This window comes from Carassius gibelio, chromosome A2, assembly GCF_023724105.1.
Source record: "Carassius gibelio isolate Cgi1373 ecotype wild population from Czech Republic chromosome A2, carGib1.2-hapl.c, whole genome shotgun sequence".
Lineage (NCBI taxonomy): Eukaryota > Metazoa > Chordata > Actinopteri > Cypriniformes > Cyprinidae > Carassius > Carassius gibelio.
Genome location: NC_068372.1, coordinates 3,113,124 through 3,257,302, shown reverse-complemented (window position 1 = coordinate 3,257,302; position 144,179 = coordinate 3,113,124). Strand labels below are relative to the sequence as shown.

General features: G+C 38.2%; 2 protein-coding genes across 3 annotated transcripts; both read left to right on the top strand.

Moving 5' to 3' along the window:
- Positions 1-10,619: 10,619 nt before the first annotated feature.
- On the top strand, positions 10,620-16,331 carry LOC128021903 (uncharacterized protein K02A2.6-like). 2 transcript variants are annotated; one of them, XM_052609012.1, is made up of 3 exons: positions 10,620-14,596; positions 15,029-15,077; positions 15,191-16,331. In XM_052609012.1, exon 1 carries the CDS (start codon positions 11,809-11,811, stop codon positions 13,546-13,548), a length of 1,740 nt encoding a protein of 579 aa, XP_052464972.1. In that variant the 5' UTR covers positions 10,620-11,808; the 3' UTR covers positions 13,549-14,596; positions 15,029-15,077; positions 15,191-16,331. The 2 variants fall into 2 exon arrangements, with proteins under 2 accessions (XP_052464972.1, XP_052464967.1); XM_052609007.1 differs by having other exon boundaries at positions 15,029-16,325.
- Positions 16,332-41,862: 25,531 nt separating this feature from the next.
- Positions 41,863-109,960, top strand: cwc25 (CWC25 spliceosome associated protein homolog). Its single transcript, XM_052608832.1, has 9 exons — positions 41,863-42,028; positions 60,160-60,332; positions 60,501-60,737; positions 90,688-90,757; positions 96,188-96,315; positions 96,432-96,498; positions 104,390-104,583; positions 109,399-109,563; positions 109,731-109,960. Exons 1-9 carry the CDS (start codon positions 42,011-42,013, stop codon positions 109,843-109,845), a joined length of 1,167 nt encoding a protein of 388 aa, XP_052464792.1. The 5' UTR covers positions 41,863-42,010; the 3' UTR covers positions 109,846-109,960.
- Positions 109,961-144,179: the final 34,219 nt, after the last annotated feature.

Genomic DNA, 144,179 nt, shown 5'->3' with positions numbered 1-144,179 from the left:
CTCTATTATAGCCTATATATATATATATATATATATATATATATATATATATATATATATATATATATATATACATATATATATAAAAAAATTTTTTTTTTTTTTTTTTTTTTTTTTTGATGACTCCCCTCATCCGCTGAGGTAACAACAACTATATTGTAGGGGTTTTATATACAGCAGTCAACAGACGACCTTATAAAAAATAATAAATCCTTTTATTAGTTTGTGGATTTGCTTGAGCTAGAAAGAGCTACTGAACATAAATAAAATGTGGAAAAGGATTTTGAAAAAATACCCTTTGAATAGGGTGACTAGATGAGAAATCATGAACTCAAATGTCATTGTAAAAAGAAAAAAAACAATCACTGTTGTAACAGTGCGTAAATCAGACCTTTCTGTAATGCTAACGCTAATAAGCTTAAACTTATTTTTTGTACACAGTGATGCAAATATATATATATACATATATACATATGTATATATATATATATATATATATATATATATTTTTTTTTTTTATGACTCCCCTCATCCGCTGAGGTAACAACAACTATATTGAAGGGGTTTTATATACAGCAGTCAACAGACGACCTTATAAAAAATAATAAATCCTTTTATTAGTTTGTGGATTTGCTTGAGCTAGAAAGAGCTACTGAACATAAATAAAATGTGGAAAAGGATTTTGAAAAAATACCCTTTGAATAGGGTGACTAGATGAGAAATCATGAACTCAAATGTCATTGTAAAAAGAAAAAAAACAATCACTGTTGTAACAGTGCGTAAATCAGACCTTTCTGTAATGCTAACGCTAATAAGCTTAAACTTATTTTTTGTACACAGTGATGCAAACTGTGAATCACTGTACGCGTGCATCACTGTCCTCCTCGCAGCTGCAGCAACTTGCGCTCTCTTCATCAAGATTTAAAACAAAAAGGGGACAAAAAGGTTGTATTGTCTTTGTGCATATAGATTAATTAGATAAATGAATATCTAAATTCGAGCCTAGCCACCTACGATATTTTTTTAGAACTTAGAAAAAAGATGCTGCAGCAAATGAGCAGCTGGTTGCATGAGGACTCAACCTCCGCAGACAGTTTTTAATGTTTATCAGATAATAACTACTCAAGATTTTGTCTTAGTATAATTTTCGGGATAATTAGGGCCAGATTATTGATATTGATATTTCTCTTAATAGGAATTGGGGGCCCACCTGCAATACCCCCTAGTGGGTCACGGACCACAGGTTGAAAACCACTGGTGTATACTATGAGACCTAATAGTTGACTTGACCCTCTAACACTTGCACTCTTTATTTGTTTTCTCACCGCTTGTTTCCTTAAGAAAAAAAAAAAAAAAATACACTTCAAACTTTAGGTAACTTAGCCTATAATATTCAGTGGCAGATGGACAACCCACGAGGCTATATAAAATAATGACAAATACATTTAGTTACTCTTTTTCTTTCTGTGAGAGTGCACTCACAGATCTCCGATTCCTCTGATCAAGTTTCAACATATATTCGACGTTATGATTTCGATAAGATGTGTCGGCTGTGTCGGTTGATGAGTCAACTTGATTTTGACGTTGAATCGATGCTTTATTTTCCACTGAATAACATTCTGATGGTACGACCAAATAGTGAACCTTGATTCAACATCTAAATTTGATCGATGACTGATACTGACCTTTACAACCAAAAATCAACGTGGAATCAACGTCTGCTTGTAATACGCAGAGAACATCTCATCATTTAATAAATATAATCTGCAATCTTTTTAAACCTAACAATTTTATACTATATCCGTGTAATTCTCTATCCGTAGCTGTCTGATGTTGACCAATGATGTTGTCAGAATGCTGTCTGTCAAATTAATTTAATTCAAATAATGTGTATATACAACTCAAAATGTAATATGAACAAAACGAATATGAACATATTCACTGGTAAAGGTGAAGGGGAGTAGCTTGAAGATGTCATGTTTCAAAATCACTTGACATCACCCAACGTTACTCTGGAGGCAAAACGTCCTCTTATTAGGCTTATTATGATTAATATATATCTCATATGACAGTTACACTAAAATTATTGAAGATGAAAAATAGCTCAATTGCTTATATCAATAACTCATTACAGGGCACTGTAATTTACTCATTAATATGTCAATATTCCATTCTTCATATCAATTACGGTGATATCTCTTACTGTAAATTACCGCAAATCAAACAGTGGTTTGTCCAGCAAATGGCCGTAAGATTAACTTATCAATTTTCAATAAAGTTATCACTTCTTATAATTCAAGGAAAAATATTCTATGGCCATGAAAACATTATCCTATCATTATGATGAATTTAGTTACTCAAGTAAACAGCATGTAGCTAAAGATCAGACACTTCATTGACTCGTAATGTGAGCAGTTCAGAGGCAATCATGAATATATATTCGGTTTTAATAATTGAACTAATAATACATCAAACTACAAATCACACAGAGTAAATACGCTTACGACAATACTGACAGTAAACTTTGTACAAGACATAACGGAATCCAAATAAGGGAGAGGGAGAGAGAGAGAGAGAATGAATGAGAGAGAAAGGATGAGAGAAAGGCGAGAGAGAGAGAGCGATCACAGAATAAGCTCAGTTATGCAAACTCACAGACAGTAAACATTGAAAGACAACAACGAATCAAATCATAGACAAACTTTAAGCAGCATTTAAATCTCCATAGAAAATGATACTTGCAGGTGTCTCTTGTGATGCTTTGTGCGCTGGTGCAGCGTGAGCGTGGTCTTTAGGGACCAGCGTGCGTTTTGAACAGCGTAAGCGTGGTTCTGTTCTGTCGTGTCTTCCGGGGTTGCTGCGGAAACACGCGGTATTTGAAAGGTCCAACAAAGCAATGTTTCGGAATTTGTCTTCCTCGTGTGGAGAGGCGAATAGGCCCGCCGTGCTGAGAGGGACGGCGATAGGAGAGCGAACCGAAGCCGCGCAGAAGGACGAGCAGGGTCAGAGAAAAAAGGCAAGAGCGAAGAGGAACTAAGAGTGAGAGAGAGAGGAACTTCCTGGGTCAGATTTTATGGCTTGAAATGGTTCACGCCTCTGTTCGCGTGAACAACCAATGAACGTCCGCGATCTGAAGCGGGAAAAAGTTCCTTTGTCTCTGTGGAAACACCCACCCTAATAAATTAGGGCCTATCAGATTTCAGCAGTGATATTCTAGCAAGTTCGTAATTCAAGAATAATACATTATTGATTAATTTGCTTTATATAAGTGAGTCCGTCAAAGCATGACGATTAAATAGATATGAAAAATAACATATATAAAGGATCAAAACATTCAAATGCAGAATTCAGAATTCAAATGCAGAATTACACACATTTAAAGTTTGATTAACACACGATATAAACTGCAGATACTCCAAGTTTTATGAGCTGGTCAGGGGTAGGGTTACAACCCATGGTTCTATTTGAGAACATTCATTCCAAAAACATTTCCCATTTACAATTCAGCAACTTTAACCATTTACACAGGATTAACCATTTTTATGCAATACACAACCCTATTCAAAATACATCTTATTAATAAAATGATGAAGGTAAAGACCGTTAAGAAAGGTTTGTTTGTGTGTGTGTGTGCTTATGTGTGTGTGTGTTGTGGAATGTGTTTCGTTTCTCCTTTGAGGCTCGCACGGGTATCGTAAATAAATTAAATCCAGCCAGGCTTGCGCCAGGCCAGGCATTTCGTTTAGAAAGGTTTCATTTTATATGCCTGAATTCAACCCATGAATCGATGACCTGCATATCTGTTACAACAGAGCAGGTTAGTTATGATATAAACAAATGGGTAAGTTATCAAACGCAGCTACAGTTAGCCATCGCTAACATTAGCACGTTTATCGAACAGCCTTCGATACATGTTATAACTTCCCGAAAAAAATACACAAACATATAAAACAAACTAACAGCATCTAACTTACCAATCCAAAAGAAATGTTGCAAGTTCGGAGTCGAGCCTCATTTCTTTCAGGTCCATCAGTTGTCTCCAGCGATGGAAAGCAGTGCCGATGTTTACTCTGGTTCGGCTCCTTTTCTTATCGGATTTGATTTGTGATTCCGAGTGCAGTTGTTTCCCTGTAGCGGGTGGAGCTCTCTTCCCTGAACTGAAATGAAGTAGTGGGCTGTACTTTCCACACGATTTACATCAGGTTCAAGTACGCCCACAAGCCGTGCGAGTTATTCGTGTATTGCAGGTTGGATGGTGGTTATGTTGCCCGCATACCGCCTCCCATGGCCGAAACTGGTATTACGGCATCTGTCGGGCCGGGGCTAGTAATGTTAATGCTAATTAAGGTTGATATCTCTGCAGCACTATAACTTGACATTTTTTTAATGACATCATCGCCCTTATTTCTTCTCATTCTTTTGATGCGTGTAGGTCATTTTTGGGATATTTTTACCTTAATTTTTGCACATGGCACCTTTAAGCTTAAAGTTTTCCACATATTCAAATATGTTCACAAAGGTAGTATAATTCACTTACATTTTTATAGTAATGCATTCAAAATTAAATAATTTAAGTATGCTGTAATTGAATTGTTAATTAGATATAAAATCCGGGCTAATTACAGTGCATAACCAAGATCCGTTTAGGACACTCTAATCTTAATATTTCATTGCATTTAATAGGAAAAAGTGAGTCAGATAGCTGCAATTACTGTGGAATAACAGAAACTGTTGAACATGTGCTTTTACATTGTGATGTCACGGTTCATTGATACATAGTGTTATCTTGTTGTCTGTGTGTAGGTTGCGGGGTGTATCACCTGATTGTTCTGTGTGGGCGTCGCCGCTGATTACTGATCAGCGGCAGCTGCGGCTTATTACATCTTGCCTATATTAACGCCTTGTCTTTCGTCTCATGTTTGTCAGATCGTTGTTTGGAGTCCTGGTGTTGTTGTGTCCCCCATGTAGTTGTTCCTGCTCTGGAACTCTCGTCGCTGTTTCCTGTTGCCGGTTTGTTTCTTTGGATATTCGTTCTGGATTACCTCGTTCATCACTTCAGCCACGGTCACTTCACGGACTCCACTCACCACGAACACCAGCGCCCATCAAGGTCCCTGTGTTGCCATCTCTCCTGCTGCTAGTTTGTCTTGTCTTCTCCTGCATATCTGACTCTTCTGTGGAAAGCTCTCATTAAAGAGATATTAACTTGCACTTGCATCCAGTCTTCTTTTCCGTGACATGTGAGGCATATAATAGACAAAGAAAGCAACTTGTTGGAAAAACTAAGAGATATGGAAATCAATGACATTTCAATTATACATATATTTTAGAATGCACAGAAACAGTTACGTTTTCTAAAATCTTCAAGTGAAATAATTTTTTAAATTTCTCAAAAATGGTCTTAAAGACCTATTTTTGGTGTTAACAGGTTTTTTACGCAACTCAGTGATGACGTCGCGTTGGGGAGAAGTCGAGGAAAAGTAGCCTCAGCCTAGTATGATGCCGCATTCCAGGCAACCCGTAACCCATGTTTTTCCAAACTTAAACCCGTGAAAGTGCACTGGAACGCCAATCAAACCCGTGACTTCCCAGCCGTGAACTCGTGTCTCGTACTAGATAGATGTACTCCGAGTTCCGAGGTCACACAGCACGCGAAACAACAACGATGACAGCCCCTACGAATAATACTGCCTACGGATGCAGTGTTTATGCAAGTGGTACACGTTGAAAAAATGAGTTTAGGTCAAAGTAACGTTGCAATAAAATAAATAATCTAGTTACAATTCCTTGCGCTCAGAAAGTTTGGCGTAACTTGTCTGGAACGGTACAAAGTCGTTAGTAGCTGAATGCAGGGTTTCCGCGGGGCCATAAAAATTCATAAATTTAACAATAAAAATTTAAGGCCATAAAAAGTCATAAAAATGTCCGGATTTTCCATACAAGGTCATAAAAAAACATTTAGCCACGTCTTAAATTGATACGCTAGTCCATTAATTTGTTCTTCCATCAAAATGAGCTCGCAGGGGCAATGGCATTCATTTGTTTCGCCTGTTGTAGTTCTGTATGAGGAATCTGGGTGGTATTACACTGGTATCACAGCGTTCCAGAACTACAAGGTCCATGTGGCAGCATACAGACTTGTCAGAAGGACTTTCATAGAACCCCGCGCGAACTCCGAACATACTGTATTATACTGAGTCACTGCTTGGCTTAATTGAAATCATCCTGACTATCACAATGGGAAAATGTACCTTGATCTATGGCTCGAAGATGGTGCATTTAGTAGCTTGCTCAAGGCTGTCGCTAACAATCGGTATCAAGCATCCAAACACAAGACGCGGAAATGTTGAACCGAGAAGCTAGTTACTCGCGCGCTGTGTTCGGTGCGGAGAGAGAGAGAGAGATGCGTATCACGGACAGTCCCTCCTGCACATGAACAAACAAATACTTATCGTAGTTTTTAACAAACAAAAGGATGTGATAGAGCCCAATTCAGTACCGCGGTGTTCTGGTGTTCAGGAAAGGCATCTCAAAACGCTTGTACACCGAATTTGCTTCTTTTTGCTCTTGTACCGAAAAATACATACAAATTATGACAAACTGTGTGTAACCCCCATAAGAAGTTCTAATAGGAATGTAACTTTTATCATTTCTAAGGTTAATCATTTATTATATTATATTATATTATATTGTCACTTATTATATTCCTCCAATCATAATTCTGCATAAAACCTAGCCTAGCAATTGTTGAGCAGTCCTGAACAGGTATTTGTGATTGGTTAAATATTTCAAGCTCCACCCTGCTATATACACAGAATGGGTGTGAGAGAGTGCAGCGGGAGATTGAGACGAAGATTATGAGCCGTGAACAATTAAGCTGCTTAAACTTGGCGAAATTGTCATTGTTATTGGTTAAAAGAGTTGAAAAGGAGCATATGCACAAGAAAGAGGTGCAGAAGAATCGTTATCTGCATTTTTGTTGTTTTTTTTTGGTAATGGAAAAACATTCATTGAATCTCGGTGAGTACTGATTTATAAACCATATATAGGATTGAAGACGTTATTTCATGTTTTTGTTATACTTAACTGTTGATAAGGTTAATTTCCTTGAACTGTATGTGATTACTGAGAAATTGTGTGTTATTTGTATGGTAACACGTTGTGCAACGGCAAGATGCTAGTCACTATATTACAGAGATGTAATTTACAATTGCAGTATGTCTGATGATGTTCATAGGAAACATATAACAATTTGTTTTGTTTAATTATCTTGAAAGGAATTATTTGGACTTAATAATTTATTTTCATTAATTTTAAATACATATGTATCATTTTTTTGTCGTTGCTAAGTGAATTCAGCAACGGAGTTATTGTAATTCTGTATTTATGTGCATTTGGTGTTAATGCTCATGACAGACTATGTGAATGATACATATGTGCCTGTTTTTATGCAGGCCAGGTTTTTGGTTTTTCCCTTGAATTCTCTCTTCTGGATAGAAGATGGCGAGCCACCCAGCTTGAATTTGGTGATCTTCAATTGATTTGTGCGAAGTGCCTTTGAATCCAGCACTTTGGTAGGACTGTACAATCACAACCTATGGATCTCTCCTTCTAGAACTTTGCTTGATATTGAACCTAAAGGAACTTTACTTCCTGTGAATTTGAACACTAATCTTAGCTCAGCAACGTGAACTGAATGGACAGAACTGGTGATCTTTAATTCATCAAGTAATACACATACACTGATAACGCACACACACATTTGTTGTTGTATTTTTTATTGTTGTTTAAATAATACAATTTATCATTCTGTATACAAGTTATTGTATACAATACAATAACTGATGCTCAGTCCTCATACTGTGGAAAGACAGTAGTTGAACTTGAACATGGTTCTGTCATGGCAGCTTTAGAGTCTCTTCCTTTACCTCAACACAGATCTTGTCATGGAAATCCTGAAATAGTTCATCACATCCAGAGTCTTGCAAGTGTGTACACTGAAACCTGTGGCACCAACACAACTAAAGCCTACCTGTCTGAGCTTAAACAACTAACAAAGTTGAGTGGAAAACACTTTGAAGATATTCTTCCGGATGAACTCAGCAGAATCAGTGATTCAGTTACAGACCAGCCTGTGCTTGAGGATCCTGACTTACCTTTAAACCCAGGAAAGTCTTCTATACCTTGTGAATCAGCAGAATCGACCAATGATGGTCTCCAGGGAGATTCATGTAGACCTTTGGAGGGCTCAGGGGTTCATACACCCAAACATACTGAGGTCTCTGAGAGTTGTCCCACTTTAAAAGTTAACAGTGCTCCTGTGATGCTCTCAACTAGCCAGCTTACTACACCAGATGTTCAGCGTGTGGTAGTGGAGCATGTAGTCCGAAGCGCAGAGTTAGCTTCACAAGTTCATGCACCTTTAAAGTTGAAATCCTTTTCTGGCAGAGTGCCTCACCAAAATTTTGAAGTTGATTATGATACCTGGCGGGGAACAGTCAGTCTTTACTTGAATGACCTTATGATTAGTGATGCACAAGTAGTCAGGAAGATCATTGAGAGTCTTTCCCCTCCAGCTTCTAACTTAATCAAGTCCTTAGGGCCCTCAGCCCCATCCAAAGATTATCTTGACCTTCTTGATTCAGCTTTTGCTGCTGTTGGGGATGGAGACAAGCTTTTCGCTGCATTTCTCAATGCAATCTCAATCAGAATGCTGGAGAGAAGCCATCTGATTATCTCCATCGTCTTCACACAGCATTGATTTCTGTTATAAGAAGCAAGGGTCTTACTGTTGCTGAGTCGGATAGACAGCTTTTGAGACAATTCTGCAGAGGGTGTTGGAATAACTCCTTGATTTCAAACCTTCAGCTTGAACACCGGAAACAAAATCCCCCAACCTTTTCAGAGTTCTTACTTCTGCTGCGCACTGAAGAGGGTAGACATGCAGCTAAGTGTAACCGCATGAAACAGCACCTTGGGGTTACAAGAGCAAAGACCCAGCCAAATGTACAGGCTGCTTGTAACCCGTGTCTGACAAGTTATGATTTATCAGTTGACAGTGACCATATTCCTTCAGAGGCTTTGCAGCCTTTGCAGACACAGATTGCAAAACTGCAAACACAGGTTGCAAAACTTTTGAGTCTTCGTGATGAGAAAGGGGCACGGACAAATGTTCCAAAGCAAGACAAATCAAAGGCAGCTGATAACAAACCAGGCACAAATCTGTTGTCAGATCTTCATGTCTCCACTCCAAAACCTTAACCTTGGTATTGTTTTAGGTGCGGGGAAGATGGCCACATTGTTTCCTCTTGCAGTAATGCTCCAAACCCCAATCTAGTGCAGGCTAAAAGAAAAGAGCTTAGAGAAAAGCAGCATGCTTGGGACATCCAGAATGGTAACATAAAACGGCAGGATTTAAACTAGATGAGGGCCTTGTTGCGGGACACACAGAGTCCATGCTTAATTCATGTCCCACATCCAAAAATCCACAGGGATGCACCTTAATGACGCATACTGTTCCACAGAGCAAAAAGTTGCCAAAACAGCTTATTGGAGAAAAATGCACTGCAGTTGTTCAAGTATTTGGGAAAGACTGCAACTGTCTACTGGATACAGGCTCACAGGTTACAACGGTTGCACAGTCATTCTATAACACCAATCTCTTTGACCAACCCATACATCCTATTAGCCAAATGCTTGCAGTCGAGGGAGCCAATGGTCAGCTAGTGCCCTATTTGGGGTACATTGAGGTCTGCATTAAGTTCCCCACAGAATTCATATATTCAGAACCTGAAATACATACCCTTGCTTTGGTTGTTCCAGATGTTAGTTCTAGCAGTGAAGTTCCGCTGTTGATTGGCACTAACACTCTGGATGCCATATATGAACAATGCAGCAACCAGCCAAACATGCAATGTGGTTCCTCTTTGTATGGTTATAATCAAGTCTGGAGAGTATTGAATAAGAGACAGAAGCAAGTTGTAAGTGGTAAGCTGGGCCTAGTGAAGCTAAAGGGAAGAACAAATGAAGTCCTGCCTGCGGGGCAAAATATTTTATTTGAAGGGTACATGGTACAGTCATCATTGGTGGGAAATGAGACCTATGCTTTACTTGAACAGCCATCAGAATCTGTTCTTCCTGGTGGAGTGTTTGTGGAAAACTGTCTCATTACCTTACCGTGTAGCAGTCCCTTCAAAGTACCAGTCTCCTTGAGGAATGAAACTGATCACGACATTCTCCTTCCCAGTAACTGTATTTTGGCTGAACTCAGCATTCCACACAAGCTCATTCCAAATCCTTGCATGAGTGAGGAGAAGCTGGCTGCAGTTAGTTCTTTTAGTCAGCAACAGAGTACTTCTGATCCTAAATTACAGTTTGACTTTGGGCAGTCTCCATTATCATCTGATTGGCGAGAACATATAGTGCAGACACTGAATTCATTCTGTGATGTTTTCTCTCAGCATGATCTTGACTTTGGTCATGCCACAAAAATAAAGCATCATATTAGATAAAAGGATGAGACATAGTTTAAACAAAGGGCACGTCCCATTCATCCCAGAGATTTTGAGGCAGTGAAAAAAACATTTGCAAACTCTTAATGCTGGTATAATACGGGAATCTGAGTCTTCCTTCGCATCACCAATAGTTGTCGTACGGAAAAAGAATGGAGATGTACGCCTCTGCGTGGATTATAGGAAACTAAATATGCAAACGATCCGGGATGTATATGCACTTCCAAATTTGGAGGAGTCATTCTCAGCACTTGCAGGATCACAGTGGTTTTCTGTGATGGATTTGAAGTCCGGATATTATCAGGTAGAAATGGAAGAGGAAGATAAGTCCAAAACAGCCTTCACTTGCCCATTAGGTTTTTGGGAGTTTAATCGGATGCCTCAAGGCATTACAAATGCTCCCAGCACTTTCCAACGCCTTATGGAAAGATGTATGGGAGACATTCATTTGAAAGAAGTTCTCGTTTTCTTGGACGATTTAATCGTTTATTCTGACACATTGGAAGAGCATGAAAGTAGGCTCGTCAATGTGTTAGGACGTCTCAGAGAGTATGGACTGAAATTGTCTCTTGACAAATGTAAATTCTTCCAGACTGAGGTACGTTACTTGGGACACATTGTGTCAAGAGAAGGTGTTAAAACAGATCCTGAAAAAATTAGAGCACTAAAGACCTGGCCGAGACCCCAAAATTTAAAGGAACTAAAGTCTTTCCTTGGATTTTCAGGATATTACAGACGTTTCATTAAAGACTACTCAAAGTTCGTCAAACCACTGACCAACCTCACAGCTGGTTACCCGCCTCAGCACAAGGGGATTAAGGTAGCTACTGGTGGCCAGTACTTTAATACCAAAGAGCCTTTTAATGAGCGTTGGAGCCAAGAGTGTCAGGAAGTGTTTAAGACCATTATTGACAGGTTAACTTCTGCTCCCATTCTTGGCTTTGCTGACTCCAAGTTACCTTACACTTTGCACACAGATGCTAGCACTACTGGGTTGGGCGCAGCATTGTACCAGGAGCAGGATGGCCAAACCCATGTAATTGCTTATGCAAGCAGAGGGTTAAGTCACAGCGAATCAAGGTACCCAGCCCATAAGCTTGAATTTTTAGCCCTTAAATGGGCTATTGTGGAAAAGTTTCATGACTATCTGTAAGGGAGTCAGTTTACAGTAGTCCATGATAATAATCCACTGACTTACCTACTCACAACATCCAAGTTGGACGCAGCCACCTATCGCTGGTTAGCTGCTTTGTCAACTTTTACTTTTAACATCAAGTACAGGGCAGGCAAACACAACATGGATGCTGATGGTTTATCCAGAAGACCTCATGATGTGTTGGAGGACAATGGTATATCGGAAAGTGAGAGTCAACAAATCCAGAAATTGACCTCGCATCTCTTGACGTCATCTAGTCCACTGAGAGAAATCGTTAAAGAGACAGTTGAAGCGACATGTCAAAAGCATTTTGTTAGCAAAAACTGTGAGCAAGATTCTTACCTTGGCTATGTTGAATCCTTATCAATGTCATCAGCGGTCCCAGCTAGTTTTGAGGAACAGGACATTGAGTGTGGTGTTTCACTTCTGCAAAAGTATAGTCAAGCAGATCTCAGGAAGCTGCAAATAGAGGATCCTATCATTAGTCAACTTATAGAGCTCCTAGAGTCTGAAAAAAGAACATCTACCAGCTTAAAAGGTAACAATCCTGATCTCCAATTGATGCTGCGAGAGTGGGACCGTTTTTGGCTGAGAAATGATCTCCTGTTTAGAACACGGATTAGTGATGGCCAGACAGTTTTCCAGTTAGTGCTGCCTGAAGTAATTCGACCTATGGTACTCCAGAAACTGCATGATGACATGGGCCATTTGGGGATTGAACGGACTCTTGATCTTGTCAGGTCCAGATTTTATTGGCCTAGAATGTCTCTGGAAGTTGAGAGGAAAATTAAAACTTGTGAAAGGTGTGTCAGAAGGAAAGCTCAACCTAATAAGGCAGCCCCTCTTGTCAACATATGCACCACCAGACCCATGGAACTGGTGTGCATGGATTTTTTATCATTGGAACCGGATAGTCGGAACACAAAAGATATTCTTGTCATCACAGATCACTTTACAAAATATGCAGTGGCCATTCCAACAAAGGATCAGAAAGCTGTTACAGTTGCCAAGTGTCTGTGGGACCATTTCCTGACTCACTATGGATTTCCTGAGCGACTCCATAGTGACCAGGGCAGGGATTTTGAATCTCATGTTATAAAGGAGCTATGCACCCTCACAAACATTCGTAAGGTGAGAACAAGTCCTTACCATCCAAGGGGAAACCCTGTAGAGCGATTCAATCGCACCCTCTTGAGTATGTTGGGTACCCTGCAAGACAAGGATAAAACTCACTGGCGTGATTATGTGAAACCATTATCCCATGCTTATAATTGTACAAAGAATGAGGTTACTGGGTTCTCACCTTATGAACTAATGTTTGGTGGACAGCCAAGACTTCCAGTTGACATTGCCTTTGGGTTACCAGTCAGGGATTGTAAAACTTCCTCTCATTCTCAATACGTGAAGAATCTGAAAGCCAGGTTAGAGCACAGCTATAAAATCGCAATTCAGAATGCAAAGAAAGTAGCTGAAAAGAACAAAAAACTCTTTGATAAGGTTATCCGAGAATCCACCTTGGAGGTAGGCGACAGAGTTTTAGTAAGGAACTTTCGCTTGCGTAACAAACATAAACTTGCTGACCGGTGGGAATCTACTATTTACATTGTGACCAAACAAATGGGAGACCTGCCTGTGTACTCCGTTAAACCTGAGAGTGCTGATGAACCGGTACGTACGTTACACCGTGATCACCTGCTTCCTTGTGGCTTTCTTGCTGAAATGGAAGAGACAGAGAATGTAATCGTTACAGCTAAGAAGCCAAGTACGAGGCAAGAGCGTGTTCATTCTGACAAACCTGATTCAGAAGATGAAGAAGATTACTGGCAAAATATTTCCATTACACCAACTCCTGCTAGAGAGAGGATTGGTGGGATAATGTGAAGTACCCAGGAATCATACTGTCCCAAATCAGTCTGTTGAAAAGGATTGGCTGAAAGGAATTCCACTCCAGCCTGTCCCACGCTCGATTACAAAAGAACAACCTTTTCCTGCAAAAAATGTTGTGGAAAGTCAATGTAATGATACGGTTAGTGGTGGAGCTGAATATTTGAGTAACTTCCCTTCGGACAGAGTTGATGAGGGAGATTCACTTGAGACATCTGTGAGTAGAGGAACTTAGAATTTACCTGAACTTCTAATTGAGCTAGAGATGCCAGTACAACACAGTCATCTCGACACTAGTGTTAATGAACAAACATCTGAAGTGATGGAACCTGAAAATAATGCTGAAATACCTCCAAATGAACCATCAAGTGAATGTTCTGTGCGCAGTTCTGAAAGAATCCGTAAAAGTCCAGGATTATTTCATTACCCAACCTTAGGGAAACCTATAATCTCATTCGCACAGACTTTGCTGGAAGGATTTAATCAAGCAGTAATTGAAACCTTGCTGGAAACACAGGATGGTACATTAAGCAACCCTATGATCTCAAACTGTGATGTTGTTTAACAACATGAAGAGACTCATGCTGTTTCAGAGGGGGAGGATGTAACCCCCATAAGAAGTTCTAATAGGAATGTAACTTTTATCATTTCTAAGGTTAATCATTTATTATATTATATTATATTATATTATATTATATTGTCACTTATTATATTCCTCCAATCATAATTCTGCATAAAACCTGAATTTAGAAAATCTGCCTAGCAATTGTTGAGCAGTCCTGAACAGGTATTTATGATTGGTTAAATATTTCAAGCTCCGCCCTGCTATATACACAGAATGGGTGTGAGAGAGTGCAGCCGGAGATTGAGAGGAAGATTATGAGCCGTGAACAATTAAGCTGCTTAAACTTAGCGAAATTGTCATTGTTATTGGTTAAAATAGTCGAAAAGGAGCATAGGCACAAGAAAGAGGTGCAGAAGAATCTTTATCTGCATTTTTGTTTTTTTTTGTTTTTGGTAATGAAAAAACATTCATTGAATCTCGGTGAGTACTGATTTATAAACCATATATAGGATTGAAGACGTTATTTCATGTTTTTGTTATACTTAACTGTTGATAAGGTTAATTTCCTTGAACTGTATGTGATTACTGAGAAATTATGTGTTATTTGTATGGTAACACGTTGTGCAACGGCAAGATGCTAATCACTATATTACAGAGATGTAATTTGCAATTGCAGTCGATGTCTGATGATGTTCATAGGAAACATGTAACAATTTGTTTTGTTTAATTATCTTGAAAGGAATTATTTGGACTTAATAATTTATTTTCATTAATTTTAAATACATATCATTTTTTTGTCGTTGCTAAGTGAATTCAGCAACGGAGTTATTGTAATTCTGTATTTATGTGCATTTGGTTTTAATGCTCATGACAGACTATGTGAATGATACATATGTGCCTGTTTTTATGCAGGCCAGGTTTTTGGTTTTTCCCTTGAATTCTCTCTTCTGGATAGAAGATGGTGAGCCACCCAGCTTGAATTTGGTGATCTTCAATTGATTTGTGCACTCATGCCTTTTAATCCAGCACTTTGGTAGGACTGTATAATCACAACCTATGGATCTCTCCTTCTAGAACTTTGCTTGATATTGAACCTAAAGGAACTTTACTTCCTGTGAATTTGAACACTAATCTGAGCTCAGCAACGTGAACTGAATGGACAGAACTGGTGATCTTTAATTCATCAAGTAATACACGTACACTGATAACGCACACACACATTTGTTGTTGTATTTTTTATTGTTGTTTAAATAATACAAGTTATCATTCTGTATACAAGTTATTGTGGTTTCTGATTTCATTTCATTTACTGTTGTTTTTTGATTTTGGGTTTACAGACTATACTATATTATTATTCAACCGAACCTAATGTGTACTTACCATACCAGGGTTACATGTGACATATTATACCCAAAGAATCTTCATACCGTGAACTACTAGTGAAATAGATAGATATAAATGTCTTATCTATCTATCTATATGTAAAATTGGAAACAAAAATTATTCAGCATCTTATAAAGCACCATCATGCATTGTTTTTTTTTTTTTTTTTTTTTTTTTCTGAATTGCTAATGCAACCTTTTCACACCACAGTCTGAACAAAATGAAGCATTGCTTGGGAATTGGTCAACAAAGTATTGATGGTAGTGTAAATATTGTCATAATAACAGTTGTCTGTAGTTTTGGTTTTTTGTAATCCATTACGTACAATCTATCAAAGTTATGACATTATCAAGACAAATTTGATCTGACAGAGTTTAACTCTAAATTCTTGTCATATTTTATAACCATTTTTGAAGCAATAGCAAATAAACTATAATAATGTGAGAAATGTTCAAGGTGTCTGAAGAAATTTTGGTTTGATTGTATATTTAATTTTTTACATTGAAGACTATCCAGTGCTATTTTACATTTCATTATTTGGTTTCTGTACCTGGACACCTACAAACTTGAAAAAAACGTAAACATTGTGTAAATAGCAAAAATAAATAAAAATGAACGAACATACAAATTAAATAATTTCAAACAGGGCCCACTGGTACAACCATCACCGGGTCCCCGCTGACCCCAGCTACGTCCCTGACTGTGGGTGTTGAATACTGTGACCAAACCCCAATAACACTTGTTATTTTGGAAAGTAATGCCATAACATAATTGTTAATTTACAATGTTACTTTACAATGTTACAATTGTTAAGTGTTCCTGTGTTCTTGATACTTAAGAAAAAGAAGGCGAAAGCTTCAGTTTCTTAATCTTAAAAAATAATAGAATAACTCTTTAAATAATGAAACTTGTTTACTTTCAATGAAAGTCATTTCATTCAAAGAATGAAGTTATTTATCGTAATTCGTGTAAGTCATAAATTCAAATCCCAATAGTCATAAAAAGGTCTTAAAAAGTCTTAAATATGACTGATTAAACCCTGCAGAAACCCTGTGTATGAAATAGTGATTACGAGCTCAAAAACCTGCCTGGAACACAGCATCAGAACTATAGCGACTGACTGGGATGAGGAAGAGGTGGCAAGAGCCAACATGTATGATGGCCCGCAGCCATGTAATTTCGATCAAGCCAGCCGTAAGAGGGCAAATGAGGAATTGCCCAGAACTGATGTCCGTCAAAGCCTATATGCATGGTCCGAGGATAATGAGTGGAGAGTTGGTGAAGTGTCCTGGTGAGTTGCTATCATTTAGCATCGCAGCAATGAACACTGGAGCTAGTCTATGAGCAGCAGTGCACAATAACGACACACACACACACACACACACACACATACATATATATATATATATATATATATATATATATATATATATATATATATATATATATATATATATATACAGTGGGGATCGAAAGTTTGGGCACCCCTTGCAGAATCTGTGAAAATATGAGTAATTTTCAAAAAATAAGAGAGATCATTCTAAATGCATTTTATTTTTTATTTAGTACTGTCCTGAGTAGGATATTGTACATAAAAGATATTAACATTTAGTCCACAAGACAAAAAAATTGCTGAAATTATTAAAATAACCCCACTCAAAAGTTTGGGAACCCTTGGTTCTTAATACTGTGTGCTGTTATCTGATGATCCTTGACTGTCTTTCTGTTTTGTGATGGTTGTGCATGAGTCCCTTGTTTGTTCTGAACAGTTAAACTGAGCAGCGTTCTTCAGAAAAATCTTTAAGGTCCTGCAGATTCTTCAGTTTTCCAGCATCTTTGCATATTTGAACCCTTTCCAGCAGTGACTGTATGATTTTGAGATGCATCTTTTCAGACTGAGGACATTTGAGCGACTCAAACAAAACTATTAAAAAAGATTCAAACATTCACAGATGCTCCAGAATGAAACAAGATGCATTAAGAGCAGGGGGGTGAAAACTTTTGGAATTTGAAGATCAAGGTAAATTGTACTTAATTTGTGTACCGGGAAACATACAAGTATCTTCTGTTGCTTACGAAGGGCAGAACTAAATGGAAAAAAAATTATATTTCAACAAAATAAGAAAAATTTGGCCATCTTCATCGTGTTCAAAAGTTTTCACCCCCCAGCTCTTAATGCATCTCCCGGCAGGGGGGAGTGAGATAGCAAACGTGATCTCGCTCGTGGCAAACAAATCCACTTCCTCCCTCCCAAATCATGTCGATGAAGTCGATGAAATGCTCTAGAGAGAGATGGGCTCGCATCACCATCGAGTCCAAACATATTCCCAGATATGTTACAGTCTGACTCTTAAAAACACGCTCTTCTGCATATTCACACGCAGTCCCAGCGTATCCAAACGGCGAAGCATTGTTTCCACGTGACTGATAGCACATCTCTTGAGTGGGCTAAAATCAGCCAATCGTCCAGATAATTCAACATGCGCATTCCGCTCAATCTGAGGGGAAATTTCACTCTATCGCTCTCTCTCGAGCAGACTGAGAACTTCCTGTCGCAGTACAGGATGGTTTTGGGGCAAAGTCAGTGACGGGACCACACCATTGAAGCGGGAAGGTCTGCGTTTGAATTGGAGAGAATATCCGTCGTGAATTATTCCCAGTATCCACGGTGAAACGCCCGGGATAGCCCTCCTACCGTCCATGAGATGACACAGCGGCCACCTTACCTCTACAGCCACTGATGACTTATTTTGACCAGGGCCCCGCCCCCGCGAGGCACGGAAGCACTGGCGGGAGGGCGGGCACGTCGCGTAATGGTGTGACACTCTTGCGTCATCGAGAGGCCATTATAATCATGGACTGTGGCTCTGTGCTGTTTGAGACAGGGGGAGTGACACAATGTTGGGTTCAAGAATTTGTATAAATGCTTCTATAGTTACATTTTTACTCACAAAAACATCATTTAAACACATATAGCAATCGTCACCCATAGTGATGTGGGGGAAATGATGCATGTGTCTTTGTGGTGTTGGCACTCTCGCTCCTTCGCGAGGCCATTATAATCATAGGTTGTGGCTTTGCACTGTTCTGAGACAGGGCGAGTGAGACAGTGATGAGTGTAAGAGGAAGTAAAGCTCTTTTGTTGATTGTAACATGCTTTTATTGTGGAACTTGTGGTGTCTTTAGCCGGTTCTCCAAAGAATCAAACTCAGTCAGGGATATTTCTCTCAGAAGAAAATACTTTATTTTAAGCAAAACAAAGCCGAGAGTTCCTTGCAAGGAGATCTCTCGAATGCTATTTGGTTTCTCCTTATATACACTATATGGGGCGGTTCCACATAGTCAAACTTTTCTTTTAGACTACACTTTTCATACATCCATAGAGAGGAGAGGCCCTCTGCTTGATTTATGAGAAACAAAGGCCCTCAATGTATGTCTGACCATGTGTTTCTCATCAGTTTGGTACATTCCAGGGCGTAGGCAACTTTCTGTTAGATTTTAGACCTACAAGATTTTAATAGAATAATAACTAGCAGCAAAAATGGCTAGATTCACATTGATTATATACTTGATTAATTAAAACCTTACTAATAAAAATCTTCCACAAACTCACACAAACAGCATTTAAACAGACATAGCAATCGTCACCCGAAGAAACATGAGGGACATGATGCATCTGAACATGGAGGGTGACACCGTGTTTATGTGGTGTTGGCACTCTCGCGAGGCCATTATAATCATGCACGAGTCCAGTTACCTTTCACAGGCTCGTCAGGTGCGTTGCAAGCGAGACCCAGCTCCATGATGGCCTTTCCGAAGACCATGATGAGCTCCTCCTGGAGGTCTCAGGGCCCTCTTGGTCGGGGCGACATCAAAAGCGAAATGGAGTCGTTTTCCTCGCCAGCTCCGAAGAGGACGAAGTTCGCGGGGCGGAAGCTATAGTCCACCATGCTGACGTCAAACTCATCTTCGGGCGGGGGAGGGCCCACCAGCGGCTCGCTGGCGGCAGTGGGCCTCATTCCCGCTGTCTTCTGAGCCACTCTGACTCTGAGGGCACGCACTGGCAGCTCGGCACAGTGGGCGCACGTGTGGTCCGTGTGAGAATCCCAGGCAGGTCACACAGAACTGGTGAAGGTCAGAATCTAGCATTACCAGCCATCGGATGCAGAGAGGAAAAACAGGGTGAGTAATCCTCTATTGCAACTTCCACGATGACTTCTAGCGTGAAGAAAGAAATTCTGCTACAAGCCAATGTACGTTTCCAGCATGAATTCAGAGACGCGTGTTTACTGGCGATCACAGAGACATGGCTTTCAGAAAGTGATTTGAACTCGGAGCTGGTCATTGATGGTTTCGGGGCACCTGTCCGCTTGGACCGAGATGCGAGTGTTACTGGAAGGTCGCGAGGTGGGGGGGTTTGCCTATAATCAAAGATATTGTAAAAATGTTCTTGTTAGAGAAAGTTTATGCACTAAGGATGTTGAACTTCTGTCAGTGTCCCTGCGCCCCCATACTTGCCCCGGGACTTTCCAAAATATTTGTGACAGTTGTGTATATTCATCCAAGAGCAAATGCGGATAAAGCCACGGAGTCGATACTGCAAGTAACACAAAAACTGCAAGGAATATCGCCCGAAGCACCTGTCTTCGTTCTTGGTGATTTTAACCATTGTTCGCTGAAGAAATGTCTGAGAGACTTTCACCAATATGTTAACCCTCTTGGCGCCACGGTCGAGTTTACTCGACAAGATGCGGCACTGAATAAAACGTCCGATTTTGTCAAATAGGGTGTCAAATTTCATGCAACCTCCCTTGCACTAGATAGCAGACATGTAATAATTAATCTCTGACTGAAAAAAACGTCATGCTCCTATACAAAATCTTCGAGATAGAGTGCATTGAATCAGTGCGAAAAAAAGCGGAGCTTGTGTGAGAGTGAGCCATTTTATCTGAACAATATTGTCAACGTCAGCGAGTATTGGCATTAGATTATTATTATTTTCATTATTATTATTATCTAGTGGCATCAATAAAGCTTCAATAAAGCCGCAATGAGGTGTTGGAACTTTTATTCGCGGACACTGATCTGAAGGGGAATATCTGCATTCAGAAGATGACGGTCATACTGAAAGTGAAAGTAGATAGTCCTACACCAAGCACAAACGGTGAATCCTTTGCCCAATGTAAATAAATGCTCATTTGCCAAATGTCAGAGGTGTGAACAATGTTTGCCAGGGTCGGAGTGTTCATCGCGAAATTAGCAGGCAAGTTTTTGTTGCGGGGACGAGGCGGGAGATTTTTACCGCGCTAGACATGTATATTTGTCTTCTGACCGCACCTCTCCGCAATCGCGGCGACAGTATTGTAGTGGAGACTTTGTCTAATGCCACTGGGTATGTTAGACGAGGTCGAAGTATTCATAGGACAGTTAGGAGGCAAGGTGGGAGTCGCAATGACACTGACAGTAGTCCAAGCTGTGCACACTCGGCGCGTGCGCGAGGCAAATCTGGCCGGGCTGCACATAGCAGATGCAGAGGCGATGTGACACGGGGCATAGCTTTTGAACTAATCAGGTCTTGTCTACTTGTGTTTGTGTGTCATATGAATAATATATATCTGCCCCATACATGGAATCAGAGTGCCTGCTGCATGTAGTAAATTGAAAATCCCAACCGCTACATGCATTCGGTTTGTTTCCACCATTTATTAGTAATGATTTGCACAGTTTGTTTACTGCTTACTATTTACCTGAGCATTCAGTATTGTGCAATATAGCACACAGAAGGTGAGGGACATTTTTTTGGGGAAAGAAGTGCTCCATTTTATCATTTAAACATGTGACTTTTCATGAAAATTCTATAATTCAAGATGACCACCCCATATGACGTCATAGTATGCAAATTAGATGGGGAAATAAAATCCCTACATAAACATTGGGTCATCCTTAATATTTTTATAATTGACAGAAAGTCTCTATCTTTTATAAATTTTAAGATATAGCCTTTTGAAATTAAGATGTCAAAATCGAACGTTTTAGGAAAAAACCTCTGGCGCCTAAAGGGTTAAGTGCCCGACCAGACAAAAGAAGTCACTGGACTTGTGTTACGGGTCTATCAAGGACGCATATAAAGCTCTTCCGCTCCCCCCGCTGGGCGGGGCTGACCATAACTGTGTCCAGCTCATCCCGTCATATCGCACGGCCCTAAGGAGGGGAAAAACTCTCATTAAACACGTTAAGAACTGGACTGAGGAAGCAATCCTGAGTTTACAGGGTTGTTTTGATTGCACCGACTGAGGCATGTTTAAGGACTCCTGTACCAACATAAATGATCTTACAGATGTTGTTAGTTGTTATGCTTCCTATTGTGTTGATAATGTAATCCCTGATAAAATTGTACAGGTATATCCAAACAATAAGCCATGGGTAAGGAAATCACTAAAGCTGTTACTAAACAAAAAGAGGCAGGCATTTAGGGAAGGAAACTTTTTAGAATTAAATGAATTGAAAAAGGAAATGAGAATTGAAATAAGGAGGGCAAAGCAGGGTTACAAAGAAAAAATAGAGAAAGACTTTGGTGGTAGGAATTTATGTTCAGCCTGGGATGGTATGAGAACTGTTATCGGCACCAGGAGAGAAAAGAATGTCAAGGTTGTGTTAGAAGGGTTTAGTTGTGACAGTTTGCTTGCAACAGAGCAGATCTCGATTTTAATATTGTGGGATGGATTCTTGATTTTTTAACTGACAGAACTCAGAGAGTGAGGGTAAATGGTTGCTTGTCTGAGGAGATGTCATCATCCACTGGGTCTCCTCAGGGGTGTGTCCTCTCACCTCTCCTTTATATTCTTTTTTCTGACGATTGCTGCAGTCAGCATGAAAATATACATATTTTAAAATTTGCCGATGACTCTGCTATTGTCAGTCTCCTCTCTAATGAGGAAAGTGACCATGGTCCTGCTGTGGATGATTTTGCACTTTGGTGTGATAGGGCATTCCTTCAACTAAATGTTGAAAAGACAAAGGATATGCAGATTGATTTTAGGCGGAAGTCATCAACTCCACAGACCACTATTATAAATGGGAAGATGGTGGAATTCATAGAAACATACAAGTATCTAGGCAGTTTGATCGACAATAAGTTAACTTTTATCTCCAACACTGAAATGCTTTGCAAAAGAGGCCAACAAAGACTGTTTTGTCTTCGCAAACTGTCAAAATTTTGTGTTGACAAGACTCTCATGACCCTTTTTTATAAATCATACATTGAGTCTGTTTTAACATTCTCAATTTGCTGGTATGGTAGTCTCACTGTTAAGGCCTAAACTGCCCTTTCCAAAATAGTGAAGGTCAGTAGTAAAATTATAGGTGTCCAGCAGAGTAGCCTTTCTGTCCTGTATGATAGACAGGTAGTTAGGAAGGCCAACGCAGTTATCTCTGATAGCTCCCACCCCCTTCATTCTGAGTTCCAGATATTGCCTTCCGGGTCTCGGTACAGTTTACCTCCAGTGAAGAATAACAGATATAAGCATTCATTTGACCCGAGAGCCATCTTGTTTATGAATTCAGCCCGGAGGAGTAGACAGTCTATAACTATTAAATAGTGATGGGGTTATTATTATTATTATTATTATTATTATATGTATAGTATAGCTTGTTTTTGATGATGTTGTTGCTGAAATGGGGTTGGTTATGGAATTGTTGCTATATTATGAAATTGTCAGATTTTATTTTAACAAGGGCCAGTTACATTAAATATTTCTTATGTGTTTTTGTCTTGTATTTGTGCATCTGTGACTGTTCTGTGTTTATCTTGCTGCAAAACCAATTGCCCTATGGGGACAAATAAAGTATAAAGTCTAAAAAAAGTCATCCCGGAGCTGCGGTCATAGCTACAGGTCCGTAAACTTAAACCTGCTCGGGAGCAGGCTCATTTCATGTAAACAGGATTAGATCGCTTCTTTTCAACCGGAACTAATACTCAAAATATGTCTGCTACCACCGCTACTTTATTACAAGAGTATTGTACTGATCCAGGGACAATAATTTAAAATAATAATCATAAAAAAAATTATTTAAAAATATAAAAATGTTGTGTATCCATAACAGCCTACTATAGACAGCCAGTTGTACGCACTGAAATATTTATTTGTCATAAAATTATTACTTCATAATTGTTTTACACACATGCTATACAGATAATAGAGTCATGCATTATTTTGAGTGATGACTGCTATTATAAGAGTGGCTTGATGGAGTGCAGGAGATGCAGATAACATGATATTGACCCTTAAGAAACTTTCATTAATGCTGTCACGTAACAAATCTGTCCAAATATAAAATGAAACGAATAGATAATTTCTACATTGAAATAAAAATGTAAAGACTACACAGCTATTATAAATTGCGAATCTAAATAATTGTGAATCATGAACAAAATTCTAATAAAATAAAAATATGTATCTATTATCTGTTTCATGTATCTATTATAACATTTATGTAGTTTTGTTTGCTTGGCTGTTTCCTTATAAAAGTCCAGAAATTTGTCAAGTTTTTCGTCGGGTGTCATTTTAAATTATATGACGTCATTACATTGCCGTCTTGCCACTAGCCAATCGCTGCACTGCTGATGGTTTTGAGTATGGATACATATCCCCTTTTAAGCCAACACATGAACGTGCAATTATCTCAGATAACTCAATCCAGCGATACTAATCATACACAACAGGTGTGTTCGAAGAACCCAATTAGCCGGATCAGGATTAGCACGATGATCTCATCTTGGATGTGTCATTTGATCTTGGATGTAATAAGCGACGTACGAAGAACAGGCCCCAGGTGTGTTCGAAGAACCCAATTAGCCGGACCATGATTAGCACAATGATACCCACTGCGCCCATCACGCCGCCTGCGCCGACTGTTCCCCCGGGGATTCGCCAGGACCACTTCCGGCCAGAGCCGCGACTTCCGGCGCCGGAGAATTACGCTGGTGAGCCAACTTTTTGCAGAACATTCCTTAACAAGTGCTCTATGCATTTTGCTCTGCAGCCCCGCACTTTCGCCACAGAACAATCCAAGGTAGCGTTCACGCTCACACTTCTATCGGGCAAGGCTGCCTTATGGGGAACGGCGGTGTGGGAAAATCAACATCCGTGCTGTGCCTCATTCCACCTCCTATCTGACGAGATGAAGAGAGTTTTCGACCGGGCCGTGACCGGCAGGGAGACCGCCCATCACCTCTCGGAACTCCGACAAGGACATTCATCTGTCACAGAGTATTCAACGAGTTCCGTACCCTGGCGGCCGTGTGCCAGTGGAACGAGGAGGTGCAGTGGGATAGATTCCTGCATGGGTTATCCGACCGTGTTCAGCAGGAGATCTACCTCCTTGAGCTTCCCCCTACTCTCAACGAACTCATCGACCTGGCGTTGCGGGTGGAGGCCAGGTTTAATCACCTGGGCCGCCAACACAGTCCTTCCAGACCTCCATTCTCTCCCAGTAGGGGGCACTTGAGTCCCGAAGGGAGAGGGAGCGGCGGAGGTCCCAAGGAGTATGTTTATACTGTGGAGGCTCTGATCATAACAACTACTCTTGCCCAGTAAAAGAGTCAGCCCGATAGTAAACCTGAGGCTACTATCGGGTGGGATCTCCGCCGAGAAGTCCTCACCCACATCATCGACCCTCCTTCCGGTGAAACTGCGGTGGAAGAATCACCATCATGAATGCCAAGCTCTTCTGGACTCTTCTTCACTTGCACATCACCTGAACATTCCTGTCCTTCCTGTGTCTCTCCCCATCCATGTCACCACACTCAACGGCCAGGAACTGCCTCGTGTCACCCACCATACTGAACCCATCACACTCATCACATCCGGCAACCATCAAGAAACCATATCCTTTTTTCTCATGGACTCCCCTGTTGCTCCCATTGTTTTAGGTCACCCCTGGAATGGGGAATGGGGTTCTAACACTATCACATTGTAGAGTGAAAGTTGTCATGAGTCTTGTCTGGTTTCTGCCTGTCCTGTTGTTCCTGTTTCTGTTTTTCAGAAGGAGACCATGGCTTTGCCAAACGTGCCCGTTGAGTATCTGGACCTGAAGGAAGTGTTCAGTAAGTCCCAGGCTGCTTCTCTTCCTCCGCATCGTCCCTACGACTGTGCCATAGACTTAGTGTCAGGTAAATCTCAGCTGAAAGGCAAGTTATACTCTCTTTCTATTCCTGAGAGGGAGGCCATGGAGAAATATATTTCTGATTCCTTAGCCTCTGGGTTCATCCGTCCTTCCTCATCTCCAGCGGGGGCGGGGTTCTTTTTTGTGGGTAAGAAGGATGGTTCTCTGCGACCTTGTATTGATTACAGATTCAGCTGAACAACATTACTATTAAGAATACTTATCCATTACCACTCATGTCTTCAGCTTTCGAGAGGTTGCAGGGAGAATCTGTATTCACAAAATTGGATTTACGTAATGCTTATCATTTGGTCTGCATCAGGAAGGGGGATGAATGGAAAACTGCCTTTAATACCCCTAGAGGGCAATATTTGGTTATGCCGTTCGGGGCTCTCCAACTCGCCCGGGGTTTTTCAAGCACTCGTGAATGACGTGTTGAGAGATATGGTAGATCAGTTTATATATGTTTACCTGGATGATATACTGATTTTTTCTTCATCTCTCCAGGAACATGTTCAACACGTCAGACGAGTGCTCCAGAGGCTATTAGAGAATGGGCTTTTTGTCAAGGCGGAGAAATGCGTATTCCATGCACATTCGGTCCCCTTCCTAGGGTTTATCGTGTCGTCTGAGGGAATACGAATGGACCCTGACAAGGTAAAGGCTGTGATAGATTGGCCATCTCCAGATTCCCTTAAGGCCCTACAGCGGTTTCTGGGGTTTCGCCAACTTCTATCAGTGTTTTATTCGTAATTACAGCCAACTAGCCTCACCTCTGACAGCCTTGACCTCCTCCAGTACTCCGTTCAGGTGGTCTGACACAGCTGAGGCTGCGTTCTCTAACCTGAAGAACCGCTTTGTTTCGGCTCCAATCCTTGTCGCCCCTGATCCCACATGGCAGTTCGTGGAATGAGGTCGATGCATCAGAAGTGGGGGTAGGAGCAGGGTTATCCCAACGTGCTGCTTCAGACGATAAGGTCCACCCTTGTGCGTTTTTCTCTCATCGATTATTTACATTTTACATTTACATTTTATCATTTAGCAGACGCTTTTATCCAAAGCGAGAGTGATTTTGAATTTCTTTGGGATGGCACCACAAGGCGTTGTTCACTTGCAGAGCGCAAACTTCTGGAGGGCACATAGGATTTAACCAGTGAGTTTAGGTAAGTTGGTGCCGTGCCAGTGGTCGTCTTGTAGGCAAGCATCAGTACCTTGAATTTGATGCGAGCAGCTACTGGTAGCCAGTGTAACCTGATGAGGAGAGGAGTAACATGAGCTTTTTATGGCTCATTGAAGACAACCCTTGCTGCTGCATTCTGGATCATTTGCAGAGGCTTGACAGTACATGCAGGAAAGCCCGCCCAGAGAGCATTACAATAGTCCAGTCTGGAGAGAACAAGAGCTTGGACAAGAAGTTGGGTTGATTGCTCTGACAGGAAGAGTTTAATCTTCCTAATGTTGTATAAGGCAAACCTGCAGGACCGGGTCGTTGTAGCAATGTGGTCAGTGAAGCTTAATTGATGATCCATCACAACTCCTAGGTTTCTGGCTGTCCTCGAAGGAGTTATGGTTGACGAGCCCAGCTGTATAGAGAAGTTGTGATGAATCAATGGGTTAGCTGGAATCACCAGTAGTTCAGTCTTTCTAAGGTTAAGCTGAAGGTGATGGTCATTCATCCAGCTAGAAATGTCACTCAGACAGGCTGAAATGCGAGCAGCTACCGTCGGGTCATCAGGCTGGAATGAGAAGTAGAGTTGGGTGTCATCAGCATAGCAGTGATAAGAAAAGCCATGCTTCTGAATGACAGATCCTAAAGATGTCATGTAGATGGAGAAGAGAAGTGGTCCAAGGGGAAGTCGTGGCCTAATGGTTAGAGGGTTGGACTCCCAATCGAAGGGTTGTGAGTTCTAGTCTCGGGCCGGACGGAATTGTAGGTGGGTGGAATGCATGAACAGTTCTCTCTCCACCTTCAATACCATGACTTAGGTGCCCTTGAGCAAGGCATCGAACCCCCAACTGCTCCCCGGGCGCCGCAGCATAAATGGCTGCCCACTGCTCCGGGTGTGTGCTCACAGTGTGTGTGTGTGTTCACTGCTCTGTGTGTGTGCATTTCGGATGGGTTAAATGCAGAGCACAAATTCTGAGTATGGGTCACCATACTTGGCTGAATGTCACTTTCACTTTTTTAAGAACTGAGCCTTGAGGAACCCCAGTAGCAAGGAGGTGTGACTTTGAAACATCACCCCTCCAAGACACACTGAAGGATCTGTCAGAGAGGTAGGACTTAACCCACAGGAGAGCAGTTCCAGAGATTCCCATCTTTCTGAGGGTGGACAAGAGAATCTGGTGATTAACAGTGTCAAAAGCAGCAGACAGGTCCAGTAAGATGAGTACCGAGGATTTTGAAGCTGCTCTTGCTAGTCGCAGGGCTTCAGTAACCGAGAGCAGAGCAGTCTCAGTTGAGTGGCCACTTTTGAAGCCAGATTGGTTGCTGTCCAGGAGGTTTTTCTGTCCAAGGAACATAGAAAGCTGGTTGAACACAGCCCGCTCAAGTGTCTTTGCAATGAATGGAAGCAGGGATACCGGTCTGTAGTTTTCAAGAAGCGCTGGATTTAGAGATGGTTTCTTGAGCAGTGGGCTTACCCGAGCCTGCTTGAATGCTAAGGGAAATGTTCCAGATTGAAGAGAGGAGTTGATAATGTGAGTAAGTGAAGGTATGACTGAAGAAGAGATCGCTTGAAGGAGGTGAGTGGGGATAGGATCAAGTGGACAAGTAGTAGGATTATTGGACAGGAGAATTTTGGAGACGTCCATCTCTGAGAGTGGGGAGAAGGAGGATAAAGAGTGTGCATCGGTCATTGTGAAGTTTTCCTCAGTCTGCGGTGTGGAGAATTGGTCACTGATGGATCTTGTCTTATTTGTGAAGAAAGCTGCAAAGTCGTCCGCTGTAAGAGTCGATGGAGGAGGTGGAGGCGGCGGATTAAGAAGAGAAGAGAAAGTCTTGAAGAGTGTCCAAGCGTCACAGCAGCTGTTAATTTTGTTGTGGTAGTAGGATGTTTTAGCTGTGAAGATATTTGCAGAGAAGGAAGAGAGGAGAGATTGATACACACTGAGGTCCATAGAGTTTTTTGATTTCTGCCATTTCCTCTCTGCAGCCCTGAGTTTAGAGCGATGTTCAAGGAGAACCTCAGACAGCCAGGGGGCAGATGGGGCAGTGCATGCTGGTCTAGACAACAGTGGGCAAAAGTTGTCCAAGCAAGATGTTAAAGTGGAGCAAAGAGTGTCCGTAGCACTGTTCGTGTCCAGAGCAGAAAACTGAGAGAATGGTGGAAGAGAGGATGAAACCACAGCAGATAGGCGAGATGGAGAGAGTGAGCGTAGGTTCCGTCGAAATGTGACCTGCGTGGGAGTGTGTGCCACTTCAGGAGTAAGTGCTAGGTTAGCAGTAATGAGGAAGTGACCAGAGGTGTGCAGTGGAGCAACTGAAGAGGTGTCCATAGAGCAACAGCGCGTGAAGATGAGGTCAAGTTGGTTGCCCGATTTGTGAGTCACTGTAGTGGACACTAGCTTGAGATCAAATGAGGTGAACAGAGTTTTGAAGTCAGCAGCCTGGGGTTTATCTAAGTGGATGCTGAAGCCACCAAGCAGTACCAGAGGAGTACCATCTTCAGGAAAGTTTGATAGCAGCACATCCAACTCCTCCAAGAAGTTTCCCAGTTGACCTGAAGGACGATAAATGACCACAAAGTGAATTTTAACAGGGTGGGTTACAGTAATGGCATGTGATTCAAATGAACCAGTACCTGTAGGTGATGGCTGAAGTTCAAATTTCCATTCTTTGGATATAAGGAGACCCGTACCTCCACCCCTCCCAGTGGTACGAGGAGTGTGGGAACAAGTGAAATTAGTAGAGAGGGCTGCAGGGGTGGCAGTATCTTCAGGTTTGATCCAAGTCTCTGTCAGTGCCATGAGGTTGAGACCGGAATGGGTAGCAATAGAGGAAATGAAGTCTGCTTTGTTAACTGCAGACTGGCAGTTCCAGAGACCAACTGGAATAGAGAGCATAGTAGTAGAGGTCAGAGGGACATGGCGTAGGTTTGTCAGACAGGCCTTCCTGCGACGTACATAGCGTGCTCTCCGAGTGTTAGTAGTGATAGTAGAGATCTGAAAGCACATAGTGACTACAAGTGTAAGATATATTTGAGAACAAACTATACAAAGAGTGGAAAAAAAAGAGAAAAGCAATACTCAGGTGCCCTGTTGGTGTCCTTGCTCGGTGGAGTCGCGCAGGTAGAGTCGATTGTCTTTACACTCGTCGGTCTTCACACGAGGAGGGTTCACACGAGGGTTGCCGCGACCGCTGCCGCGGTGAAACCTAGTGCTTTGTATTAGCCTGAATACCTGTGATTGAAATCAGCTGGCCACGCCTCACTATTTAGCAGATCGAAACCAGGCAGTCCCGCGATAGGCAAACGCAAAACCAAGCACCACTTTCAGCACGTATTAACCACGGTAAGACACACACAATTTAAACCAAAAAACTTTCCTAGCAATGATGATCACACACTAGTCTGATGAGAAAACAAGACAAAACAGTCACAAGCTGCTGTCCTTCTATGTTGCTCGACTGTTTCTTCTGACAAGTGCTTTCCAAACAGCTAATTAAGTACTTTCACTGGCTTTGGCCACGCCTCACTATTTAGCAGATCGAAACCAGGCAGTCCCGCAATAGGCAAACGCAAAACCAAGCACCACTTTCAGCACGTATTAACCACGGTAAGACACACACAATTTAAACCAAAAAACTTTCCTAGCAATGATGATCACACACTAGTCTGATGAGAAAACAAGACAAAACACTCACAAGCTGCTGTCCTTCTATGTTGCTCGACTGTTTCTTCTGACAAGTGCTTTCCAAACAGCTAATTAAGTACTTTCACTGGCTTTGGCCACGCCTCACTATTTAGCAGATCGAAACCAGGCAGTCCCGCAATAGGCAAACGCAAAACCAAGCACCACTTTCAGCACGTATTAACCACGGTAAGACACACACAATTTAAACCAAAAAAACTTTCCTAGCAATGATGATCACACACTAGTCTGATGAGAAAACAAGACAAAACACTCACAAGCTGCTGTCCTTCTATGTTGCTCGACTGTTTCTTCTGACAAGTGCTTTCCAAACAGCTAATTAAGTACTTTCACTGGCTTTGGCCACGCCTCACTATTTAGCAGATCGAAACCAGGCAGTCCCGCGATAGGCAAACGCAAAACCAAGCGCCACTTTCAGCACGTATTAACCATGGTAAGACACACACAATTTAAACCAAAAAACTTTCCTAGCAATATTGATCACACACTAGTCTGATGAGAAAACAAGACAAAACACTCACAAGCTGCTGTCCTTCTATGTTGCTCGACTGTTTCTTCTCGGCAGGATTATCTCCTGTCGATTGTAATTATGACATTGGCAATAGAGAGTTGTTGGCGTTCAAATTAGCGTTGGAGGAGTGGCGTCACTGGTTAGAGGGTTCAGGGGTTCCCTTTATTGTTTGGAACGATCATAAGAATTTAGAGTACATTAGAACTGCTAAAAGACTCAATTCCAGGCAGGCTCGGTGGGCACTTTTTTCGGCCATTTTGAATTTACCCTATCGTACCGCACCGGGTTCCAAAAAGGTTAAACCCGATTCTTTGTCACGTCTTTTTGATCACTCCGCCCGTCCCGTTACTCCCGAGTGTATTTTGCCTGAGAAATTAGTAGTCCAGTGTTTTATGCACGTATTAATCCGCCTACTCCGGTTCCCCCTGCCTCACGCCGTCAACACTCCTCACCTGCACTCCATTACCATCTGGACTTTTCACCCCCTTAATCATCCCTCTGGAGTGTTCCCGTATCATCGTCTTTGTGTGTCTTTGTACTATATCTCATCATCTCATTAAATACGTTAACTCACTATTGTTTCCAGACTGTCCTTTCACCAGCCGTCACAGGATGTAATAAGCGACGTATGAAGAACGGGCCCCTGGAAAGCCACCCAGTTAGACTACGTTACCTCTGAAAGATTGTTGGAAATATGCATACAAAGAAATAACAAGCTTTGGCTGAGTAGTAAGGAAGGAGGTAAATAGTTTGAAGATGAAAGACCATGGGCCCGTTCTTCGTACGTCGCTTATTATATCCGAGATCAAATCACACATCCAAGATGATATCATCGTGCTAATCATGATCCGGCTAATTGGGTTCTTCGAACACACCTGTTGTGCATGATGAGTATCGCTGGATTGAGTTATCTGAGATAATTGCGCGTTCATGTGTTGGCTTAAAAGGGGATATGTATCGATACTCGAAACCATGATCAGCAGTGCAGCGATTGGCTGGTGGCAAGACGGCAATGTAATGACGTCATATAATTTAAAATGACACCCGACGAAAAACTTGACAAATTTCTGGACTTTTATAAGGAAACAGCCAAGCAAATAAAACTACATAAATGTTATAAAAGATACATGAAACAGATAATAGATACATATTTTTATTTTATTAGAATTTTGTTCATGATTCACAATTATTTAGATTCGCAATTTATAATAGTTGTGCAGTCTTTACATTTTTATTACAATGTAGAAATTATCTATTCATTTCATTTTATATTTGCACAGATTTGTTACGTGACAGCATTAATGAAAGTTTCTTAAGGGTCAATATCATGTTATCTGCATCTCCTGCACTCCATCAAGCCACTCTTATAATAGCAGTCATCACTCAAAATAATGCACGACTCTATTATCTGTATTGCATGTGTGTAAGACTCTAATACAATTATGAAGTAATAATTTTATGACAAATAAATATTTCAGTGAGTAAAACTGTTATGGATATGCATTTGTATATTATTTGTAATTTTGTTTTTAATGATTATTATTTTAAATTATTGTGCCTGGATCAGTATGATACTCTTGTAATAAAGTAGCGGTGGTAGCAGGCATATTTTGATTATAAGTTCTGGTTGAAAAGAAGCGATCTAATCCTGTTGACATGAAATAAGCCTGCTCCCGAGCAGGTTTAAGCTTACAGACCTGTTGCTATGACAGCAGCTCCGAGATGAGCTTCAAAGAAACAAATGATCCAAGATCACGCCAAATCGTCAACATTCAAATCCAGCTAACTGAGTTAGCGGCGTACAGGGAACAGGCTCCCTACTTCGGTTGCTATTCCAGCATTTCCCCCTTGGTTGTTCCCTATGCCACTAATAAACTTACAAATTCACAAAGTAATAAAAAAACAGGAGATGAACTTGCCAGCTGAACTAGTGGTACAACAATATATAATTCAAGAGTATTATTCTGTGTTACAGGTATTTACAGATGGGTCTATGGAGCCAGAGTCTGGAAGAGCAGCAGCAGCAGTACATATTCCTACTTTTAAAATAAAAGATTATAAAGATAAAGATTATCAGACTATGCATCAGTTTTTACTACTGAATTGTTATCATCCTAGCGCTACAGTGGATTGAAGAAGTTCAGCCATCAAGAACAGTGATATGTACGGATTCAATGGCTGCGCTCTCAACTCTATTAAGTGATAAATCTACAGCTCGGCAAGACTTAGTATTAAAAGTGTTACAAAGTTTGAAAAGAATAAGACAGTTAAGGATTGAGGTTACAGTCCTCTGGGTGCCTGCACATGTGGGTGTGGATGGAAATGAGGAAGTAGACTTGCTAGCAAAGAAAGCATTAAATCATCCACAAATAGAAATTAGATAGCATTAAGTAAAGCTGAATTCAAGAGACTGATTAAATTAGAAGCAAATAAAAAAAGGCAAGACATATGGAATAGTGGGTCTAAAGGAAGACACCTATTCCAGATTCAGGATAGTGTTGGAAAGGAGAGGAAAAGATACGGAAATAGAAAGAAAGATGTCATTCTTTCAAGACTGAGAATTGGACATACAGCATTGAATCAAGTTCTGTATAAGATAGGTAAGCATGAATCTGGAAAGTGTGATAAATGTGGAGAGTTAGAAACAGTGAAGCATATTCTTATTGACTGTTCTGCATATGAAAGAGAGCGATTTCAATTAATTCAAGAATTAGGATGGCTGGGAGTTGATCATATTTCTTTAAATACATTGTTAGGAAACGGTTCAAGGCAATCAGCAGTGCATGAAATTTTGTTTAAATACCTGAAAAACACAGGAACACTATGTAGAATTTAGGCATTTAATTATATTTTATAGAATTTTTATTTATTATTATTATTATTTTTTTTGTCCGTCTTCTAAATCTATGCGCACTCCAGATCAGCAGGTGGCGGTAATGAACCTTTACGCTGGTTTGCCAAAACCGCCATAAAACACTAGAAGAGGAAGAAGAGGACGGAAGCAGAGCACGCGTCGGACTGGAGTGTGGTGGCGACTGATGGCAGGAAATGACGCTAGTTCTGGTAGTGAGCCGGAAATGGAGGATGAATCCTGTAGCGGGAATGCTGGGGGAAATGAATGGTGGAAAATAGTTAATCGGAAAAGGAAGAAAACCGGTAGTCAAGGATCATTTACGGATAGTGGAAAGGAGGAAGAAGTAGGTAGGAAAAATGTTGAAGAATTTAAGGTAATTTTGAAATTTGCGGAGTCTGGCATAACAGTAAATCCCATAAAATTGACTAAAGCTCTGAAAAAAGTGGTAGGAGATATAAATAGTGCAAAGACGCTTAGAGATGGAAATTTGGTTATCATGTGCAAAGATGAGAAACAACAGAAGAGGGCCCTCAGTATAAAATCGATGCTTGGATATCAGGTATCATGCACATTGTATAATAGGAAACCTTGAGTTAAAGGTGTGATTACAGGAATCCCAACTGATGTGTCTACTGATACAATTAAGAGCTGCATTGATGGAGGGAAAGTTATTGGAGTGAAAAGGCTTCAATATGTTAAAAATAAAGAAAGAATTGATAGCATGTCGGTCATGCTGCAGTTTGATCAGGAAAGAATGCCAGACAGGGTTAAATTAGGCTACATTAGCTACCCAGTAAGACCATATGTTCCTCCTCCTCTGAGGTGTTTCAAGTGTCAGAAGTATGGGCACGTTAGTGCGGTTTGCAGAGGCAAACTACGATGTGCGAGATGTGGGGGTAACCATGAATATGGTAAATGTGATGAAGGAGCAAAGTAGAACAGAAAGAAAGTAGAACAGAAAGAATTAAGATCATTATTAGGGCAGCAGAGAAATACTTAAATGTAGATGGAGTGACTGTGGAAAAAATAAATGATAAACTGAAAATTCAAACAGTCACTCAAATTCCAGGTAGAATTACATAATTCAATGGTTATAACAATTTTGCAATGGAATGCAAGAAGTCTTATTGCAAATGGGCTAGAATTTAAACATTTTATAGATCAACTGGATGAGAAACCACATATAATATGCATTCAAGAAACTTGGTTAAAGTCTCATTTAGATTTTGTCATACAAGGGTATGGTGTAATTAGGAAAGATAGAAAAGTAGGAAATGGGGGTGGAGTGGCCACTTTTATTCAGAATCAGGTACAATACAGAGTCATTAAGGAGTTTGAAGAGTATGAAGTAGTAGCTATTGATATATATGCAGAAAAACAGAATATTCAAGTTATTAATTTTTACAATCCTTGTGATAGATTAAATAAAGGTTTAGAAAAGGTTATTGGGTCAAGATCAGGATATAAAGTTATTTGGTGTGGGGATTTTAATGCACATAACACATTATGGGGAAGTATTAATGATGATCATAATGGGGAAGTTATAGAAGAAATTATAGATAGTCATGCACTGGTATGCTTAAATGATGGTAGAAACACAAGAATTGATTTAGTTCGGGGAATTGGATCAGCTATAGATTTAACTCTGGTGTCAGAAGAATTAGCAAGGAGCTGTGAATGGGATGTGTGTGAAGACAATAGTATGGGAAGTGATCATTATATTATCATTTGGAAGGTAGGGATGAGTGTGTTAGAACAAAATTTGAAGCCTGCTCCAGGATGCAGATTTAAAAAGGCTAATTGGGAAGCATATGCTTTTTTAAGTGAGGTAGGACTTACAGCAATAGAACCAGAATCAATGGAGGAAGTGGATGAATTTAATGATAGGATTTGCAAAGTATTGTATGATGTAGCTGATACTGTAATAGGAAGAAAAGGACAAAGTAGAAAGAGGAAATCAGTTCCCTGGTGGACAGAACAGTGTAGTAAAGCTGTACAGGACAGAAATAAAGCATTTAGACAAATTAAAAGAACTTATTTATTTGATGATTTTATTAAATATAAGAAAACACAAGCTGAGGTCAGAAGGACTGTTCGTGCTGCTAAAAAGAAATACTGGAGAGATTGGTGTAGTACAATTGGAGATGATGTTGATATAAGTGAAGTGTGGGGGACAATAAGAAAAATGGGTGGAATATATAGAAGTCAAACTCTTCCAGTTTTAAAAAATGATGAAGGAATAATAGCAGTAACTGACAATGAAAAGCTGAAATGTTGGCTAAAGTGTTTGTCAGAGTTCATAGTGATGATAATGTATCAGAGGAAGCAAAAAGACTTAGAGAGCAGAATAAGAATCAGCACCCAGATGTGATGATTAAAAGGAATCTTTCTGGAGACGCTTTAGATGCAGATTTCACTTTATATGAATTAAAACGAGCTCTAGGTGGAGTTAAACATACATCTCCTGGAAAAGACTATGTGTGTTATATAATGATCAAGCATTTGACTGACAGATCTTTAAATATGATTTTATGTCTGTTTAATAGGATTTGGAATGAGGGAAAGCTTCCACCCTCTTGGAAGCATGGAATAATTGTTCCAATAGGTAAACCGGGTAAAGATAAATCAAACCCAACTGGTTATAGACCAATTGCTTTGACTTCCAATTTGTGTAAATTGATGGAGAAATTGATTATATACAGGCTAAACTATGTTCTGGAAAGTAAAGGACTTATGTCACCATACCAAAGTGGATTTCGGGAAGGGAGAAATACAATGGATGCTGTGTTAAGCTTGGAAGCTGATATCAGAAAAGCTCAAGTAAATAAAGAAGTTCTGGTTGGGGTTCTTTTTGACATTGAGAAGGCATATGATAGGCTTTGGAAGGAGGGCCTTCTAATAAAACTTAAATGCATGGGGATCGGAGGGAAAATGTATAACTGGATTATGGACTTTCTTCTTGAAAGAACAATACAAGTAAGGGTAGGAGTAGAGTATTCCAAGACATATAAGATAGATAATGGGACACCTCAAGGAAGTGTTTGTAGTCCAGTGTTATTTAATATAATGATAAATGATGTTTTTAATAATCTTAAAGGTGATATAGGTAGGGCATTATTTGCAGACGATGGGGCAATTTGGAAAAGAGGACGTAATATTATTTGTGTGTCAAAAAAGTTACAAGAATCAGTGGAAGCTGTTGAAGCTTGGGCAAATAACTGGGGCTTTAGGTTGTCAGTAGCAAAAACTCAAGTTATTTGCTTTACAAAAAAGAAAAGAATACCAGTTGTTAAATTGAAATTATACAAACAGGACCTGGAGCAAGTTACAGCAGTTAAATACCTTGGAGTATGGATGGATCAAAGATTGACTTTTGCTACTCATGCTAAAAAGTTAATAGAGAAGTGTAAAATAGGAGTTAATATACTACAATGTTTATCAGGGGTTTAATGGGGAGCTTGCAGAATATCGCTGAAAAGAATATACTGTACATTAATCAGGTCAAGCCTGGATTATGGAAGTATTATCTATGGATTTGCATCTGAAACCTTACTTAAAAAGATTGAAACTATACAAAGTCAAGCTCTAAGAATTTGTTGTGGTGCCTTCAAAACATCTCCCATTGCAGCCTTGCAGGTAGAACTTGGAGAAGCTCCTCTTTACCTGCGAAGGTATAAGCTTAGAATGAATTACTGGGTTAATATAAAAGGGCATAAGGAAAGTCATTCAGTAAAAGGAGTTATGAAAGAATGCTGGGAACATGGGAATAAGACTATTAAAAGCTTTGGATGGACTGCTAACAGGGAAGCATTAGAAGCTGGTATTGATGGATTAGAAGTTAGCCCAATAGTGTCTGTATCTAATATTCCACCATGGATATTCCCAAAGCCATTAGTTGATTTTCAAATTCAAACGCAAATTAACAATGACAAGGATATCCCCAAGAACATTATTGCACAGCAATATATAGATCAAAGCTATACATCGTGGTTGCACATATACACAGATGGTTCTAAAGATCCTGCCTCTGGAAGAACTGCTTCTGCAGTGCATATCCCTAAATGTCAATGTGATATCAGCAAAAGATTAACTGATAATGTATCGGTGTATACAGCAGAACTTATTGCCATTCTGGTAGCACTTCATTGGGTGGAGGATGTAAAACCTAGGTTAGCAGTCATCTGTTCTGATTCTTATGCAGCACTTTCAAGCCTTGCAAGTGGACTAAAATCAACTAGGCAAGATATTATTTTTGATATTCTAGCAAGTTTATTGAGAAATAGTAATACTAGTCTTATTATGTTTCTGTGGGTCCCTGCTCATGTGGGAGTAGAGGCTAATGAAGTGGCTGACAAACTAGCTAAGCAAGCTTTAAATCATGCAGATGTTGACATACAAGTGGCTCTTAGTAAAAAAGAGGTTCAGGCTAAAGTGAAAGAAGTCACTCATAGTAAATGGCAAGAAGCATGGGATGTTGATAGCAAGGGCAGACATCTTAATAGCATCCAACAACTAGTAGGAAATGGAAGAAGTGTATATAAGAACAGGAAGGAAGATATTATCATTTCACGTCTTAGAATTGGACATTCTGGACTAAATCATTCCCTTTTTAAAATAGGAAAGCATGCAACAGGTAAATGTAGAAATTGTGATGAATCAGAGACAATAGAGCATATTTTATTTTCATGTCAACAGTACGAAAATGAAAGAATATTGCTTATTCAAGAAATGGAAAAATTGGACATTAACACTTACAATATACAAAGCTTTTTGGAATGTAATTTTGAGCAATGGAAGAAGTATAGAGCCATTATTAAATTTATTAAAGACATAGGGTTATACGGGATAATTTAGTTTTTATTATTATTATTTTTTTTTTTTTTTCATTTCCTTGCTTGTCTGAGCTCCACACTCCAGTTTGGTAGGTGGCGGTAATGCACCATAAGCTGGTTTACCAACCGCCATAAAAATTCAGAAGAAGAAGAAGAGGAAGAAGAAGGGCTAGTTGGAGGGAATTTTGCAATGAAATAGGAAGAACAACACCTGTGGGAGAGGTGTGGGGAATGATAAAAAGGATGGGAGGAGTACGGAAGGAATGGGAAATTCCAGCTATAATTACTGAGGAAGGAATAGCTATCTCTAATAAGGATAAGGCAGAGATAATGGCAAAAGCATTTGTAAAAATTCACAGTTCAGATAACCTGTCAGAAGTATGCAAAGTGAGAAAGGAAAGAACAATGGATATGTATCCAGGTGTGTTAGACTGGAGGGGAAAAACTGATGATAAAACTGATGATCCTTTTAATATGGCAGAGTTGATGAGAGCGATAAATAGAGCTAAACCAACATCTCCAGGAAAAGATCAGATATGCTATGTGATGCTAAAACATCTAGGGAAAGGAGCACTCTTAAAGTTGCTGCACCTTTATAATAGAGTGTGGGAGGAGGGAAGATTACCGAATGCATGGAAAGAGGCAGTAGTCGTTCCAATAAGGAAACTTGGCAAGGATCCTTCTAAACCCTCCAGTTATAGGCCAATAGCATTAACATCAAATGTATGTAAAATTATGGAAAGGATGATAACAGAAAGGTTATTGTATATACTAGAAAAAAGTGGAAAGCTAGCAAATTATCAAAGTGGTTTTAGGAAAGGTAGGAGTACAATGGATTCGGTGATAAGACTAGAAAATGAAATAAGAAAGGCTCAGGCCAATAAGGAATCAGTCATTACTGTGTTTTTTGATATAGAAAAAGCTTATGACATGATGTGGAAGGAAGGATTGTTAATAAAGTTGCACTTGATGGGTGTAGGTGGAAGAGTTTTTAATTGGATAAAGAATTTTCTGTTTGAAAGGAAAATTGAAGTACGAATAGGGTCAGACATGTCAAGTCAGTACACTGTGGGCAATGGAACGCCTCAAGGCAGTGTGATTAGCCCACTACTTTTTATCATCATGATTGATGATGTCTTCACAAAGGTGCCAATGGATATAGGGAGGTCTTTGTTTGCGGATGATTGAGCTTTGTGGAAAAGGGGAAGGAATATGGAGCATGCAATCAGGAAAGTACAAGGAGCAATTGATGAGGTTGTGGAGTGGGGATATGATTGGGGGTTTAAGTTCTCAATAGAAAAAACACAAACAGTCTTTTTCACCAGGAAACAAATTAAGGAAGGGATGAGGTTAAATATGTATGGGAAAGAATTAGAGAGGGTTGGAACATTCAAATTTTTGGGAGTAATTTTCGATTCACGGTTAACATGGGCAGATCATATAAAGAAAATAGAAGGAAAATGCAAAAAAGTAATTAATGTGATGAGATGTTTGACAGGTAGGAAATGGGGAGCTAGTTGCTCTGCATTAAAAACAATATATGTGGCACTGATAAGATCTGTGTTGGATTATGGCAGTGTAGCTTATGGGTCAGCAGCCAAATCTTTATTAAAGAAACTAGATATGATTCAGGCACAGGCATTAAGAGTGTGTTGTGGTGCTTTTAAAACTTCACCAGTACCTGCACTACAGGTAGAAATGGGAGAAATTCCGTTAGCATTAAGAAGGAGACAGTTGATGACAAACTATTGGGCTAATTTGCAGGGACATAATGATTTCCACCCCACAAAAGTAGTGTTGCAGGAGACATGGGAAAATGCAAGATGTAACAGAGATAACTTTAGTCGAATAGGCAATGAGGTAGCAAAAGAATTTGGAGTATTTAATATGAAGATGAGCCCTGCAGTTGTATATCCGATGGTGGCTCCTTGGGTACTTGTTTGGCCTGATATTGACTGGTATTTATTAGAGTTAAAGAAGAAGGGAAAAGATCAAATAGATTTGGTAAGTGCATTCAAGCATCACATAAGTAAAGATTATAAAGAATTCATACATATATATACAGATGGTTCTAAGAAACCTGAGACAGGAGTGACAGGATATGGGGTGGCAATTCCTGCTAAAGGAATAGGAATTAATAGAAGAACGTCAGATTTTTTAGGAGGTTACACAGTGGAAATGGTAGCAGTATTAGTTGCTTTAAGGTGGGTTGAAAAAACAAGACAAGAAAAGGTGCTGATATTATCCGATTCATCCTCAGTCCTAGTGAGTTTAAGGTCTTTTCACTCAAAAAGCCGTCAGGATGTGTTATATGAAGTCCTTCAATCAGTAACAAGGATAGCAAATCAAGGAGGACAGGTTCAATTTATGTGGGTTCCAGCACATGTAGGGGTGAAAGGGAATGAGCAGGTGGATGAATTGGCAAAGAAGGCTTTAAAGAAGGGAAATATAGAAATGCAAATTAAAATAAGTAAAGCAGAGGTCAAAAGTATCATCTGGGAAAAAACCAACCAAATGTGGCAAGAAAGATGGGACAGAGAGGAGAAAGGAAGGCATTTCTATAATATTCAAAAGAGTGTAAAAATAACTAGGTTAGGTGGAGGGTACAGGAGAGAGGAAACCGTAGTGACAAGATTAAGGTTGGGGCACGGTGCGCTAAACAAATCCCTGAAAATGATAGGAAGACACGAGACAGGCTTGTGTGAGTGGTGTCAAGAAGAGGAGTCAGTGGAGCACATAATTATAAGATGTAGGAGGTATGAGGAACAGAGAGTGATAATGGAGAATAATTTGAGGGAATTAGGGGTTCAGGAATTAACTTTATCAGGACTGATGAGCATAGGTGACAGAGCACAGGTTAGAATATTGTTAACTTTCTTAAGGGAAACAGGTTTGTTTAATAGATTATGAGGATAAACAGGGATATGGGAAAGTGTGTTGGGTAATGAATGATTGTGTGTAGGTGTTAATTTTTTTTTTTTTTCTTTTTTTTTCTTTTTTTTATTATTTTATTTATTTATTTATTTTTAAATGTGGAAACTAGATTGTAAGCCTATTGTCTGATTCACACTCCGAAGCAGAAGGTGGCGGTAATGCACCAAAAGCTGGTTGCCAACCGCCGTTAAAAACAAAGAAGAAGAAGAAGAAGAAGAAGAGGAAGAAGACGCAGGAAGGACGGAAGTACGTTCCAGTGTAACACACGCCAGCAAAATTTGGGTTGGGTGTTTGAAATAATAATTTCTAACACGTTATAACATTATTAGTAAGGTCTCAGCAACATGGGAGGTGGTGACCTTGTAAGTACAATTTTGTTTTAAGTTGTCTTTTTCTTTTAGTAGCGCAGGTGCTAAAGATAACCGTTGTGGCCTTGTTAAGCTTGTATATTAAAACGTACCAATATCAGTCACTGACCGTTATTAAAACTGACTCAACGATTACCAAATTACGGTGCCGGGGAGCTGACATGGTTGGTTCACTTAGTTTTGCCGTGGCGACGAGATGTTAACTCGTGTGAAAGTTATATTATGTCGTGGCCACGAGATCATTTTGTCTAGGTAACGATACGGATGTCGTGGCCTCGAGATGCAATGTTGAGGGAATGACATCCATTTCTTTTGACCACGACTTCGTATGTTGCGGGAACGATTAGTTTGAATTACAAACTGATTTTTTTTTGCGTCCTTGATTTTAAGATACAATAATTAATCCTAAATTTCGACATTAACAACATCAGACGTGCGCACACTCACAAGATCTCCCGGTTGTGAATTCAGTTCACTTGGGACTCGCACTAAATGGTTAATTTGATTCATTAACTTTTCGACTCTAGAACCGCTTCAATCGGATCATTATAATTCGTAAACGAATCGTTAGGTGCGATTTGCGATCCGATATAAAAGGTTCATTGAAAAGACCTTCGTTCGTTCATGAATCACAAACATGTGAGAGTGAGGCCGGCGACACACTGGATGCGTGGCGTGTCGGTTTTTAATTCGTCTCCCATGTTAACAGGTTAGAGCTTACAGACCGCCTGCGTGAGACGCGCGTCTCAGGCGCGGCCCGAGCCGCGCGGAAAATGCGTGCATGCTAGAAATAGAACCGACGCCTATTTTTACCGCGACACGCGCGCGTGTTGGAAGCGTTTCCAGGCAAAATATAATAGGAAAATGTGTTTATATGTCATGTTGTACACAAATACATATGAATTCATGATATTTGAAAGTCTATAGGTTGACATAAATTCAGATATAAATGTAATTTAAAAAAAAAATAATTATCGATTTTCAAATATTTCACCTGTCAAACATAATCTATTTCGCCGTCAATACTTTTGACGGTGTCCTTTATCAGTAGGCGTAGGTGTGTAAAAAAATGTTGATATTGTTGTCATGAAGACAAGAGCCTGGTCTGTCAACGGTCTCCCTCTACAGCAGCAGCGCACCAGCGCGGTTCTGGTGTGTAAAGACACAGAAAACGCAAGGCAGCCACCATGCTTCTGGGACGCTTCAGACACGCAGCGCTCACGCCACGCAGCCAGTGTGTCACTGGCCTGAGGAGTTGTCGTCATGGTACAGAGCCCCTCCCCTCAATAGCATCATCATTGGAGTGTTCATTTAGGGCCGATTCATAGTCAACGCGAGAAACGCGAGCAAGCAACGCGAGCGACGCGCTCCCTTTCATAGTCTAAACAGTGAACGCAAGCGTCACGGGTGATGCGTGTATGCAATACACCGCTCACGCAACAGGGGGTCGTAGAGTCGGGTGATATTAGTAGAGTCGGGTCTCGTGATATTCAGATCACAATGGCAACTGAAGAGGAGTGTATTCTGTTGCTGATGAACTATCGTATAAATGTGGATGAATACGTATAAGTTTGCATAATTTTTCCTTTTCGGCCGCCAATGTATTCAAACCTTCTTCTTCTGTAAACACAATATACTTGAATTAATGTACAATACTTACAATGTCGCCCCCACCGACAACGCATAGTATTGCGTGAATCGGCGCGTCGCGTATCAAAAACTAGGACGACACATTTGGCTACGCACCGACGCATAATGGCGGCCGAAGCGTAACGATGCGTAGTCTCGGGGACGCGTATGTGTACAGATGCGTTGACTATGAATCGGCCCTTACACATACATGTGTGTATATGCCATCAAGAGCATGCCAAACCTGTAGGTGGCGGTGTAATGAGAAGCTCAAGCCCATGTCAGCCAATCAGAATCACGAAAATCACATGTAGACATAGGTTGCACTTTTGACGGAGGTGAGAGCTCTGGCGCCAGGGATGAAAATTAACTTTAAAAAAAAAATTTGTCCACCGACCACTGTGGTTGGTGGATTTCAAAATCTACCAGCCACTCAATGTTTTTACCAGCCACTTTCTTGTTTTTAACCGACAATGTGTAACTGCATGTGAAAATTAATAATACAAGATCTACAATACTTAATCTACAATATTTAATCTCAAGTCTCAATGAAATAATGACATTTTCTATTTCAATGATGCTCAAAAATGCTGCCTATCTAGGCAGCTTACTAGGTTTTGAAACAGCCGACTCTTGCTGAAGTAGCTCATTCTCTCAACTCTGTAGCCCAACTGATGATACACCGCACGGAACTTTTTTTAATGCACAGAACATTTTTTACGTACGCATTAATAATGTTGTATTTAATTCCAAAGGAATCACCAGTATTTTTGTGTGTAAGTGTATTTTTTTTTTTTTTTTTTTTTTTTTTTTTGTGTGTGGTTAAGGGAACACGTGGGGAAAAGTCCCCTGTTCAACACTGTATCCTTGAAAAAAATCTATGCTCACAAACTTTTACACCATCGACAAATGAACGCACAGTGTTTTTAATACATAATTTTTATGCGGCTCATCATGCCAGAGCTGTCAAACATGTGTATACAATGTTGTTTCTGCATTACAACTTACAACCCTCTACGGACACCTTGGCAATTGAATCGCCATTGGCTAGTAACTATTGTAGCTTACTCGCCAGTCAGTCAAGCTTTATAATAATACAGTATCATTTAAGAATAGAACTTTAGTAATTAAAAGTAAAATTGATAACCATGCTTTTTAGCTGGACTGGTGGTGGTGCTTTGTTGGTCATTCAGTGTTTCTGTAAAAAAAACCTTACAAAAATTACTGATAAGATATTAATACGATTCCTACTAATAAAAACTATAAACACACTAAGGATTAATGAGCTGCTGGATTCATGAATATTAACAGAGACAATTTGATATTAATCAGGTTTTGTGTTCGCTTTAAATCCACCCACTACCGGCAAACCGTCTGTTCTTAAAAGCTGAAGTCTTCCATAGAAACGCTGTTATTTTGACAGGAAAATACAACAAATAATATTGTTTAAATGTAGCACGTCAATCATCTCTCTTTCTCTATGTGAGTGTGAGAGAAAGCGACGGTGATTTGTGTGCCTAAACATTAGAGTTTACAGTACATTTATACAGGTGCGTTGCGCATCCATTGAGGGGGAAAAAAGCACAGATCATCTGACAGAGTCAGAGATTGTTTGCAAGTGAAACTATCTGTGCTAAACTTAGCCTCCAACTCACACACTGGCAAGTAAAATCTGATAATTTATTAGCCATTGGCTAATATTAGACATCATTTAGTAGCCAGAAGGAAGATTTAGTCGCATAATGTGAGTAATATACTCGCAATGTAGAGGGCAGTGTTAATTTCGTTAACCAAGACGACGACGAAAGATATTAGTTAATGAACATTTTTTCTGTGACTAAGACGAGACGTTGACGAGCTAAAAATTATATCTGATGACGAAATTATGACGACATTTATGCCACGTTTATCGTTAACCAGATGGGACTGGACTATAATGTTATTTGAGGACTACCGGACATTCAAAATACATCTTATAGGCTAATGTCTTCTAAAATGTGCGTCCTTGTCATTGGATTGCAATCAGATAAGAGCTGTCTGCATATCTAGTCTCAGTATGCAATCAGATAAGAGCTGTCTGCATATCTAGTCACAGCAGCCGCAGTGGATGGAAAGACTTCCAAAATGTGAATTAATGACCTGAAACAATGGCCTCAGCCCCCAGAAGGAGTAGAGATGTTCCGATACCCTTTTTCTCTTCCCGATACTGATTCCGATACCTGGGCTCAGGGTATCGGCCGATACAGAGTACTGATCCGATACCTGGGTGTGTATCTGAAAATACAGCTGTATATACTAGCCCTGTGTAAATTGCTAGAATTATTTTATGGTGTGCTTCAGACTTATCCCTTAATAAAACATGAACAAATACATGGTGAACTACTCTATTTATTACAGTATTTTTATTATGTGACATGAATTTGACAGTAATATTATTTTTTTTCTTAAGCGAAAAAGAACTTCAAATGCAGCCAAAAATCTAACACCGCAAACTAAAAAAAGGTATTTTAGTTTTACAATATAACATAAATATTTTATAATATAAAAAAAAAAAAAAAAAACTGCAATAAGTCTAGGAATATAAAAAATGATATATTAATCAGTTAATCTCTTTACAACAAATCAAGTAAAAAACAAGCAACCGTCTAGGCATAATTATTATTATTAATAGAGACGTATTATTATTATTAGAGACATAGCTAAATCTACTGTAGGCTACAACTGTAGCTTAATTTGCTCACGTTAAACCGAACATTCATTTTGATGGGTTGCCATGAAGATCTTTGAGTGTCTGTGTGTATTATATGACCGTTTTCTCAAATGAAACGGTAAATTCTCATGAAGTGATGGTTTATGCGTTCGTGTCCTCACATAGTGACACACGGCAGAGACTGCAAAACAGCGAGCTCCCGCGCATCTGCACCCGTCACTCACAGAGATGTAGAATATGCAGGAGTAATATTTAAATAGTATTTTGCAGTTTAATATTCACAGACACTAGTATATATTTGGCTACAGACTGGAGCCCTGCACTAACACAGAAGCGACTGAACGCAGCTGCGGGTAACTAATATACTTGGGAGTCGGTAACTTACTACCGGTACAACAGAGACGCCGGTATCATCATATTTTTACATTTTCAGCACCTAATTGGGAGTGAAGTGCCAGTACTTGTGGCATCCCTAGTTGCCGTTTTACTGTTTGGTTGGTCCAGTCTGAAATACTGCTAAACAGCGGACGTACTTCTAACCACTGATCTATAATATAGAAGTGGCTTCACTGTCTGTTGGCAGTTTAGAACGCAATGAGCGATCCAGTCATATATAGATCAGTGCTGCTGAAGCGTTTTCATTTCTTTTTCGCTGCTCTAAACGGGTTGCTTGTGGCAACACAGCACAACTTCCTGTGTTTGCAATACATTCTTAGCAGCGAAGATGAACCATGCAGTGGTTAGGCAAAGCTAGTGGTCATAATTAGGTCTTGTTTAAGAAAATGGTATCGGAACGGTATATGGGTTCATGTACTCGCCGATGCAGAATTTGTTGTTGATACTAGTATCGGAATCGGAACAACTCTAAGAAGGAGTAGTGATAAGGTGACCGGACGTCCTGTTTTTCATGGAAGTCACAACTCGTTGTTGATGAACTTAAAGTTAGTGAAGGCGTTATAGGCGAAATCATGCTGATAGAAGTGCTCTCTCTCTCTCTCTCTCTCTCGCGCGTGCACGTTCCACTTCCTCAGTTTTCACATACAGCGCGCGATCAGTTCTCAACACTCAAACACACACACACACAACAGTCCAAATGTTTATCTCAAGTAAAAGTGTCTCCCGTAAATACAGTAGGTTATGGATTAAGTGAACGTGAACAGGTGTGTGAAAACTGAACGTGTGTCAGTATTTCATGCATGCCTTCCATCTTAAAGGGACAGCATTCCAAATTAAATACCTATTTGTCATTTAATGTTAACCAACAAAAGACGTTAAATGTATACATGTTAAGTAAAACCTACAGTATCTGAAAAATGAGTTTAATTTGTATCTATTGTATTTGTCTTATTGTGCTTCTCTCTCTCTCTCTCTCTCTCTCTCTCTCTCTATATATAATGTGTTCACCCAAAAGTAAAAATTTTCAATTTATTCAAGTTTTCCCAAATTCTGTCCTTGATTCAAATTTCTCATAAGCTCAATTGATTTTGTCTAAAGAAAGAAGAATTAATGATTATTTTAATTTGAAAACTATATATAAAATAAAAATTAATTTTGGTAACTACAGTTTGGCTAAAACTATTGACTAAAAGTTGACTAAAATGCAATGACTTTTCGTCGACTAAAACTATGAAAGACTCAAATGACTAAAATGTGACTAAGACTATTAAGCATTTTAATCTCAAGACTAAATCAAAAATGCCTGCCAAAATTAACACTGGTAGAGGGTTGATTTAATAGCCACAGAGCTAACTTCTGAAAAGTACTTGAAGACTGGAAATAAAATGCATCCCCCGGAGAGCGGTTATTAGACACGCGACCGATAATACTGTTTGTTAGTTTGCTTATTATGCTGTTTAAAAACAGTAAGATAAACACAAACGGTCCATATAATCTAAAATGTTGCAGAATGCTGGAGGAAAATGAACTTACCTGGGTTTGACAGAGACGTGACCGTATGCGGAAACTTGTGTACCATAACAAATTCAACTCTTCACGCAATCTTGTATAACATGAGCGTGTGCTAAAAAATTTACTGTAAATAACCAACAAATATATCACTCTGCCGGGGGCACTAACTTCAGCTCCAAACACTCTACTGGGAACAACACCGCCGTTTCGAGCCTGGTTTACACCGCCTTTCTCCACGGAGCTGCTTTGGATGATATTACACTTTTTTGCGTGTTGTACACACACCAGGGATGGAAATTAACTTTTTTTTTATCCACCGGCCGGGTGAAACAGTATGTGGTTTTTATTTACCCGCCATGGTGGCCGGTAGGTGAAGCGAGTTTACCTGCCACAACACAAAATCACCTGCATTTGGCTGGTGGTGGGTGCTAATTTCCATCCCTGCATAAGGTCACTGGCAGCTGCCAGTGGTAGGTCATGTAATCTGTAGGTAGGGATACAATATTATTTTTTTCAGAATCAATGCCAACTCAGGTTTTTATTTTTTGTTTTTTTTTAATGTAGAATTTCTATAATATTGTGTGTTCGCCTGATCATCAATTTTGTGTGTTAAACACAATCTACTAAATATAGACTAAATATAGACTTAATTGAAAAATAACACATGAAAAAATATATAGTCCCAATCCATGGGTTAGTGGATAATACAGCAGCAAAAGTTATTATAGAAAAATCATGAGTGCACAATAATTATATAAAAATATTAAACATTTAGTGAAGCTAAATATTGTTCTGTACAATAGCCTAATTGCTGCAGGCTGCTTTACGTGTTTTTTTTTTTTTTTTTACAATTATTATTTTTTTTTTGCTTTTAATCTGTGCTTTTGTTTGTTTGCACGCATTGTTAAAGGTTTTCAGCTACAAAACACGATGTGTAATGTTCAAGCTTATTGTGTGTAAGCTTGTTCAAAAATGACGGAAACAACAAATGTTGCTGAAAAATAACGTCTGTCTCATTAAACTTAATATAAATAAACAAATATTTGAATATTTGTTTTTTTGTGAGCTCAAATATTCGAATGTGATATTTGCGGAAAACGCCCATCCCTAATTTGTGCACATTCACAATAAAATTCAGTGATTCTTATCCTAAATCTTCAGTCTAACCCACTCTCAGGGGTTTGTTTTATTTTATCTTTCACTTTTAATCACGTTTTCGCATCTCTTACTGTGGTAAACGGGAAAATTAATCAGTTGCCTCAAATTAATAAGTTGTAGGAACAAATTATCAAGTTATAGAATAGCCTTTCTTTTATCCCGCAGCCCTGCAAAGCACACAATATTTTAATGCATTTAGTAGACGCTTTTATCCAAAGCGATTTACAGTGCATTCAGACTATCAATTTTTACATATCATGTGTTCCCGAAGAATCGAACCCCCAATCTTGCGCGTAATAGCGCAGTGCTCTACCAATTGAAATACAGGAACAATATGAAATAATTATCTGGATAAATAACTTTCTATGTTGAATAACTTTTGTGTTGTTTCTATTTTAATGTACTTTTAAAGTTTCAATCACATTAAAAGCTTCATTTGTATTAGGGCTGCACGATTTAGGAAAAAAAAAAAAATTACATTGCAATATTTTTTTCCCAACAATATATATTGCGATATTGAGAGCCATCAATCCAGGCTAAATTAAAAAATTACCATTCCATGATATTAATAATTTCACTAATAAGCAAGTTTTATTACAAGTGACAAGTCACTTAATATTTTATTCCAAAATTAGAACATTTCTGTAAACACAAAAACAGAACACATTTTTAAATAAAACAGCAGCTTTACACCAAGCCCCCTGATTGGTTTACAACAATATAACTTTATATATATATATATATATATATATATATATATATATATATATATATATATATATATATATATATATATATATATATATATATATATATATATATATATATAATTTTTTTTTTTTTTTTTTTTTTTTTTATGAAACAACTCATAAGCATTTTGGTTCACAATCTTTTAAGTCAACTTTTCTTAGCCAAAGTGCCAAAGTAAAACAGTGTTGGTGTTGGTCATCATAACCATGGCCAAATATATGAAATAAACAATGAAATAAAACTTTAATATATTTTGTATTAAATCTTATAAACAGATTAGAGAACATATTCCTGTAAACAGAACAGCCAAACACATTTAAACAGCAGATTTACAACACCAAGCCCCCTGATTGGTTTACAACAATATAACTAAAAATATATATATTTTTTTTATAAAACAACTAAGCATTTTGGTTCACAATCTTTTGTTTTTAAGTCAACTTTTCTTAGCAAAAGTGCCAAAGTAAAACAGTGTTGGTCTTCATAATAATGGCTTAACAAAATGAAATAAAACTTCTAAACTGAGTATTCTTAAGCATGCATGATCATGCTAATGTATGCTTTGTAGGGCTGGGTATCGATACAATGTTACAGATGGATTTGATTTCGATTCACAAGCTCTCAAATCGATTCGATTTCGATTCTTGATTCAAGTCAATGAATATAGATTTAATACAAATACTATATGTAAACAGTAATGTGTCAATATGTACCGTATTTTCCGGACTCTAAGTCACACTTTTTTTCATAGTTTGGCTGGTCCTGCGACTTATAGTCAGGTGCGACTTATTTATCAAAATTTATTTGACATGAACCAAGGGAAAACATTACCGTCTACAGCCGCCAGAGGGCACTCTATGCTGCTCAGTGCTCCTGTAGTCTACACTGAGACGCGAACAGTTTAAAACGATTCAGTTCGATTTGGTGAACTGGTTCAAAAAGATCCGGTTACATCGAATGATTCGTTCGCGAACCGGATATCACAAACTGCTTTGTTTTGACCTCTGTCACAACATACACGGAAGAGAAGACAATGCTAAATAAAGTTGTAGATTTTGCTATTTTTGGAACAAAATGTGTTTTTGATGCTTCAAAAAATTCTAACTGACCCTCTGATGTCACATGGACTACTTTGTTTTTCTAACCTTTCTGGACATGGGACAGTAGACCGTACACACAGTTTCAAGGGAGGGACTGAGAGCTCTCGGACTAAATCTAAAATATCTTAAACTGTGTTCCGAAGATAAACTGAGGTCTCACGGGTTTGGAATGATATGAGGGAGTTATTAATGACATAATTTAGATTTCTGGGTGAACTATCCCTTTAATGGTAAGGAGGGAGAGAGAGAGAATGTTAGCACACTTCTGTTATGTGTGTGAGTGAGAGAGAGAGAGACACGCTCGTGCACTTCTGCTGTGGTCTTTGATATTCACTCACTTAGGCCTGGTTCACACGGGACGATTTTAAAATTGTCGGCAGATTTTCCAAACCTGAGAGACCCCACACACGGCGATAAAAAATCACGGGTCTAACAGTTTTGGTCGCTCCGTGTGTGGTGTGCAGCCACACGGCAATATCAACACATCACACACGAACCGATTTGACTCCCGAGCATTCCCAGGTCAGACGGGAAATCTCGCAAAATCCCTCGAGATCAAACGTGACTTTAGAGTAAACAATCATGGCGGACGAAGAGGATGCAGTGGCCATTGTTTGTGCTTTGTTTTTAACGGGGAAAAAAAACATAAGAAAAATAAGAAAAGGCGATGGTCAAAGAGGTGGAGACGACGCGAGCATGGACTATACTTGCTATATCATGATATGGAGATAAGTTGTTGTTTTATCTCATAGAAATGTTGTTACGTACTACACAGATTAATAACCGTTGAAATAAACGTTCATATATTAGTTTCCATGTACTCTGGTGGACTGCAGTTGTGGATGTAGTTATGCCCATCGACTTTATTTGTATTTGTTATATTATATACGCCGGCTGTTTTGATTTTGTTTCCCGGTACTATCACTGCCTCGTCACCTCGCTTTCTGATTGGCTACACGCCACAGTCCACAGGCTGCGTGATTGTTTGTCCTCGGGGGACACCACACACGAGAAGAAATCGGGCAAAATAAATCCAACATGTTGGATATCCCCGATTTGAGATCGGAGCGGTCCCGACATTCTTCCGAGCAGAGGAGATTAGTCTTAACACACCACACACGGCAGGAATATTTGATCAGATTAATTTACGATAATCGGAGCATCCTAAGATTGTCGGAAGGGCTGAATCGGGGCTAAAATCGGCCCAATTATCCTGCCGTGTGAACCAGCCTTTAGCACACGCATATGGATTAAAACTAAATTTTCAAAAAAGACAATTTATAAGGGCATTCACTATAAACTAGAGATTGACCGATATGGTTTTTTCTATAGCCTATGCTGATGTTTAGAGTTCAGGGTCAGCCGATGACCGATATGTGCTGCCGATTTTTAGGGCTGATACCTTGAAGTTTTCCCCTTCATTTGCATGCTAAAATGTCACACTAATAATAAGTAGATGCACAACATTTCTAAACTTAACATCATTTATTGAGCACAGACAGAAGTCAATCAGAAAGTCAATCATTTACAAAAAAGTTTTAGAGCATTTATCGAGCAGAATTTTTCAAGTTTGTTGGAACATAAATGAAAACTTACATATATTAAAATAAAAAGTTATGAATAAAAATCAATTAAACTGAAAAATATAAAAAATTAAATGTATAAAAAATAATTGTAGTGCTGCAAACACACTAGCAACCAGAAACATTTGTGTTTGGTATAAATGACACAGAACATCTAAAGTGCATTCTAATTTCAAACTTAAATCGCTGTCTGTTCATTATTAAAATAAAGTACAGTCAACCAAACATATGAAAGGTTACACTGGTCAGTTTAAATAGAGCGTAGTATACCAGTCCACTCTGCTGTTATGCCAAGGACGTTTTTGGTCATGTGAAGAGGATGATATTTTCCGTCTGGTGTACATAAAAAAAAAAAAAAAACATTCAGATACATTGCGAACGTGGAAACGTTTGGAAATGCGCAGAACAAGACCTGAGCAATAACCTCCAAATACATCTAGTCAAACCCGCATTCGCTCGCTGTCATATGCACATACTCTGCTAATGCTCGGTAAATGCAGGATTTTTAAAAACAAATAGGCCTAGCAAAATGCAAAAATTCTAAATCGAATATTTTGCAGAACAGGATAAAAAAAAAAAGAAAAGTACTGGTCATAATAATACTTGAATAAAATACTTGCATAAAAAGCGGTTCAGTGACTGCACAGCCACAGGCGCCACAGTTACGTTTGGGAATATTTTAAAATACAACAACGAAACCATTTAAAGAGGCACATTCAGCGGTCTCCTTGAAGGGAAACAGTCAACAAAGTAACATGATCTAAAACATATGGTGCAATCTCTTCATTTTATCAAATGATCATAATCACATCTATTCATTTTACAGTCCTGCTACTAGCATTTTATTCAGACTAAAACCCCTTTAATTCAGTTGAGAGAACTTTTTTTCCCAAGTGGCTTTGCACATAATACCAATGCATATACGCATTTTGCAGTGTTAAGGTTATTAATTGATCGTTAATTTAAACGTCGATTTAGTGAACGATTTAGTGGAGTAGGTGCGCTCTGCGCTGTGCCATGCAATGAGAATAACCGTACTCTCAAGAACTATAAACCGTGTCACCTAGATATCTGATTGGTCAGATAGCTGGTCAACTGATAAAAAAAAAGAAATAGGCACATGTATTTTACTATGGCACAGTAATATAGTAATTTTATTATATATATATATATATATATATATATATATATATATATATAAATATCATTTGGATGATCATATATCATTTGATCATCTGATCATTTGGAATGAGAATAAAAACAAACAAAAAAAGAAAAACCTTGCAAATAAGTTCTAACATTCATTCAATATCTTATTTCCTGAATATTACTGATGAACTGATCAAAAAGTACACTACTGCTCACGTTTTACTACTATATAGTGTAGTAATATAGTAATAATTTAGTACTTTCTCCTGTTTTATTGTGAGCTTCCTCTTTTCTGATCATTTGGAATGAGGATAAAAAAGACACACACACAAAAACATTTAAATAAGTTCAAACATCAATTCAATATCTAATATTTCCTGAATATTATGAAATTGAGATGGCCGGGCCTTGGTGACGTCACACCCCACATAAACTTTCGATCATGCCCAACATTTTTCTAATTGACAGCCAGAGCTGGGTAGATTACTTATGAATTGTAATCAGTTACTGATTACATATTACATGAATAAAATTGTAATCATTAATATAATCTCTTAGATTACACATTTTTGGTAATGTAATCTGATTACTTTTGGATTACATTTAGATTACATTTGTGCTAACCCTTATTTGATATCACATATATTCAGTTAGCCTAATCTTGTACTTTTTGAAAAAAAAAAAAGTTTATATATTTATTTATTTATTTATTCAGCAAGAAGAACCACAATGAGAGTTAATACTTAAAAAATACTAAAACTAACTTACCTTGCTGTTAGAGTTTGCTAGTAACACTGAAAAAAAAATCACATCTTGTGATTTTAAAGCATGTTTACTTATAATTTAGAAAATGTAGAAAACCAATATTAAAAAAAACATGAAATTCACAGCAATATCAATACTAGGTAAAATATTTAATCTAAGAAAGAAAAACACTAGAAGTGAATAAGACTGTATCAATGAAAAACATCAAACAATATAGCTACATTGCAGTCATGAAAAATACTAAACATTTCTATCCATCTCAACCCATTTTAAGTGCAAAGTATCAATGAGGAAAAGTCAAACAATAGCAACATAACAAAAATTAATATTAAAGAGGATTAAACTCATAGCAATAACATTGCTAATATAGGACTCGACATGAAGCTTTTACATGAGCTTGGGACATCTATCAGGTATTACTTTAATCAGTATATTTTTGATATTTGCCTTAAATTGATTGCTGTTACACCTTTTTAACTTAAAAAGATTAAACTTTTAAAAGTTAAATTTAGATGTCTACATTTACGTTGAATTCTTACGTTATCCTTAAATTAAATTAGAAAAATAAGACATTATGGTTGTTATTATTATTAAAATAAAATCAGTATCAACAAACTCCATCTTTCCAAATGAATAAGTTATTAGATTAATGTTTTACTTTTTTTGACATACAAAATATGAAATGTTGGAAAAATAGACTGATACTTTTAAATATGATATTAAACCACCAGTAGGTGGTGACAAGTCACTGTCTTAATGAGTGTATCGTTGATTCAACAGATTCATTCAATAAATGAAGCAAGTAAACCTTTTTATGAATGGCTCACTGAATCATTGACTCATTTAAAAAACGAATCATTTAGTAACTAAAGACTTTTGTTCAATTCGAGTTTATTTGTATAGCGCTTTTTACAATACAAATCGTTACAAAGGAACTTTACAGAATATTATGTTTCTACAATATTTAGTATTAGCTAGTAGTTTGTGCACATTTGACAGGATTTTAGAAAAAATAAAAATAATAAATAATACAAGACGTAGTCAGCTAGACGATGAACTATCAATATTAAGTTATTATATGATGCAGTCACATATGTAGCAATAATTGTTAGTTCTGTTTGTTGATTCAGGGTTAGCATCATCTGAGGTCCTCTGAGGGTCAGCATCATCTCTTCTCAGGTGTTCTGGGTCCAGACTGGAGCTTGTGTAAATCCTAGTTGGCGAAACATAGAAACAAAATAGAGACATCATTAGCATAGCTGCTGATCCAACAAAGAAAAATTAGTTTAACCCAAGCTAATTAATAAAAATGCACCTTTGATCAGATGCAACTACACTCACAATTTAAAAGATACATTATTCATTCAGATGTCCGACTGTTCTGCTTTGGCTTTGCTTAGAACTATTTTTTGTTTGAAATGGAACAAAAACGACCCATAATGTGTGTCTAAAATGTAAGTCAGTTAATATTACTTGTTTATTTAACTGAAGATGTATGAAAATCAATATGACATTTGCAATCGAGCTGAAAGTCGGAAAACATCACTCCTGGTCGGTTTTTTTTTTTTTCACCGCAGATTTCTTTGTGTGTCCTGTTCTTATAGTTTTGATTTCTCTGCGAGTATGACATACTGCACGAGCCTCTGATGCGACCTTGATGCTCAATACATTATCTGTTATTAGTCACAATTTATACACTGAAAGTCATATAATCGGAGTAGAGCTGAAGATCTTACGCGGGCTCGGGCCGGGCTCGGGCTTGCGCTCCGGTTTGCGAGGTAAACGAGCGGTCATGTGATGTGTTTCGATTAGCGCGAGAAAGATGCGAAAATGAATGCTGAGCAGGTGTAACGGAGGCTTGCCTCTGGTGATTACGTTTTGGTTGCACCAGCAACTAAAGCAAAGTCTGAGGTGTGGAAAAGTTTTGACCATGCTTATAATGAGAATAATGAGTGAATAATGACGCACCATCAGTGAGCGCAGGAGCGCGCTGAAGACATCTACAGTGGATTCAATCATTTTCCTCCACAAAAACATGTAGACCTAGCCTAATCTCTGTGAGTAAAGGTTTTTCAAATGATAACTAAATATTCATTGAGTCTTAAATGCATAATGTTGACAGAGTATTTACGCTAATGTTGGCATTATTATTTTATTAAATAAAGCAAATCCGGCGGAGCCTTTATCTTAATTTCGTTATTGCCAAATACCCATCTTAATTTAAAATGTATCTTAATTTAATTTTTTTTAACTCGTTTTTATTGGTGCGTTGGTCTATTTATAGGTTAAATGAGCCTATGTCTAGAATGCTGAGATGTTACGATGTGACACAGGACTTATTTTATTTCTTTATTCCAACTTCCAAGTGGTCTAGTCTACGTTAGTTATGAGTAAATTATGTTAAAACATGAATAAATTGCTCATTGTTGGCAAAAGAGCTGTGTGCGTGCGCACATTTGAATAATGTCGGGCTGTAAACGGGTTCGGGCTTTAAAAAAGCTGTCAATCAAAATGTACTTGTCGGGCTCGGGCTGAAACCTGTCGGGCTCGGGTCCTGTCGGGCCTAACTTTTAAGGCCCGATTACAGCTCTAAATCGGAGTCATTCTCTTCAAAGTTTCGGTGATGCCCTAGTTATTGTTTGTTGTTAAAATTTTGATCAGGTTACTTGTCCGCTCGGGCAAGTAAAATTCTCTTTCACTTGCCCCTACACAAAATCCACTTGTCCCGGACAAGCGTTAATGTCGAGCCCTGGCTAATATATAGACACCATTTCCAGGTCAAATATTCCATCTCAAAATACTTGAAGTGCATAAGGTAACGTTAGTAACAATGAAGAAAAATCAACATTACAAAAATATATTAAAGGACATGAAATTCCCAGCAATAACTTTGATAGGTCAAAGAATTCCATGGACTGCAAATTAATCCATGGTAGGCAGAGTTTACACTGAATAGTGACTTTTTCCCCTGTGTCTTTCTGAACATCATTAAATGATGTCTGAACATCCAGTGATTAAAGGCTGCATTCCCCTCCATTTTCCACTCTCTTGTTGCTGATTTCTTCTGTGCGCGATTCTGATACCACTCGCCCTCTCCGCCGGAAAAAAACGAGAAGAATCACGAATGTATTTAAGCGTTAAAAATATATAAACGTTAAAAAAAGAAATTTAGGAGAATCAAAGAATTGTGAACGACTTATTACCATTGTGTAAATATGTAATCATGTAATCCATAAAGTAACTGTAGTCTGACTGATTACTGAGTCAGCCTACAGGGATGAGGTGCAGCACCTGGCTGAGTGGTGTGCCACCAACAACCTGGAACTGAACACCCAGAAGACTAAGGAGATCATTGTGGACTTCAGGCGTACTAGGAATCATGCACACACACCCATCTACATCAACGGAGCTGTAGTGGAGTGTGTGTCGAGTTTCAAGTTCCTTGGCATCCACATCTCAGATGATCTCACCTGGTCCCTAAACACCTCCACCCTGGTCAAAAAGGCTCAGCAGCGCCTTTACTTCTTACGGAGCCTTAAAAAAGTTCACCTCAGTCCTAGGATCCTTTCTGAATTCTACCGCTGTACCATTGAGAGCATACTCACAAACTGCATCTCAGTGTGGTACAGCAATTGCTCCGCATCTGACCGCAAAGCACTCCAGCGGGTGGTGAAAACTGCTCAACGGATCACCGGCACCCAGTTAACATCCATCGAGAACATTTACCAGAAGCGCTGTCTGGGCAGGGCAAGAAACATCATCAAGGATGTCTCTCACCCAAACCATGGACTTTTCACCCTCCTTCCATCCGGCAGGCGTTACAGAAGCCTACGCTCTCGAACAAGTAGGCTCAGGAAGAGCTTCTTTCCTGAGGCTGTGACACTCCTGAACGCCACACCACCAATCTAACCTGCACCTGCTCTTTTACTGCACTGGTCACAGTACTTTACATACATGTATTGCACTACTCATATTTTGCACAGACTGCACATGGTTAAATCCATTACACTATAAACTGTCTAAAGCTGTTACTGTACAAGCACAGTAAACTATTCTACAAAAAATATAATTGCACTACTGTTATTTTGCATATAATTGTTAAACAATACTTTTGCACACTCATTCAACTGTATTTATTATTACTGTTCTCAAGTTCCTGCTATTCATAATGTATATATAATCATTCTTTGCTCTGTTCATAATGTACATACAATCCCTACATTACATTAATATTTATATTCTGTATATACTCTGATCAATATTGTATATAGCAACTCCACTGTACATTCTGTATATCATAAGCTTTACTTACTCTGCACTTTTATGTATATATATAACACTATATTCTTGCACTTCTGGTTAGATGCTAACTGCATTTCATTAGCTCTGTACTTGTACTCTGCATAATGACAATAAAGTTGAATCTAATCTAATCTAATCTAATTACGAGTATTTTAAAAAGTAGTTTACTCTAATTAGTTTTGGAATCTGATTACGTAATCCAGATTACATGTAATCCGTTACTACCCAGCTCTGTTGACAGCATATCTCTGTCTTTAAGCCCTTTCAAGCCACAAGCATTTGAAATCTTTGTGTCAAAATACACTATAAAAAAAAGGGTTAATGAATCCATCTCTATTAATATTGGGTTGCTCTGGTCACGCAGGTTTGTCTATGCATTAAACTCGTGACCACAAGGAAAATGTTTAATTCTGTCAAATATAAGAAGTCGTAGCCACAAAAAACAGATGTTGTTCCCTCAACAATAGCATCTCGGATAAGGTTGTCGTTACCTCAACAAAATGATTTTGTGGCCACGACATATCACGTTAATATGGCGTTCAACACAAATTAACATCTTGAGGCCATTCCATATTATCATGTTACCACAAGTTTGTTTGTGGCCGTGACAAAACTAAGTGAACCACCATGTCAGCTCCCGGACACCATACCAAGTCATGTCACGTTTATTTATATAACACTTTATATTATACAAATGTGTTAAGCAGGAAAGTAATGTTTCAGTAATGCAAACTAAATTCTGCTGTAAAGCAGCTCTAAAACAAGGCATTTTTTTCAGTTAAAAGTCTGTTCATCGTTGATTCAGTGATGCCAACATCAAGCTCAGTTTGGTAATATGATCGATTCTATCGCACCGACACTATTGGAGTCGATAATATTGCCAAATATTAAGTGTCCCCCAACTGATCAACCAAGAAGTAATTCAATAAAAATAATTAATAATAATAATCTCTTTTTTTTTTTCCTCCAAGAATCCTGGCATCTCATTAAAAGTGAATAACTCCACAACAGGTTTTTTGTTTGTTTGTTTTTTTACTTAAAAATCTGTATTATCTCCACAAATGTCACCAGAACTTGAAAAAGAGTTGGCATCCGCAAACTCTGAAAAACATCGAACGAGTGTGGAAAGCAGAGCAGAAACATGATGCTGAGAGAAAGAAGATCGATGAGTTGCAGAAGGAGCTTAAAGAGGAACGAGCCCGAGAAGAGATTACCAGATATGCTCAAGAGACAGGCGCTGTAAAGTGTGTGACACTCCGACACATTCTCTCAATTTCTACAGTCAATCCCAGCACAAAGCTTTTTCATTAAAGAAGTTCATTATAACACATAATGTATAGTTGGATTTAGTAATAATAACAGACTTACAGGTTTAAGCCTGTAATGTAATATCAGATTTCTCAATATTGCAGGAAAAAAGATGACCGCTTGGACTGGATGTACCAGGGTCCAGCAGGACAGATTTCTCGGGAGGAATACCTTCTTGGTCGCCCCATCGACAAGCAGATCACACAGCAGTATGAGGAACCTGAGAGCGGACCATCAGCTGAGACAGGACTACTGCCTGGTTCCATATTTAACCCTACAAGTTCTGTCTCTACTAATGATATGGCTGTCAAGATCAGAGAAGACCCTCTTTTTGAGATCCGGTAAGTTGAAATGGTATTTTTATTTGTAACTAAATGGGTTGTAACCGAGCGGCAACCTCCAGCTCTCTCTAGTGAAGCCAATAAGGAAGTGACTAATGCTGTGTTCACACCAAACGCGAATAGAGCGTCAAATTCGCGTCTACCGCGCCTAGTTTGCCGCTTGACCATTTTGAGATCATTCGCTTCATTCGCGCGAGTAATTCGCTTGATTCGCGCGTGAAATTAACTTCACAACAGACGCGAATTCGCGTCATGTGGGGGGCTTCTGCCAGCTGAGTCCACGGAGCATTTTCAACCGCCATTTTTATTCGGATAATTTTCAAAATATTACTGTTATTGTGTCATGAAATGTAGTTTTAAAAGTATTTCAGGCGAGAATGTAGTTGTTTTAAACTCAAATATGCGGTTTATTTATAATGACAGCGTCTATTTAAAAAATGTGTTTTGCCGATCTCGGAGATGAGCTCCATGCGACCAGCGGGAGCTCCGTCATCATGTATCCGCCGAGAGTAGCCTTTCCTCGGCTAGATCTTCTGACATTTGCCGCTGGCTCTGATGTCTCTTTAGTGGTTCAAGATAAAATATAATTCGTTTGGGGTAAAATTAAACGTTTCTTATCTTTGGCCTTTATTCAATTTATCTATCAATATGTTTTATATATATACATAGGTCCTTTTTATTCCGGTCTCTATAGAAATATGAACTTTTGTCATATAGCTCCGGTTGACTCCTCACTGACAACATCTGTCGTTCCTCCTTGTTGAATGAGTGGAGAAGGGTATTCCTGCACAACCCGAGGCTGCAGGAACATACTGTTGAATGAGTGACTCCTAGCAGGCTTCTGATTGGTTAACGCGGCGCGAATTGACGCCAAAGTTCAAATTTTTCAACTCGGGCGGCAGACGCGAATTCGCGTCAAACGCTAAATGCACAAAAAGCACCATTCGCGCTTAACGCGCGTTTCGCGCGTCAATTCGCGTCATTCGCGCGAACTAGACGCGCGAATGAGGCGAATTCGCGTCTTCCGCGCCGCGCTTAACGCCCCATTCGCGCCGCGAGACCTCCAGACGCGCGTAAACACGCCTTTGCATTGACTTAACATTGAAATCATTCGCGCCAGACGCTCTATTCGCGTTTGGTGTGAACACAGCATAAAACTGCAATTCATTGACTGGCCGCTTGAGGCTGGCTGCAAAAGAAAGTCAATCCCATAGACCCCCCATGTTAAAATGCCCAACTTTACAGCAGAAAAAACATGTTTTCAGCCTGGTGCAAAAAATGATCTTGGTCTATATAGCTAATTTTGCCCTTCATGACAACTGTGAGGGGGGTGAATTTTTTTATAACTCATCTGTTTAAATTATATTAAGCTTTAAAGTTCTGCATAATTAAGGGCATGGCCACTTGAGTGACAGGTGAATTGCCACTGCTGTCACAGCTTTCGCGCTGGGTGGGCGTGGCTTCAGCAACCAGCTCCCGCCCTTTTGCCCATTTGCGATTGTCCGGGGAAGTCGCACGGTGATGCGCTGCCAAGATGGCGACGGCTCGCTCTGCACACTTTAGGCTTCAAAAACTCTCTTCAGGAGTCTACGGGTGACGTCACGGACACTACGTCCATGTTTTTATACGGTTTATGGTTGTAACCACTGATCTATAATAGAGGACCGGATTGCTCATGATGACATAAAAGTGATGCCACCTTGCCGCCATATTAATATTCCCTAGTATTTTCATACTTTCTACTGAATTAATAGGAAATCATACGATTTTAATGAGATAACTTTTTTTCTCATTTTAAACTTTTTTTTTTTTTTTTAATTGTAAAAAAAAAAATGTATATGAAGTATCCTTGTGCTTTCTTACAGTGCAAACGTCCTAAGCATGTAAATGGGCTTTGTTTAATATCATAATTCGCCTTGTACAGTTATTCACTGTTTATGTAATTACGTTGTGTTAATATTGTTATCCATACAGTAAGCTTACTGCAAATGTTTCACCAATGATTCTGTTAAAGGGATAGTTCAGCCAAAAATTAAAATTCCCATTAATGACTCACCCTCAAGTCGATTTGATGGAAAACCATGCATAGGTTTTTTTTTTTTTTTTTTTAATTTTTTAATTTTTTTTTTTTTTTTTTTTTTTTTTTGTCCAAGGTTTTTTTAGGTGAAGTAGTTTTTTTTTTATTGTATAAAAATAGAATTGGAATTAATTTAGATACTAATTATACACTATTTGCTTAAAGTTGTCTTGTGTTTGATGTGAAATAAATCCAGTAGTTTAAGATTATTTTAAGTTTGTACAACTCATTCATCCCGCGAGAAGACTTGTACTGGCAAATGATGACTTCTCACTGGTGATACCAGATGGTTTTAGAGGACAATTACTCCTCGTCGCTTCCTGTCATTTCAAAGAATAGTGCAACGGAGAACACGAGTATAAAATTATCTCAATGAATATGCACAGTTGTTACAGTGCAAACTTCAAAACCCAGTGTGACGAGTGGGGCGGGGACGAGGGATGTGGGAACGAGCGAGGCCGGTGGAGTAATTGGGAAATGAGCGACACCTGTGACCCACCACCGGTCTTGAGTCCCACAGAGGAGATGGAAACCATGATCAGCAGCGCAGCGATTGGCTGGTGGCAAGACGGCAATGTAATGACCTCATATAATTTAAAATGACACCTGATGAAAACTTTGACAAATTTCTGGACTAAGGAAACAGCCAAGCAAACAAAACTACATAAATGTTATAATAGATACATGAAACAGATAATAGATACATGTTTTTATTTTATTAGAATTGTTTTCATGATTCCCAATTATTTAGATTCGTAATTTATAATAGTTGTGCAGTCTTTACATGTTTATTTCAATGTAGAAATTATTCATTTCATTTTATATTTGGACAGATTTGTTACGTGACCGCATTAATGAAAGTTTCTTAAGGGTCAAGATCATGTTATCTGCATCTCCTGCACTCCATCAAGCCACTCTTATAATAGCAGTCATCACTCAAAATAATGCACAACTCTATTTTCTGTATAGCATGTGTGTAAGACTCTAATACAATTATGAAGTAAAAATTTTATGACAAATATTTCAGTGAGTAAAACTGGCTTTGTCTATAGGCTGCTATGGACTACACAGCATTTTTTTAATGATTATTATTTTAAATTATTGTCCCTGGATCAATACGATACTCTTGTAATAAAGTAGCGGTGGTAGCAGACATATTTTGAGTATCAGTTCTGGTTGAAAAGAAGCGATTTAATCCTGTTTACATGAAATAAGCCTGCTCCCAAGCAGGTTTAAGCTTACGGACCTGTTGCTATGACAGCAGCTCCGGGACGAGCTTTGAAGAACCAAATGATCCAAGATCACGCCAAATCGTCAACATTCAAATCCAGCCAACTGAGTTAGCGACGTACGAAGAACATGCCCCTGGGCTTTATTTTATGTTTTGCTTTTTATTTGTCCACAGCAGTCATCCGTGAGGTGCTGATGCGCTGTTTTGTGTTTATTTTGTATTATTAAATTTTCGTTTGATTGTCCGCTGGTTCCTGATGATAAGGAAGTTTTAATATTATTACACACAGGAAATAATTTATTACAAATTATTCTGATTTCTTGGATGCATTTTTAGAATACTTCTCCCATCAACTGGTCACAATGCACAACACCACCACAGACTCATGTAAACAAGTTGGATGAGAAGTGCTTAATCTCTGACAGCAGGTGTTGCTGAACAGCAGAAATGCAGCCATTACCCTGGAAACCCCAGAAATAATGCAGCTGCAGCGCTACTTTCTGAAACCAATTTAAATGATTTAAACAGCCATTCAGATTTGTGTATTCACTATGGTGCTCATCATAGCGCCAAATATTTAGACTTAATAGGCTATTTATTTCCAGTCATTTTTACGTTTTAATCTGGGCTACAAACATGGCCTACATTTGTTTGAAATTCTTTGTTTTGATTATTTATTGTTCAGTCACACTTTACATGAAGGCTCCATTAGAATACATTAGTTAATTTGTTAGTAATACCTAAACTGCCCATGAAAAATTATTCTAAACCTTAATCAATCTTAGTTCATTTCAATATTTAATAACATGCTTTTAAAATCTAAAGTTGCTACGGTGTTATTTTATAAACTCGAGCTAACGAGAACCAACAGCTGTATTTTTTAACAAAGATTGATAACTTCTGTAGCAAACGTAGCCATTGCTCATTGTTAATGTGAGTGCATTAAGGCTAACTAATGAGATCTTATTGTAAAGTGTTACCTATTGGTCTTTCTTTTGCACTTTAATCTGTGGGAAATTATTTTACTTTATACATTTTTTTTGTATATTGCTTTATTGTATTTGAAAAGTTCAGTTTATTTTTGTTATACGAAAAAAGCTATTAAACATTTTATACTTTGACAACACTTTTTTTTCAACTGTTTCAATACTGTGATAAAACCATTAGCAATTAATCACAACATGAAAATCCAACTACACCAACATTTTCACATTTGTGATACTTTTTAATGTCATTTTAAAGTTTATTGCTATGGTAGCCAACATACTCATATTTCATAAAGCTAGCTTTTTTTATGTTAGCATATTCATCAGACAATAATAACACTATTTGGAATGATATAAAATCACCAGAATTTGAACTCCGGGTGAAAATAAATGAGAACAAAGGAGTTGTGTTGGGCTATTTTTATTCCATAGCAGTCTCTTTACAGTCAAGACAATCATAAAAATAGACTTGTGTGATTATAATTATAGCGCTTCTATTTAATTGAGCTCTGTCTGTTTTGCATGCAAGCGTGAGGGGGTGCTTGTTCATCGAAGTTTAGCGGAGAATCCCAGAACAGAAAGCTCATGCACTTCTGACAGAAAAATGTAAATATTTCCAGGGCTTTCTAACATTTACAGATGGAGGATATACTTGTGATATGTAGGTTATGCATTCAGGAAGATTGCACATCTCAAACGCATTAAACAGTGGGAGTAGCCTGTGTCTTTCTGTCTGAGCATATGACGTGACGGGCTGAGCCGCGTAAACCACTATAACGAAACCATAAACTTATCAGTCTTATCAGTTTTTAAAGGCCTTAATATGAAGCCTGTCACATGTTGAGAACAAATTGGATTAAGCACTTTATCTGTAGCAGCTCAGTCTGTGTCCTCGCTATACTTTCAGATTCACTCATATCAAATTACCGTATATCGATATAAACGGTATTGCCTCCTATTGAATTGCTTATGAAGAAAATATAGATATATTGTACAAACTTGATATACTGCCCAGCACTGTGCTAGCCTTTGCAAATAAACACTCCGCTATTAGTACAAGCCCATTACCTTTACAGAAAATGCACTCGGTTTAAAAGTTAATTCCAGCGGTTAATCCCTAGCGTTTTTTTCAATATAGGGTGGTTGTGTACACGCACTATCACACATTAATATCCAAGCAACATGTGAAGGTGAAATTTGCATAATAGGTCCACTTTAAGTAAAACACTGGGGCAAAACAATGGTTTCTCCGTTGGCCAGTGACATAATATAAGCATTTGTTTTTTAATACATGCTTGTTTTGAAATGGGCTGGGCAGGTTATATGACACGTGCTGTTTTCTGTGCTGCGGAACACACACATTGCGCATCCGCAAAAGCCACCTCTTATATATGCAAACACTGGACTGAGCTATAAATTCCAATCGAAAAATCTGACTTTTCCAGGTTTTAAGTGCTATAATCAGGTCCTTAGTGCATCTACCAACCAAGGAAACTTTTTTTTTTGGTAAGCCTTTTTCTGCAAGTGTCCGAGAAAATGAGCACGTCTGATCTAGCTCCCTTGGTGACGTGGCAAAGGGATCTCATTATAATATTACTGCTAGGGGTGTGAAGAGACACTTATCCCATGAGACGAGACACGACTGGGTTCACGAGAACGAGAAGAGACGAGATGAGATTTTTTTTTTTACTTAAGAAAAAAAAAATCCTCAATGATGAAACGGAGAGAGAGAAATTATAGTTGTTCCGATTCCTATACTAGTGTTGGGAACTCAGAAACAAAGACCAGGAGACTCATGGGTAATCTTCAGCAGGATTCTTTATTGAGAACGCTCTGTGTGGCCTTGCAGTCATCAAAAGTCTAACTTGTCCTTAAGACATTGTAGTTTTTATACATTCAAGTGGGAGGGATCCATAAAGTAGAGGTGGAGACCATTTTAACAAAGCATGCAATGCAATCTGGAAATTGCCAGACACTGGCATCTTCCCAGCCTTGATCTCATCAGCATAACGGTGTCATTTAAATACAGAGGTGCCTGACAGTATCGCTGATACCTTCACATTATCATAGAGACAAAAGGCACAGCTGTGTCTTGAGCTTAAAAAGCCAAATGGCAAGGAAGAGCACAAAGACAAAAGGACATTATCTCAGACACCTGATTTTCCTGATTTACCTCAAAATGTGTATCAAAACATTTTCAGTTCATATGCTATTACATTGGAACCTAGATTTGATTCAAAATACTATTTAAACATTACTCCTGCAAATTCTACATCTCTGTGGGTGACGGGTGCAGATGCGCGGGAGCTCGCTGTTTTGTAGTTTCTGCTGTGTGTCATATGAGGACACGAACGCATAAACCGTCACTTCATGAGAATTTACCATTTAATTTGAGAAAAGATGGTCATATAAACGCAGACACTCAAAGATCTTCATGGCAACCCATCAAAATAAATGTTCGGTTTAACGTGAGTAAATTGACTATATTAAGCTACTGTTGTAGCCTACAGTAGATTTAGCGATGTCTCTTATGTAGTAATAATAATACATGCCTATTATTATTATTATTATTATTATTATTATTATTATTATTATTAATAATAATAATGCATAGACTGTTGCTTGTTTTATACTTTTGTTGTAAAGAGATTATCTGATTAATAAATCATTTTTATATTCCTAGGCTTATTTGTTTCAGTTTTTTATACAGTTATATTAGATTTTGTTAGATTGTGTTAGATTTTTGACTGCATTTGAAGTTCTTTTTTGCTTAAGAAAATAAATATTATTGTCAAATTCATGTCAGATAATAAAAATTCACTATTAGGGATGCACCGAAATGAAAATTCTTGGCCAAAACCGAAAACGAGGAAACCAAGGCCGAAACACCGAAAGAAATTATGCCAATTATTAGTACCATTGCATTTATGGCTATGACTGTACTTAATTTACTAAAATCAAGGCATTGCAACTGCATAAATATTAAAGTTTCAAAGAATAAATCAATTACAAATTATGCAAATATTTATTTAGCATTGCAACAATGCACAGTTTAAACTAAAATTCAAACTAAAATGTTTAACTTGACCCCACTCGTGTAGCCTACATTAACAGTGTATTGGCCTGCAGAAAGGTTTTAAAATTAAATGTTCTCTCATAAAAACAAAGTGCATTTAGGTCAAGTGCATACTACTACAAGAAAGTGCATTACTTCTCCATAGGCAAGAAGGTTATCACTTCTGGGGATGGGGACTTCAGACAGATAACCATCTAGCGGTTGAGCTTGTCATCTGCCTCACATTTGAGAAAGATTTGAGAGAGTATATTTAAATAGGGCCAGGGCATAAATAAACATTTTTATCAAAAAAAAAAAAAAATAATCTAGCAGGAATATGGCTACAATCTGATAGTCACACATAAGAACAGAATAACCTATGTATTTTTATTATTTGAGGCACTTTCAACTTGAGGATTTCATTGAACTTATCAGACAACAAGCTGTATATACGGATACACACCCAGGTATTGAATCAGTACTCTGTATCGGCCGATACCCTGAGCCCAGGTATCGGAATCGTTATCGAGAAGAGAAAAAGGGTATTGGAACATCTAAAAAAAATATTCCTTTTATTTAACTGAAAAACACAAACTGCAAAAAATGTAGGTGCATTTTGAAATCAAATTGTACTTTTATGAAATTAAACATCTATTTTAATACATTTTATGCAGGTAATGAACATGTAAACTTTGCAGAAGGTTTTGCCACAAACTCCACTAACAGAGAAGTAATTGCACAAAATTATATACATAATGATATACATAATAATAAATAATAAAAACCACAAATAATATCCCTTTAAATTAGCAGTCAAGTTTTAAATCAGTCAAGTTTTAGTAAACTGATTTCCACTTTAATAATAATGAAAAAATTTAATTTCTCAACTTTTTAATAGTGTACGTAGATTTTCACGTCAATTTATTAAAAGTTTAACGGAGAATGCATGTTTAGGGCCCTATGAAATTCTCACCATATTTATATTTTTTATTGTTGCCATAATCTGTGTTTTAGCATGTCTAAATATTTGAATGCATGGCACAACTTAATTTATTCATTTTATGTTTTCTTAAAGTAGCCTTTTTTATTTATTTATTTTTTCCAGAAATTGTTGTGTATTTACATTTTTCTGGTTTTAAAATTAATTGATCATTTATTGAAATTTAAGCTAACTTTATTTTTCGGCAAACAAAGGGGTTTTACAATTAAAACATGGAAGAAATGTTGTGTCATTATTCCTTTTTAAAATCATGTTTCATTTTAGTAGTAATTCTATTGTCATTCAAACCAGACTTTTATTTTGACGAGTTGCATTCAATACCTTTACAGTTCCGGGTATGTGATATGACTACTTTATTCAAGGCAAGGCAAGTTTATTTATATAGCACATTTCATACACAATGGTAATTCAAAGTGCTTTACATAAAAGAAAGTAAAATAATCATGAAGAAAAAATAACAAAAATAAAACATTTAAAAACAGTTATAAAATGATTTTACATAATAAATAAATAAAATAAAAACAGTGAAAATATAGTGCAGTCAATTCGGACATTGCACAGTGCTCATTCAATAAATGCACAGCCAAAAAGATGCGTTTTTAGTCTAGATTTAAATTTGACTAGTGTTTTAGCACATCTGATCTCTTCTGGAAGCTGATTCCAACTGCGGGCAGCATAGTAACTAAAGGCAGACTCCCCTTGTTTTGTGTGAACCCTTGGTATTTCTAACTGACTTGATCCTAGTGATCTGAGTGCTCCGTTAGGTTTATATTCAGTGAACATATCTGCAATATATTTCGGTCCTAGATCATTTAGTGACTTGTATACGAGTAAAAGTACTTTAAAATCAATCCTAAATGTAACTGGAAGCCAGTGTAAGGACCTGAGGACTGGTGTGATATGCTCAGATTTTCTGGTTCTAGTAAGAATCCTGGCAGCAGCGTTCTGGATGAGCTGCAGCTGTCTAATGGTCTTTTTGGGAAGGCCAGTGAGGAGCCCATTTCAACCACCCTGCTGGTGATAAAGGCATGAACAAGTTTCTCCAAGTCTTGACTGGAAACAAAACATCTAATTTTTGCAATGTTTTTTAAATGATAGTATGCTGATTTAGTTACTGCTTTGACATGACTACTGAAACTATGGTCTGTTTCCAGAATCACACCAAGATTCCTGACATGATTTTTAGTTGTTTGACCCCTAGAGTCAAGGTATGCATTCACCTTGAACACTTCATCTTTGTTTCCAAATGCAATGACTTCAGTTTTTTTTCCTTTTTTTTAACTGAAGATAGTTCTCGCACATCCAACTATTAATTTCATCAATGCAATTGCAGAGGGAGTCAATGGGGCTGTAGTCATTTGGAGATAAGGCTAGGTAAATCTGGGTATCATCAGCATAGCTGTGGTAGGCAATTTGGTTCTTTCTCATTATTTGACTTAGTGGAAGCATATACAGGCTAAACAAGAGTGGTGCAAGAATTGAGCCTTGTGGGACTCCGCAGGTCATGGACGTCCACTTAGACTTATGCTCTCATAGTCTCACATAACATCTCCCTTCTAAGTATGATCTGAACCATTTGAGTACCATCCCAGAAAGCCCGACCCAGTTTTCCAGTCTCTCTAGTAGTATGTTATGATCGACAGTGTCAAACGCAGCACTGAGATCTAGCAATACCAGCACCGATATTTTGCCAGAGTCACAATTTAAGCGAATATCATTTATTATCTTAATGAGTGCCGTCTCTGTGCTGTGATGTGGTCGAAAACCAGATTGAAAATTGTCCAGGTATCCATTTGAGTTTAAGTATTTGTTCAGCTGATTTAAAAACTACCTTTTCTATAATTTTGTCTATAAAAGGAAGATTAGATATTGGTCTAAAATTGCTCAAAATTGTATCATCAAGATTGGTCTTTTTCAGGAGGGGCTTAACAACTGCAGTTTTTTGGGAGTTTGGAAATGTCCCAGAAAGAAGTGAGGCATTCACAACTTCTAAGAGATCTGCTTTTAAGCAGTCCAGCACACTTTTGAAAAAAGATGTGGGAAGTGTGTCAAGACAACAGCATAGTCTTCTCTTCCGGGTCTTTTGTGAGTGCGTTCACGATGCTGCTGAGGTATGATACTGCTGACACTGTTTGCTGGTGTGCCCAATAACAAAGATAACTTCGGGTGTGTCGTACATTATCATCATTGTCTCATGAATTTACTCACAACAGACCCGGAAGAGAAGACAATGCTGAATGAAGTCGTAATATTTGTTATTTTTGGACCTAAATGCATTTTCGATGCTTCAACAAATTCTAACTGACCCTCTTATGTTACATGGACTACTTAGATTGTTTTTATTACCTTTCTGGACATGGACAGTAGAGCTGTAATCGGGCTATAAAAGTAGGGATACACGATCATGATTTTTCATGGCCGATACCGATTTCCGATTTTTGTTTATCTTTAAGCAACAAACAAGAAAGAAGGAAAGTATGCATAAGCAAGATTATTTGGTATTCAATAGGCCAAACTGGCTTTTGGTTATTGAAAACAATAACCGTAACCATCTGAAATTAACGGCAGTATCTGCACAGTAAGTAGTCTAAATTCAATACAAACACAGATGGTACAGACATATCAGCATTTAGCTTTTGTTTTTGAATTGGGTTGAAACTACATAGAACTGGCCTTAAATTAAAAGATGAACTGTAACGATGTGAAATTAAAGGCAACAACTGCATAGTTCTACAGTCCAAACAACACAATCAACACACATTCAATAACATGTTTCTTAATCAGCTTAATCATTTAGTATTTGTTTTAGTTTTTAAATTTGGTTTAAAAAAAAAAAAAAAAAAAACAGTATGCTATAGAAGTAAATTATTCCAAAATGTTAAAATCAAATAATGTTGGTCCGAATAAAACACAGATTTCACAGAAACACAGTTTCATTCGTCCAAAAAAAAAAAAAAATAAAAAAAAAAAAATTAGGGTAATGATTAACTTTTTTTTTTTTTTTACTTGAGCCAATAAAAAAAAAAAACTTGTCTCCAGTTAAAAAATTATATAGATGTGAATCATTACCCATACATGTTTTAAATGGATGAATGAAATACTGTTTTCACCGAGCTACAGCAGGTGATTTTTAAATCAAATTAAGTTTTATTTTTTAGGTAAAATAAAAATAATCATATACAGAACTGACGTTCATGCTACTTCTGTCTTTTCAAACGTGTATGCAGGTTCTACTTTAGGAAAAAGTTTTGTCAGTCCGTTTCGTTTCTCATCCAACACGTGAGAAGTTGATCTGAACATCTCTTCACGGTCTACTCGTGTTCAGGGCGTGGACCGGTACAGTATACGCTCGCGCAGCTTTAGTGCGTGCAGGGAAGGCTCTTATTTTGTGCGAAAGTACACCAACGGCTGATCGCTTCCTGCTATCTGTGCCTCAGACATGAAACTCTGCATTTCCAGTACTGATCGGCTGCCCGTGTCCTGCGCACAGATTTCGAAATACTTCCACACAAATGACATGATAGCGAATGATTTCAATGTAGTCTGTGAATGCAGCCACACTTCCGGAAAAATCGACCAGAAAAAGACCAAAAACCGGCCGATTGCCGATCGCGTATTTTAAGCAAAAACCGTCCGGTTCTGATTTATGGCCGGTCAACCGGTGCATCCCTACATAAAAGTTAGACCCGACATGACCCGAGCCCGACAAGTACATTTTGTTTGTCAGCTTTTTAGCCCGAACCCGTTTACAGCCCAACATTATTCAAATTTGCGCATACACAACTCTTTTGCCTTTTGTCAAGAATGAGTCATTTATAAATGTTTTTTTTAACATAATTGATTCATAAATAACGTAGACTAGACCACTTGGAAGTTGTAATAAAGAAATAAAATAAGTCCTCTGTGACATTTTAACATCTCGGCACTCTAAATAGACATAGGCTCATTTAGCCTATAAATAGACCAATGCACCAATAAATACAAGTCTTTTTTTAACTGATTAAATTAAGATACATTTTAAATTAGGATGGGTATTTGACTATCGAAATTAAGATAAATGCTCCTCCAGATTTGCTTCACCACTAGCAGCTGACATTTAATAAGATTAATGCCAACATTAGTGTAAATACTCTGTCCACATTATACATTTAAGACTCAATGAATATTTAGTTATCATTTGAAAAATCTTTTCTCACAGAGATTAGACTAAGCATACATGTTTTTGTGGAGGAAAATTTAATCCACTGTAGATTGCTTCAGCGCTTTCCTGATGGTGCGTCATTATTCTCATTATAAACATGATCTAAACTTTTCCACACCTCAGGCTTCTGTTAGACCTACTCAGCATCCATTTTCGCATCTTTCTCGCGCTAATCGAAACACATGACATGACATCACATGCGACACTGTAGCTGACGGCTGCATGGTAACGACTATGCTGCCTCTGTCACCCAGATGCCCTGCTGTGGAGGAGCTGTAGCTGGAATCGAACAATGTACTGGACTCCCTGAGATAATTGCATACAAAGTCATACCTACAGCCCTTTTCTTACTGTCCTCAATTAAAGTTTGGATGGGTCTCTAATTCTGAAAACTTGTCAACCTAACTATTTCCCTGCATTTATCACATGTGAATCCCTCATTGCCAACAGAGAGAGCTAAGCCATACATATGGCAAGCAGTGCAAAAACAATAGCAGAAGTAGCTATTACTCAGGTTGATTGAAGAATGATTCTGACTTACCTACGTTGATGAAAAAATGGTGCGAGAGAGAAAAGACGTAATAGACCCAAATAGAAACGTAAAAAAAAAAAAAAATTCAGTTAATGTCTAAAATACATTCAAACACCGTTATCTTGTTTAATTCTAATTACTAAAGTTATATCATTAATAATTGATTATCTCAGTGGTGTGAATCGTTTTGTTTACTTTGTGGTTATGAGACGCGTCCCTCTCATGATAAATTGCTTTACAGATCTATCGCTTTTGCTGCTCAGAAATATTCACGAAATCATGCAGAACATCACAACACAGAAGATCTGCACTCCGGCGTGGTTAGCACTCACAGTCACTGATCTATATATAACTAAACTGCGCTCTTGCCCACCTCTTCCAACAGAGCCTGGGACTGCTAAACAGAATGATCACACTAGAAAAAAAATTAAACAAGCTTTGGGGGTCAAACATGCTCCGGCACGGTTAGGATTGCCTAGTGTGAGCACACCCTAATTATTTTCCCGCATTCCGCACACACTTGCCCATCAAGTGTCCCCCACGATTGTGCAGCTTTCTAAAAGGAAGGTGCCTGTTATAATGTTATGATCGAGGCTCTGGAGTCTGAGCATAACTTGTTTTTCTATAACAAACTATCAAATATTTTCTATAAAAACTATGTCCTGGCCAGTCCATAGAGGGTTTGTGAGCACAGAACGCTGTTTAGAGTCCCAGCCTCAGAGGAGACAAGAGAGCAGAGGATTTATTGATTCGTTTACTATATATTGCTGCTGCCACACAGATCTAAAATCAATTTATTTAGCAATTTATTTCCCAGCTGTTTACCTTCACAGACATGCATAGACTGTTTTTGTAGCTCGTGTGTTTTTTTTTAACATAAAATTGTGTGTAATTGAGAACTTAGTTTAGTACTCACTAGGGATAGGGACACTATTTTATGTATTGCCCTGTATTTTACTGTATTATGCTGGTATCAAATTTTCCTGTTGCGGTTAATTGATGCTTTTATCACGGTATACGGTATTATCACGGTATTGACCTTTTGTTTTTAAAAAGTGGTCATAATACAGTATAACAGGTTAAATAACTTTTTTTTCTTATAACAAAAATAACTAAATTTTTAAAACAAAGCATTACAGAAAAATATATAAGTTAACTGTTTTACACATTAAAGTGCAAAAGAACTATAAAAGCCAATAGGTATCACTTTACAATAAGACCTCATTAGTTAACCTTAGTTAATGCATTAACATTCAAAGCAAAGTAAGTTTATTTATATAGCACATTTCGTACACAATGGCAATTCAAAAAGAAAGTTAGTCATGAAGAAATATACTCACAAAACTAAAACATGCAATTTAAGAACTTGAAAATGATAAAAAAAATACTTAATCAATTTAAGACAGTTTAAAAATAGAAAATGATTTTACATAATACAGTGCAATATATAAAATATAGTGTAATCAGTGCTCATTCAATAAATGCACAGCTAAACATTCTAACAGATAATCGATTAATCTGTTGATTATTTTTACGATTAATCGGTTTATGTACTTATATTTTAGTTTTGCCCATTTTTTTCCCCAAGTAAATTATTAATAAAGGGTCTTTATCATCCAGCATAGATTTTTAAGAGATTTTAACCATTTTGCATTGTCATATCCTCATCAAAAATATACCTGGAGTTGTTTTATGTGTTAGTAATTAATCCTTTGTCGAACTCTTCTGCAATCAAAACACTGACCCATACTTTAGCAAATTTCACAAGGAGATTTCAAATAATTTTTTCACCATGGCAGTCCTTAGAGCATCTAAAGTAGTTTAACATCCTGAACAAAGCTTAAGGAATCTTTCAGAACACATTTTCACAAAGAATTAGGATAAAACAGAAAAATTGCAGTACATTGCATTTTATTATTTACTGGGAAACAGCTTTATAGCTTATGCTGTGAAATTGTAAACAATCCTTCGAAAAAAGTGCCAATGTCATGAAACCTGAATGGAACTCACATTTTAAAGTAAAATCCATCAGAAGGTTGTCCAGAAAAAAAAAAAATTGGACACACAAAAAACCTGCTGTGTGAAAAAGAGCAGTGAATTAGAAAAAAAGTGCATTTCAAATATATTTAAACATTTACCTCTCTCAGTCAGTAATAATTAGGCTGCAAGACTGAATTATGAACTGGTAATCGACAAACTGATCACCGAACATGTTTGTAAAGCTTTAAATGTTAACTGTTAAAAAGCAATGTTATCAGCTTTTATGACAAAAGAATTTGCCAACAACATTGTACTGGAGAATCTGCACAAATAACAGTCTAGGGGCCGTTCACATATCGAGTCTAAAAACACGTGAAAAACGCTAGGTGCGCCGCTTTCTCCTTTCCAAAACACTCGGGCAGTTGCGCCTTGAGGCATCTGCCTTTGCTAAGCAATCATGACGTGCTCTCTCCATGAAGACAGGGAAATTTCAGCAAAGGCTAAATGGATTTGCAGCTCTAAAAATCGCTTGCAGTGGCTCTGCTACTAAATTTATTTCAAAATGGCAATCCATATATTATCAACTATGATCAGCTGTTCCTTAATCTTGGCTGAGCTTTCGATGTTGTTAGGGGAAAGGATGAAGCTGATTGGTTAGTTCTTGTCACATGACCCGCGGTGCGCTTGCGGATATCTGAAAAGTTGAGATGTTTTTAACTCGATGCTGTGCGGACGCGCCTGGGAAAAATGGGCGTGTCGCGACCACGTCGCTTCCATTATGAGCGTGCATACCGCGCGCCTACATTTGAAAATAACGAACTTGAGCGTACAAAAGACGCGATATGTGAACGGCCCCATAAACCGTTCAGTAGAACAGAGTTTACAGGTTACTCTTCTTTTTTGAAGGCTCAAAATAAAGTACTCCCACATCCCGCTGAATGCTGCAGAGACACTGTTCAGGAATCACGTGACATAAAACGAGGCCAGCTATTGGCTATTCGCTACTTCTGCTAGTGTACTGGCTGAGTAAAACCTCCGGTGGCTCATTACTGCCACACTTTGGTCACCGCTGATTTGAAATATGCACGAAATGAGCCGCTTACGGCAAATTAAAGATATTTAGCAACTAATCGATGACTACATTAGTTGACAACTATTTTAATAATCGATTAAATCAATTAGTTGTTTCAGCTCTACTATAGAAGTTATTAATATTTGATAAAAAATATTAGTCTTAGTTCATGTTAGCTCATTAAAGGGGGGGGGGGGGGGGGTGAAATGCTCATTTTCACTCAATATCCTGTTAATCTTGAGTACCTATAGAGTAGTACTGCATCCTTCATAACTCCAAAAAGTCTTTGGTTTTATTATATTTATGAGAAAGATAGTCTGTACCGATTTTTCCCGGAAAAACACGAGCGGCTGGAGGCGTGACTTGTGGGCGGAGCTAAAGAATAACGAGCGTGAGTAGGCTTTTGCGTTGAAAGCTGGAAGCTGTGACATTACCGTGAGGAAAAAAACATCATCCAAAACAAACCATGGCTAACAGTCAGATTCAGACGTATATTTATGATCCAGAATCAGATCCAGAGGCTGAAATTTATCAAGATCAGCAGCAGCAACGACTACATCAGGACGTCTCTATGTAGTATGTATTGAAACTGTATATATTTGCTTAGCGGTTTTGGAAAAGGACTAAGTTCCACTTTGTCGTCTTTTTTTTTTTTTTTTTTTTTTTAAAGGTGTTCATGTGGAAAGTGCAGTTTGATGACAAAATCGCATGTTGTTTACTTGATTGCTTACGCGCCGATAGCTAAGTTAACGTCACAGAGATATTTGAAGCAGTTTTACTCACCGCCTGCGGTTCCAACACACGATCGTGACCCTTTTTCGTTGGGACTGCATTATCCTTAAGAAATAAACGATACGCAAATCCAGCGTCAAACTGGGCCTTGTTTGTAAAACAAGCATCTTCGAAATGCAGGGAACAAACAAAAGCACTTGCACAACTCCGTTGATGCTCTGTAAAAATAAACTCCATCCACTGGTCCCTTAATGCTGTTTTTTTGGTAATCTGTGCAGGGTTGTCTTGCCCTGGCAACAAAACAAAAACACACTTTTGTGACATTTCGGTCTCTCGCTCTGATCACTGAATGTCTCTGCTATACGGGAGCGCGCGCTCTTCCGGGAGAAGTGCCCTTAGGACCCATATAAGGAAATTCCGCTCCATCTAACGTCACACAGACCAATACTCGAAAAAAAAACTTTCCGAAACTTGTGACAAACCGGAAGGAGTATTTTTGGAACAAACGTACAACTTAATTTTTGAAACTTTGTCCATGTTTAGCATGGAAATCCAACTCTTTAACAGTGTAAAAAAACTCAGTATGCATGAAATAGCATTTCACCCCCCCTTTAACCTGTTAGCCAGCACTCCCCATTATGGGACTCACAGATGAAAGTGCTCTACCAAACTTATAATTGTAATGGTTTCCTACTTCAGTGTGTTACAAACATAATTGTGGTGTCTTTAGAAAGAAGACCCTTTGGGCTTCACTTTTCATCAACCAGATTTGATAATGCTCAAAAATATTAAAAGTTATAGACACTGAAGTGCCTTGAATTATTTTTACCACTCTTAAATATTTTTTTATTTGATATAAAAATACATGAAATGAGTCCTGGAGCAATCTAGAAAAGTCATGGGTTGAAAGCCACATGTCTCATGAGTTTCTATTTCAAATCTGAATAAAATATAATGAAAAATTAGACTCCTGCAATTTTTTATGAGACTATGTCTACACCCCCCACCCCCCAAATATAAGAAAATATATTCCCCAATAATATTTAAGGCTTCTACAAACTATTTAGTCAGTAAACATACCACTGCATAGCTTTTTTTTTTTTTTTTTTAATTATAAAACACTAGACAGAAACTTAGACATCATATAAGTGATTTATTTGAGCACTAGAAAAATACAATAAGAATAATTGAATATAATAAAATAAGAATAATAAGAAAAATAAAAAATAAAAGATTTACCTTTGTTATTCAATTACAGAACATCCTGAGCACCATTGCTATAAATGCATCTTTTACAATGAATTACAATGCAAATAAGTGCTGATGTGCTGATGGCCACTTATACAGATGGTAATAATGCAAATGTGCCAAAGTAAATAATCCACTCTCTCTATTCATATAGACGCGTTCACTTTGAGAAGATAATGATTTCCAATGTACCACCTTTTCTGAAGAATGAGATGTTAGAGAAGGAGCTAGGAAGACACGGAAAACTAGTGTCTCCGATTAAAATGATCCCTATCAGTTCCAAATCTCCACATCTCAAACATGTAATGTCTTTTCGGAGACAAGTACTAATGATCCCTAAAAAGAGTAATGAAGAATTAAACTTGATTTTCAAGTTTAAAGTAGATGATTTTGAATACACCGTGCATGTTACTTCAGAAACAATGAAGTGTTTTGGGTGCGGATCTGTGGGTCACCTAATTCGTTTGTGTCCGGACAAAACAAACCATAGCCAGTTAGCCGCTAATGTAGCGGAGCAGGCATCTGTTAGTGCTGACACTAGTGATGTTCTACCGAAAGATCCACCAGGAAATGTACAAATTGTGCAGGGAGAAGGAAATGAAGTTAACAATCAGGAGAACGAAGTGTTGGAAAACACCGTGAGTAAAAAAAGTGAACAAAGCATGCAGTGATTTGAATGCAGATTTAAATGTGGGTAAAACCGCGACCGGAGTGGCGGAATCTGTGTTGTGTAATGATATTGATGCTATGATTGATAGGGAAGTTGGCAAAATGTCAACTAAGAGGAACAATCTTGAAAACAAAGCAAATTTGCAGCAAGTAACAAAAGTGTCTAAGCTAAATCTAATGTGTGCTTCCTCTCAGTCTGAGGATGGTTTGATGGAAACGCAAGAAAGTGAATATGAGGGAAGTAGTGACACGCAGGTGGATATGGATTGTGCTTACCCTTTCTCTAAGATTCGTTCCTTTTTACAAAGCACAAAAGGATTGAGATCTGTTAAAGTTGGGGACTTTTTCCCCAATCTAAAGTTGTTCCTTGATTCTGTCAGACTGCTTATGAAAAACCCTGAACAAAGTGATCAATGCATTTTTACTGATCAAGAAATTTACCGTCTAAAAAAATTGCTTGTAAAAGTAAGCACAATTGAGTGAGGTTAAAGAATGATGTTTAAGAGATTTATTTTTATTATTTTCCTTTATTTATTTTCAAGTGTTATTTGAAAGCAGCTTTACTTTCAAAATGTGTGAATTCAGACTGTGCTCTTTAAACATTAATGGTGCTAGGGAGGATGCTAAGAGAGTTTCTCTTTTCAATCTGTTCAAGAGTAAGAGGCTAAATGTAATCTTTTTGCAAGAAACATATAGTCCACAGGACAATGAAGCTGTTTGGAGAAAAGAATGGGATGGAGAAATTTTCCTCAGTCACAAGAGTAGTAACAGTGGTGGTGTTGGCATCTTGTTTTCTAGAGACTTTACACCTATCTCTTGTGATATTGATGAAATAATTGAAGGCCGTTTGTTAAAAATACAAGCTGTGTTTGAAAATGTTAAAATAACTTTTTTTAATGTTTATGCTCCAACTTTAGGCACAGAAAGAGCTATTTTTTTCAACACTCTTAACACTGCTATTAATAACTGATACAATGATGGTTACTTTTTTCTGGGTGGTGATTTTAATTGCACGGTCAATGCATCCTTAGAAACCATCAAGAACCTCAGGGACCTAGTAAGAGAGTTTTAACTAGTTTAATTGAAATGCATGATCTGAGTGATGTTTGGAGAGTTTTTATCCTACTCAGCGTCAATATACTTGGACTCATGTCAAAGATATTGTCCTGTCTATGGCTAGGCTTGATAGATTTTGTTTCAAGCATCAAATTAATATTCTTAAAAGTTGCTCAATACATTCAGTGGGAATTTCTGATCATTTTTTTGTAGAAGTCTCAATTTTCATCAAAGATGTGAAATGTAAGAGTGCTTATTGGCACTTTAATGTAACATTACTTTCTGATAAAGTTTTTAAAGAGGCCTTTAATTTTTTCTGGAACAATTATTCAAAGACAAAGTCTTTGAGTATACATCTTTACAACAATGGTGGGACATAGGAAAAATTCAGATTAAACAGCTGTGTATACAGTATTTTCTAAATGTCACAAAGGATATGACTAAATCAGTGGAAGCCCTGGAGAATGAAATAGTGATGCTGCAAGATTTGGCAGATTTCACCGGGAATGGAGAACATATTAAAGCTCTCAAAAAGAAAAAATCCGCTCTGTCAAATCTGTTGGGTTTTTCTGTTAAAGGTGCCCTTGTACGTTCCCGTTTTCGAAACGTGATTAAAATGGATGCACCCTCCCATTCCTTTTTTGGCTTAGAACGCAAAAATGGACAGAAAAGACTCATACACTCTCTGCGGTCCAGCAATGGACAGCTGCTAAAGGAGTCTGAAGAAATCCGTAAGTGCGCAGTGACTTTTTATGAAAAGCTGTTTAATAAAAGAATATCTAGAAAATCCAGAGGTGGCACAGTGCTTTTACGAGAACTTGCCTAAGGTCACTGAGGAAGCTAATGCAGAGCTGAGGGCAAGGATCTCGGCTGAGGAGCTACATACTGCACTACAAAGCCTAGAAAATGGAAAGGCTCCAGGCCTCGATGGACTTCCTGTGGACTTTTACAAAGTTTTTTGGCCTATCATAGGCAAGGACTTGTTGATTGTTCTTAGAGACAGTTTAACCAAAGGACACTTACCACTCAGCTGCAGGACAGGAATACTTACACTCCTCCATAAAAAAGGGGACTTACAAGAAATTAAGAACTGGCGACCCGTGGCTCTGCTCTGCACCGATTATAAACTCTTGTCTAAGGTGTTGGCCATGAGACTTAAAAAAGTGATGGAAGATATTATTCATGTTGATCAAACCTACTGTATACCCAAAAGATTGATATCTGATAATATTTTCCTAATTCGGGATATTTTGGACCTCTCCAGTTCATTAGGCTATGAAATTGGTCTGATTTCAATAGACCAAGAAAAGGCTTTCGAGAGAGCCGAACACCAATATCTGTGGCAAACACTCGAAGCCTTTGGTTTCGACTCTAATCTTACAGCCATGATCAAGGTTTTATATTGTGACATTGAGAGCTTATTAAAAATCAACGGTGGTTTAACCCTCTGGAGTTCTAAGGGTATTTTTGGGGCCTTGAGAAGTTTTGTCATGCCCTGACATTTGTGCTTTTTTCAGTTTCTTATAAATATCTAAATGGGTAAAGTCTAATATCACTGTAATCAGCACAAACTGGGCTATAATAATATGTGAAATGCATGCATGTACATGATTGTATTTTTGAGAAAAAAAATGTTATGCATGGTTAGTGAAAATCTAAAAATGTTAAATCACTTGAATAAGGCAATAAAACACATACATAAAATTGGTTGCCGGAAAAGTTGAGAACTGGAGCTTGTAGCCTAGAATTTTTCTTTCTGAATGATGTGAAAATCATCTTGTTCACTCACTCACAGAAAACAATATATTGATTTAAATTTTCTAAAACACTTTTTGTTGGTAAAAGTCATATGCGAGTAGGCGTCAACTATCATGAATATCATTGTGATTTACACCTGAGAAGACAAAGGCCTGCATAATGAGCTGCATAATGAGCCTCCCATTCAACTGTGCCACTGTGAGGGAGGACTTACAAGAAAGAATGTGAGAACAAAATAAAAGTATATAATTTTATGTTTGTAGTTTATTAAGAATATATTTAATTATCCCACAACATAATTTAATATCCACTTGGGGGAGCAGTTAAACAGTTTATTAGGAACAATCAAAGCTGACTTTCAAATTTTTTGGCATCCTTTCTCTAGTCACACAATCCTTCAGAAATCCTTTTAACAATCTTATTTTCTACCATATAAACCCCATTTATTATCATCATTATTATTATTATTATTATTATTATTAATGTTGAAAAGAGCTGATAATATTTTTCAGTTTTTTTTAGGGGGAATAAATCGAAAGAACTGCATTGTTTTTACATTTGTTAGAGTTATCTCTATTTGTCAGATTTATATTATTTACATCAAGCTTTTGAATGGTATAGTATTGTATATTGTTATTGAAACTTCATAATGTTTCACTTGATTATACATTTAGTCAGGAATTATAGTTTGGAAAAAGTATTTGGAAAAAGTCTAACTAGTAAAATGTTTACACGTTATGTGAAAACTAGTACAAATAAATAAAAAGAGACTTACTCATGTTTATGATCTCTGCTGAATAAAGTGCTTCATTCTTTTTTCTGAGGAAATCCATTTCTCAAATCCTCAACCACATCACATCTTTTTGGGGTGAATTATGTCTTAGTCCTCTCATCGCGAAGCAAACAGTAAAATAAAATAAAAACTTGAAGAATAGTCTTGCTGCTTTTTCTTCTGTGTGGGCGTATTCAAGCCGCGCGCTTCAGTTTGAATCTGAATAGCGCGTTAAGCGCGGGGGCGTGGTCACATTAGATATAATGAGCGGAGATATGAAAAACAGACATTGCGTTGTTTTCATATGGATTACTTTATCTCAGAATATTTGTTTTCGGCAGCACTTGTTTAGTTTAAAAGTAGACATTCCAGGCTTTCTATAGATATCTCTCTCATGTCTCTTCGTTGAGTATTCACGGAGTTACAGTTCATTTTAATGAAATGTTTGTACATGACGATCAGTGGAGACAAAGACTGTAGACAGCGCACCTTGTTTGTTATATTTATTTTATGAGTGCACAAAGGTTTTTTGTTATTATGTCTGTATCCAAAAAAAACTAGACCCTTTACAGATTCGATTGATGTATTGCTCTTATCTGTACGATTAAAACTGAGAGTGTAATTTAAGTTCTTTTCGGGGTTATCAGGTGAAAATGACTCAAAACGCATATATGCGTTAATCGACTCGAAAGGGTTAAGTGCTCTTTTAAGGTCCAAAGAGGGATCAGACAAGGTTGCTCACTTTCTGGAATGCTGTAATCTATTGCTATAGAGCCTCTTTTGCAGAAATTAAGACGGTCCCTTTCTGAAGTTAAGTTAATAATCTATAAAAAGTAAAGAAACCTAACTCTTCCCAAGTAAATTAAGTAATAAATATCAAGTTAGTTTAATGTCAATTCTAGTTAACATACTCTACAATATTTCCTAATCTTACTTAGGATTTAATAGTAAGATTACAGGAGAAATTCCATTTAACTAACAGTGTTATATTGTGTTCTGCAAACATCTTAAATCCTATTATTCTCAACATGGCTTTAATCTGCCATTTTATGCTACGGAGACTTAAACTTCGTGCAATCGGTTTCCACATTTTCTTCAAGTAAAGCGAACATCTTTTTAGTAGCTCAAGTAGCATATAATGCACTTAACACAAGCATGAAATTCTCAACGGTTTAATTTTTTAAACCGGTTTCTACAGAAAATTTAAGAACATCACAATAAAAATATGCTTCTAAAACTCTTGACCTCTTGGCTAGACAACATTCTGCGGTCATGACATTTTCAAAACAGGCACTGTTTGCAAACAGAACCAATTTTTTTTTTTTAATTAAGTAAAATAAAGTAGGCCTTTACAACCCTGAAAAAAACAAGACCTTTTCTACCTGCATGTGGCTTTGGAAATGGAAAAATTGGAAACCTTATTTTAACCAGTTGAAATTAGTGCAAATGAATATTCCAATATGCCTACATCTTAAACACAGTAGCATAGGCATCCAAGGCAGAATGTAAGGAGACACAAGTTTAGCTTAAAAGCTGATTTTTAAGGGTCTGCAGTTTGGGTTTGAGATTTTTCCCTCCCAAAGACAGAAATACCCGCTGAATAAAATCAAATGTGTTCCTCATTGTCTTTGGGTAGTCTAAGTTTAGAGCATAGATCAAAGCAAAAAGAAGACATACAGCATGTGGCAAATTTGGGACATCATCCACGACAATTGTTCCCTCCAGAATGGTTGCCCTTATTACGTCCACGTTGAGGGCATTTGGACGTTTGGCCGGCATTCCTTCATGTAAAATGGTGAGCAGGCCAACATCAACTTCACTGAAGTCTGCGTCTGCATCCACATCCTAAGCAGAAACAAGAAAATAAGAAAAGTGTAAATTTCTTCATTCCAACAATATTTGCTGTTGAGCTAAATTAAAAAGTGCTTTTAAACTTCATTGCGATTGATTCATATTGATGACTAGAGAGGGTATGCAGTGATCTGCATCAAACAATGAAATGTAATCAAGCTTTAAAATTATGATCACCAAAGAGAGATGAAAAGATTTATAGCGTAAGAGTTATAAAACAAAACATTTTGTTTCAAAAGACATCACTGTGCATAAGGGTGAATTATTTTTGGGTGAACTACTCATTTAAATGTAGTTTTCATTCGCCAGAGTAAACTGCATGCCTTCAGAAGACTTGGACTATTACAAAGAAGTTCCATGGATTACTTTTTTAAACTTTAACATTGTTTTTAATTAACATAAAACTGAATAATGCACATTTAGATTTTTATTTTTATTTCATGATTTACTTACACCACAAAGTGTGTGATGCTGATAAAGCCAAAACCAATCTGTGATCAGTTTATTTATATAATTTAATACATTTAAAGGGATAGTTCACCAAAAAATAAAAATTATGTCCTCATATACTCAGGTTGTTACAAATCTGTATACATTTCTTTATACTGCTCACATACTACTATGGTAGTCAATGTTACCCCCCACCCCCCCCACCCCCAAAAAAAAGGGGTTAAAAAATTTCTTCAACATATCTCCCTTTGTTTTCAACCTGAGGGCGAGTAAATGACAATTTTCATTTTTTTTATTTATATTTTTCCAAACATGAGCTATACTCTCATGGAATAAAACAAAATGGCAATTTAAAAATGCAGAAACGCCAATTACATTACTTACAAAGCACGTCCTGAAAAATTCCTCTGGGTCATCCCCCAGGAGGACTGGAAGTCCATGAAGTACTGCGGTGCGAACGTGTTACATCAGATGGCTATGAAAAAGTAGAGACAGGTTGACATGTTATAGGCTGAGGGTAACAATCCTATGCAAATCATAACTCAAAACATAGCATTATACAAGAATACCTTTGAATCAGCTTGTTTTGCAAGATTTCATCAAGTATTCTTCCCTGATTTCCTCCTTTTTTCCGGAAGATTTCAAACAAGCGTGCAGAGTGTGTGTCCAAAGCTGCGTAGAACTCAGATCTCAGATTCCTTCCTGATATACGATTGAATTCTGTAAAGATCGAAGCACAAACATGCGGTGGCTTTTAACATTCAAACATTCAATTCATAAAAATACAAAAAACAAACAGGGTCTTGAAGAGGAAAAGGATACAAACCTGGCTTTCCGTGAAAAGTGCTGGCCACTTTTTCAAGATTTCACAGACAGGAGATTCAGAGTGGATGATTTCTTTCCATCTTAAAGCAAATGTACTGTCCATCTTCTTGCCAATCAGGCTCAAGTTTGGGGGAATCTTCTTCATTTCTTGTACAAGCTCTATTCTTGTGCATTCTTGACTTTCTTCATCTTTCCCATTTGGAAAGTTTGGCAAGAAATTTAATTCAAATCGCCTGGGTTTTTTAATGCCTGACTTTTTTGCCATCGTTGCACACCTCTTTCCCCCTACTGCAACATCACTACAGCCAGATTTACGCAATTTGGATCTGTAGTTGGCCATTTTAAATTTCAGGCTATTTTTCCAGCCGGCTGAGCCTGTTGGGGAGCCCTGTTCAGTCAAACAGGGATGTACTTTGATTAGAGCTGCAGCAACTTGGGCAAAATCTTCATCTCTTGGATATGCCTTAAAGTTGTACATGGCCCCAGCAAGTGCTTCCAGTATGTCATGTTTTATGTCTCTTCCGACATTAAGAGTTGTACCATCTTTAAGAAAAGCAAGGTTTCCCTGACGGAGACGGTACTCAACATTAACAGAGAATTTGGGTATTTCAAAATCATCTGGCCATTCAAGCTGTCGTTCAGCAGACAAATGCTCTGACGTATCAGAATCTGAGAAAAGTACAGTGTTAGCTTGACTTGAGAAGGGAGATGCGTCTAGTGGAATTATTTTCAGTGTTGCCCTGTCTGGCAAGTCATTAATGTCACTGACATTACACAATGCATGGTTAAAATCAGGGTCTTCATATTGGACACTGAATGTGTATGTGAGCTGAAGATTCTCTTGCAGGATCTTTTTCAAGGCATCAACATCAGCTGGTTTTTCAGGAATTATTATTTTTCGGATGTCACTGACGTGAACAATAACGCGAAGTATCATCGACATGGCCAAGTGAAATTCTAAAATGAAAAGAAAGCAGCAGATGTAAAAAAATAAAAATAAAAAATACAATAATACAAAAAAAATTAATTTAGCAGCAGATATAATACTTCAATGTGACATAGAACTGGCCTCTGACATTATAAGCAGCCAAAGGGAAGGGGTCATTTAGTTCAGAAGGCACAACAACTTGCAGCGAATGTAAGCTGCACAATTCATAAGAGCGCAAATGCTCAATGTACCATGCAATCTGAGGTTTGCAGAGGAACATTATGTCAGTGTTGATCGTCAAGATTTTCTCAATCTTCATGAATTCTGGCAAACCTGAACAAGATCCAACTGAAACCACCATGTCTGGACAGTACTTGATTCCATCAATGCAAACACTGGATGAAACTATTACTGTACTGCAACCAGTGTTAATTTCGTTGACTAAATATTTTCATCATTATTTTCGTCACGAATATATTTTTGTGGACGAAAACTAAAACTAAAAAATAAAGTCACTGATGGAGACTAAAACTATGACTAAATTGATTGACATTATCGTCAACGAATAAAGGACGAGACGAAAATAGAATGTGACGAAAATCCAATCAGCAGACGGGAGAGATGCGAGGAATCACCAAAAGAACCGGCAAAACGGAACAGACTGCATGAGAGAAGAGAACCAATCAGAGCCTGACTTATTGAGACGTGAAGCGAAGGTATTCAGTTTTTGACTGAGCTCCCGGGAAGACGGCATTCGAAGAGGTGATATCTAAAAGCGCGACAAATGTCCACAGCTGGGAGAAAAAGAAGGGGAGGCTTGTGGGCTCACGTCACGTGTGACGACGAACAAAACAAAACAAAGTGTCAATGCGGAGCGATCATTCGTGGCAAGAACACAACCAATTTGAAAAGACATTTACAGTCTAGCCACTCTGACATTTTCTCAAAGGTAAATTCACAACGATGTTGAAAAGTACTGTAAAATAGCCCCTTCAAGTTAGATGAGATCACCATACTAATACGTAAAATTAAACACAGGTAGTGTTTAAGAAGTGGTGCCCTCTTTTCTGATGTGTAAGTGCAGAACTTAGATTTCCACTGCATAGCAGCTCATCAACTGGTATTCTAAAAAAGAAAGAAAAAAAAAAAAGTCAATCAAAAGTTAATGAACAAAAAACAATCAGATACATAGACCAGTGTTTCTTTTTTTTTTCCTTCTTTTTTTTTTTTTTTATAGTGGGACACATGCAAAGCAGGTGGCCAGTGAGTTAAATGGAAACATAACATTTATAAAAGGTTTTATTTAAAAAAAAAGACTGTTATCAACTTATATCTAAATTAGTTGCAACGTTTTTTATACTCTGCTTGAGGAGGTGTGGTGAAGGGTTATGCTAAAGAATTGACATTAATTGAAATACACTTTACAAAATGGTCTTTTTTTTGTGCTGCCTGCATATTGCCATAATTATAATAAGCACAAATTCGTAGCAACCGACTTGACTAGAGTTAATCACTTGTCTGTGTTTTTTTTTTTTAACTCATCGTGTCAAGTGTTTTTTTTATTTTTTATTACTGTCTATAGAGGTAACCTTAGTGGTCTTTTCCATCCATTTGTACTTTGGCTGGATTGCGCACGAATGTTAATGCAGCAATGTCTCTGAGTTGCCTCGTTTGAAAGTGGCGCATAACGTTATATGCTGAGCGCCATGAAAAACCTTGCTATAATGATAACAGCATTAAAAACGAAGCCCCAACTTGACACATTTTGTAGAATTGTCACTGAATTTAGAATTCTGTAAACATTCGCGTTCGCTTAATCATGAGTCATGACCAATCATCAGTTCAAATTAAGGTTACTCAAATTACATGTAAACTCCTGCCCATCATACAAATTAATGAATTAATAGTAAGTAATAGGCAGCCAGGCAGCTGGTTTTATAGATATAAAGCAGATAATAACTAATTTGAGTAGAACTTGATTCAGTTAATGAGCAGTGGTTTAAACGTGTTTGTGCAAGTTCTTAACATTGGCTAATAAATTCCATAAAACAGAACCAACAATGCGCAGATGTAACGATAATTAAGATTAGCAACAAAAAAAAAAGCAGAAATTAAGATCAAAGGAAAATATTTTACCTTAATCTTGTCGAAGTTGTTCGTCTGGAATCCTCTATCCATGTGCTCCTGTGCTGTGTGTGGGGGAGGGGAAATTGTGGTCCAGTACGCATGCGTAACAGCACGTCTTAGACGTTTTGAGTAATTTTACTTAAATTACATTAGTTATGGGAGCTAAATGTTCTAATATTTCAGCAACAATACATTTTTTTTTTTTTAGTAAAGTCAACATTTTGGTTAAAATCAAGTAAACATACTAGTGTTTTTATAGTAAGGAATACTATTTGCATTTACAGTGAATAAATAAGACGGAGGGGTCTTTAGACTCTGATGCAAACACAATATTTGTGAGAATGTTAAAAGCAAGATTGAAGATTGATTTTGATTTTTACAGCATCACAAATAATGTGGAGGAATTCATGCACATTTGGGGTTACGAAAATGTCTTGTGCTCGGTTGTGGAAAATGTTTTGTGTTTTGGAAATCTATTGGTTTGAGTATATTTTGTGTTGTGTATGTGTATATATATATATATATATATATATATATATATATATATATATATATATATATATATATATATATATATATATGTATATAATATATTATTTTTATTTTTATTTTTTAGCCTGTGTGGTTTATAATTACCACTAATAGTATTCTTTTGATAAAATAAAGTGATTAAAAAAAATCTCGCTCACACACACACACACACACAATGAACAAAACAAAACTCTGCATTTAAACAGGCAATATCATACATACTACAAAACATACTTACTGTAGCTGCTTAAGAAGCACCAGATTGTCTGGCAAAGTCAGAATATGTTCACTTAACAGTCATCCATAAAATGCATTGCTTTTCTGTTGTAAGTAATCTACTTTCAGAAGTTCAAATAAAGTGCTTTTGCTTTTGCCTAGAAGCACAGCATCTCCCTGACATTGCTGCTTCAACACTAACTCCTGAAATCACAGTGCCTTTCTTTGCATTAACATTTGGGCGGCATTATGCAAATATTTTCACATAGTTACGTAGATGTGAGGGCATGTTTGAATGAGCCATTTTAGGGGGGCGTGGCAGAGTCATAACTTTTGATAAATAATATCTCTTTGGTTTTGAGACTTTAGCCATTGCAACTTCAGGGGTCTTATCTATGCACAATCAGCTTATAACGCTTCAAAGAGAAAGGCATACTTGAAATCGCATCATATGACCCCTTTAAGTAGGTTAAACAATTGTTTTTGTGATTAAACAAGTCTGTGATGGTTTAATACTATTTATGTGGTTATCAATGTTATGCCACATCATGTAGATTCAGCTCAATTTATATTTTTGATTCTGGGGAACTTTCCTTCCGAGGCTTTTAAAATTAAAATGTTTACAGTAAGTTTAATCCCTTTTTCATTTTCAGCAAACGTGAAGAGGAAAAGAAGAGAGGGGTTCTTACAAATCCTGTTAAAATGAAAGAAATCCAAAAGATGGTGAGTAGTGTACTTTGCATGACATTTTGTGGATGTGATATGTTTAGTGTTCTCATAACTGAAGAGTTAACTCACCCTCACATCGAAATTGGTCTCACCTCACAGGAAGTTGCATTGGAAATTAAATTGACAGAAATATAAATTTACCTATTTTGCAAACCAAGGTTAATTGCATTCTGGGAAATTAGTATTTAGCTCTGGTCCACAAAACAGAAGTTAATTTACTAAATATGATCGTAATTATTTTTTTTTTTGGCTCTGTGAACTTTTGTTTTAAATAAATACTTTCTGCTAAAAATATTGTACTTAAAATTAGGTCTTATTATACTTGAAATTAATTATGGTACACCTTCGATATCGATACAAAATTTTGATACAGTGGACGATATAGGCACGTGCTGTCAGTGACGCAGACAACTCACACAAACACATGCTGTGCCTGCCTGTGATGAGGAGATTTTGAATAAAGTATGAATATTAGTCAAATTTAAAATTGCATTTGAATGTTAGGTGTGCATCAGGGAACGTCATCAGTGGCGCATGAGATGCGGTGATAATGCATCTCAATAAATTAGAATATCATGGAAATAAATTAGAATATTGTGGAAAAATTTTTTTATTTCAGTAATTCAACTCAAATTGTTAAACTTGAGTATTAAATACATTCAATGCACACAGACTGAAGCTAGTTGTCTTTGGTTCTTTTAATTTAAATGATTTTGGCTAACATTTAACAAAACCCCACTAATACACTATCTCAACAAATTAGAATACTTTATAAGACCAATAAAAAAACATTTTTAGTGAATTGTTGGCCTTCTGGAAAGTATGTTCATTACAAACCCAATTTAAAAAACGTTGAGACACTGTACAAATTGTGAGTACGAAAGGAATGGAATAATTTACAAATATTAAACTTATATTTTATTCACAATAGAATAAAGATAACATATCAAATGTTGAAAGTGAGAATGTTGGCTCATTTTGGATTCCATGAGAGCTACACATTCCAAACAAGTTGGGACAGGTAGCAGTACGCGGCCGTAAAAGTTAAATGTACATATAAGGAACAGCTGGGGGACCAATTTGCAGCTTATTAGGTCAACTGGCAACATGATTGGGTATAAAAAGAGCCTCTCAAAGTGGCAGTGTCTCTCAGAAATCAAGATGGGCAGAGGATTGCTGTGGTGAAAAATTGTGGCGCAATATCAGAAAGGAGTTTGTCAGAGAAAAATTGCAAAGAGTTTGAAGTTATCATCATCTACAGTGCATAATATCATTCAAAGATTCAGAGAATCTGGTACGATCTCTGTGTGTAAGGGTCAAGGCCTGAAAACCATACTGGATGCCCTTGATCTTCGGGCCTTAGACGGCACTGGTTCACATACAGGAATGCTACTGTAATGGAAATCACAACATGAGCGTTTTCTCTGGGCCAAGGCTCATTTAAAATGGACTGTGGCGAAATGGAAATAATAAATAAATGTGGTCAGACAAAAATTTAAAGTTCTTTTTGGAAAACTGGGACACCATGTCATCTGGACTAAAGAGGACAAGGACAACCCAAGCCGTTATCAGAGCTCAGTTCAGAAGCCTGAATCTCTGATGGCATGGGGTTGCATGAGTGCATGTGGCATGGGTAGCTTACACATCTGGAAAGGCACCATCAATACTGAAAGCTATATCCAAGTTCTAGAACAACATATGCTCCCATTCAGACGTCGTCTCTTTCAGAGAAGACCTTGCATTTTCCAACATGACAATTCCAGACCACATAATGCATCATTTACAACATCATGGCTAAGTAGAAGGATCCGGGTACTGAAATGGCCAGCCTGCCAAAGAAAACATTTGGTGCATCATAAAAAGGAAGCTGCGACCAAAGAAGACCGAAGACAGTTGAGCAACTAGAAGACTGTATTAGACAAGAATTGGAAAACATTCCTATTCCTTAACTTAAGCAGCTTGTCGCCTCAGTCCCCAGATGTTAAGGGGGGGGGGTGAAATGCTCCTGTTCACTCAATATCCTGTTAATCTTGAGTACCTATAGAGTAGTACTGCATCCTTCATAACTCCAAAAAGTCTTTAGTTTTATTATATTCATAAGAGAAAGATAGTCTGTACCGATTTTTCCCGGAAAAACACGACCGACTGGAGGCGTGACGTGTGGGCGGAGCTAAAGAATCATGAGCGATGAACCATGGCTAACAGTCAGATTCAGCCGTTTATTTATGATCCAGAATCAGATCCCGAGGCTGAAACTGAACGAGAGCAGCAACGACTCGCTCCGAGCGGGGCTCGAACCCGGGTCTCCGGCATGGGAGGCGGACGCACTAACAAGGAGGCAGAGATATTTTAAGCAGTTTTACTCACCGCCTGTGGTTCCAACACACGATCGTGACCCTTTTTCGTTGGGATTGCATCATTCTTAAGAAATAAACGATACGCAAATCCGTCGTCAAACTAGGCCTTGTTTGTAAAACAAGCATCTACGAAATGCAGGGAACAAACACAAACACTTGCACAACTCTGTTGATGCTCTGTAAAAATAAACTCCATCCACTGGTCCCTTAATGCTGTTTTTTCTTTGGTAATCTGTGCAGGGTTGTCTTGCCCTGGCAACCAAAAACACACTCCTTTAGTGACATTTCGCGACGCTCTCGCTCTGATCAGTGATTGTCTGTGCTCAGCCTCTCAGTCCTCTGCTATACGGGAGCGCGCGCTCTTCCGGCAGACGTGCCCTTAGGACCCATATAAGAAAATTCCGCTCCATCTAACGTCACACAGAGCCATACTCGCAAAAAACTTTCCGAAACAGAAATACTCCTTCAAACGTACAACTTAATTTTTGAAACTTTGTCCATGTTTAGCATGGGAATCCAACTCTTTAACAGTGTAAAAAACTCTGTATGCATGAAATAGCATTTCACCCCCAGTCTATGTTGAGCGTGCGGTCTTTCCGTGACCGTCACACTCCCCTCCACCCATTTTCAAGCCAGCAGGCGAGAAAGTCTGCTGTAACATTACTCTTTCCTGGAACATGCTGGACAATAAAATTATAAGGTTGCATAGATAAATACCATCGAGTGATTTGTGCATTTGAGTGTCTCATTCGATCCATCCATTGATGGTCAGTTTCAAGGAGGAGCTCCCGGCCAAGAAGGTAGTACCTGAACGTGTTCAGGGCCCATTTAACGGCCAAGCACTCCTTCTCAACGGTGGAGTATCTCACCTCCCTGCCACTTATATAGGCCACTGGATGTCCCAGTGCCCCTTGCAACAGCACTGCCCCAATGCCCTCCTTAGTATAATGCCATGGCTGCACCCACTTGGCATAATTTTCTTTAAGTCTGGCATACAACTCTTTAAGGGTTTCATCCTCCTTTGAATTCTGTTGACCGTAACTGAAGCCGATAAGTCTCTGTATTTGTCATAATTAGCAAGAGTGGCTGCTTTGACTTTGTCATAAGCGATTCTACCATGTCCATGTATACATATGTAGCCCTAGCCTTGCCCGACAGGAGGGGCACCAACCCAGTTGGTTGTTGGCCACCGACACGCCATCGCTATTCGTTCAAAAGTAGCTAAATAATGCTCTACATCATCTGTCTCACTTAGTCATGCAAGGTGTGGCTCCCTCTCAATTCTCAACGGACTCTGGCCGTGGCCTTCCAGTGGAGATGCAGCTGGTGATTCCATCTTTCGGCTGCCTGACATATCCCGCACTCGCTGGACTGTTGGTTGAAATAAAAGGCCAGTCTGAATATCACTACCAGGCCTTAGATCTGGTGTCGCTCTCACATGCACTTCCTGCTGCAGAAGAGAGAACTGATGCTGCATTGCTCTCCACCGAGCATCTGTTCGGTCAGCCTCTTGCTCCAGGCCAAGTTCTCGAGCCTGCTGCTGTGTGAGATGTGAATGGAACAGGTCTCAACTCTGCGAGTGAGACATCCTCAGTGACGCTCCCCAGTTCCACTTCACAAACATCATCGCCCTCCACAACAGTTCTAACAGCTTGAACCGTCAGCACCTTTTTAGGAGAGATTCTGAGCCAACACTGTTGACTGCAGTGGAGAGTTAAAAATAAAACAAACAAAAAAGAACTACTGCTCTCTTCTGGCTACTCCATTTCTGACACCAGTTGTAATGGTAACCCAATAATGGACACCACAAATTTTGTAGCCAAATTAAACCGAGGCAGTGTGAATACACAACTTTGAAATATAAATGAATATTTATTTAAACTTACAAATTGGCAATCATCCAAGCCCAATAATATAATTAAACATGACAAAAATTAATAGAAAGAACAAAGTCTTAACCAAAAAGAAAAATCCAAATTTAATTCAAAACAATAATGCTATATAACTTCCTTAACCAAAAAGGTAAATTTCAAACTAAACGTATCCAAATACCTGCAACCCTCAGGCCACACTCTCCACTGCAGCAACAAACACACACGACCTTCCATTACAAAAACATTCACATTTATACTGGTGGCCAGCACCATTACCCCATGGAGAGGGACAAACTTACATACAACACTTGACACGTTCCCTTAATTTATATAGAGTCTGAGAGAAACATATTGGCATGATGTTCTAATGAATACATCTGCTTTAATTCACATTAAACAGGAAATAACAGCAACAAGTCGGCCGCGTTGCCCCTGAAACCCCCACGTTCAATTAATAAATGATAGATTCCCACCCTAAGTGGAACCAATAATTCCTGCCATTGTTTCTTACCGGGACTGTAAGAATCACAGGACAAACGCTACACGGGAACAATACACATGGTATACAGGGATTTCATTCACTCTCTGATCAATAATTACAATAAACTCTTGTATCACTAAACAGTCTCTGTGTGTGTTTGTGTGCAGGTGTGTGTTTGTGCGTATGTGTGCATATTAAAGTCCATGTTGAACGTGCGGTCTTTCTGTGACTGTCACAGAGATGCACCTGTAAGTGACATTGATGTAATGTTTAGTTATTCTACTCTAGCCCACGAGACGCTGCTGCATTATTCTTTCAAAATGTTAGAGAAACATAGAAGCTCAGTACTGAGAAGATCTTGATAAGTTCTAAGCGAAACCAAGCCATTCACACATGCATATTCGGCAATTTTTTTCTAGGGGGACAACTATGACTGCTGCACTCGAGTCTAGAGTTAAATCACTTTAAACTTTTAGAAAGTCACATTTGTGGAGGTTTATTCCTTTTACATTTCATGTTTTTAAAATGCAATCTGTATGAATAGTGCTTCGGCTCTTTTTGGATTAAGCAATGCATAAATATATGATGCTGTTTTGTTCATAATTGTTAAAGCAGTTTACATAATTTTATTTGATTTTTATTAGTTAATTTAGGAGTTCAGTTGGAATGTAAAAAAAAAAGGCATTCTAATGTTTGTTTTTTCTCAACATAGTTGCGTCATAATCTTGAAAAGGAAAAAAAGAGGACACAAAAAAAGAAGAAAAAGGAGAAGGAGAGAAGGAAAGAGAAAAGGCACAGAAAGAGGAGTTCAAGCTGTAATGAGGATATGACAAAGAATAGGTATTTTTTTTTTTTTTTCTGGCATAAATCTCACATTGCTCTTTGTTTGAGAGACCTCTTACCACATTTAAATAAGCTCTTTAACAATGTCAACATGTGTCTGTTTTGCCAACCAGGACAAAAGAGAAACGATCAGATGTCTCAACCTCTAATAGACATCACAAATCAGGCTATGGACTTCAAGTAATTTTCTCTTTCACTCTCCTGCTGCCATGTTTTTTTTGTACTTTTATTATTGAACATTTTATTAATTTTTTTTGAAATTTTCAATTAAGTTCCTTGTAGGGCTGCCTCCTTATAATCACTTTTAATCAACAAGAAGAGGGTTGGTTGACCAACATTTTATTATGCGCTTAGTTTAAGAAAAAATAAAAAATCCACAGGAAGAGGTGAGACAGATCATTAACGGCAGGGTTTTGTGGAAATACAGTACATCCAAAACTCGCTAGGGCTGTCACTTTTGTGGAAAAAAAAGCATTTTCGATTTTTAAGACATAAGTGTTCATTGAATCGATTGTAAAATCGTTTTTCCATGTCTAAAAAAAAGATGTTTCCTTTTTCAACGCCAAATATCGGATGAACATAAAGACAGCGCTGGAAATGCACAAGTCAGCAATATTTCTTATTTATTGGCATTAGAGCTGTAATCGGGCCTTCAAAGTTAGGCCCAACAGGACCTGAGCCCGACAGGTTTCGGCCCGAGGCCGACAATTAAGTTTTGATTGACAGCTTTTTAAAAGCCCGAACCCGTTTGCAGCCCAACATTCAAATGTGGGCACACACACAGCTCTTTTGCCTTTTGTCAAGAATGAGTCATTTATACATAATTTAACATAATTTATTCGTAACTAACGTAGACTAGGCCACTTGGAATTTGGAATTATGGCTGTCGTGGTTAAGAAATTTGCCCTGCGGTTATTATGGGTGGCTCAATAGCGCAATATGCCGCATTTACCGCAGTTTTTTTTTTTTTTTTTACATGCCTAATTTATCCTGATTTTGCTGCATACAAAGCTGTATCATTGAGTTATGTAGCATATATTGTTGCTTTTTTAACTGACAGAGAGACCCGTTTTAAAACATTTTTGTTTATTGTTAAATGCCAAACAGCAACAAGAACATGCCAATAATTTTTTTTTTAAGAAATCAGAGTTCTAACATGTATGTCAAATATTTGCGCGCGACTTACGACAGCAGCGGAAATATAGACTGATTATCACGTCACCACTAGCCCACCAGGACAGTCAATTCGTGTTGGAGTCGATGCACTCCTCATGCAGAAAGCATCTGCAGAAAGAACCTGCTCTCGCTCTCTTGGGTATGTGCACTAGAGATCGACCGATATGGGTTTTTCTATAGCCGATGCCGATGTTTAGATGTCAGGGTCAGCCGATGGCCGATATGTGCTGCCGATTTTTAGGGCCGATATCTTGGAGTTTTCCTCTTGATTTGCATGCTAAAATGTCACACTAATAATAAGTGGATGCACAAGCTTTCTAAACTTATCATCATTTATTGAGCACTGACTTGAACCATCTCTCGAATCTTAATTAAGTGCACTGCACGGTATTAAAATAAAAATGTGTATCCAAAGTTAACCAAACAAATCAATAAACTGACGTATTAAAATAAACTGAAGTATTAAATATATAAAACAGGTAATATATAAAACGGGATGATATATATATATATATATATATATATATATATATATATATATATATATATATATATATATATATATTAGTCAATCATTTACATAAGTTTTAGAGCATTTACATTTATCAAGTAGAATTGAATTTTTAAAGTTTGTTGGAACATAAATGTAAACTTAAATATACATTTAAATACAATTTTAGAAATAAAAATCAATTAAACTGAAAAATATAAAAAAAATAAATATATAAAAAATAAATAACAGTAGTGCTGCAAACACACTAGCAACATTTTTGTTTGGTATAAATGACACAGAACATCTAAAGTTCATTCTAATTTCAAACTTACATCGCAGTCTGTTCATTATTAAAATAAAGTCCAGTCAACCAAACATTTAAAAGGTTACACTGGTTAGTTTAAATACACCGTGTACCGGTCCTCTCTGGTGTTATGCCAAGGACGTTTTTGCTCATGTGAAGAGGATGATTTGTTCCATCTAGTTTACACACACACACACACACATATATATTATAGTTTAACATTCAGATACATTGCGAATATGGAAACATTTGGATATGTGCAGAACAAGACGTGAGCAATAACCTCCAAATACGTCTCGTCAAACCCGCGCTCGCTCGTCCTCGTATGGATCGGATCATTTTTCGGATCAGCAAAAAAAAAAGAAAAGAAAAAAAGGCCAAGACAAATAAACATACGTTTTGTCTTTTTTAATTAACATTAGATTATAACTTTTTTTTTTTTTTTTTTATAATTCAATCCGCGGGTCACATGTGTGCCGAACCGAAGATATTGATCTGAACGTATCACTACTATAGTGTAATTTGAAAACACTGCATTTTAAAATACAACAAGGGGCACCACGAAACAGTTTAAAGAGGCGCATTCAGCAGTCTCCTTGACGGGAAACAGTCAACAAAGTAACATGATCTCCAACGTGTGGCGCGCTCTCTTCATTTTATCAAATGATCATAATCACATTTATTCATTTTACAGTCCTGCTAGTAGCATTTTATTCAACACTCAATCACGCTGCAGTGTTTGTGAGAGCTGCCAACTTCTCCACTCCATTTACAGAGTGAAATTCTCTGACTACCTTTATCTCCCAGGTCTGTTGTTGAATCTTCCAAAAGTTTTGGCTTGGGGTGCTTCACATGCAGTGGCAGCAGCAGCACTTTCCACAGCGCCAATAACACGGGGCTGCCCGCCGACGTGCCTGACTTTAAATCGGCGCTACTAAACACGGATATTGGCCGATGCCGATATATTAAAAAATGACAAATATCGACCCGATATATCGGCCGAGCGATATATTGGTCGACCTCTAATGGACACTGACGCGGAGGTTGTCCGTGACTTCAGCAGGTATGCCTGTTACTTTCACGGCTGTATTTTACAGATTTCGCAAAGGCTTTAGCTACTCCTAACTGTCGGCCGGTCTCAGCTGTTCTTTTTGATGTTGCTCCGTGACCTGATGCTTGAGGGGGCAGCTGTGCTGGATGACAGGGGACACTCTAAAACGCATACTGTGAAAAACGCTTAACATGGCTTAATGTACTAAGACAGTGATATTAACAGACCAAACTCACTAAAAATCATACTAATAAAGTATACTATCTATTAAAAAAAAAAATCAGATGAGCCCTGAATATGAATGCAACTCGTTTAATAACACGTTAAGCCTTTTCCTCCCATAGAAACCCGTTATAAGAAAACACTTTCCAATGTGGCGTAATGTACTAAGACGGTGATTTTTTTTTTTTTTTTTTTTTTTTTTTTACAACAAGTTAAGCCTTATGATGGTTTTCTATGAGAGGAAAAGGCTTATCGTGTTAAACGCGCTGAATTCATATTCAGGGATCATCTGATTTTTTGTAGATACTTTATTAATATGATGTTTACTCGGTTTGTTCTGTTAATATCACTGTATTAGTACATTAAACCACGTTAAAGAGCCACACAGATGGGAAATCAAAAATTACCTGTATTACAGTGTATGATGTAGCTGTCCATCAGTGTAAACAATGTGCAAAGTAATTAAACCAAAAAGTACACGATTTATAAAGTTATTGGCTTCTAAAGTAAGGAGTCGACTCTGAATCGCTGAAACGAGTCGTTATAGATTTCAGATCTTTTGCCCATCTCTATGTACGTCACTAGGAACACTTTGCATAATAATCTCCGCATACCGTCTGGGGGGAAACGGAACTCTGACCTGCCCCACCCCCCCACACAGACGCTCTGGTTGGTGTGATAGCATCATGTTGAGGAGACAGTTTGTTTTTAATTGTAAAGGCAAGTTTGTTTTATTTTCACTGCCAAAGAATGAAGATCAGAAGAACCAATGGCTAAAATTCATTTTTACCACAATACCAGAGCAGTACAACAAATCCTTGTTCACAACATTTCACTGATGACTGCTTTTCTAATCTCGGTGAGTACAAGGAGGGATTTTCAAAGCGTTTGGCCATAAAACAGGGTTCATTACCAACTTTTAGACCAACGAGCATCTCCGAATCACAACGCGAAATATGATTATATAGTTATGTGTTTGTTTTCTCCCGAGCATCTTATCAGTATGTGTGCTGTCTGGAGCCTGTCTGCGCTGATCTTAATTTACAAACAAGTCATTAAAATGAAGTGTAACTCCGTGAATACTCAACGAAGAGACATGAGAGTGATATCTATAGAAAGCTTGACATGTCTACTTTAAAACTAAACAAGTGCTGCCGAAAACAGATATTCTGTGATAAAGTAATCCATATGAAAACAACGCAATGTCTGTTTTTCATGTCTCCCTTCATTATATCTAATGTGACCACGCTGAACACGCTATTCAGATTCAAACTGAAGCGCGCGGCTTGAATACACCAACACAGAAGAAAAAGCAGCGAGACTGTTCAAGTTTTTTATTTTACTGTTTGCTTCGTGGTGAGAGAAATAAGACATAATTCACCCCAAACAGATGCTAACGCATTGTTTACTGTGAAGTTGTGTGTGGAACAACCAATCAAAACTGTCAGTTGACCAATCAGAACACAGTATGCTACCGAAAGGTGGGGTTTAAGGAAACTGAATCTTTTGAACAGCTTTGCGCGAACCGTTTGGGGATCTCTGAGAATTGAGGTAATTTTAAAATGATATTTTGACAAAATGACAATGTTTTTTAACCTTGGATGGATTTAAACCTAATGTACAGGACTTATAAACAGTGATAGGAAGCTTAGAATTTTCATCTTACTGGCTCTTTAAGCGTTTTTCACGTTAAGCATTTTAGAATGTCCCGATGACCTCAAATTAGATATATTGCCACGTCACAGGAATCTTTTTGCAGCAAATTTTGCATATCGGCTCATCTATATTCGCCGGCTCGCCCCTTTCATTGGGTTGAAAGCCAAAATTTTCCCAAACTGGCGACGTGACATTGTTTTGGGATGAGATCGAGCGCCTCCCATCGTTTCAGCCAGCCTATAAAACTACAACGGCTCGCGAGAAAATTAGTCGTAACCATATTGTATAATTAATTTATTTGACACTGAATTCACAAATTGAAAAAAAACAAGAAGGCCACAGCCTCATAAAAATTAAAAATACATAAAATTAAAAAAAAACTGAACCCTGCGGTTGCTATCTTTCCTCTGCGGTTTGCTTGTCAATAGCGCGGTATTACAATATTGCGGTTATTGCGACAGCCCTAGTTGTAATAAAGAAAAGTCCTCTGTAACATCATAACATCTCAGCACTCTAAATAGGCATAGGCTCATTTAGCCTATAAATAGACCAATGCACAAGTCTTTTTTAACAAATTAAATTAAGATACATTTTAAATTTAAGATGGGTATTTGGCAATAACGAAAATAAGATAAAGGCTCCGCCCGATTTGCTTCGCCACTAGCAGCTGACATTTAATAAAAGAATAATGCCAACATTAGTGTATATACTCTGTCCACATTATGCATTTAAGCCTCAATGAATATATAGTTATCATTTGAAAAACCTTTACTCAGATTAGGCTAGGTCTACATGTTTTTGTGGAGGAAAATTAAATCCACTGTAGATGGCTTTAGCGCGTTCCTGCGCTCACTGATGATGCATCATTATTCACTCATTCTCATTATAAACATGGTCAAAACTTTTCCACACCTCAGACTTTGCTTTAGTTGCTGGTGCAACCAAAACGTATTTTCGCCAGAGGATAGCCTCCGTTGCACCTACTCAGTATCCATTTCACATCTTTCTCGCGCTAAACGAAACATATCACATGACCATTCATTTCACCATTTAAGCCCGAGCCTGCGTAAAATGATATAAATGAAGCCCGAACCCGACGGGCAAAGATCTTCAGCTCTAATTGGCATGAAGTTTCGTGCAGAATAACAAACAGCAACAGGAGTGCAACATTCTCAAAAAAATATATATATACAGAGGGGACTGCTGCCATAACATAAATGAAAAACATAACTGCAGGCTTCAACCCGGCTGCATTTATGATTTAGGCAATTCAAGACAATTAGGCTGCGCAAGGTGTGGGTATTACTGCCAATCTTTCACCACAAAAGCGGATCGCTGTCAGCTGGCAATGGTGACTCCTTTTCTTAACTCAGCATCTCCTGTAAGAGGTTACTTTCGACGTCACTGGGTCTTATAAGCGTGTAAAATTGCTGGTATTTTCTGTCTAGCTTTTGCAATGCCTACTGCACTTTCTGAATTCTTTTTCTTTTTCTGCTTGTTCGTGAGTTTTGTAACATCTATATTTTTTAATTGTTTAATTATTTTAAAATTAATAGTTTGGTTAAAATCGATTCCCTATTTTAATTTTCGAAACTTTTTTGGTTGGTCCGATCGATTTGTGGAATAAATTTTCGAACGAAAAGTTACAGCCCTAAAACTCGCCCATCATTCATCGACTATACATCATTGAAATATGGCTTATCTTAAATATGCAAGAAGTATCAACTTGACATGGCCGCTCAATCTAATGTTAACCTAGAAAAATTTGTGCTATTCAAGTTTCTGAACAGTAGCGCGCATAATATGACAGATGGAGGTGCCGCTGCAGTCATTTGCTCTTAAAGTACTCCATCATTTTGGTCATACAGAAAAGAATAATCTGTAAAGACTACGTTTATTTGTGTGCACTCACTACAACAACAAAACATTTCGCTTTTGTAAAATAATGAAAGCAAACAGTATACGCTTTCTGCCACCTCTGCCTCTGTGAACTTGAAAAATGTGTCTATAAAAAGTGAAATAAGTATACTCTGAGTTTCACATTCTGTAAAACGTTTAATTTTAGGGGCTAAATATCACGTTATTGGGATTGGGGACACTTCAACCTGTGTACATGAAAAACATCCACAGACTTAGCAACACTGGTTCAAGCTACACAAAATCTTTCAAAATCGGCAATGAATCACCTGTGATTTGTTTATTTTGCACAATTATTTTTTAATCCATTGACAAATGATTGCAAATTTCTTAAATACAGGTGAATCTCAAATTTAAATGACTTGGAAAAGTTCATTTCAGTACTTCAACTCAAATTGTGAAACTACTGTATTAAATTCAGTGCACACATATTGAAGTAGTTTAATTATTTGTTTTTGTTTTTTAATTGTAAGAATGTGAGAAGAATATGGTGACATGCCAATCAGCTAATTAACTCCAAACACCTGCGAAGGTTTCCTGAGCCTTCAAAATGATCTCCGTTTAGTTCATTAGGCTACACAATCATGGGGAAGACTGAGGACTAAGAGCTTGTCCACCCTTCCTCCAGATTTTTTTTTTTTTTTTTTTTTTTTATATAAGCCAAAACCATCACAATTGAAAGAACCAATGACTTAAATTCAGTGCACACAGACTGAAGTCGTTTATTTATTACACGAGTTTCACAATTTGAGTTGAATTACTGAAATGAACTTTTCCATGACATTCTAATTTGAGATGCACCTGTATTAATAAAAAATAAAAATAATAAAATAAAAAATATCTGCTTTATATTAACTATCAGCCCCCTGATTTCCAAGATATTGCTATTGGTTGTCAAAAAAAACACATATATCGGTCGACCACTAGTTTATTTAGAAACGTGCGATTAGTTGGCTAATGCTTAAAATTAATGACTACTAGTTGACCAGAAAAATCTTTAGGCGAGGGCAGCCCTAGTTCCTTGGAATATGGCAGCCCAGAGCTTTCTGCATTGCCATAATCAGTCATGCTGACCTAAGTAATGAATGATTGAAGTAGTTTCTGGATCTGCATAACCAAATGTATTTATTTTCACTTATGACATCCACACCATTGTTTAACACAAGTCTGGTTATTATTATCAAATGATTTTGCAGTCTTAAATGTATGAAGATATTATTGTATTTGATTTATTCATTTCTTAATGTTTCAGTTACCAGCAAACAGATCTTCAGTATCTAACTTCACAGATCATGGTTCAAGAGACAGGAGTTGGTCCCCGTTGTCTTATAAAACAGACAGGGACAATCACTCCTTTAGAGGGACTGAGCAGAGACCTAAAACCAAAGCCCCCAGCCCATCAAGACACAGATACCGCAATCAAAGACAATACACTAATTACAGCAAGTATGATATGTTCATGAGTTGATCACTTAATCTACCACATAGGGTAAACTTATCTAGTAAGCTCACCAAAATCTACATTTAGACATTTTTAGTGAACAAGATATTGGTTTCAGTATAAAAGGTTATGTTAAAATAAAATCTTAATTTCTCATTCAAAAACATTTAATTTTATAATGACCCAAGTATTTAAATTAAGATATACATCATCAAATTCTGGCTGTGCTTAATGAGTACATTTGTACCCTTTAAGCACACGCCTGTTCCCATTAAGCTCACATATTTTTTTTATAAAAAAGCTATTGTTTATTTTAAACAGCCTATTTTATGAATAATTAAAAAATATATATTTTTGAATGTACAGTCAATTACGGTAAAAAAACAAACAAAAAAGCACAAATCAATTCTAGGAAAATGTGTCAGCTGTAGCCCTTTTCCTAAAGACGTCTTGAGTGTGGTGACTCTTGATGCATTGACTCTGACTTCAGTCCTCTCCTTGTGGAGCTCTCTTAATTTCTTGAATCCGCTTTTCCTGACAATATTCCTGAGACTGGTCATCACTGTTGCTTGTGCACGTTTTCCTACCACACATTATCCTCCAGTCAACTTTCTCTGAATATATTTTGATACAGCCAGGCCTTCTACCAATTAACTTGTGTGGCTTACCCTCCTTGTGGAAGATGTTGATGATCATCTTCTGGACAACTGTCAATTCAGTAGTCTTCCCCATAATTGTGGTTGCATGTTCTAAACTAGCCCAAGAGGTACCCAGTATTTATACTCATTAATCAAACTGATCAAGCTCAAAATTCAATATTAAATTTTTTTTTTTTTTTTTTTTTTTTTTTGGAGATACTGAATTTTGAATTTTGGAATAATACCTGGAAAATTCGTAACCATCAGAATTAAAACAAAACAACCCCCCCCCCCCCCCCTGAAATATTTCAGTTTGTGTGCAATGAATCTAGAATATAAGATTTATTTTTTTAATTACAAAAAGTAAAAACCTTTTGCATGATATTCAGTTTTTGTTAGATGCACCTGTATTAGCATAGCACACAATCTTATACAGCTAAGCACCTAACAGTGTTCTGTAGCATCTGTGCTTTGTTGCTAAAACTATATTTTGGATCCAACTGTAATTATTTCCCACATCCAAGTTCCAGGTTATAATCTGAAACATATCACATGACACATCACATCTAAACATCAATCTTTTAATTTTACTATAAGTAGTGAAACTTACCCAAGATAAGCTTAACCCCTTAACTGTCACTCATATTTTTGAACATTGACTTTGTAGTGCACGATCCAAACTTACATTTTTATTATTCATGAATGAAAACATTTTGTAACATGATATTGATGTACCATTTACATGGTAATGCAATGTCTGATTTTAAAATGAGTTTTAAAGGATGAATTTTGAGATTAAGTTTTCAGTTGATATACAGTATTGTTCAAAATAATAGCAGTACAATGTGACTAACCAGAATAATCAAGGTTTTTAGTATATTTTTTATTGCTACGTGGCAAACAAGTTACCAGTAGGTTCAGTAGATTGTCAGAAAACAAACAAGACCCAGCATTCATGATATGCACGCTCTTAAGGCTGTGCAATTGGGCAATTAGTTGAAAGGGGTGTGTTCAAAAAAATAGCAGTGTCTACCTTTGACTGTACAAACTCAAAACTATTTTGTACAAACATTTTTTTTTTTTCTGGGATTTAGCAATCCTGTGAATCACTAAACTAATATTTAGTTGTATGACCACAGTTTTTTAAAACTGCTTGACATCTGTGTGGCATGGAGTCAACCAACTTGTGGCACCTCTCAGCTGTTATTCCACTCCATGATTCTTTAACAACATTCCACAATTCATTCACATTTCTTGGTTTTGCTTCAGAAACAGCATTTTTGATATCACCCCACAAGTTCTCAATTGGATTAAGGTCTGGAGATCGGGCTGGCCACTCCATAACATTAATTTTGTTGGTTTGGAACCAAGACTTTGCCCGTTTACTAGTGTGTTTTGGGTCATTGTCTTGTTGAAACAACCATTTCAAGGGCATGTCCTCTTCAGCATAGGGCAACATGACCTCTTCAAGTATTTTAACATATGCAAACTGATCCATGATCCCTGGTATGCGATAAATAGGCCCAACACCATAGTAGAAGAAACATGCCCATATCATGATGCTTGCACCTCCATGCTTCACTGTCTTCACTGTGTACTGTGGCTTGAATTCAGAGTTTGGGGGTCGTCTCACAAACTGCCTGTGGCCCTTGGACCCAAAAAGAACAATTTTACTCTCATCAGTCCACAAAATGTTCCTCCATTTCTCTTTAGGCCAGTTGATGTGTTCTTTGGCAAATTGTAACCTCTTCTGCACATGCCTTTTTTTTAACAGAGGGACTTTGCGGGGGATTCTTGAAAATAGATTAGCTTCACACAGACGTCTTCTAACTGTCACAGTACTTACAGGTAACTCCAGACTGTCTTTGATCATCCTGGAGGTGATCATTGGCTGAGCCTTTGCCATTCTGGTTATTCTTCTATCCATTTTGATGGTTGTCTTCCGTTTTCTTCCACGTCTCCCTGGTTTTGCTCTCCATTTTAAGGCATTGGAGATCATTTTAGCTGAAAAGCCTATCATTTTTTGCACCTCTTTATAGGTTTTCCCCTCTCTAATCAACTTTTTAATCAAAGTACGCTGTTCTTCTGAACAATGTCTTGAACGACCCATTTTCCTCAGCTTTCAAATGCATGTTCAACAAGTGTTGGCTTCATCCTTAAATAGGGGCCACCTGATTCACACCTGTTTCTTCACAAAATTGATGACCTCAGTGATTGAATGCCACACTGCTATTTTTTTGAACACACCCCTTTCAACTAATTCAACTAATTGCCCAATTGCACAGCCTTAAGAGCGTGCATATCATGAATGCTGGGTCTCATTTGTTTTCTGAGAATCTACTGAACCTACTGGTAACTTGTTTGCCACGTAGCAATAAAAAAATATACGAAAAACCTTGATTATTCTGGTTAGTCACATTGTACTGCTATTATTTTGAACAATACTGTATAATTTCTCATGATTTCTAAAATGTGATAGAGAAAAAGGCAACAAAGAAGTCTTGTTTTTTTTAACAAAGGTCAAAATTCCTGTTATAATGTAGATTTTTGAGGGTGCACTCTTGTCATAAATTAATCTATTACTTTTCCTACATAATTTAAAAAAAAATAAAAAAAAAATAGATAAAATATATATTTGGGAGTCTTAGACCTTTCCAACGATATATAGTTTGTCAGAGCAGAGCGGACGGGTGACAGTTAACAGGTTAAATATGTTTTTAAAAAAAACTAAAAAAACAAATATGCACATTTAAGGTGCTCCTCTTTTGGTGAAAGTTTTCAGACCACTTTCAAAATGGCCGCCTGAGAGTGTGAACACGGAGACTCAAATTTGTGTGGAATTGTCTGATTGACTTAAAGTGGGGGGTGAAATGCTATTTCATGCATACTGCGTTTTTTACACTGTTAAAGAGTTGGATTCCCATGCTAAACATGGACAAAGTTTCAAAAATTATGTTTGAAGGAGTATTTTTGTTCCCAAAATACTCCTTCCGGTTTGTCACAAGTTTTGGAAAGTTTTTTTCGAGTATGGCTCTGTGTGATGTTAGATGGAGCGGAATTTCCTTATATGGGTCCTAAGGCACTTCTGCCGGAAGAGCGCGCGCTCCCGTATAGCGAGGCTGAGCAGCACAGACATTTCACTGATCAGAGCGAGAGGGTCGCGAAAAGTCACAAAAGAAGTGTGTTTTTGGTTGCCAGGGCAAGACAACCCTGCACAGATTACCAAAAAAAACAACATTAAGGGACCAGTGGATGGAGTTTATTTTTACAGAGCATCAGCGGAGTTGTGCAAGTGTTTTTGTTTGTTCCCTACATTTCGAAGATGCTTGTTCACAAGGCCCAGTTTGACGACGGATTTGCGCATCGTTTATTTCTTAAGGATGATGCAATCCCAAGGAAAAAGGGTCACGATCGTGTGTTGGAACCGCAGGCGGTGAGTAAAACTGCTTCAAATATCTCTGCCTCCTTGTTAGTGCGTCCCCTCCCATGCCAGAGACCCGGGTTCGAGCCCCGCTCGGAGAGTCGTTGCTGCTGCTGCTTTCATTCAGTTTCAGCCTCTGGATCTGATTCTGGATCATAAATAAACGGTTGAATCTGACTGTAAGCCATGGTTTGTTTTGGATGATGGGTTTTCCCTCACGGTAATGTCAGAGCCTTTAATATGTTTTTCAACAGCTCTGGGTAATGTCACAGCTTCCACATGCTCTCAACGCAAAAGCCTATTCGCGCTTGTGATTCTTTAGCTCCGCCCACACGTCACGCCTCCAGCCGGTCGTGTTTTTCCGGGAAAAATCGGTACGGACTATCTTTCTCTTATGAATATAATAAAACTAAAGACTTTTTGGATTTATGAAGGATACAGTACTACTCTATAGGTACTCAAGATTAACAGGATATTGAGTGAAAACGAGCATTTCACCCCCCCCCCCCTTTAAAATTGTGGATGGTATGTAGGAATAAACACATCAATTGTTTAAGACAAATATGAAAGCGTGCTTAATGGGTACGTGAGCTTAATAGGTACGTTTACCCTATAGTAAGCATTAATGTTTTGTTCTTATCTATTCTTATCAGCTACTTTTGAGCATGAGTTTCTTATTTAAAAACTTTGGCATGCATTTATTTCATTAGTCTTAGAGACATAGAGACATATAATGCAACTATATATCCCCCCTCTCTCAGGCACCTCTCACCTGAAGAGTTGGAAAAGAAGAGAAGGGAAATGATGGATTTTGCCCATGAAAGAGAATTGGAAAGGCAAAATAATGTGCAGAGGTACAAACGACAAGAGGAACAGGAGAAAGCCAGAGACAGTGCCAAACAGGACCGTCAGGCTGGCTTCATACAGTCAGTATTTGAATTACTGAAACCTTAATTGACCTAAAATAAATGTGCACATGGGCAAAGCACTTAGCATTTTGTCCTGCTGGAATTTTTTTTTGTTTTTTTTTTTCAACCATAAAATTATTTGGGTAATAATAATTTGCTCAATTGATTTGTAAATCTGCTTACAGTGACATGAAACTAGAGAGTGCTGCCACCTCCTCTCTGGAAGACCGTGTGAAGAGAAACATTCACTCTATTCAGAGGACCCCTGCTGCTCTGGAGAAGAACTTCATGAGAAGATGAGACCAAGAACATGGAAAATTTACATTGGTCTTTTGTATTAAGGTTTTAAAATTTGTAGTTTTTAATTAACATCATGATGCCAGATCATGGTTGTAAATAAAATGTCCAAATTACACTTGTTCTCCTTATGGGCTTTTGTCTTATCCAACTGACCAACCTGTTCCAATCATCATTATTGATGTCTGTAAACTCGGCACAAAAAAGTTCAGGGACTATGTATTTCATTTCAGTATGTGTAAAACTTTATTACAGTTTGTCTCAGTTGTTTAACATATGTTAAAAGTGGAAAAAGTTGGTCAAAAACATGCATTTTTACTAGGGATGTTCATTTCAGTAATTTTTCCTAACCGATGCTCGTTAACCGATTATTAATGTTAACCAACAAGATTTTTAATTAGATTTGAATTTCATTCAATTAAATTAGAAAGGTTGTGTCTGTGACCCATTAAAAATACTAACATTTGTTTCCCAATAATTAATTTTACATGCACAAAAAGCAACAAACAACAGAACATGAAGATTAACAAGGTCTTCATATCACAACACGCAACTGCAGCGCTTCTGCGAGTGGAGAAAAACATAAAGCTATGCTGTATATAGAGGATAAATAGGCCTATATGAGAGTTATACTTTTACTTTAATTATGAAAATGAACACAAAAAAAAAGTAGTTTTGATTCATTTTTGTTCTGCTCGAAAGGAAACAGCAGAAAGTGGCATCCTAATTTTATTTAGGCTTATTTTACGCACAAAGATTTTGAAATTTTTTTGGATTGTGAATGTAAACAAAGGCAAACGGTTTACAATTCTGATAATCTTTATGACTAAAATGAAAAGTTTCTTCCACTGTTAGAAGGAAAAAAACATCAAGTGATTGCACTCGCATACACAGTAAAGCATTGCTGCAGCCTGTTTGTCATAATAAAACACATACAAAGTCAAACATATGGAAAATAAACACACTGCTCAGTTCAAGTATGTAATAAAATCTGTGCTGTCAAGTGTTATCACCGTACCGTCATGATATGCAAAACATTTAATGAAAAGTTGCTTCCACTGTTAGTAGGAAAAAAACATCAAGTGATTGCACTCGCATACACAGTAAAGCATTGCTGCAGCCTGTTTGTCATAATAAAACACATACAAAGTCAAACATATGGAAAATAAACACACTGCTCAGTTCAAGTATGTAATAAAATCTGTGCTGTCAAGTGTTATCACCGTACCGTCATGATGTTATGCAAAACATTTAGTATTGCGTGGATATTGGAACGCGAGTAAAGTAGATGTTTTTTATATATATTAACATAGTGTTACTAAAGTTATATATATTGTTCTGTGTATGTCATTTCAAAGTCTAGATGGGTCGGATTAACCCTTTAACTGCTGTATCCCTTAAAACTTGATTGCCACAGAGGGTTACTGTAAATGCTTATGTCCGCTGGCCACAGTTTTCCCGATGCCAAACATGATCTCAATACATTGAGGATTAAAAATTGTGAGGGGATTTTTGATATCTCGAACGGTCTGCCCATGGCGAGGAGTTGGAATTAGGTCAAAAAATGATAAACGGGAAATGCCTAATAACATTTTGATCAAACTTCATCAGTTTGTTCGTTGTATGTTACCGATCGTATATGTGACTATTAAGAATCAATGTTATAGCTCCACCAACTGGCTGCAGGAAGTGTCATTTTCAAAATGCTTTGAATTCAGCATCTTATTTTTACTCGATTTGCTTCAAACTTCATCAGAATAATGACAAAACATGGCCGATGTAAATCTGTTGTCGGTATATTGATATCTAATATAGTGTTGCCATGGCAACGTGTCAAACTTGAATATTCTATTATGGTGATTGAGGCAGATAACAAGCTCAGATTTACATGAAATTCAGAACACATCAGTATTAGTGACAGCTAGACAATGGCAAAAGCTTTTAAAAGGGCGTGAAGGAGACACTCTATAGCGCCACCTTTTGTCAAAAGTGTGGGGGTTAGTTTTAGCTTCAGACACCAAACTCAGTACATATATTGGTCTTATCAAGACGGACAACTTTCTAATTTACAGTCATCAGCTACGACCAACAGGAAGTTGGCTATTTTGACTTGAATATGGATTTTTGGGAAAATTCAGATCTGAATTAATGCATACTGCTCAGAGGAAAAGTACACTTGACACACCAAACTTTGTCTACATGTTGCAAAAACCGAGGAACTTAAATTGCGAATGGATTTTGGATAGCTTGAATGGTTTTGCCGTGGTGATTTTCTTTAAATGACTGTAAAAAGGCAATCATTAATTGTGTTGTATTTTTAAATTGCAGCTTCCAAAACACATCAAATAATTTTTTCATACAGATTACAGAGTAATTCTGAGGAAATATGCATAGTTTCATGACTTTACAACACTGTATGGATTCCCGCAAATAACTTTATTTTCCTGCAACCCGCACACAATAATATCTTTTCGCCCAGATCCGCATTCACCCATCAAATATTGTCCCGAGCTGCACTCGGTTGGTACTCCCGCGGGAATGCAGGTCTCTACTGTCAACAACTCAACGTGGCTGGAGAGGGTGTGTGAAAGGCGTACACTCTGCTCGGTAAAAATACAAATACAGTGAACAACACTTAATATACTCTACTAGCTTCAAACTCTGAAAAACTAAAACAACACGGTCAGAATCAGATGACTCGCTAGCTGACACCCCACCCAAGCCAGAATGATATCGCTGGAGGTCAGATGCAACTTTAGTAACACATTTTTCAATCTGAGTTAAACCTCTTTTTTTTTTGGGGACTCATTTTATCAGTAAAGGAAAAAATGCCTAATAATTCTTCACACCTGAAAATAATGTGTTGAAAACTTTTCTCTTCCAGAAAAGTTTTTCTCTTCCAGCCTTCATGGTCAACTACATATATATCACACTCGTTGCTGTCTATAGTGCAGCTCAACCAATTCTCATCCCATTAGTCCATAAAATCGTTCACAATTGAGCATCGCGAGAGGCGGATCTGCGCCAGAGCACGCATTTGAATGAGCTGCACAATGTCAGTTCCAGACTGCGGTTCAAGCACGTATTACTATAATTACGGCACTAGCAGGAATAACAGAGAGGGAACGCGCTTTCAGAGCGCTTTTCATCTATACGTTCAGATTTGAGATATGACGACCTTTTTTGCCCATCTGCTCTAATATTTGTGTAACTTATTGTTTTCCTTGACTGCTCTATTACTATAATTTTCAGCCTTTCAAAGCATTACAATTATTAGTAGAAAAACGAGATATGTGACATTCATTGATTTAGAAGACACTTTTTTTATGATGAGAAAGAAGCAATTAAAGGTCAGTTCTTAAAGAAGACATCCCATACTATATCCATACCTCACATAAAACCATTTTACTGGAGCCTTTTATAGATATAGGATAATATTACACTTTACAAGTCTTTTAAGATCCCATTTCTAACAAGTAGAAAAAAAAACAATGGTCAGTTCTTATAAGGGACATCGCATACTATATGCAAACTTCATATCAAACCATTCTACTGCAGCATTTTGGAGATATTGGACATTAGTACACTTTAAAGGGCCATAAAAGATCCAATGTCTAATAAGTAGAAAAAACAATAGTTGGTTCTTATAAGGGACATCCCATACCATATGCACACCTCATATCAAACCATTGTACAACAGCATTTTTGAGATATGGGACATTATTACACTTTAAAGGGTTATAAAGATCATATTTCTAATAAATAGAAAAAAAACAATGGTCAGTTCTTATCAGGGACGTCCCATACTATATACACAAAAAATCATTTTGCTGCAGCATTTTTGAGATATGGGTCCATATGGCGATTTAGAGGGCTATAAAGACCCCTATAGCAGAGTACAAAACTTTTTATCCACAGGAAGGAGGAGGCGGAAACCGGCCATCAATCAAATAAGGCTTTTAATAACAAAATAAACACAAAACACTGCGACAGCCCTTCACGGACGACTGTCGCTTACAAACAAAAACCAAAAACAAACTAAAATCATGGCCTGGCCTGGCCCTCTCTCGTTGTTCACTGTCGTCGCCCCCTCTTTTGTATCCTTCCATCTCCACCGCGGGACGTGAGACGGGTGAGTGGAGCAGGCGTCGCTCATTTCCAGTCACTCCACTGGCCTCATTCCGTTCTCATGGCTCGCGGCCCCGCCCCACTCATCACAACCCTATTTCTAATAAGTAGAAAAAAAACAAAGGTCAGTTCATATAAGGGACATCCCAAACTATATGCAAACCTCATATCAAACCATTTTACTGCAGCATTTTTGAGATATGGGACAATACAATGATTTAGAGGGCTATAAAGACACCATTTCTAATAAGTAGAAAAAAACAATAGTCTGTTCCTATAAGGAATGTCCCATACTATATGCACACCTCATATCAAAACCTTTTACTGCAGCATTTTTGAGATATGGGTCCAAATGGTGATTTCGATGGCTATAAAGACACCATTTATAATAAGTAGAATAAAACAATGGTCAGTTCTTATAAAGCACATGCCATACTATATGCACACCTCATATCAAAGCATTTTACTGCAGCATGTTTGAGATATGGGTCCATATGGCAATTTAGAGGGCTTATAAAGACCCCATTTCTAATAAGTAGAAAAAAACAATAGTCAGTTCTTATCAGGGACGTCCCATACTATATGCACCCGTCATATGAAACCATTTTACTGCAGCATCTTTAAGATACGAGACATTTTTACACTTTAAAGGGCTGTAAAGATCCCATTTCTAATAAGTAGAAAAAAACAAAAGTCAGTTCTTATCAGGGACATCCCATACTATATGCACACCTCATATCAAACCATTTTACTGCAGCATTTTCGAGATATGGGACATTATTACACTTTAAAGGGCTATAAAGATCCCATTTCTAATAAGTAGATAAAAACAATGGTATGTTCCTATAAGGGATGTCCCATACTATATGCACACCTCATATCAAACCATTTTACTGCAGCATTTTTGAGATATGGGTCCAAATGTTGATTTGGAGGGCTATAAAGACATCATTTCTAATAAGTAGAAAAAAACAATGGTCAGTTCTTATAAAAGGATATGCCATACTATATGCACACCCTATATCAAACCATTTTACTGCAGCATTTTTCAGATATGAGACAATACAATGATTTAGAGGGCTATAAAGACACCATTTCTAATAAGTAGAAAAAAACAATAGTCAGTTCTTATCAGGGACGTCGCATACTATATGCAACCTTCATATCAAACCATTTTACTGCAGCATTTTCGAGATATGGGACATTATTACACTTTAAAGGGCTGTAAAGATCCCATTTCTAATAAGTAGAAAAAAACAATGGTCTGTTCCTTTAAGGGACGTCCCATACTATTTGCACACCTCATATCAAACCATTTTACTGCAGCATTTTTGAGATATGGGTCCAAATGGTGATTTGGAGGGCTATAAAGACATCATTTCTAATAAGTAGAAAAAAACAATGGTCAGTTCTTATAAAGGACATGCCATACTATATGCACACCCCATATCAAACCATTTTACTGCAGCATTTTTAAGATATGGGACATTATTACACTTTAAAGGGCTGTAAAGATCCCATTTCTAATAAGTAGAAAAAAAGAATAGTCAGTTCTTATCAGGGACGTTTTCAGATATGGGACTATATGGTGATTTATTGGGCTATAAATATCCTATGTCGCTCCCACATTATCTTAAGTGTTCTTAATACCTGTGTATATACAATGTAACTACATGTATACGTAATATATATAACACAGTGTAAGTACACATTGGTATATAGTATCCATGGCTATAATATTTTTGTAACAACCCTCAGAATGGTTTGTGCAAGTACAAATGTATAACAGTACATGTAAATCTACATTTTGTAACAACAATATGTATAAGAGTAATTTGAACCATTTGATCCAGGTGGTGGAGATGGGTGGGTTTAGGGTTCTGTAAAGTGGGAGGAGTTGGTGCACCACTTTAATACCAGTGTACTTACATGGTAACTCCTCAGGAACTGTCGACTTCATTTAAAGTGCAACATTGTGGTAGCACTTTATTTTACAGTCCTGTTCCTCATGTACATACTATGTACTTATTATAGTACTTACAATAACTATGTAATAACTAGGTACTAACCCTGAACCTACCCCTAAACCTAACCCTACCCCATGTAGTTACCTTGTATTACCAGAACTTTCTTAGATAAATACACTGTAAGTACACTTTAAGTACATGTTAGTACACGTACTGTAAAATAAAGTGCAACCAACATTGTGGACACCAACCACATTTTATATGTAAAGCCTAATTTACACTGCCACTGCAGTGTAACATAGGGGTAATTACATAATAAATTGAATATTGCTATTAGTCCTGTTACACATTTGTACTTTCTTACCAATAAATTTTATCACCAATGTCCTGTTGCACATTTGTACTTACACATACCATTCAATGGGTTATTACAAATATGTAGTTACACAAACATTAGAGCTTTAGATACTATGTACCAATGTGTACTTACACTGTGGTTACATACACATCTAATTACTAAGTACACAGGTATTAGGGACACAATATAAAGTGGAAACCCCATTTCTAATAAGTTGGAAAAAAAACAATATTCAGTTTGTATATTGGAGGTGCCATACTATATTCACACCTTATATAAAAAAAGTTTTACTGCATTTCTAGCATTTTGCAAATATGTTTTTCTGAAATGTATTCTGTTTCAGAGGCCTAGAAAGACCCCATTTCTAATAAGTAGAAGAATACAATGATCAGTTAGTACATGGGACATCCCACAAGCACACCTTATATAAAACTATTTTACTGAAGTATTTGGTGTATAAAGATATTTTACCATAGCAATTTGGGGTTAAAAATCAAGAAAATCCTCAGAAACTCCAGTTTTGAGAACTATTTCAAATAAGTTTAAAAAAGGCCATTCCTTCTAAAGTTCCTCCTACATTTTCAGCACACCTAATGTGAAGTCTGTGTACTGTGGCAGTTTGTAGAAGCATGCATTCATATAGAACAAAACACTCAAATACGTTTTAATATTTCTTCATTTTTTGCAACCTATAGAAATGTTTTTTTCAAATACTTAAAAGAAATAATGGCCTTTTCTTACAAAGTAGCTCATATTCTATCAGCACAAATAATCTGAAGTCTGTGTACTTTGGCAGTTTGTTGCATACATTCAAATTAAATAAATTATATATATATATATATATATATATATATATATATATATATATATATATATATATATATATATATCAGACTTCAGATTATCTGTGCTGATAGAATATGAGCTACTTTATATATATATATATGTATATATATATATATATATATATATATATATATATATATATATATATATATATATATATATATTAAAGACTGGATATTTTTTCCCCCGTTTTGAGGTTTATATAAACATCAGGTTAAATACATACAGTAGATAAAAATAATGGCCTTTGCATGCAAGGCACTCCCTATTCTTTCAGCAAATATGAAGTCACACACACTTGTCTGTCACACTATACTTCACACACTTTCTAAACACCAAATATGGAGTCTTTGCTCTGTGAAAGTTTAGAGTAGCTTGCATTCAATGGATGAATGGATCATAGCGTATCCCCAGTCTTGTTTCTGGAAATCTCACTTAAAGTTCAGTTCCAACCCTAATCTAATTAAGAGTCAGGAACAATTCATAGTTACAGAAAGGTTTGCTGGAGCAGGATTGACACTGAACTCTGCACGAAGGTAGTATTATTATGTGCCTTTTAAAAATAGTAAGTGTTCCTTACTTATGTAGTTAAATAGCATTTTGTTGAATTAGAATACATGTAAGTCCAAACTGCCAAAGTACCCAGATTTTATTTTAGCTGTGCTAATAAGTAGGAGGTGCCTTGCATGAAATGGGCATCGTTTTCCTCTACTTTTATAAGCTGACATTTCTACATGTCTCAAAGTTATGCAAAGTCTCAGAACTGACTCTGAATGCATGCAGTTCCAGATTGGTAAACTGAAATGTTTTTTTTTTTTTTAATAATGGCTGCACATATTTGGTGATGTCCCTTATGACAATTGTTTATTATTATTATTATTATTATTATTTGAATAGATAAATGTAATGTTTTATAACTCTATATGTGAAATACTTGCTAGCTCTTAAAAAAACCATATAGTAAAATGTTTTCCATGGATTTGATAGATTTTAGAAAACATTACATTTCTCTATGAGCCTCTAAAGTGAATATACCCTTTATCTTTATAGCCCCCTAAAGCACAATATAGGTCCATATCTCATTAATGCTGCAGTAGGTTTTATATCAAACCATTATGTGTGCATATAGTATGGGATGTCCCTTATGAGAACTGACCATTGTTTTTTTTTCTACTTATTAGAAATGGGATCTTTAAAGCCTGTTAAAGTGTAATAATGTACCATATCTCAAAAGTCCTGCAGTAAAATGGTTTGATATGAGGTGTGCATATAGTATGGGACGTCCCTGATAAGAACTGACAATTGTTTTTTTTCTACTTATTAGAAATTATGTCTTTATTGCCCTCCAAATCACCATTTGGACCCATATCTCAAAAATGCTGCAGTGAAATGGTTTGATATGATGTGTGCATATAGTATGGGACATCCCTGATAAGAACAGACTGTTGTTTTTTTTCTACTTATTAGAAATGGGATCTTTATAGCCCTTTAAAGTGTAATAATGTCCCATATCTCGAAAATGCTGCAGTAAAAGGGTTTAATATGAGGTGTGCATATAGTATGGCATGTCCTTTATAAGAACTGACCATTGTTTTTTTCTACTTATTAGAAATGATGTCTTAATAGCCCTCCAAATCACCATTTGGACCCATATCTCAAAAATGCTGCAGTAAAATGGTTTGATATGAGGTGTGCAAATAGTATGGGACGTCCCTGATAAGAACTGACTATTCTTTTTTTCTACTTATTACAAATGGGATCTTTATAGCCCTTTAAAGTGTAATAATGTCCCATATCTTGAAAATTCTGCAGTAAAATGGTTTGATATGAGGTGTGCATATAGTATGGGATGTCCCTGATAAGAACTGACTTTTGTTTATTTCTACTTATTAGAAATGGGATCTTTATAGCCCTTTAAAGTGTAATAATGTCCCATATCTCGAAAATGCTGCAGTAAAATGGTTTGATATGAGGTGTGCATATAGTATGGCATGTCCTTTATAAGAACTGACCATTGTTTTTTTCTACTTATTAGAAATGGGATCTTTATAGCCCTTTAAAGTGTAATAATGTCCCATATCTTGAGAATGCTGCAGTAAAATGGTTTGATATGAGGTGTGCATATAGTATGGCATGTCCTTTATAAGAACTGACCATTGTTTTTTTCTTCTTATTAGAAATGGGGTCTTTGTAGCGCTCTAAATCACCATTTGGACCCATATCTCAAAAATGCTGCAGTAAAAGGGTTTGATATGAGGTGTGCATATAGTATGGGACATCCCTTATAGGAACATCCTATTCTTTTTTTCTAGTTATTACAAATGGGATCTTTATAGCCCTTTAAAGTGTAATAATGTCCCATATCTTGAAAATGCTGCAGTAAAATGGTTTGATATGAGGTGTGCATATAGTATGGGATGTCCCTGATAAGAACTGACTTTTGTTTTTTTCTACTTATTAGAAATGGGATCTTTACAGCCCTTTAAAGTGTAATAATGTCCCATATCTTAAAAATGCTGCAGTAAAATGGTTTCATATGAAGGTTGCATATAGTATGCGACGTCCCTGATAAGAACTGACTATTGTTTTTTTTTCTACTTATTAGAAATGGTGTCTTTATAGCCCTCTAAATCATTGTATTGTCCCATATCTGAAAAATGCTGCAGTAAAATGGTTTAATATGGGATGTGCATATAGTATGGCATGTCCTTTATAAGAACTGACCATTGTTTTTTTCTACTTATTAGAAATGATGTCTTTATAGCCCTCCAAATCAACATTTGGACCCATATCTGAAAAATGCTGCAGTAAAATGGTTTGATATGAGGTGTGCATATAGTATGGGATGTCCCTTATAGGAACAGACCATTGTTTTTTTCTACTTATAAGAAATTGGATCTTTATAGCCCTTTAAAGTGTAATAATGTCCCATATCTCGAAAATGCTGCTGTAAAATGGTTTGATATGAGGTGTGCATATGGTATGGGATGTCCCTTATAAGAACCAACTATTGTTTTTTCTACTTATTAGACATTGGATCTTTTATGGCCCTTTAAAGTGTAATAATGTCCCATATCTCGAAAATGCTGCAGTAAAATGGTTTGATATGAGGTGTGCATATAGTATGGCATGTCCCTGATAAGAACTGACTTTTGTTTTTTTCTACTTATTAGAAATGGGATCTTTACAGCCCTTTAAAATGTAAAAATGCCTCGTATCTTAAAAATGCTGCAGTAAAATGGTTTCATATGAAGGGTGCATATAGTATGGGACGTCCCTGATAAGAACTGACTATTGTTTTTTTCTACTTATTAGAAATGTTGTCTTTATAGCCCTCTAAATTGCCACATGGACCCATATCTCAAAAATGCTGCAGTAAAATGGTTTGATATGATTTGTGCATATAGTATGGTATGTCCTTTATAAGATCTGACCATTGTTTTTTTCTACTTATTAGAAATGGGATCTTCACAGCCCGTTAAAGTGCAATAATTTCCCATTTCTGGAAAAAGGTGCAGTAAAATGGTTTGATAGGAGATGTGCTCATAGTATGGGACGTCACTGATGAGAACTGACCATTATTTTTTTCTACTTATTAGAAATGGGGTCTTTATAGCCCTCTAAATTGCCATATGGACCCATATCTCAAACATGCTGCAGTAAAATGCTTTGATATGAGGTGTGCATATAGTATGGCATGTGCTTTATAAGAACTGACCATTGTTTTTTTCTACTTATTATAAATGGTGTCTTTATAGCCATCGAAATCACCATTTGGACCCATATCTCAAAAATGCTGCAGTAAAAGGTTTTGATATGAGGTATGCATATAGTATGGGACATCCCTTATAGGAACAGACTATTGTTTTTTTCTACTTATTAGAAATGGTGTCTTTATAGCCCTCTAAATCATTGTATTGTCCCATATCTTAAAAATGCTGCAGTAAAATGTGTTCATATGAAGTGTGCATATAGTATGGGATGTCCCTGATAAGAACTGACTATTGTTTTTTTCTACTTATTAGAAATGGTGTCTTTATCACCCTCTAAATCATTGTATTGTCCCATATCTCAAAAATGCTGCAGTAAAATGGTTTCATATGAAGGGTGCATATAGTATGTGACGTCCCTGATAAGAACTGACCTTTGTTTTTTTCTACTTATTAGAAATGTTGACTTTATAGTCCTCTAAATCGCGATATGGACACATCTCTCAAAAATGCTGCAGTAAAATGGTTTGATATGAGGTTTGCATATAGTTTGGGATGTCCCTTATATGAACTGACCTTTGTTTTTTTTCTACTTATTAGAAATAGGGTTGTGATGAGTGGGGCGGGGCCGCGAGCCATGAGAACGGAATGAGGCCAGTGGAGTGACTGGAAATGAGCGACGCCTGCTCCACTCATCCGTCTCGCGTCCCGCGGTGGAGATGGAAGGATACAAAAGAGGGGGCGACGACAGTGAACAACGAGAAAGGGCCAGGCCAGGCCATGATTTTAGTTTGTGTTTGGTTTTTGTTTGTAAGCGACAGTCGTCCGTGAAGGGCTGTCGCAGTGTTTTGTGTTTATTTTGTTATTAAAAGCCTTATTTGATTGATGGCCGGTTTCCGCCTACTTCTTCCTGTGGATAAAAAGTTTTGTACTCTGCTATAGGGGTCTTTATAGCCCTCTAAATCGCCATATGGACCCATATCTCAAAAATGCTGCAGCAAAATGATTTTTGTGTATATAGTATGGGACGTCCCTGATAAGAACTGACCATTGTTTTTTTCTATTTATTAGAAATATGATCTTTATAACCCTTTAAAGTGTAATAATGTCCCATATCTCAAAAATGCTGTTGTACAATGGTTTGATATGAGGTGTGCATATGGTATGGGATGTCCCTTATAAGAACCAACTATTGTTTTTCTACTTATTAGACATTGGATCTTTTATGGCCCTTTAAAGTGTACTAATGTCCAATATCTCCAAAATGCTGCAGTAGAATGGTTTGATATGTAGTTTGCATATAGTATGCGATGTCCCTTATAAGAACTGACCATTGTTTTTTTTTCTACTTGTTAGAAATGGGATCTTAAAAGACTTGTAAAGTGTAATATTATCCTATATCTCTAAAAGGCTCCAGTAAAATGGTTTTATGTGAGGTATGGATATAGTATGGGATGTCTTCTTTAAGAACTGACCTTTAATTGCTTCTTTCTCATCATAAAAAAGTGTCTTCTAAATCAATGAATGTCCCATATCTCGTTTTTCTGCTAATAATTGTAATGCTTTGAAAGGCTGAAAATTATAGTAATACAGAGCAGTCAAGGAAAACAATAAGTTACACGAATATTAGAGCAGATGGGCAAAAAAGGTCGTCATATATCAAATCTGAACGTATAGATGAAAAGCGTTCTGAAAGCGCGTTCCCTCTCTGTTGTTCCTGCTATTGCCGTAATTATAGTAATACACGCGCATATAAATTTCACTCGCGGCTGGCTTGACGGTGTTTTTCTGAAGTGCGGCTGGCTTGACCGCAGTATTTCCAGATGCAATTAAAAAAACAACAACAACCCTGGATAGCCTACCCTGCTAACACATGACGTAACAGTTACGTAACGTACTGGTAATTTTTGGTAATTCCATGACTTACCAATTGACAACGTAACTACGACGTCGCATGCCCGTAGTTGTATTACCATCACATTACCAACTCACAACGTCGTCAGTACGTCCTTCCAACGTGACCAGATAACCAAGAACGTCCCAGATAGGTCCTCTATTGGTGATATTGGTAACTTCATGACTTACTGGCAACATAACTACAACATTGAATGCACGTAATATCATTACCATATTTTTTGTACGTTCTTTATATGCTCTCTGAGTATAGAGCTATTTAAAAAGTGTAATTAAACTTCAGACACAAGATTAAATGTTCCTTAAAGATAAAATATGTTTCTTTTCACCAAGTCAGAATATGGACATGCTTTTAATATATAGTGACGTGACATACAGGCGCACGCTTCCACAACTGACGCACCGCGCGCACAGTATTGACAAGAAAAGAGTTGTGAAACGTTCCATCTCGTAATAGGCTAGTGACAAATGGTCAAAAAGTGCTTTAGTTTTCGAGATACCCCTACCGGAGGTAGAACTAAACCCAACAATGTTTTTCTTCATCTCTAACCCTTACGAAAAATAACCATGGTTTTATTATAGTAAAACTGTAGTAACCCATGGTTTTTTGGCGTATTGACTGCCATTTGTAAAACCACAGATTTACTACAAATACCATGGTTAAACTATGGTTAATATAGCAAAACCATGGTTAATTTGTGGTTACCATGGTTTAACTACAGTAACCATGGTTTTTTGTTTTTATTTGTAGTAAAACCATGGATAATTTTCGTAAGGGAAGGTCTCCCATATATGAAATGGATTCTTGGCTAAAAATATTTTACTGCTAAGATTGTTAAATTAACAGATATTGTTATACACCACAAAACCAATAAAGGACTAAAATATAGCCTGTCCGTATGGGAGTTAAGGGATATAAACTAATGCAGATCAATCACACAAGCTCTGAGAGCTTTGAAACTTGACATGTTTGTAGTCAGGAAGTTGATTTAACTACTAGAAAAGACTGGATGTGAATATCTTGATGTATGTAATAAATAGAGACATGTAAACACATATCTAAAATAAGCGGACATGCACAAATTTAATATCTTAATGGCATTATCATAGAAACACATATGATGGCTTGTTGGAAAGGTGGGGTTGTGCTGAATCCAGCATATATGTAAATATATGATAAAAGAGAAAAGTTCTGTCACTCAATGTATGAGGTGTCCAAAATGAATGAAAATGGAACACTGACATAATTGAGTCCAAACCCATTCATTATCAGTGGTGAGAAGAATGTTGAGAAATTCAAATATAAGAGACATCAAAAAATATTTAATATGGCACCTTGTACTACAGTATTGTTCAAAATAATAGCAGTACAATGTGACTAACCAGAATAATCAAGGTTTTTAGTATATTTTTTATTGCTACGTGGCAAACAAGTTACCAGTAGGTTCAGTAGATTGTCAGAAAACAAACAAGACCCAGCATTCATGATATGCACGCTCTTAAGGCTGTGCAATTGGGCAATTAGTTGAAAGGGGTGTGTTCAAAAAAATAGCAGTGTCTACCTTTGACTGTACAAACTCAAAACTATTTCGTACAAACATTTTTTTTTTTTCTGGGATTTAGCAATCCTGTGAATCACTAAACTAATATTTAGTTGTATGACCACAGTTTTTTAAAACTGCTTGACATCTGTGTGGCATGGAGTCAACCAACTTGTGGCACCTCTCAGCTGTTATTCCACTCCATGATTCTTTAACAACATTCCACAATTCATTCACATTTCTTGGTTTTGCTTCAGAAACAGCATTTTTGATATCACCCCACAAGTTCTCAATTGGATTAAGGTCTGGAGATTGGGCTGGCCACTCCATAACATTAATTTTGTTGTTTTGGAACCAAGACTTTGCCCGTTTACTAGTGTGTTTTGGGTCATTGTCTTGTTGAAAAAACCATTTCAAGGGCATGTCCTCTTCAGCATAGGGCAACATGACCTCTTCAAGTATTTTAACATATGCAAACTGATCCATGATCCCTGGTATGCGATAAATAGGCCCAACACCATAGTAGGAGAAACATGCCCATATCATGATGCTTGCACCTGTCACGGTTCGTGAATGCACCGTCTCCAGCTGTAGTCAGGTTACGTCATGTTGATTGTTTCATGTGGGTGTGGTCGCTGATCACTGATCAGCGGCAGGTGCGGCTAGTTCCCACAGACTATTTAACACCCTGTCTTTCGTTTCCTGTTTGTCTGATCGTTGTTTGTAGATCCTGGTGTTTGATGTCGTGTTCGTGTTGTTCCTGCCTTGCCTTGTCGCCGTTCTGTTCGGATCCTGTCGTCACGCTTGGAATACACTCACCACTATTGGATTATCACCGCTGTCATCGTCGTTCAACGCACCCCACGTCTCAACTCACCAGTCTGTGCTGCCACCGTGGTTCCTGCGTTACTCTCCGACCTTTCATCATCATACTTCTAATAAACTTACTCGTACTTGCATTTGTCTCCTGTCCTCCATTAGTGCCGTTACAGAACGATCAGACCATCATGGAGGCAGCGAGTACTCAAGCTTCATCTCTGGAGGAATTTCTCAGCGCCAGTGTTCGGAGGATGGACTCCCAGGAGAGGACTCTTAACGACACTGGTCGCGCGGTCCAAGCCTTGGTAACGCAGGTGTCCGAGCTCACCCAGCAGTTCCATCTTCTTCGAGCGCCCACTGCGCCACCCACACCGCCCGCTCTCCCGGTACCACCAGTGACCACCTCCCAGCCGGAACCGCGTCTTCCTATCCCGGAAGCATACTCGGGTGAGCCCAGCTTTTGTAGAGCATTCCTAACCCGCTGTGATATGCATTTTGCCCTGCAACCCAGGACATTCGCCAACGAGAGGGCGAAAGTGGCCTTTGTGCTCACCTTACTCTCTGGGAGGGCGGCACTATGGGGGACGGCGGTGTGGGAGAACCAGGACCCATGCTGCGACTCGTTCCTGGCGCTCTCCGAGGAGATGAGGCGGGTCTTCGATCGGGCCGTCGCAGGACGGGAGGCGGCTAGGAGGCTGGCGGAGTTACGCCAGAAGGAGAGGTCCGTCTCAGACTTCTCTATCGAATTCAGAACCCTGGCGGCGGAGTGCCACTGGAACGAGGAGGCGCAGTGGGACATGTTCCTGCATGGGCTGGCTGACCGCGTCCAGAGGGAGATCTACGCCCTGGATCTGCCCCCCTCTCTTAATGGACTCATTGATCTAGCGTTACGGGTGGATGCCCGCCTCACTCGGATGGAGAGGAGGGGGCTGTTCAACACCCCATCCAGGGGCCCGGCGGACGGGCGATTCAGTGGCGGAGACGTGGTCAGCCCCACCTACGATCACGAGCCCATGCAGGTAGGGCGAGCTCGGCTTTCCCGGGAGGAGAAGGATAGGCGGAGATCCCTGGGTCTTTGCATGTACTGCGGGGGAGCCGGACATCAAGCCCATACCTGTCCAGTAAAAGGCCAAGCCCGGTAGTACGCATGAGGCTACTATCGGGTGGGATCTCTGCCGAGAAGACCTCATCACCGCCATCATCTACGCTCCTTCCGGTAAGACTGCGGTGGTCAGCACAGACACACCACTGTCAGGCACTACTGGACTCTGGGGCAGAAGGTAACTTTATGGATCGTCACCTTGCACACAAGCTCCACATTCCCCTCAAAGCCCTGCCGCACCACATCACGGTCCATGCCCTCACTGGACAGCAACTCCCCACTATCTCTCACAGCACTGAGGAGATCACACTCATCACCTCTGGCAACCACTCCGAAACTATCTCATTTCACATCCTTGACACTCCCCTGGCACCCATTGTCCTCGGGCACCCTTGGCTCCTTCTCCATAACCCCAAAGTAGACTGGTCCTCTAATTCCATCTTTTCTTGGTCTCGAAGGTGTCATGAGTCTTGTTTAGTGTCTGCTTGTCCGTCTGTGTCTGTGTCTGTGTTACAGGAGGAGGCGGTGGATTTATCTAACGTGCCCGCTGAGTACCTCCACCTGAAGGAAGTGTTCAGTAAGTCTCAAGCTGCTTCTCTTCCTCCGCATCGTCCTTACGACTGTGCCATAGAGTTATTGTCAGGTAAGTCTCCGCCTAAAGGCAAACTTTATTCACTTTCTGTGCCAGAGAGGGAGGCTATGGAGAAATATATTTCTGATTCTCTAGCTTCCAAATTCATCCGCCCTTCCTCTTCTCCTACGGGGGCGGGGTTCTTTTTTGTGGGAAAGAAGGACGGATCACTGCGACCTTGTATTGATTACCGAGAGCTGAACAACATCACGGTAAAGAATACTTATCCTTTGCCGTTGATGTCTTCAGCCTTCGAGAGGTTGCAGGGAGCGTCTATTTTCACAAAACTGGACTTACGCAATGCGTATCATTTGGTTCGGATCAGAGAGGGGGATGAATGGAAGACCGCGTTTAACACCCCCAGAGGGCACTTTGAATATTTGGTCATGCCCTTCGGGCTCTCCAACTCCCCAGGGGTCTTCCAGGCACTCGTCAACGACGTGCTGCGAGATATGATTGATCAGTTCATTTATGTCTACCTGGACGACATATTGATTTTTTCTTCTTCTCTCCAGGAACATGTGCAGCACGTCCGACGAGTGCTTCAGAGGTTGCTAGAGAATGGGCTTTTTGTCAAGGCGGAGAAATGCGAGTTTCATGCACAGTCTATTCCATTTTTGGGGTTCATCGTGTCGACTGAGGGAATACGCATGGATCCCGAGAAGGTTAGGGCTGTGGTAGAATGGCCAAGTCCAGATTCCCGTAAGGCCCTACAGAGGTTTCTGGGGTTCGCTAACTTCTACCGGCGTTTCATTCGCAATTTCAGCCAACTAGCCGCGCCTCTGACCGCCTTGACCTCCGCCAGGACTGCTTTCAGGTGGTCAAACACAGCGGAAGCTGCGTTTGCGAAACTGAAGAGCCGTTTCATTTCAGCTCCAATTCTCATTACCCCTGACGCCACACGGCAGTTCGTGGTGGAGGTCGATGCGTCAGAGGTGGGGGTAGGAGCGGTGTTATCCCAACGTTCTCCCTTAGACGACAAGGTCCACCCTTGCGCGTATTTTTCTTATCGTTTATCTCCTGCAGAGAGTAATTACGATATTGGTAACAGAGAATTGTTGGCAGTCAAGATGGCATTGGAGGAATGGCGACACTGGTTAGAAGGATCGGGGGTTCCTTTTATAGTATGGACTGACCACAAGAACTTAGAGTACATTAGCACCGCCAAAAGGTTGAACTCCAGGCAGGCTCGATGGGCACTTTTTTTCTGACGTTTTGATTTTACTATTTCGTACCGCCCGGGCTCCAAAAATATCAAACCCGATTCCTTGTCTCGTATTTTTGACCATTCCGAACGCCCGTCCACTCCCGAGTGTATTTTTCCTGAGACATTAGTGGTCTCCACTCTCACATGGGAGATCGAATCGAAGGTCAGAACGGCCTTAGAAGGGGTAACGCCTCCGCCCGGGTGCCCACCGAACCGCTTATTTGTGCCGGAGGGATTAAGGTCCAACGTTATCCAGTGGGGACATTGCTCTAATGTGGCTTGCCATCCAGGGGTTAACCGTACTAGATTTTTAGTCAAGCAACGATTCTGGTGGCCACTTATGGCTCGCGACATTCACAATTTTGTTTTGGCTTGCTCGGTATGTGCCACTGGTAAGGCTTCCAATCGGTCCCCGGATGGGTTACTCCAACCGCTGCCGGTACCTTCGAGACCCTGGTCCCATATCGCACTAGATTTTATTACCGCCCTCCCGCCCTCCCAGGGCAACACGGTTGTTTTTACCGTGGTGGACCGGTTCTCGAAGGCCGCCCATTTTATTCCTTTGGCCAAGTTGCCCTCAGCCAAGGAGACAGCGTTGACCGTCATAGACCACGTCTTTCGTTTACATGGCCTCCCGATAGACGTGGTTTCTGACAGAGGACCCCAATTTGTGTCTAAATTTTGGCGAGAATTCTGTAAATTACTAGGAGCGACTGTAAGTCTGTCCTCAGGGTTTCACCCCCAGAGCAATGGCCAGACCGAGAGAGCCAACCAAGATTTGGAAAGGGTGTTGCGATGTTTGGTCTCCAAGAATCCTTCCTCCTGGAGCCAACAATTGTCTATGGTGGAGTACGCCCACAATACCTTACCAGTATCGGCTACGGGCCTATCTCCTTTTGAGTGTAGTGTAGGGTACCAGCCACCAATTTTTCCCAGTATGGAATCCGAGGTTGCGGTCCCCTCCGTTCACGCCTTCGTCCAGAGGTGCCACCGCACTTGGACCAGAGCCCGCGAGACTCTACTCCAAGTGGGGGCGCGCACCAAGGCCAAAGCCGATCGCCACCGGTCTAGGCCTCCCGTATACGTCGTGGGTCAAAAGGTGTGGCTTTCTACTAAGAACATTCCTCTCCGTTCCGTTTCTAATAAACTGGCTCCCAAATTTATCGGCCCGTTTACTGTCACCAAGATCATTAGTCCGGTGACAGTCCGCCTCAAACTCCCTCCGACGTACAGGAGAATTCACCCCGCCTTTCATGTATCCAAAATAAAGCCTGTATTTTATTCTCCCATTAATCCGCCTACCCCGGTCCCTCCCCCGCCGCGTCTCGTAGATGGGGAGACCACTTATTTGGTTAATCGTATTCTGGACTCTAGAAGGAGGGGACGCGGATTTCAGTACTTGGTGGACTGGGAGGGTTACGGTCCGGAGGAGAGAAGTTGGGTACCTGCTAGGGACATCCTGGATCATTCCCTTATCGATGATTACAATCGACAGGTAAGAGATTCTGGGGACGCCAGGAGGCGTTCTTAGGAGGAGGGGTACTGTCACGGTTCGTGAATGCACCGTCTCCAGCTGTAGTCAGGTTACGTCATGTTGATTGTTTCATGTGGGTGTGGTCGCTGATCACTGATCAGCGGCAGGTGCGGCTAGTTCCCACAGACTATTTAACACCCTGTCTTTCGTTTCCTGTTTGTCTGATCGTTGTTTGTAGATCCTGGTGTTTGATGTCGTGTTCGTGTTGTTCCTACCTTGCCTTGTCGCCGTTCTGTTCGGATCCTGTCGTCACGCTTGGAATACACTCACCACTATTGGATTATCACCGCTGTCATCGTCGTTCAACGCACCCCACGTCTCAACTCACCAGTCTGTGCTGCCACAGTGGTTCCTGCGTTACTCTCCGACCTTTCATCATCATCATACTTCTAATAAACTTACTCGTACTTGCATTTGTCTCCTGTCCTCCATTAGCGCCGTTACAGCACCTCCATGCTTCACTGTCTTCACTGTGTACTGTGGCTTGGATTCAGAGTTTGGGGGTCGTCTCACAAACTGCCTGTGGCCCTTGGACCCAAAAAGAACAATTTTACTCTCATCAGTCCACAAAATGTTCCTCCATTTCTCTTTAGGCCAGTTGATGTGTTCTTTGGCAAATTGTAACCTCTTCTGCACATGCCTTTTTTTTAACAGAGGGACTTTGCGGGGGATTCTAAAAATAGATTAGCTTCACACAGACGTCTTCTAACTGTCACAGTACTTACAGGTAACTCCAGACTGTCTTTGATCATCCTGGAGGTGATCATTGGCTGAGCCTTTGCCATTCTGGTTATTCTTCTATCCATTTTGATGGTTGTCTTCCGTTTTCTTCCACGTCTCTCTGGTTTTGCTCTCCATTTTAAGGCATTGGAGATCATTTTAGCTGAACAGCCTATCATTTTTTGCACCTCTTTATAGGTTTTCCCCTCTCTAATCAACTTTTTAATCAAAGTACGCTGTTCTTCTGAACAATGTCTTGAACGACCCATTTTCCTCGGCTTTCAAATGCATGTTCAACAAGTGTTGGCTTCATCCTTAAATAGGGGCCACCTGATTCACACCTGTTTCTTCACAAAATTGATGACCTCAGTGATTGAATGCCACACTGCTATTTTTTTGAACACACCCCTTTCAACTAATTCAACTAATTGCCCAATTGCACAGCCTTAAGAGCGTGCATATCATGAATGCTGGGTCTCATTTGTTTTCTGAGAATCTACTGAACCTTCTGGTAACTTGTTTGCCACGTAGCAATAAAAAAATATACGAAAAACCTTGATTATTCTGGTTAGTCACATTGTACTGCTATTATTTTGAACAATACTGTATATGGAAACAGATTGAAATCGAAAGATAACACCTTACCATAGCACAAACAGGAGACCAGCTAGACCATGGCAAAAGCTTTTAAAAGGGCGTGAAGGAGGCACTCTATAGCGCCACCTTTTGTCAAAAGTGGGGGGATTAGTTTTAGCTACAGACACCAAACTTGGTACATAAATTGTTCTTATCAAGACGGACAACTTTCTAATTCACAGTCATAAGCTACGACCAACAGGAAGTTGGCTATTTTGACTTGAATATGGATTTTTGAGAATATGCTTTTGTGAATTAATGCATACTCCTTACAGGGGAAGTACACTATACACACCAAACTTTGTCTACATGAAGAAAAAACATTGAGGAACTTAAATTGCGAATGAATTTTGGATAGTTTGAACGGTTTTGTCGTGGTGATTTTTTGAAATAACAGTAAAAAGTGAAACATTAATCGTCTTGTATTTTTAAATTGCAGCTTCCAAACCTTTAAAAAACATTTTTCTTTTAGAAAACCAGTGATTCTGAGGAAATATGCATAGTTTCATGACTTTAGATCATTGTATGATTAAAAGAAAATTAAAAAACTGTCTGTGTGTGTGTGAGTGTGAGTGGGGGAGGGGTGTGAGCTGAGTAGCAGACAGACAGAGAGAGAGAGACTTAAACATCTCTTTAATCACCAGAAAAAAACTGTATTTTAAATTGTTATTTTTTTGTTGTTGTTGCTAATTGTTAATATATATATGGTTCTGTGAATGTGATTTCAAAGTCTAGATGATTCAGATTAACCCTTTGACTGCCGTATCCCTTAATATCTGACTGCCAGAAGGCTATTGTGAATGCATGTGCCCGCTGAGCACAATTTACCTGATGCCACAGTGGTGGCGTTGCACTGATGGCTTGAGCCCGCCATCGCTGCTTGCAGCTATATTTATTATTATTATTATACTTCTTCTCCAAAATGAATCGCATTTTTGAGGGCCTAAACATGCTCGAAAAGTCATGAAACTTTGCACACACCTCAGAACTGGCGAAAATGTACGTCTGATATGGGTTTCAGAAGTGGGTGTGGCAAAATGGCTCAACAGCGCCACCTATACACGTTCAACGGTGTGCGCCTCGAGCTACGTTTCATGTACATGTATGAAAATCGGTATACACATGTAACTCTTCAAAACCTACAAAAAAGTCTCTTGGAGCAAAATCCAAAACCCAACAGGAAGTCGGTTATTTCTAATATTATGAGCAAATTTTGTGTCATTTTTGTCATTTCCATGCGTTTTATTTTAACGAACTCCTCCTAGAGATTAATTCAGATCAACACCAAATTTGGTATGCCTAATCTAAAGGCCTTTGCAATGTTAAATTGCGAAGCTTTTGAGTTTTCGTTGAAGGGCCTGTGTGTGGCGGCCTGGCGAATTTCGATGATTCGCCATGAAACAGGAAGTTGCTATAACTCAGACATACAATGACCAATCTGCCCCAAACTTCACATGTTGGATGAGACTCCTGTCCTGAACAGTTTGACACGACCATATTCAGTTATAGTCATAGCGCCACCTATTGGCAACAGGAAGTGACATATTTTACGCTGAGACAAACTACTCCTAGAAATTTTTGACATCAATGTCTTTTTTGTCGTCAGTCTAATCTAAAGGCCTGTACGATGTTAAATTGAGAAGATCTTGAGTTTTCGTTAAAGGGCGTGTCCATGGCGCCATGTCAAAGTTCGATGTCTCGCCATAGGAGTAGAAGTTGCTGTAACTCAGTCATAAAATATCAGATCTTGCCCAAACTTCAAATGTTTGATAAGAGTACTGACCTGAACACATCTGGAGGCTAATATTCCATTGGGTGTGGCAAAATGGCTCGATAGCGCCACCTATACATTTTCAATGGAGTGCGCCTCGAGCTACATGTCATATACATGTACGAAAATCGGTAAACATATGTAACACACCAATAGCTACAAAAAAGTCTCTTGGTACGAAATCCGAATCCCAACAGGAAGTCGGTTATTTTTAATTTTCCCTGCAAAATTGGTGTTGTTTTTGTCATTTTCAGGGGTTGTATTTTAACGAACTCCTCCTAGAGATTTATTCAGATCAACACCAAACTTGGTCAGTGTAATCTAAAGCCCTTTGCCATTTTAAATTGCGAAGGAATTGAGGTTTCGTTAAAGGGCGTGTCCATGGCGGCCTGACAAATTTCGATGATTCGCCGTGAAAAATGATGGTGCTATAACTCACACATACAATGTCCAATCCGCCCCAAACTTCACATTTTTGTTAAGACTCTTCACCTGAACAGATCTACATGCCAATATTCAGTTATAGTCATAGCGCCACCTATTGGCAACTGGAAGTGACATATTTTACACTGTCACAAACTACTCCTAGAAATTTTATGACATCAATGTCTTTTTTGTGGTCAGTCTAATCTAAAGACCTGTGTGATGTTTAGTTGTGAAGATCTTGAATTTTTGTTAAAAGGCATGTCCATGTCGCCATGACGAAGTTCGATGTCTCGCCATGGGAATAAAAGATGTTATAACTCAGGCATAAAATGTCCGATCTTGCCCAAACTTCACATGTGTGATAAGGGTCCTGGCTTGAACACATCTGAAGGCCAAAATTCCATCAGGTGTGGCAAAATGGCTCGATAGCGCCACCTATACACTTTCAACAGAGTGCGCCTCGAGCTATGTTTCACGTACATGTACAAAAATCGGTATACACATGTAACACACCAATACCTACAAAAAAGTCTCTTGGTACGAAATCCGAATCCCAACAGGAAGTCGGTTATTTAGAATTTTCTCTGCAAAATTGGCGTTGTTTTGGTCATTTTCAGGGGTTGTACTTTAACGAACTCCTCCTAGAGATTTATTCAGATCAACACCAAACCTGGTCAGTGTAATCTTAAGCTCTTTGCGATGTTAAATTGCGAAGATCTTTAGATTTCGTTAAAGGGCGTGTCCATGGTGGCCTGACAAATTTCGATGTTTCGCCATGAAAAAGGAAGTTGCTGTAACTCAGACATACAATGTCCAATCTGCCCCAAACTTCACATGTTAGATAAAACTTCTGCCCTTAACAGATCTACATGCCCACATTCAGTTATAGTCATAGCGCCACCTATTGGCAACAGGAAGTGACATGTTTTACGCTGCGACAAACTACTCCTATAATTTTTTTGAGATTAACATATATTTTGTGGTCAGTCTAATCTAAAGGCCTGTGCAATGTTAACTTTTGGAGATCTTGAGTTTTTGTTAAAGGGCGTTTCCATGGCGCCATGACAAAATTTTGATGTCTTGCCACAGCAAGAGAAGTTGTTGTAACTCAAGCATAAAATGTTCAATCTTCCCCAAACTTCACATGTTCGATAAGAGTCCTGGCCTGAACACATCTGAAGGCCAATATTCCATTATAATGATAGCGCCACCTGCTGGCAACGGTAAGATTGGCACATATATTTAGGACATTAAATGCATATTTCTCAACGTTCACCTTTTTACTAAAGCAACACGATGGCGGTGAGCCCGGGTGCGAGGGCCCGTTCATCGCTGCTTGCAGCTTTAATTAGGGCTCAAGCCCGAAGGGGCGAAGAGCCCTATTGTTCTTCTAAGGATTATTCTTATTATTTTTTTTATTTTTTATTTAACCTTCCGGGGGTTTTTAGGGGCCTTAACATGCTCAAAAACTCTTGAAAATTGGCACACACATTGGAATCTGCGGCCATCAGGATGCCGCAGAGGCTGGGACCCGGGCGTGGCACAGGGACTCTACAGCGCCCCCTGGAACACCTTCAGAAATCTTGAACCATAGCTCACACAGACTTGCATGTATTTATATGAAACTCGGTACACTTATAGATCTCATTGAGCCGAACAACTTTCACACTTTATGTCATAGGCTCCGCCCAACAGGAAGTCAGCTATTCAGGGCTGTTTAAAAAAAGCATGCTCTGGAATTTGAAATACTCCTCTGAGGTTTTCAACCCGTTCGCCACGAAATTCGGTGAACATGATCTCAAGACATTGGGGACGAAAAATTGCGAGGGGATTTTTGATATCTTGAACGGTTTGCCCGTAGCGAGGCGTGGACATTATGGCGAGAAATGAGAAACAGGAAATGTCTAATAACATCCACATACATTTCCTGAATTTGATCAAACTTCATTGGTTTGTTCGTTGTATGATACCGATCGTATATATGTGACTATTAAGAGTCAACGTTATAGCGCCACCAACTGGCAGCAGGAAGTGAGTCATTTTCAAAATGTTTTGAATTCAGCATCTTATTTTTACTCGATTTACTTAAAACTTCATCAGAATAATGACAAAACACGGCCGATGTAAATCTGTTGTGGGGATATTGATATCTGATATGGCGTTGCCATGGCAACGTGTCAAACTTGAATGTTCTCTTATGATGAGTTTGAGGCAGACACCAACCTCAGATTTACATGAAACTAAAAACACATATCAGTATTAGTGATAGCTAGACAATGGGAAAAGCTTTTAAAAGGGCGTGAAGGAGGCATGCTATAGCGCCACCTTTTGTCAAAAGTGGGGGGTTTAGTTTTAGCTACAGACACCAAACTTGGTACATAAATTGTTCTTATCAAGACGGACAACTTTCTAATTCACAGTCATCAGCCACGACCAACAGGAAGTCGGCTATTTTGATTTGAATATTTAAATTGAGCTCTGATTTAATGCATTCTCCTCAGAGGAAATGTTCACTATACTCACCAAACGTTGTCTACATGTTGAAAAAACATTGAGGAACTTAAATTGCGAATGGATTTTGGTTAGCTTGAACCGTTTTGTCGTGGTGATTTTTTGAAATGACAGTAAAAAGGGAATCATTAATTGTCTTGTATTTTTAAATTGCAGCTTCCAAACACTTAAAAAAAATACATCTTCATACAGAGATCAAATCATTCTGAGGACATATGCATAGTTTCATGACCTTACAACACTGTATGATTAAAAGAAAATTAAAAAAAACTGTCAGACATCTCAACTCACTCTGTCCCTCTGTTTGAGCAATGTATGTGTGCTGACTGAGTGCATGTGTGTGTGTGAGTGTGTGTGTGTGAGTGGGGGATGGGCATGAGCTGAGTGGCAGACACAATGAGAGAGAGAGAGAGAGACTTAATCATCTGTTTAATCACCAGAAAAAAAATGTATTTTAAATTGTTATTTTTTGTTGCTGTTGCTAACATTGCTGTTTTCATTACAGCTTAAGAAATCTCTTAGGCCTTATCCTTTTCTGACAGTTTCAGGAATTAAAAACAAAATTCTAAAAATACTTATTTGTGCTGCAAATAATAATTTCAACTCATTTGATACTGACCTATTCTATCCTGTGACATGACATGTATCTACATTTTTTAAATCTCATGGATGTAACAGTAAAACTGTTCAGTTCACAGATCAAGACTAAGCTTCTTTCACAAATGCTTATAAGTCATTAAAGGATTTAATAACACTGTAAAATAATGTCTAATTTGTTAACATTAGTAAATGCATTGGTAACACTTTATAATAACTGCACTCATTAGTTAATAGTCAGTTTATGCTTTATAAAGCCTTGTCCCAATATAGTCAGTAGTAAGCAGTTTATAAATACAGCTATAAATAGCTTGTTCTTGGTTTATAAGCACATTTATTAAAAAGGAGAGTAATCTTTTCAGTTATCTTCCTATGAAAAATAAAAAAAAATTAAAATAAACAAACAACAACACAGATTGATACAGAACTCAGAAATTTTATTGTGGATTTATGATAAAATCAGCATGTAAAAATGAATTCATACTCCTCCGAGAAGACATAAGTAGTTCACACCAAACTTTTTCAACATGATGCTAATATACTGAAGATGTTAAATTGCGAATGGGTTTAGGATACCTTAAATGGTGTGGCCATAGCGATTTATTAAAGTAACATAAAAAAATACAATAGTTATTTTACGATATCTTTAAAATTTTTCATTTCAACTCTTCATAATTTTTTTATATATGTAGAAGTCATCATTTGAAGGAAGCACAGTAAGTTTCATAGCTTTATCATTTTCAAGAGCCAGCATAAAATTAAAACTATCATAACTTATAAATCAAGCTTGCAATTCTTAGTACCAATAATGGCCACCAGATGGAGCTATATGATTACTTTTAAATAATTATTGTAGAAACGAGTATGATTTAAATCATTTATAGAAATCTTTCAAAGAAAAATAATATGAATTTTATGTATTTACTGATAAAATGACCCTCACTTAATTAGAATAACAAGCTGAAGTATTGTGAACTGTATATTAAGAAATAATTCTTCATAGGCTTTATGGACAGATAAGTTTTGAGTGACTCTTGAAGGTTCAGCCCCACATCCTCTTTTACCACTGTTTAAAGAATTTATCTTACAGAACAGGTGCGAATGAATTTTGGATAGCTTGAAAGGTTTTGTCGTGGTGATTTATTGAAATAACAGTAAAAAAGTAACCAGTAAATGTCTTTTTATTTTTTTAAAGTGCAGCTTCTAAACACTTCAAAAAAATGTACACATAGAAGACAAGTCATTCTGAGGAAATATGCATAGTTTCATGACTATACAACGCTATATGGATGATAGAAAATTAAAAAACTATCAAACATCTGATGTAACTCTGTCCCTCTGTCACTGTGGGTAATGTGTGTGTGTGTGTGTGTGTGTGTGTGTGTGTGTGTGTGTGTGTAAGTGAATTAGGTGTGAAACTATCAGGGAGCATTTAGTCTCCAGCGCCAACATTTTACAGAACTGCCACTTTCCTGGAGTCTCCAGAATTACTCTGTGTCAGGTTCTGAGAGATCTAAGATTCAAAAAAAATGATTTAATTAGAATACCATGAAGTATTGTGAAATACTATATATTAAGACTTTATATATAGGCTTTATGAACAGATTAGAGTGACTCGTGAAGGACCAGCACCACCTCCTCTTGTCCAATGGTTTGAAGAATATATCTTCCAGAATCCGGGATTAAGATTTAGGAGCTCTTTTTTATTCCACCTCCTTTCCTGAAAGTCTGTCTTGCAGAAATGACTAAAAATTAATCTTCACATTAATTCCTAATTATTTTGCAATTCTTTTTGTCAGTTCTTCTTGACCTGTTTTTTTCTTCTTCTTTTCTGACCTCATGACTCAGTCAGCATTTTTTGTACAATGGTCAAGTCTTAACTTATCAATTTCTGTATTGCATTTGTGTTTGATATTTCTCACAGGCTTTACAGAGTTAAAACTCTTTTTTTAGCGCATTTCATCTGTAAAAGAAAACATGCCTAATGATTCTGCACATGAATATAAGGAGTTTTTCTCTTCCAGCTTTCCTGGACTATTGTATAGCACTCATAAATGATTAAATAAAAAATAATGGTAGTTATTAAGATTGATATGGTTTGGAATTGGTAAAATGTGCTTGGAAAAAAATCACAATAAAACAATGTTTTAATGTTTAAGTTTGGAATATTAACTGACATGAATGAATGCTATATAAATATTGTTCATGTTAACATAATGTTTAGAAATGAAATATTATTGTAAAGTGTCACTAAAGTTATATATATTGTTCTGTGAATGTGATTTTAAAGTCTTGATGATTCGGATTAACCCTTTAACTGCCATATCCTTTAAAACCTCACAGCCAGAGGGATATTGTGAATGCATGTGCCCGCTGGGCACAGTTTACCTGATGCCACCGGGGGTGGCGATGGCATTGGTGGCTTGAGCCCGCCATCGCTGCTTGCAGCTATATTTATTATTATTATTCTTCCGCTTCTCCAAAATGAATCGCATTTTTGAGGGCTTAAACATGCTCAAAAAGTCATGAAACTTTGCACACGCGTAAAACCAGGTGAAAATTTTCGTCTGATATAGGATTCAGAAGAGGGTGTGGCAAAATGGCTCGACAGCGCCACCTATACGAAGAAAATCAACAGCCTTCGAGCTATGTTTCACGTACATGCACGAAAATTGGCACACATATGTAACACACCAATACCTACGAAAAAGACTCTTGGAGCAAAATTCTAAAACCAACAGGAAGTCAGTTATTTCTAATATTATGAGCAAATTTTGTGTAATTTTGGTCATTTCCATGTGTTGTATTTTAACGAACTCCTCCTAGAGATTTCTTCAAATCAACACCAAATTTGGTATGCCTAATCTAAAGTCCTTTGCGATGTTAAATTGCGAAGATCCTGACTTTTCGTTGAAGGGCGTGTCCGTGGCGGCCTGGCGAATTTCGATGATTCGCCACGAAAAATGAAGTTGCTATAACTCACACATACAATGTCCAATCTGCCCCAAACTTCACATGTTTGATGAAACTCCGAACCTGAACAGATTGACATGCCCATATTCAGTTATAGTCATAGCGCCACCTATTGGCAACAGGAAGTGACATATTTTACGCTGGGACGAACTACTCCTAGAAATTTTATGACATCAATGTCTTTTTTGTGGTCAGTCTAATCTAAAGGCCTGTGCGATGTTCAGTTGTGAAGATCTTGAGTTTTCGTTAAAAGGCTTGTTCATGGCGCCGCGACGAAGTTCGATGTCTCGCCATGGAAATAAAAGATGTTATAACTCAGGCATAAAATGTCCGATCTTCCCCAAACTTCACATGTGTGATAAGAGTCCTGTCCTGAATACATCTGCAGGCCAATATTCCACCGGGTGTGGCAGAATGGCTCTATAGCGCCACCTATACACTTTCAACGGAGTGCGCCTCGAGCTATGTTTCACGTACATGTACAAAAATTGGTACACGCATGTAACACTCCAATACCTACAAAAAAGTCTCTTGGTACGAAATCCGGATCCCAACAGGAAGTCGGTTATTTTGAATTTTCCCTTCAAAATTGGTGTTGTTTTTGCTATTTTCAGGGGTTGTACTTTAACAAACTCCTCCTAGAGATTTATTCAGATCAACACCAATCTTGGTCAGTGTAATCTAAAGCCCTTTGCGATAATAAATTGCGAAGGACTTGAGGTTTCGTTAAAGGGCGGGTCCATGGCGGCCTGACAAATTTCGATGTTTCGCCATGAAAAAGGAAGTTGCTGTAACTCAGACATACAATGTCCAATCTGCCCTAAACTTCACATGTTGGATAAGACTCTTGATCTGAACAGATCTACATGCCAATATTCAGTTATAGACATAGCGCCACCTATTGGCAACAGGAAGTTACATATTTTACACTGTGACAAACTACTCCTAGAAATTTTATGACATGTCTTTTTTGTGGTCAGTCTAATCTAAAGACCTGTGTGATGTTTAGTTGTGAAGATCTTGAGTTTTTGTTAAAAGGTGTGTCCATGGCGCCGTGATGAAGTTCGATGTCTCGCCATGGGAATAAAAGATGTTATAACTCAGGCATAAAATGTCCGATCTTCCCCAAACTTCACTTGTGTGATAAGGGTCCTGGCTTAAACAGATCTGAAGGCCAATATTCCATCGAGTGTGGCAAAATGGCTCGATAGCGCCACCTATACACTTTCAACGGAGTGCGTATACACTTTAAACGGAGTGTGCCTCGAGCTATGTTTCACGTACATGTATAAAAATCGATACACACATGTAACACACCAATATCTACGAAAAAGTCTCTTGGTACGAAATCCGAATCCCAACAGGAAGTCAGTTATTTAGAATTTTCTCTGCAAAATTAGTGTTGTTTTTGCCATTTTCAGGGGTTGTACTTTAACAAACTCCTCCTAGAGATTTATTCAGATCAACACCAAACTTGGTAAGTGTAATCTAAAGCCTTTTGCGATCTTAAATTGCGAAGATCTTGAGGTTTCATTAAAGGGCGTGTCCATGGCGGCCTGACAAATTTTGATGTTTCGCCATGAAATAGGATGTTGTTGTAACTCAGGCATAAAATGTCCAATCCTCCCCAAACCTCACATTGTTCGATAAAAGTCCTGCCCTGAACACATCTGAAGGCCAATATTCCATTATAATGATAGCACCACCTGCTGGCAAAAGGAAGATTGGCACATATATGGAATAAGAATTGATATATTCTACTTATATTTATGAGTTTAAACGCATATTTCTCACCGTTCACCTATTAACTAAAGCCACTCGCTGCCGGTGAGCCCGGGTGCGAGGGCCCGTTCATCGCTGCTTGCAGCTTTAATTTATTCTTCTTCTTCTTCTTCTTCTTCTTCTCCCGAATGAATCGCATTTTTGAGGGCTTTAACATGCTCAAAAAGTCATGAAACTTTGCACATGCGTCAAATCTGGTGAAAATTTTCGTCTGATATAGGATTCAGAAGAGGGTGTGGCAAAATGGCTCGACAGCGCCACCTATACCAAGAAAATCAACAGCCTTCCAGCTATGTTTCACGTACATGCACGAAAATTGGCACACATATGTAACACACCAATACCTACAAAAAAGACTCTTGCAGCGAAATTCTAAACCCAACAGGAAGTCGGTTATTTTTAATATTATGAACAAATTTTGTGTAATTTTGGTCATTTCCATGTGTTGTATTTTAACGAACTCCTCCTAGAGAGTTCTTCAAATCATCACCAAATTTGGTATGCCTAATCTAAAGGCCTTTGCGATGTTAAATTGCGAAGATCTTGAGTTTTCGTTGAAGGGCGTGTCCGTGGCGGCCTGGCGAATTTCGATGATTCGCCATGAAAAATGAATTTGATATAACTGAGACATACAATGACTAATCTGCCCCAAACTTCACATGTTTGATGAGACTCCGAAGCTGAACAGATTGACATGCCCATATTCAGTTATATTCATAGCGCCACCTATTGGCAACAGGAAGTGACATATTTTACGCTGCGACGAACTACTCCTAGAAATTTTTGACATCAATGTCTTTTTTGTGGTCAGTCTAATCTAAAGGCCTGTGCGATGTTCATTTGTGAAGATCTTGAGTTTTCGTTAAATGGCTTGTTCATGGCGCCGCGACGAAGTTGGATGTCTCGCCATGAGAATAAAGATGTTAAAACTCAGGCATAAAATGTCCGATCTTCCCCAAACTTCACATGTGTGATAAGAGTCCTGGCCTGAACAGATCTGCAGGCCAATATTCCACCGGGTGTGGCAGAATGGCTCTATAGCGCCACCTATACACTTTCAACGGAGTGCGACTCGAGCTATGTTTCACGTACATGTACAAAAATTGGTACACACATGTAACACTCCAATACCTACAAAAAAGTCTCTTGGTACGAAATCCGGATCCCAACAGTTGTTTTGGCCATTTTCAGGGGTTGTACTTTAACAAACTCCTCCTAGAGATTTATTCAGATCAACACCAAACTTGGTCAATGTAATCTAAAGCCCTTTGCGATAATAAATTGCGAAGGACTTGAGGTTTCGTTAAAGGGCGGGTCCATGGCGGCCTGACAAATTTCGATGTTTCGCCATGAAAAAGGAAGTTGCTGTAACTCAGACATACAATGTCCAATCTGCCCCAAACTTCACATGTTGGATAAGACTCTTGACCTGAACAGATCTACATGCCAATATTCAGTTATAGTCATAGCGCCACCTATTGGCAACAGGAAGTTACATATTTTACACTGCGACAAACTACTCCTAGAAATTTTATGACATCAATGTCTTTTTTGTGGTCAGTCTAATCTAAAGACCTGTGTGATGTTTAGTTGTGAAGATCTTGAGTTTTTGTTAAAAGGTGTGTCCATGGCGCCGTGATGAAGTTCGATGTCTCGCCATGAGAATAAAAGATGTTATAACTCGGGCATAAAATGTCCGATCTTGCCCAAACTTCACTTGTGTGTAAAGGGTCCTGGCCTAAACAGATCTGAAGGCCAATATTCCATCGAGTGTGGCAAAATGGCTCGATAGCGCCACCTATACAATTTCAACGGAGTGTGTATACACTTTAAACGGAGTGCGCCTCGAGCTATGTTTCACGTACATGTACAAAAATCGGTACACACATGTAACACACCAATATCTACAAAAAAGTCTCTTGGTACGAAATCCGAATCCCAACAGGAAGTCAGTTATTTAGAATTTTCTAAAGCCCGAAGGGGCGAAGAGCCCTATTGTTCTTCTAAGGATTATTCTTGTTATTATTTTTATTTTTTATTAAACCTTCCGGGGGGTTTTGGGGGCCTTAACATGCTCAAAAACTCTTGAAAATTGGCACACACATTGGAATCTGCGGCCATCAGGACGCTGCAGAGGCTGGGACGCGGGCGTGGCACAGGGGCTCTACAGCGCCCCCTGGAACACAGTCAGAAATCTTGAACCATAGCTCACACACACTTGGATGTATTTATATGAAACTCGGTACACTTATAGATCTCATTGAGCCGAACAACTTTCCCACTTTATGTCATAGGCTCCGCCCAACAGGAAGTCAGCTATTCAGGGCTGTTTAAAAAAAGCATGCTCTGGAATTTGAAATACTCCTCTGAGGTTTTCAACCCGTTCACCACGAAACTCTGTGAACATGATCTCAAGACATTGGGGATGAAAAATTGCGAGGGGTTTTTTGATATCTCGAACGGTTTGCCCGTGGCGAGGCGTTGAAATTATGGCGAGAAATGAGAAACAGGAAATGTCTAATAACATCCACATACATTTCCTGAATTTGATCAAACTTCATTGGTTTGTTCGTTGTATGATACCGATCGTATATATGTGACTATTAAGAGTCAACATTATAGCGCCACCAACTGGCAGCAGGAAGTGTGTCATTTTCCAAATGCTTTGAATTCAGCATCTTATTTTTACTCTATTTACTTAAAACTTCATCAGAATAATGACAAAACACGGCCGATGTAAATCTGTTGTGGGGATATTGATATCTGATATAGTGTTGCCATGGCAACGTGTCAAACTTGAATGTTCTGTTATGGTGAGTTTGAGGCAGACAACAAGCTCAGATTTACATGAAACTCAAAACATATATCAGTATTAGTGATAGCTAGACAATGGCAAAAGCTTTTAAAAGGGCGTGAAGGAGGCACTCTATAGCGCCACCTTTTGTCAAAAGTGGGGGGGTTAGTTTTAGCTACAGACACCAAACTTGGTACACAAATTGTTCTTTTCAAGACGGACAACTTTCTAATTCACAGTCATCAGCTACGACCAACAGGAAGTCGGCTATTTTGATTTGAATATTTAAATTGAGCTCTGATTTAATGCATACTCCTCACAGGAAATGTTCACTATACTCCCCAAACTTTGTCTACATGTTGAAAAAACA

Bases quoted from the DNA above. Each gene is read 5' to 3' on its own strand.
- cwc25 (XM_052608832.1), top strand. The intron at 60,333-60,500 runs GTGTGTGACACT...TCAATATTGCAG, and splicing joins CAAGAGACAGGCGCTGTAAA to GAAAAAAGATGACCGCTTGG. The intron at 90,758-96,187 runs GTGAGTAGTGTA...TTCTCAACATAG, and splicing joins TGAAAGAAATCCAAAAGATG to TTGCGTCATAATCTTGAAAA.
- LOC128021903 (XM_052609012.1), top strand. From the start codon at position 11,809: ATGGATGCTGATGGTTTATCCAGAAGACCTCATGATGTGTTGGAGGAC.